Consider the following 115,737-nt stretch of genomic DNA (forward strand, 5'->3'; position numbering starts at 1 on the left):
AATCATGTTTAATTTAAAATCTCGCATCAACATTTTTAGAGAATCTCGTGCAAGTTATTTTTTATTTCATTGTTTTTCATCTATAAATATTAGTTCAAAATTTTATGCTCATTCTTAAAGATGAAATAGTTTCCACCAATAATATATTATTAGTTTCACATTCTATACCCATTCTTAATAATGAAAGAAAATCTGTCATTTGTTAATGTTGTTATAAACCGAAATAAAAAATGTGTTTTTCTAAATCTAATTTCAATGACCCATATACTTATTCCTTTATTATTTATATCTTTTTGATAAGGAGACACATCTTCATTTTCCATTTCTGTTTTGCATGTATAGATGCAAAGTTCCTGAAAATATATTTTTTTACATTATTATTGAACTATTCATTTATCTCATAATTAATACATACCTCTAATTTCACTTCGTACGGCGAATTATGTACTCTCATCTGTGGTATTACTTTCCCACAGACGATTCGTTCTCCACTAGCTTCATCATGAATTTCGACGACCTCTTGAACATGGTGGCTTTGCAATAGTTTATACCCTATAAATGTTTAATTAATTGATCATCGTATTGTTAGTAATACGATAATCCTAAAAATAAATACGTAGTAAAAATTACAATGAATTTGAAAGAATATCTCATGTTTCGTGCATTTACTTACCTTTCGACACAGATTATCCGCGAAAGAATTCTGCATGGATATTCTGAAATCCACATTAGATGATAGTGTGGCTCATAATATCACTTTTAATTTCGTATTGCACTAAATAAAACAATAATTTAAAACATGCCGTGATCTATACATATGTGAATCATGTATTTACTGGTATGAAAACAACGTCCTCGAGTTGCCGCCGTTAACCGACAGATAGCGTTGCCGTCGTTTCACCATGATATCCAAGAGCACGGTCTTACATACAGGTCTGGTAACTCCGGCACTTTTGAGTGGTAGGGGTGTTACGTGCCAGCCGGTATCCACGGCGGCGCCCTCTCTGCGCCCTACCTGACCAGCGTGCAGTTACCATAAGAGAGCCTTACGTGCTCCTACCGATAGTCGTAGATTAATACCAACACACATAGTTACCATCATGACGTCCAAATTCTTATATCGATAGTTCTCATACGCTAGATTAACCGTTATTTCATCAGTCAAATTCATAACATACATGGTATATATATTTTTTCCCATGCAACCGTAATAACCCAAAATAATAAAACCCTGCAACAATTAAGATAACCAAAAAGACTAAAACACCGGAAACGTGGGAAGAGAAATCACGGATAGCTCACAGAGAAAGAAACCCTTATTCTCAGAATTCAGGATAGCGCCCTCATTTTAATGATAATAAGACCAATCAGCGCTTCGTCACTTGCTTCTCTAAGCCAACCACCTCGCGCTAATCCACCACCGAGATCTCACGCACGAACCAGAAACCTTACCCCCAATTATTCCATCATCCTTAACCAATCATCCGAGACCCGCGAGAAACCGCGACTCCTTTTGAACTCCTCCTACTTTCCCTCTAATCCAACCTTTCCAGAAAACAGAATAGAAGAGAAGAACTTCAGACATCGTAGAGAACAGATCAGAACTCTACCGAAATCCTAGAATCAAATCACATCATAATTCATTCAGAACCTCCGAAACTTATTAACAGTTTGTCACTGCGATAGTGATTAACACCGATCTGTACCACAATTGTAAACCTACCATAGAGAACTAGAAGGAGATTGTTAATAAATGTGTAATTAACCCAAGTGTTGTCATAAATAATTATTTCAATCACGCATGGTGATGGTTGGCACGAGCCTTACCTAACAAACTCTCAGAATTGTAGGCGAGTTGAACGAGAAGATCTGAGGAGCTGATCAGCGGATTCCCGAGATTTACATATACCAACTACGTAAGTCAGGAGAACAATTTAAATCACGCGGTGAATCAGAATCGACTCGAAACGTTCTTCTCGGTACGTAACAGCTCTACAAAAAATAAAATGGTGGCAGCGTGTGCGAGAGCCAACTGGAAATAATTAAATAATCATTAAACAATCAACGCTACTGAAATCTTCGAAAACTCGGAAAATTTTTTTCAACATTGGGAATACACATCGACGATATAACTGATAAATGATTGTGACCAAATCATCATCGAATTAAACTTCTTCAAACTGTTGTCAACATACATTGTTGATTAAACATCCACAACAACTGTCATCAACAACATATTTCCAGACGATATCGGAGAATTGTGCATCGCAGAACGTAGCACCGGAGAATTTCGCAACATTGAACGTGGCACCGTAGATCTTTTCATCGCAGACCTTGGCATCGCAGACCTTCGCATCACAGACCTTCGCATCGTAGAAGCTTGCATCGCAGAACATCAATTTCAACGGAAACTTCGCCCTCCCGCCCAACCCCTGAAAATCGTCAATTCATTGCTTATAGTCTCCGTAACGTAAGTCAAAATACAATTTTCAAAATGCCTGATAACGATAATACTCAAGTTCCCATGGAAACTAGCACTCAACAGAATACGAGTACCACAAATCCCAATACATCGCTTAGAGTAGACGGATCATCATATATCCATAAATTCGATTACAAAGATGTTTCCAAAATAATACCAGAATTCGATGGTACCTCTGCTGGTTGTTCGATTCAAACATTCATAGATGAATTTGAAAGTGTTAAACAATTCATACCACAATGCGGAGAAGAATTTCTAGTTAAAATGTTACGTTCAAAATGTAAGGGAGAACCACTTAAACGTGTAACTAACGCAAAAATACGAACAATCGATGAACTTGCGAAATTTTTAAGAACTCACGTCAAATTAGACAAAGACCTACATACTTGGATAAAAGAGAAGGGTAAGAATTCTTTGAATGAATGTAGATTTCAAAGAATGATTTGTTCCACAAAAAAACTTGGTTTCAAAGATATTTGAATTTTAATTCCCACCACCCGATGTCCTACAAGATAGGTACCATCTTTAATCTCGTTGACCGAGCCATCAAATTATCAAGTACCGAATTCCATGAAAAAAACCTGTCACTTATATATAATATCTTAAGAGGGAATGATTATCCACACGGCCTTTTATACAAACATATAAAAAAAGAGACGCTTCCATATCAATCACCTACTTGACAATAATATTGACTCTGGTTCCGCAGATGACAACAATAGACAAGCCATTACATTTATCCCCATCCCATATGTATCGGGTCTCTTTGAGTCATTGAATAGGTTATTTACCAAACACAATGTCAAGTTTGTAGGAAAAAACTCAAAAGATTTGCAATTTGTCTTTGATTCGGGAAAAGATGGGATCCCCATGGGCAAACGATCCAACGTTGTTTATAAAATACCCTGCAACGATTGCAACCAAGTTTATATTGGACAAACTGGCCGCCATCTAGATACTAGATTCAAAGAATATCAACGTAATGTACAAGATAATGAGGATCGACATACTGCACTAACTAAACATGTGATCAACAAAGAACATTCTTTCAAGCTTCCCCTCGAATAGACGCGACGACGGGAAACTCCGAGACCCAGCGTCAGGTAGCAGAGTAATAAAGTCCAATACAGAAAATAAAAATGCACCAGAAATCCGTAGTGCTGAATTTAATATCGGTTCACCATCCCCAAATCATAGATCACCATCAATAATTATAGAATCAAAAGATCTCAAACACAAAAATGGAAAATTTTTAGTAGATACAGGATCTCAATTAAATTTGATAAGAATAAGTGAATTGAAAAATCCAGAATCGATCGATGCCTCGATTACTTACGAACTTAATGGAGTCTCAAAAGTTGACAAACCAATGACATTAGGAAAAATTAAAATCAGGATTAATAATATTCTCGGAGAATTCCATGTAGTTTCACAAGATTTTCCATTAAATTATACAGGTATTATAGGATCAGAATTTATGCATGACAATGACGGAAAGATCGATTATCGAACAAAGTCCGTGACCCTAAACAAGATCAACATACCGTTCTCAGAAACAGAAAGCGTACTGCTGCTGGCCAGACAGAAAACCGCGATGTTTGTTCGAGTCAAGAACACGGAAATTTTAGAGGGTTACGTACCGCGCTTAGATACGCAGGAAGGTATATACATAGGCGAAACCGTTGTTTCAAATATTGATGGAATAGCTTATTTGTACGCGATTAACACACTGGATGAAGATGTTGAAATGGAAATTCCCGTAATTCCCTTGTACCCTTTCGATAAAAGCGTAGACGAGGATAGTAATAGCATAAAATGTGAAACTTTAGAGCACGCGATAACTCGGACGCGAGGAAACCGCGCTAATGAAGTATTCAATTTATTGCGATTAGACCATTTGAACTCAGAAGAGCGTAAAGCAGTTGCTCTCTTAATCGATGAGTATGCTGACCTTTTTCACATCCCCGGAGAACCCCTGCGAGTTACTAACACATGCATGCACCGTATACTAACCACAGACGAGATACCCGTCAACACCAGACAGTACAGGCATCCCCCTTTTCAAAAGCCAGAAATTGCGAAACAGATTACAGATTTATTAAAAATGAATATCATAGAACCATCAAATTCACCGTACAATTCACCACTATGGATTGTACCAAAGAAAGAAGATTCAAAAGGAAATAAACGATGGCGATTAGTTATCGATTATAGAAAATTAAATGAAAAAACGATTGGAGACGCTTATCCATTACCTTTAATATCAGACATACTCGACCAACTAGGTGGAGCAAAATATTTTTCGATATTTGACTTAGCCTCAGGATTCCATCAAATTGCTATGCATCCAGACGATAAACATAAGACAGCATTTACCACACCCCACGGACATTACGAGTTTAACCGAATGCCTTTTGGGCTGAAAAACGCACCAGCAACCTTTCAACGACTTATGGACTTACGCAAACTTGAAGTTACAATCGGACAAGTGCGAATTTCTTAGAACAGAAGTCAAATATCTAGGGCATATTATATCAGCTGACGGAGTTAAACCAGACCCAAAAAAAATCGAAGCTGTAAAGAAATTTCCTGTTCCGAAAACCACGAAGAATGTTAAAGAATTTTTAGGACTATCCGGATATTATCGTAGATTTATTAAGAACTTTGCTAAAATCGCTAAGCCTTTGTCAGAATTAACTAGCAAAAATAAAAAATTTGAATGGAATTCTAATACGCAATTAGCTTTCGAAATCTTGCGCGATAAACTTTGTGAAGCACCTATACTACAATACCCTAATTTTTCGTCACAATTTATAGTTACAACAGACGCATCTGGTTTCGCAGTAGGAGCCATTTTATCGCAAGGAAAGCCAGGCGAAGACGCGCCCGTCGCGTATGCTTCTAGAGTTTTGAACGAGCATGAAAGAAATTATTCGACAACTGAGAAGGAAATGGTGGCAATCGTTTATGCAATTAAAACTTTTAGACCATATCTCTATGGTAGACAATTTACATTGTTAACCGATCACAGACCGTTAGTATGGGTAAATTCTACGAATGACTTGCACCTAAACTGAACATCGAAGTTATAGAAAAAATTATACCTAACAGTGATGTAAACCGTATGCCAGAACCCCGACGTACGACGAGACAGCATAGACCGACATCTAAATACGCATGTTACAAAGGTTTAGGAGGCCACCAAGGCACCCATGCAAGTAAACCTTCAAAACCCAAAGCTGCGAGAAACAAAACTAGCAGTCCAAAAATCAGAAAACAGGCAGTGGAAATTTCGCAGACTCCCAAGACTCCAATTTCACTTGAGAACGTTAACAAAGAATGAAGACGATTTATCTTGACCTTGGAGATTTGTTGATTAATGTTATTCTTGGATATGAAGGTCACAACTCAAAACACTTTTTATCGTGTTAACGTTTCGGCCCTGGTGGGGGCCCTCCTCAGAACAATTTTATTTAAATATCTGTCACGAACAAAAATAAAATAAAATAATGTGCAAATAGGTTTTGCCAAAATAAGACATATTGGTGTAAATAATATGCAAAGGTGTTGAAGCAAGTATAAAAGAGGAATTATGTACCTCATATGAGATGACACTTCCAATTACATAAATGCGTGTTGGTAAATGATGAATAAATAGAACAAAAAAGGCAATAAAGACAAAAACCGAAACACACTGCGTTCGCGACACGTAACTCCCACGAATTCATAATTATTGTTGGTTTGTTAAAATGAAATAAAATACACAGCCGTTATGGTTGAGTCAGAGCACAAAAGCACAAGTGGAACGTCTAGTGTGTAGTGGGAGGAGGTCGATCTCGATAGTTAACAGAGCAACGCAGAGTCAACGGGTTAAACGGAAAACAAATTTTTTTGTTAAGGAGGTAAAATAGAGAGCAAGCTCAGTCGGTAATGGACAATTACAATGGTCGTATCACAGAGGTGTAAATATTACTTAGATGTTCTATGTCTTGTTTACGGTTGACAGAATTAGGATGTGCTACGATATTGCACATTTCTAACAGTAGCCTATTGTAATACAAAGGTTCAACGTCAATAATGCTAGCTTGAGAATAAATAAAAGAGTGGTCGAAATCGATGGCATGTCTCGTCAATGCAGTATAATTACCCTCGTGTTCATGGATATTACGTTTATGTTCGGTTATCCTGGTGTGTAGTTGTCTACTAGTTTGGCCTATGTAAGCCATGTTGCAATGATTGCAAGGTATTTTGTAAACTACACCCGAGCGATTGCCCAGGGGTAAGGGGTCTTTACCCGAATCAAACATCGAGGATATATCATGTGCACATTAGCCCACAAATTGAATTTTGTACTTGGAGAATGTTCTGTTGAGTGACTCAAACAACCCCGCAACATATGGGATGGAAATATAGCTTTTTTGATTGGTTTGTGTAGTATTTGTATCGAAATTGTTGTTAGGGCTGGTAGATGACAAGATGGAATCATATTTAAACTTTATATGTTTGTTGAGCAGGCGAGGTGGATAGTCATTTTTACATAGTACCTGCTGAATCAAGGACAAATTTTTATTGTGAAATTCCATACTTGAGGGTCGGATCGCTCTGTCAACTAAGCAATTAATCGTTCCAATTTTGTATGATCTGGGATGGTGAGAATGGTAATTTAAATACCTTTGTGACCAAGTAGCCTTATGAAACCAATCAGTTTTAATGAGCTGATTATCATTGATAATCAGGACATCTAAAAAGCTAATTTGGTGATTAGACTCTAATTCAGATGTAAATTGTAGTCTCGGATGGAAACTGTTGAAAACTGAAAGCATTTCTGCGACTTTATGCGACGGGACAGCTGTTATTATGTCGTCTACGTATCTGAAAAAGAATGAAGGCTTGAAGTCTAGTTTATTAAGACAGTGTTGTTCAAGGTCATCTAAAACCAAATCAGACAAAATTGGAGAGAGCGGTGAGCCCATCGGTAAACCATACGTTTGAGCATATATGTTATGGTTAAATTTAAATATGGCAGCCTTAAAACATATTTGCAATGCTTTTAAGAGTTCGTTAAGTGGGACCGGAATTTTGTCCACCAGCTGATGCCAGCGCTGTTTGACAGCGTTAATTGCAAGATCTTGTGGTACATTAGTGAATAAGGATACAACATCCAGTGAAACTAAAATATAATCAGCTGGAAGACGAAGGTCCCTAATAGCATTCACCAACGCAAAACTATCTCTTATCCGTGACGAGGGAGGTATGATGTTGTTACCTATACATTTACTGAGGAAACGAGCCAGATTAATCGTCGGACTATCAGTAAAGGACACAATAATTCGTATCGGTGTATCTGGTTTGTGAATTTTCGGTAGTCCGTAAGCTCTAGGTGGTAGGCAATCCGTTTTTGCAATTTGACGTCTCAGTTGATTAGAGATGAATTTGCTTTTAAACCAATCAGTTGTTAGTTTTTTTACATCTTGTTGCAAAGTAGAGGTGAGATCGTATCTAACAACTTTATAAGAATTATTGTTAGAGAGTTGTTGCAACATTTTAGCATCGTACATTAGTTTGTTCATCACAACAGTCTTGATTCCCTTATCCGCCTTCAAGAAAAGCAAGTCCTGATTGTTATTTTGGAAGGTCTTGGTTTCTTTGATTTTATGAAGGACATTCTTATCGGCGTTAAGGGGAGCAGGAGTGTTAATGAACTTTTTTATTGTGTTGGTGAAATCTTGCCGGGCCGTATTACGAGAATTAGAAGGAATGCAGGAAATCTTTGATTCGAAATCCGATATGAGTTTGTTGGTTGGGATGCGGTTATTCTTAAAAGGAATGCCATATTTAGGTCCCATTTTTAGTACGTCGATAACATTGACAGGAATATCAGTGCTGCTGAGGTTTACTAACCAATTTTCAGAGGTCGGGTCAATTGGATTAAAATTGAGTCGTTTTTTGTTATTGATCAGATTAGCTAACTTGTTGATGTTAGCCGTCTTGTAAGCGTTGAAGGCCGGTTCTAATTTCAAGTATTGCGTGTCGAAGAATTTTTTTGACACTTCAACCTGTAATTCAATTAAGATGTCATTCTCCAGCGACAACAAAATATTTTGGTATTTAACAATGGTCGCGTGAGCGTCACTGATCTCAAGATTGAGTAACGACCTTTGAAATTTGTATACATTGTGTGAGTAAACGGAACGCGACTTAGACATTTTAAAATTAATAACGTTCGAGATAAGCTTAGGGAATTTTAAATGGGTTGGTAAAATCTATCGTTTCTTGCAGTTTAGAAGAAAGATGCGGTGGTTTTTTAGCTTCAACAAGGACTCGGATATGGTGGCCCAACGTCGCAGCTTCCCCGCCAAAGTCTTTCCATATGCAAGAGAGATATCATGAAAAAACCCCATGGTTCCCACGTTTTATTCCGTTAATATGATGAAAAATCCAAGAATAACTTTAATCAACAAATCTCCAAGGTCATGATAAATCGTCTTCATCAGATTAATGTTATTCTTGGATATGAAGGTCACAACTCAAAACACTTTTTTATCGTGTTAACGTTTCGGCCCTGGTGGGGGCCCTCCTCAGAACATTTTATTTAAATATCTGTCACGAACAAAAATAAAATAATGTACAACTAGGTTTTAACAAAATTAGACATAGTGGTATAAATAATATGCAAGGATGTTTGAGCAAGTATAAAAGAGGAATTACCTAGTATGAGATGACACTTCCAATTACATAGAATGCGTGTTGGTAATTGATGAATAAATAGAAACAATAAAAACAATAAAAACAAAAACCGAAACACACTGCGTTCGCGACACGTAATTCCCACGAATTCATATTTGTTGTTAGTTTGGTAAAATGAAATAAAACACATCGCCGTTATAGGTTGAGTCCAGAGCAACATAAGCACAGGTGGAACGTCCAGTGTGTAGTGGGGGGAGGTCGATCTCGATAGTTATCAGAGCAAACGCAGAGTCACCGGGAAAGGAAACCAAAATTTTTGTTAAGGAGGTAAAATAGAGAGCAAGCTCAGTCGGTAATGGACAATTACAATGGTCGTATCACAGAGGTGTAAATATTATTTAGATGTTCTATGTCTTGTTTACGGTTGACAGAATTAGGATGTGCAACAATATTGCACATTTCTAACAGTAGCCTATTGTAATACAACGGTTCGACGTCAATAATGCTAGCTTGAGAATAAATAAAAGAGTGGTCGAAATCGATGGCATGTCTCGTCAATGCAGTATAATTATCCTCGTGTTCATGGATATTGCGTTTATGCTCGGTTATCCTGGTGTGTAGTTGCCTACTAGTTTGGCCTATGTAAGACATGTTGCAATGGTTGCAAGGTATTTTGTAAACTACACCAGAGCGCATACCCAGGGGTAAGGGGTCCTTACCCGAATCAAACATCGAGGATAGATCATCTGCACATTTACCCACAAATTGAATTTTGTACTTAGAGAATGTTCTGTTGAGTGACTCAAACAACCCCGCAACGTATGGGATGGAAATATAGCTTTTTTGATTGGTTTGTGTAGTAGTTACATCGATATTATTGTTAGGGCTGGTCGATGACAAGATGGAATCGTATTTAAACTGTATATGTTTGTTGAGCAGGCGAGGTGGATAGTCGTTTTTACTTAGTACCTGCTGAATCAAGGACAAATTTTTTTTGTGATATTCCATACTTGAGAGTCGGATCGCTCTGTCAACTAAGCAATTAATCTTTCCAATTTTGTATGATCTGGGATGGTGAGAATGGTAATTTAAATACCTTTGTGACCAAGTAGCCTTATGAAACCAATCAGTTTTAATGAGCTGGTTATCATTGATGATCAGGACATCTAAAAAGCTAATTCGGTGATTAGACTCTAATTCAGAGATAAATTGTAGTCTCGGATGGAAACTGTTCGAAGACGGAAAGCATTTCTGCAACTTCATCCGAAGGGACAGCTGTAATTATGTCGTCTACATATCTGAAAAAGAATGAAGGCTTGAAGTCCAGTTTGTTGAGACAATATTGTTCAAGATCATCCAAAACCAAATCCGACAAAATTGGAGAGAGCGGTGAGCCCATCGGTAAACAATAAGTTTTAGCATATATGTTATGATTAAATTTAAATATGGCAGCCTTAAAACATATGTGCAATGCTTTTAAGAGTTCGTTAAGTGGGACCGGAATTTTGTCCACCAACTGATGCCAGCGCTGTTTAACATCGTTGATTGCAAGATCTTGTGGAACATTTGTGAACAATGACACAACATCCAGCGAAACTAAAATATGATCAGGTGGGAGACGAAGGTCCCTAATAGCATTCACCAGAGCAAAACTATCTCTTACACGTGACAAGGGAGGTACGAAGTTGTTACCTATACATTGACTGAGGAAACGAGCCAGATTGATAGTCGGACTATCAGTGAAAGAAACTATAATTCGTACCGGTGTATCCGGTTTGTGAATTTTCGGTAGTCCGTAGGCTCTAGGTGGTATGCAATCAGTTTTTGCAATATGACGTCTAAGTTGATCAGAGATGAGTTTGCTTTTAGACCAATCCGTTGTTAGGTTTTTGACTTCTTGTTGCAAGGTACAGGTGAGATCGTATCTAACAACTTTGTAAGAGTTGTTGTTAGAGAGTTGTTGCAACATTTTATCCTCGTACATTTGATTGTTCATCACAACAGTCGTGTTTCTCTTGTCCGCCTTCAAGAAAAGTAAGTCCTGGTTGTTATTTTGAAAGATCTTAGTTTCTTTAATTTTGTGAAGGATATTCTTGTCAGCGTGAAGGGGAGAAGGGGTGTTGATGAACTTTTTTATAGTGTTGGTAAAATCTTGGCGGGCCGTATTAATTGCGTAATTATTTTTGTTCGTGACAGATATTTAAATAAAATGTTCTGAGGAGAGCCCCCACCAGGGCCGAAACGTTGACACGATAAAAAAGTGTTTTGAGTTGTGACCTTCATATCCAAGAATAACATTAGTTAACAAAGAATCTTCGAAAACATATATAACTCCAGATCCTCAGAGCCAACGAAATCCGATATCGATAAATATTTCAAACGCTTTACCAGATCTAGATGCAATAGTAGAACCTAATGATCCACAGAATTTAGAAGATAAATCGATTGAAATAAGTAACCTAGACAACGTATCAGATATCACAGTATCTGATGATTCGCAAGCCTCAGTAGAATTACCAAGACAAGAATCTACTAATTTGATAGAAACTCGAGACAATTTATAAATGAGAAAAGATAATTATCTATGCTTCATTTCCACTAACGGAATAGCACTAGGCGAGATAGGTAAATTTTTAGATGAAAAAGGATACTTGAAAAACATTAAACCAGTTACAGAATATCAGATAGGACACGTAATTATATTGGGAACACCAAAGAAACGAATAATCGCATTAGTTACTCAAGAACATGAACAAGACACACCTTTGGAAAATAACTATTACGATGCATTTGTACATTTGAAACAGAATATGGAAGATTTGAATATTAAAACAGCAAGCATATCGCAAGGTAAAAGTGGAATCAACGATCTTGGATGGATTAAAATTAAAAATATCATTAGACAGGTATTCGCCGGAACACAAATTATCACAACGATCTGTAAAGACAAAATTATCATTCCACCTCCAGATATTAGACTCAGAATAATACAAGAAAATCACGAATCTCCGATCGCAGGACATAAAGGTATTACGAAAACGTATAACAGAATTCGACAGAAATATTTTTGGGATAATATGAAAAAGCAAATAGAATATTTTATAAAGAAATGTGTCAGCTGTCAAAAGAAAAAACTAACGCGCATTAAAACTAAACAACCTATGGTTATAACAGACACATCTGCAGACGTATTTGACAAAGTAGCGCTAGATGTAGTCGGACCCTTCGAAACATCCCCAAACGGTTACAAGTATGTATTGACCATGCAAGACAATCTTTCGAAATTCAGTTTAGCAATACCGTTAGTACATGCAACTGCTGAAGATATTGTAGATGCATTTGTGAAAAACTTTATCTGTAAATACGGATGTCCAAAAACAATATTAACAGATCAAGGAGCAGCATTCATTGGTCAAGTAATGAGACGAGTTGCAAAAGCATTCAAAATCACACAATTCAAAACTACAGCATTCCATCCTCAGTCAAATGGTTCTTTAGAAAGAAGCCATCAAGTACCTGTAGATTATCTAAAACATTATTTAACGAAAAGAGACTGGGACGAATGGTTGTCTCACGCGACATTTTCTTACAATACAAGCAGACACGAAGGGACAAACCACACCCCATTCGAGGTAGTTTACGGACGGAACGCCCGTATGCCTTCAGAATTCCCACCCCTCGACGAAGTTTTGACCTATGACGATTATGTAAAGAACCTAATGCTTAAAACTATAGAAATTCGAAATACAGCACGCGAAAATTTAGAAAAAGCTAAAGTCAGATCGAAACAATATTACGACAGAAAAATAAATCCAGTTGATTTCAAAATAGGACAAAGCATTTATCTAGTGAAAAATCAATAGACAGGAAAGTTAGATGACAATTACAAGGGACCTCACAGAATCACGGAAGTATTTCCAGAAAAGAATGATATAGAAATAGAATTAGAGAAAAAACAAAAGTAAAATAATTCATTGTGACAGAGCAACGATAGCTTATTAATCAAATTCAAATTTCAATTACTCGGATTGCTGATGAAGCATAACAATTTTTCAGATAATCATGGACGCGAGCTTACGCAGATTGCTATTCATCGGAACACTCTTGATACTTGCCATGCGGCCAGGTAATAGCTTTGTAGCTTACGACTGTGGAGCACCATCTATGAACATTACAACATTATCATTAATCAACATCAAAGAATGTAATATTCCGATTTCGAACCCAGTTGCAATAGATACAAATATACAATTACTTCAGGTAGCCGAATTTTCAAGCGTCAAAGTAATCCAATGCAAGGTAGAAATTCATAGATCAGTATTCCATTGCGATATGCACTCACATATACCAGCTGTCTCATATGGCGACATCGAATACATAGACGAAATATCCCGTGACGCATGCACAGACCTACACTACGCACGCTCATACCGAACTCATAGACAACCATTCACACAAATACGACTGAACTCAACGACTTCGAGACCTATAGTCCTAGCCGGAGATGTAGATAACTCAGGGAATTGCAAAGGAGAACACTTTTCCGATCACTATGGAAGCTGGAACGATGTCGTAGCTTACGGACAAATTTTTATCACATTACAAGATTATGAAGCTACGGTAAATATACAGAGAAACGAAATAATTCTTAGATCCGGGCGATCCGGCGTACGATGTGAATATTCATCAGGGAACTGTATTGACGTAGATGGCGGTAATACGTATTGGGATATAATCCAAGCAGACAGATGTAGTTTCGAAAAATATTCAGTTCTATATCAAGGTGCAGCTCAGAAAATTAAAGATAATACGATTGGGAAATATGGTCAAGAAATTTGTTCAGTAACAACAAACGATATAACTTTTGCCTTATCAGTTCGCGGAACCTATCCTTTATGCGGATATAGATCAATTAAAACAGAACACCCTAAACTTTTCATATTAGATAAAATGACCGGAGACCTTTTTACGAAAATTAACGGCATAACAGTAAGGAATATGGATATCTTTACATACGTAAATTCTAAACTAATTTATCTTGAAAGACACGTCAGAAATCAAATCATTGCTCTATATAACGACGCCATATTGCAACAGTGCGAATTAGAAAATAAAGTACTACACACCGCACTCTCAACAGCCCCACTAGCACCTGCAGAATTTGCATTCCATCTCATGAAACAACCAGGATATATCGCTTACATCGCAGGAGAAGTAGTGCGTGTACCGAAATGCGTACCAGTGGACGTTAGAACGAGGAAAACTAACGAATGCTATCAAGAACTTCCAATTTGTAGAGGCAACGAAAGTTTATTTATGTTAGCAAGAACTCACATCTTAGTAAAATCAGGAAATCAAATCGAATGTAACGTATTTTTACCACCGATGTTCAACATCAACAATGCTTGTTACAGTACCTCACCTAATTTAATACCTGCAACAGCTCCCGATGAAATGTCTACAAATACAAAGAAATCTTGGAAATACGTTACGCCAGAAAACCTCGCAACAGGCGGAATTTACTCAAACGAAGACCTAGAAAAATTACGTGAAAATATAATGCTTCCAGTAGAAAAACCAGCCGTGTTAAATACAATATCCCGAGAAGCAACAGGTCAAATCTCAGCTGATCACGGATTATCTGTTAATTCACTTATAGATAAAGAAGCAATAAAAAGATCTTTGGAAGAAGCTCGGGGAAAAGTTTACAATTTTTTCAATACAGTCGGAACATTCAGTGCAACCTTACTAGGGGCATGGATAACATTTAGAGGAATTAAGTTTTTAATCGACACTCTAGTTCACGGCTACGCGTTACATTTAGTTTACGGATGGAGCATGTGGCTCATCGGTGCAATTTGGGATTCTGTCACAAATCTATTACTACACTTGAGCAAAAGATCGGCAGAAGTTAGACGAACACGAGAACGAAATTCAGAATTAGAAATGCAAACAATCGAGATTACGAATAAAACAAATATCTTAGAAAATCAAAGTAATATTGATGCACTCTCAAAACAGTCATCAAAATCAGAGCTGAACAAAACTTCGAAATAAACTCTACCGACACCAAGTGGCTCAGACGGACGTCACTATATTTAAAACAAATAATAAAACCGTTACCTTGAACTTACCACAAGACCATGAAGACAGGAGTCAATCAGGAATATTAGAACCAAATTCAATATACCAGGACAGAACTGACGAACAACCTTACACATAATAATTCGTTTTCTCTTAAAACTAAGACCTGAAAATAACCTACGAACTAACTTATAGACTATCAGGAAGGAAAATAAGTTCCAACACAAAACACGAATCAGGTATGATAAAGTTAGAAGACTCTTTATTTATTTTTTTTTGAAAAATTTTTTTTGGAGATTTTATTTTTTTAATCTTCGGCGTAGACGGACCACAGCCCCCTGGGTGAACGCCACGTCGGGTGGAACCAATCGTCGTGTGGATTATCTTGGCTCCACCGACCCTCCATCATCCACCTAATTCCAAAGTAATCTATGTAATAATCGCCGTCCCACGGCGATTCCGCCAATCTCTCTATGTATGCCAACTCGGCCCGCAACGCGGCCCTCCGCAGCCGGCGCCTCTTCATTTCCTCGATTTTGATGTATCCAGAAACCTAAAGTTAAAACAATCAAGATAAAACAAATTTAAAACCACACAGTACATCAAAACATTATTCGTAGACTAAACCTACAACACAAACACAAATTCATGTCCAAATCACGAAATCTAAGATTGGTCTAAAACAAGCAAATAATCTAGATCGAAAAACTCGATAATAACAACACTAAAACACCAAAAACTCGCCTTTAGATCACCCACGACGACCGACACCTTCGACATTTCAATTGTTTTTTTTTGCAAATTCTCTCGCCGAAACTCAAATCCAAATTTACGAGAAATTCCTCAAGACAGACCCTTATATAAGCTCATAGACTAGATCCGACCAACCTGTCCCGTCTCCTCGCGACGATGGTACGATACCTGATGAGGTTGTAAGTCTCACCACCCTTTTGGTGGAGAAAAAAGGACGTCACGCAAATACGGGAACCCGCGCGCCAACTTAATCTTGCGCGGTGCTTTATTTTAAGAAACTTAACACTTTATTCACGTATACGTTTGTTACAACGAAGATTTAGAAGAATTAAGAAGTTAGTAAGTGGACGTGAAGCTGACAGTCAAATAGTGGATGTGACGTTAATAGTTCGATGGTTGTTGCTAGACTGACTTCCGTGATTGACAATTTCGAGGTCCTTAGAAAAGAAGGCGTTGACGTTTACTTCGTTACTCGAATATTAAGAGACAGATGATTGGTCAAGCAGACCGGAAAACCCAAGAAGGAGGTCCAGAGGTCGCCAATCACGCAAGAGTGGTGGTTTAAATTGCTAGATGGAAAATCTGGCGAACATACTAAGAACATAAAAAATGTGCGTAGGCTTAAAACGAGGATGCACTCTATAATAAAATTATATTACTGACAGCTGGCACGCAGACTCGACAAATTTCTTGATTTAGAAACTTCCCGAGTTTAAGTAATAAAATCCGAACGTGACGGTTAGCGTGGACACAAAGATTAAAAATATTCAAAAAGTGTCCATTTGGCAGTGTCTCGCATTAGAGACGCAAAACATAAGGTTGCCGTATGGACGCAGAATAAAAAAGCAAAAGTTGAGGGATAGAGTTTGCCAGCTTGTCAGATGAAGGGTTTATAGCCTTCGTTTATGGCGGTCAGGTACGAAATCATTTTTCGCATCTGACCGTCCATCGGGTGAAAATTTAGATAAGAAAAAATCATTGAAAGACATTACAACTGATATTACGCTACCTATAGTCTATTAGTCTAGATGCTGCTTGATACGCAACACAACCCCCCAGACGGAAACTGACTAATAATAAAAGTTTAACCTTTTCCTACTCTTCAAACAGTGACTCCACCCACGACAAAACCGAAAACACAGAAATTTATACTAGAATCGGAAATATACAAATCTTCAGAAAATTTACTTATATACAAAATAAATCAATCAATCTTATAGAAACGAACAACCTCAGATTACAAAACATCCGAACTTATAGAATAATTCATATAATAGCTTATAAAATAAAATTTTTTTTTAATGAATAATCTTAAGTATATTCACTACATATTTCAAACATTATATAATTCATGCCTTAATCATAGAATAATAATTGGCATTTATATCAATATTACTTACCTTAATCGTATATACTCTTAGAATAATCATAATATCAGATATCAAGCACTACTATATCCACTCTAAGTACATTCACTTGTATTTAGTTAATCAATATTCTGTTCACTATACTTCACTATTATTCAAGTAATCATAATTCATTATTAATTTCATGTAAATTTAAGTGATTCACATTTTTTATGTAATATGTTATATGATTTATCACGTTAACCCTTAGAAGTAATCGAATTATGGAAACTTCACGTCGGTATAACAGCACTCGCTTACTTCGAGCGAGCACGCTCAAATCTTAACGGGGGAGGTGTTACGTGCCAGCCGGTACCCACGGCGGCGCCCTCTCTGCGCCCTACCTGACCAGCGTGCAGTTACCATAAGAGAGCCTTACGTGCTCTTACCGATAGTCGTAGATTAATACCAACACACATAGTTACCATCATGACGTCCAAATTCTTATATCGATAGTTCTCATACGCTAGATTAACCGTTATTTCATCAGTCAAATTCATAACATACATGGTATATATATTTTTTCCCATTCAACCGTAATAACCCAAAATAATAAAAACCTGAAACAGTTAAGATAACCAAAAAGACTAAAACACCGGAAACGTGGGAAGAGAAATCACGGATAGCTCACAGAGAAAGAAACCCTTATTCTCAGAATTCAGGATAGCGCCCTCATTTTAATGATAATAAGACCAATCAGCGCTTCGCCGCTTGCTTCTCTAAACCAACCACCTCGCGCTAATCCACCACCGAGACCTCACGCACGAACCAGAAACCTTACCCCCAATTATTCCATCATCCTTAACCAATCATCCGAGACCCGCGAGAAATCGCGACTCCTTTTGAACTCCTCCTACTTTCCCTCTAATCCAACCTTTCCAGAAAACAGAATAGAAGAGAAGAACTTCAGACATCGTAGAGAACAGATCAGAACTCTACCGAAATCCTAGAATCAAATCACATCATAATTCATTCAGAACCTCCGAAACTTATTGACAGTTTGTCACTGCGATAGTGATTAACACCGATCTGTACCACAATTGTAAACCTACCATAGAGAACTAGAAGGAGATTGTTAATAAATGTGTAATTAACCCAAGTGTTGTCATAAATAATTATTTCAATCACGCATAGTGATGGTTGGCACGAGCCTTACCTAACAAACTCTCAGAATTGTAGGTGAGTTGAACGAGAAGATCTGAGGAGCTGATCAGCGGATTCCCGAAATTTACATATACCAACTACGTAAGTCAGGAGAACAATTTAAATCACGCGGCGAATCATAATCGACTCGAAACGTTCCTCTCGTAACATAACAGGGGGTGTCACCGTTAGTGAGGCACATGGTCTTGTTTCCTATCTATCCGCTAGGGGCGCCATTGGCCCGGGGTATGATAGATATAGATATATACCGATAAGATAACCTGCTCATCGAAGTTTTTGACAGTTCATAACTCAGTGTAAAGTGTGTGAACGATGGATCATCTACACAAGATCTGAAACTGTCTCAAAAGTTGTGAGCCCTCGCTTGATGTTTATGGATTTTATTGACTTAAACATTTGAGAATTCCGTTAAAATAAAACAATTCTCATACCTGCCATGGAATGCTAGTAAACATCTCAATCATTTTTTATTCGCATCTTTCTTCATTTTTGAGTGTTATTCAGGATTGTTGATGCCGAAAAATCAGATGTTCGGATCTGATTTATGATTGGCTCACCCCGAGGGGGCAGCGCTGCAGACGGCGAAGACGAGAACTACGGTTTTGCCTCATTATTTGAGTCATTCCCCACCCTACTAGTTTCCAGACCTGTATGTAAGACCGTGTCCAAGAGGGACAAGTTTTATTACAGCAGAGATGAGTAGGGAGATCCCCAACCCTTGGTTTTTTGTGTTACCGGCTAGGTTGGAGCGTCGACGTGACACCTAGGAGGCCACGCACCGAAGGTGGCCCACAATCGTCTGCCAGGCATGAAGCTAGGCACGTTCGCAAAGTATATGTAGATATACTCGGTCGATCGAGCAAGTGGTTGCCAATCGCATCCTTGTCCCCGCTCGCACAGATGTTTCCAGGAATGTAAGAATTGGGATTTTTTTTGTTTCAATTATGAATGTCAACGAATAAAAGTATCTCCAGATTTGATAAATTTTGGATTCAATTAGCGGAAGCTGAACCAAAATAATTAACCATTCCCAGCCCGAATACTTTTTTTTTTATTTTTAATAAATATTATTTTTTTATTGATATGAAAATATGTAACGCCTGGTGTTCTCGAATATTTGTACACGCAGTCTATGGAAAAATATACGAAGCCAGCTCGATAAGATTTGTGCAAAATGTGCAATGGGCAAGTGGTTGGGGGAAATTTTTTTCTCTCGAACTGAATCTTCCAGAGAACCATCAGTGAATTCGAAGCAAGCTTGGAATATATATATACTCGCTATATATATTATATATACATAAGAGCACGCGAGGATTGATCAGTCGACACATGATTGCGAGAGAGATACCAAATAATGAAACAAAAAAAAAGAAAAAAGGAAAAAAAATCTACACACTCGTAGAATTGATTTTTTTCATTCCTTTTTTCCCTTCTCCGTTATCAAAAATACAAAAAAGAAAGCGGGATTAAGTAAAAATATGAAATCAAAAAAACGTAAGGAAAAAAAAAATCGGTCCACTCTCACTTTCATTTATTTTCTTTCTTCTGAGTTACCCGAAATAAAAAAGGGGCGGGGATTAAGTAAAAAAAAGAGGCGCCAAAAACGGGGAACGAATCGATTTACTCTCGGAATTTTATTGTTTCAATTATTTGTTCTCTTCTGGGTTACCCCCGCTACAAAAAAGGTGGGTTCAGTAAAAAAAAAGAAAACGGAAAGAAGGAAAAAATCGACCGGCTTTCGAAATTTTCTTTCTTTCATTTGTTTTTTCTCTCCGAAAATACAAAAAAAAAAACGGAATTGAATTTAAAAGAAAAAAAAAAGATTGAACTGCGAACGAACCCGTGTCCCGCATCACTCCACCCTCATGTGGTATTCACTCAGCCACACTACAGCTACGTCCATGATTGCGCGTTTGCTCGGTATGTTTATGGAGCTTGCTTGGAATTCGCTGATGGTTCTCTGGAAGATTCAGTTCGAGAGAAAAAAATTTCCCCCAACCACTTGCCCATTGCACATTTTGCACAAATCTTATCGAGCTGGCTTCGTATATTTTTCCATAGACTGCGTGTACAAATATTCGAGAACACCAGGCGTTACATATTTTCATATCAATAAAAAAATAATATTTATTAAAAATAAAAAAAAAGTATTCGGGCTGGGAATGGTTAATTATTTTGGTTCAGCTTCTGCTAATTGAATCCAAAATTTATCAAATCTGGAGATACTTTTATTCGTTGACATTCATAATTGAAACAAAAAAAATCCCAATTCTTGCATTCCTGGAAACATCTATGCGAGCGGGGACAAGGATGCGATTGGCAACCACTTGCTCGATCGACCGAGTATATCTACATACACTCTGCGACGCGCCTAACTTCATGCCTGGCACACGATTGTGGGTCACCTTCGGTGCATGGCCGCCTAGGTGTCACGTCGACGCTCCAACCTAGCTGGTATCACGAAAAGTCGAGGGCTGGAGATCTCCCTACTACCTACTCATCTCTGTATGCATGATAGGGGAATTTGCAAGCTGGTGCAAAATCAACATGGATCGTTTTGATACACTTGCAATTTCGTTTCAGCTCGATGATTATTATTGACGCTCGGCAACAACCCAGCAGCATTTCGCGATAACTAAAATGATAGCAAGAGTTACCGGGATACAATTCCTCTACCAACTAATTCTCAAAAATTAGAATTTAGGCCGCGAAATTCACCCTTATGTGCGATGTAACATACATGTGGATGCGTTAGTGTACAACGCAAAACAAATGACTATATCGTTTACTCTTAACCTAGCCAATGCGAATGACGACGGACCGCAATTGTGAATCGACCGTGACGGAGGCAAACAAGCAATAAGTAAATGCGTTACGCGGATAATAGTTGCGTGGTAAGAAGAGGGAATAGTTCGGATTGAGGGATCAGGGTAAATACCGCGTCGTAGACAGTTCGGTTTTGCGCTGACTACTTAATTGATAGACCTGGACGACGACTCACTGCACGACTTGAGGAAGTTTTCAATTGTTGATCGCGCGCTCACAGCTGATTTGCTTCGCTGAACGTCACATCAACATGTCAACATACCAAGAGAATCAGTGCCATTATGTTCATCGTATTAAGCGAGCTGAAGTTTTCGCCTGAGCCTGTTGTCACAGCGTTAAAGTGCAGCATGTAACGATTGTCGTCATCTCGGAACGTTGACAACGAATTACTGGGTGACCTGTGTATTCTCTGGGATCGAAGCGAACGTCCCCGTCCATCTGCTACAGGATCCAGGTGTATATTATCATCATGGCGACAATGGAACGGCAAAAATCTCGGCAGGTAGGTTAGCCGTTGCACGTTTAATATTGCCATTTTCACTTGTGACGCGATGATTAATCGCATTCTCTATCTACTGTTTCTCGATCTGAATGTACCATAGAAATGTTGATAGCAACAATCGTCTTTGATAACTTCGGTGTCAGATGTCACTTACACCCTTCGTTGTTCAAACATTGTTTGTACTGTGTTCAACCACACTATTATGGCCCTACTAAAGTTACTGTTTAACGAGATTAGAAAAAAAATTTGCATTAGGCAACTCGAAGCCGCCAGAAAGGCAACAAACCATGAGTTGTGGTTTAGTAAAGCTAAGTATAATCACTTTGAAATAGCTACTCCTGCAGGCTAATTCCAAAGTTTTGGATGATCGATTCTCTTTTGCAATTATGTGTTATGTTATCGTACTTCGATCTTACATTTAAGAGTCCACTTTGTATGGACCGCTTGGTCATTGTCTCCAGTTAGGAACATCTGTTACTCTTAATATGTCAGTCAACAAAACCTTGACACTGATGGAAGCAATTCAATATTATATCTAAGATAGTTGAAAAAAGTTTAAATATTAATCCAATTATCCAAATCGATCTGATTTTCTTTACAATCACGTGTATGCCACTTAATTTTTCTATTTCAAGACAATTTTCTATTCTTGGTACTGAAAGCAAATGTTATTCCTTGTAATATTTGGCAATATTTTTTATTTGGTTTGTTGTAACATTGCAATATCACTGGTAATGGAATACAGCTGTTAGCACAGTTTTTAACATAATTATTAATTATTCCTGTGCAGTTCACGGTAAATGATTTTCAGAAGCGGAAGAAAGAGCGAAATCGTATTCCCAATTTGCAAACTGTCGTCCCGGATGCCCCGACCCTGGAAGAATTTGAATGTCTACTTGGGGAATCCCCAACAAATTATCCTCGTGTCGAAGGAGTCGAAGATATGGAAAGTGAACTGCACGCAGCTGCTATCGATACTGAGATTTATGAGGGTGTAAATTCGTGTTCAAGAACTATTGAGTTGGATACTGTAACGGAGCAGTACACGTCAGCTGCTCAGGTAAGAGACTTCAATGCTATCACTGATCGCTAATGCTCTTCGTAGCAAAACATTGTAAAATTTGATAAACTTATTGAGAACCTGGACTTTTACTGATAGGATATAAGATATTACTTATAAACAAAATAGAAATGCTTCAAACCAGTACAGATTAACATGGCGTGTTTTGGCCTCTCCCATCTCAGCTTATTGATATGCTTTTTTACTTATTCTAGGAATCCATAGTTATCGATCCAGTGGATACAGTTGATGGAGATATACCAATTCCATCTGTAGTTGCCAATTCGGTGCATGCACTTGATCGAGATGTAACGATTGCATCGGCACCATTGGAAAATGATGAAGAGCAACAAGTTGAAGAATTAAATTCTGTTGTCTCTGAAATGCAGCTCCTGGATGTATCGCCAACTGCTCCAATTATGGACTCGGTGATACAAGTACTTCCGGCTGAATCCAATGCTTCAACATCTGGCGTAATAGAGATTGGATCAGAGAAGAAAGATGTCAAAAACATTGAAAAAGCCTCTACAGAAACACATGAAGAAGGAACAACTGCCTTGAAAGAGATTAAACCATTCACAGACTTACAGTTGGCGGCACTTTACAACAATAAAGAGTTGGCCTTGGCTGAAACATTTGTTGCAGAATTTGTCGATACTCAGTTACGAAGCTCTGCTATTAGACAGCAGCATCGCCTCCACGAACTGCTTGTCAGTTATTTACGTGTCAGAAATCACCTGATAGTCAATTGTCAGGAACTCAATACCTTGAAAACGGATTGTAAAGAAACGCAAAAACAGTTATGGTGCTTGGACAAAGCTTCCATTACGGAATCTGGTGAATGTCAAGATGGAAATCCAGTTAGCGCAACTCACGAGTATCTTGTTGCTCATTTTAATCAGCAAACATTAGCTGCTTTGTCTCGAAATTTGTCAAGCATCAAAGACTTACTGCACAATACTCAAGCCCTGCATTGCTACGAGGCTGAACTACTCAGGCTGCAATTAGAGAACTATATTCAAAGAGTGTGCACCTTGTGTAAGGATTTTGGAAATCTTCCCCATAATGCGTCAGTGAGCCTCAAGCAAGGCCAAATACCATCACGCATAATACCTCAAATGTGCGAGCTCAGGACATGCATTGGAATATTATTTAACTTTCAACGCAGAGTTTTAAAAGACACGAAATTTATATCTGATACGCGAGACTGGCTGTCCCGCTTAGTAGCTGTTCTTTTGAGGGTTGCTACTTGGCAGGACCACTTATTTTTATTGAACCATATATTGAGATGCCCTGGCGGCATTTCTAATTGGGCAATTGGATTTGTTCAAACACCTGTCCAATACTATCCTGCGGGGCAGAGTACTTCACCCCTGAACGATCCACATATCGAGCACATTGTTACTGTGATTGCTACTATTATGTTGCCAGTTAAGGAACGGGACAAATTTTTGGAGAAGGTAATGGCTTTAACAATTATTATATTGATGATTATGTATATTCACTGAATTATAAAAATTGACGCAATATTATCATCCGAGCATTTCTGAGAGAAAACTTCCAAGAATATCAATTTTCCAAGTAATTTCGGTTTTTCATTCCATTTAGTATTGTTATTACCATTTGTTGTGCAAAGTCATCAAAGGATGATAAATTTTGTCAGTTTACGTATTATTTCAATGGAACAAAAGCCGATGCTAATTAAGGAGATACGTACAAGTAGAAGGATAAAAAGTAGGTCATTTTTAAGAATTTAAATACCCACAACTAATTACTCAACTCGATTGGGGTTTGTTTCATTCAAAAGTATGTAGATCGATGTTCTATTAAATTTTTTTTTCCAACACAATCAATTATCAGAAAGCATTGTTATTGACAATAATGTCGACCATTTCATTTGGTGATAGTTTTACGATACCCGGGATAAATTAATAACTGCTCAAATTTCCAGCTTTAAATTTATTCATGCTGGAAAAAAAGTAAATAAAGCTCAGTCTATATACTTTGAAATAAAACTAACTTCAATCAAATTGAATAATTGGCTGTTGAGAAATGAAAACCCAACATTCGGTCAGTTTTTAGCCGTCTACTCGTATATACCCCCTCAATGATGATTTTTTGATTATGATTACCGATTTTTATATTGCACTATGTCATATTTTCCAGGTTCAAATATCTCTCCAGGATGCAGGAAGTACTGCAGCTGATACTGTGTGGGTAATGTTGGATGAAGAAGGGGAAGAAGATGAAGATATTAGAAATGTCGGAGCAAACCTTGGGGAAAGTGACTTGATTGCTATGCTTCATCAGATTCCTTTTGACAAGCTTTTCAAACTGATTCTATTCATCAATCAGGAGGGCAATAATTACAGTCAAGAAAAAAGTCTTGTCACTGAGCACCATATGCTGCGGATTTTTGCCTTTTCCTCGATACTGGTCAGACTGCTCAGGCAAGGCTTGAAAACCTACGATTCTCCAAGATACAGACAACTTGCTAAGAGATTGAGCGCTCTCATTCGAGATATGGTGCAATATGCTAGTGATCAATGGGAGGCATTTGATAGAACTCAGGTAAGGCGGAAGGCTTGAAATCTATGAAATACAATTTAGATAACAACGTTGCAATGTCCACAGTAATGTATGAAAACAAAAATCAAGGATGAATGGGACCTGCAATCTAAATCAAAAGTTGGGAAAATAGAAAAATCCATAGAAAGAATCTCCAGTTATTTGCACTAATTATAGTGATTAGGATTGAAACAACATCCCCACTATATAACAGAAATAAATCTGAGCGAGTTTGAGTAAGAAAAGTTGACGTTATAATCTCTTCAAAAACAGTTCTACAAGAAAATGCTTTGAATGATTAAAATTTGGTGTTTTTGATTCGATTGTAATGTTTTTGGGCTTATTATGTTCACTATAAAGATCGTTAGCGATTGCTCGTCAAAAATTTTATACACATTTTTGTCTAGAGTGGATAAAAATAAATTTGTGAGTACGGTAGAACAGATGTTCATGAAGAATTATATTTTCTTATTAAAACTATATCAACATGTAAAATTTCTTGAATGTTTTCCAAGCTATTTGTGGAGACTTGGTTAGTAAGTAAAATGAGTTCGAAAACCTTGGAATAAGGTTAAAAACACTAGAGTTCAATCATTCGGAACGTTCTAATTATCAAACTTTTTCTTTCATTGTAATCCATATCTCCAGCTGGTTTCATTGAAAGGACCCCGCAGAATCTTTATGGAAATTGGTTCCAGGTCGAATTAGCTGGATTTTTTAATATTTCATAATGCATATTCCCCAATCAAAAGTTCTCATGGACACAAGTCCCAAAAATCAGTAGTTACCGTGATATAGGCTTGGGAACAAAGGTGTCCATTTTTTGATATCTATGGATCTCGTCATTTTCATGAATTATAAAGCTTCAAGGGACCTCAAATCAAACAAATCACTCAAAAAACTGCATGATTAATTCTCAAATATAGGCAGGATGCTATGATTGATTCCATCCACAAACTTGCTGGTGTACCGGAAGGAGGTGCAACGTCAGATTTCGCGTGAAGAACGAGACCCTCCGACTCTTGCAATAATTGACTTGTCCTATTTTTAATGCGTCTGCGGAGTTTCTGCGAATCGACTGTGCAGTTTTTGAGTGATATATTTGATTTCGAGTCCCCTTTGAAGCTTTGTAATTCTTAAAAATCTCTTAATCCAGATATATTAAAAAATCCATACACCCTTCCTCCTAAGCCTATATCTTGGAAAATACTGATTTTTGGGCTTTGTGTCCATGAGAACTTTTGATCAGCAGAATATATACTATAACATACTGAAAATCCAGCCAATTTGACCGAGACCCAATGTCCATAAGGATTTTGCGGGCTCCATTGCTCAGATTCATTTTCATTACATAGGGGTCTCTTTTGATTAGTGGTCAATATCATTGGTGCTAATGACATTGCTGGAGATTTCATTGACAGGTTTTTTTTTCTCTTTTCTTAAGTTTTATGGGTAGTGCTTTGTTTACGTTTAGTCGACACACATCATGTTGGGTCTTGGTCTAATTTTAACCCTCTGTGGCACTGTATCTCATATATGAGACACATTTTTTTAATCGGTTATTCACGATTTACAATCAATTTTTGAGACATGCTGTGATTTTTTTGGCTTAATTGAACTTCTAAGATGTCAATGTTGATGTATTAAAAGGGATTATGATGATTCCGTGAATATAGTGATCGCTATAAATAAACAAAGTGTTGAGAATGCTTATTCTTACAGAATAATTGTAATTGTGGGAAGGTTATCGGGTCTAGAAAAGTGGTACTCGGTAATCTTAGATTTTCGGGGTTGCTAAAAACCAACGTAAAAACTTCAAAATTGAAAACGGCGGATCCAATATGGCAAACTTAAAATAAAAAATTCATCCGCTTTGCTTTGAATTTGTTACTACAAAGGTTTTCGGGGTTGCTGAAAACGAATCCCATGTCAAAATAAACAATTCAAAACTGCTGATCCAATATGGTGAACTGAAAATATAAAAAATGACCGTACTCGCTCATATTAGATCCGCAATTTTGAATTTTGAAAATTTCTCCGATCTGCCTCCATTTTTTAAATCAGCTACCTTGAGAACCCTTATATACTCAGTTTCAAAAAATTTGACTGCAAGGAAAAATGTATGCTTCAAAAAGTTAAACTTTGTCTGAAACAAAAACCTTGAATCTCAAATTAGACTACAAGAACTTTTCTATGTTACTGTGGATAAAATAACTTACAAACACGTTTCAAGAAATACTTTATAACTGTAGGTGGCTGACCAGTCAATGCTCAGTAGACTGCAAACAGAGTATGACAGTTTCTTTCTAAAAGCAAGTCAATGCATATTTTCATCACGGAGACTGGGTGCATGGCAATACCTGGCTGCAATTCCTTACCACATTGTATCCTCTGCGACATTATGGTATATTTTTTACATGTTACACATCACTGACTCGGCTGCTGCTATTTCACCATCTACAAAAATGAGTGAAAACGGTAAATACAAGTAGCGAATCAAGTGTACATTCGAGTAAAGTCGATTCTCCCTCCCTCCTCTTGGTTTAGCGGATCAGAATCGACTTTACTCAGGTGTGCAGCGAATGAAAATTCGTGTAGAAAAAAACTAATGTTTTAATAATAATACGACGTTTGTTTTCACTCTAGAGTGTAAATCCAATTCAAAAATATCTATGACAGTGGAAAAAGTTTGGAAACCGAAATTTATTATTCATATTCAATTATTTTATTATACCGATTAAAGATATAGATATTCTAAGTTTTTGTTTTCGTTTGCAGCGACATACATACATATCATATTATCATCAAATATTTGATTTTTTATCGTAGAGTATAACAAAGAAGATTTTTTAAAATAGAGATTATATGAGATTATATGATTATATTATATGAATTCTCATCCCTGAGGAATTTGTTGCGGTGCTATCCTTACCGATTCATCTAACGGGAATCTCACTGTGCACTGAACAGTTATTTAAATACGAAAATGTATTTTTACAATTTTTCATAGAATGGGAAGCCGAATTAAATTCACCAAAACTTAGAAAACAATTCGAGGAGAAGCTCTGCGAAATGCCAGGGGACGAATCCTATTTTTTGCTTACAACTTTTGCCAATATGGCTATGGCGAGACATGATGACGATTATCAGTTTGTTCAAGTTGCTACTATCGATTTATTTCAAGTAAGCAGCCAACGATTAGAATTTTCTCTACTCTTTAGAAACCTAATGTATGCAAGCAAAATTGTATAACTTATCGTATATTTTACTGTATTGTAGATTGGATTCCTCAGTGAAAAAACTCAAGAATCGTGTTCAAAAGATGCTCGGTCGTTGCTGTCAAATTTGACAAGCAAGTATCCTTCGCTTCTTTCCGATCTTCTGAAAAAATTGAAAGACAATTTCGTTTTGATCGGAAAGGTGAGTTTTATTGTATTCATTTTTATTAATTATCATAGCAAGTATATCTGTAACATTGTTGGTGTGATTATTGAATCGTAATGAAGAATTCATGAGGTTTATCTCCAGCTCAGTTTATATCTCTTCATGGAACTACGAATTGGAAGATGGATTCCCGAAGAAGAGGATTTTACTATTCTGTCCTGCTGGTTGCATCAGCATCCCTTAAATTCTACTGAAAATCATCTTGCTCGTTTGATACTTTCTCACCTCAACTGGGGACTTGATAGGTATACATCTTAAATATTTCGAAATGTATTTATAGTTAATATAGTTAGTGCAGATAATGCGGTTGCATTGTAAAAATTCTTATTTTTAGCTTTTATAAGAATGTGGCGATACTTTGAATACGTCACTCATGTTAGTTCAATATGAATACTGGTAGTTGCACTTCGTTTAGTGTCTTAGAATATTGTTCCATGTTAGTTAAAGAATACCAAGCAAGCGTGATGTAAAAGCTTAAACATTGGTTCTGCAAATTGTGTTAATAATTATGTAATGTAAGGATTTCATTGTTTCGCGAATATGGGTTAAATTTTCAACATTTTTATTGATGCTTATATCTTCGTGTCCTTAATTTTCTTTCTTTACTGGTTTTCAAAGCTGGTATTTTCGAAACCCTAATGATCTTTTTGAAATGCAACGTCTGTATTTACCAACTACACTTATTACATTCTAAAAACAACTGCAGCCAGCAGTTTAGGGTTACGTAGTAAGTGCTAATAAGTATATACTGTTACAGCAAAGGCCAATTATGCCTTGGAATTCATTTACACCGTCGTGTAGCACTTCTTGTAGTTGAACTTACAATGAAGTACGTTCCAGATACTCCTGCACAAACAGCTTCCCTTCTGGCCGAAGGTGTCAAGCAAGTGTGTATCTGTTTGAATTTCAGTACTCGTCCAAAGTAAAGGGATGATTATTACAGACATATGATGCAAATATCTTTTTCAGGTATCATCTATGGTCAGACCGCAGAGTAGTGAACATGCCTTTTCCTTATGGGCATGGGAAATGATTACAAAATTGAGATTACATCAGCTCGATAGGTCGGAGAGTACAGCCCGGCATACAATATCAAATCCAAGTACTTACCTAGCTCAAGTTCCGGATATTGACGCTGATCCGTCACTGGAGATTCTCGCGATTGGTGTCAGAGAAAAACAACCAATTGCTTGTTATGTGGCTGTGCTAATGACAACCTGGGGTCATTCTATTCCATTGATTTTATTGAAAGGATTTAACCAGCTACAAATACTACAGTGTTACTACAAATATGAACAAGTTCTCATTTCGCTTCATCATATAGTTCCATTATTTCTTGAATGTATCGACTCATTGATCAAAACTGAAAAGTTTTCAAATCTGGTCACATCTTTAATTACTGCGGACAGAACGTACATGAAGATGGCCAAGAACTTGATTGTCTCGGATTTTCCTGGTCCGGTACTGAAGCTATTTGCTAACATGATACAAACCCAATTGGAAGATTATCGCAGGTACTCATCGATTTCACCTCGCACTTTTGTTACTTAATTGAAACTGATATAAAAGTTATCCAAGGGTGCAAATCTGAGAAATTCAAATATCAAAATATACCTAAAAACTCAATATAACGTTTTTGGTGCATTAACAAAACCATAGAAATCGCGCAAAAATGATAATAGGAAAGCTTGTAGAAAATAACACAGTTTACTGTACATGATGCATGATGATGATAATATTTCTTTATACGCAGGTATTGTTTGGAAAGTCCTCAAGTACTTGTTTACCTCTGGCTGAGAGTGCTAGCATTGATACCAGATTGGAACCGAGATCAGAGTGTCATGTATTTGATGGATATAGTTATTAGAGCTGCATATTTTCATTTGAATGCCAGAGCAGAGACTGAGACCATCTTCCACAATTTTTTCGCAGTAAGTTTATCACTGAAATTGTTGTTTAAATCGCAATATTCTTACAAGTATGCAAATTACCTAACATCAAACATGCCTTTTTATCTCAATCGGCCTCTTTTGTCACTAGCTAGCCATTGAGGGAGGCGCAGAGGTAAGTGCTTAGTACTCGAGAATTTTTTTTTGCAACGCTTCATTCTTGCTTACTTACGATTTACTTTTGCAAAATGGGCTACGAAATCTGGTTTAACGATCAGCTAGCGATAAACTGAAATAATTTTTGTTCTGCTTGTTGTAGCACTAATGAAATTTCTATAAATATAGCTGTGGATCTTCATTGTTTCTACGAACGCATTTAATCATTCGATAATCTTGATCAATGATGTGTTTGTATTATTCATGTGCAGTTTCATTTGAAGTTGATCGGTTGAAATCAGTATTGAATTATCATTAAATGTGTGTAACATTTTGCTTGAAAAATGATAACTCTTTCACCAATGATAGTGTTTCAAATAGCAATGGGCACTAAGCTAAAAATAATCAATGCATTGATTAATCGAATTTGAAAAATAATCGATCATACCCGATTAATCCGGAGTGAATAATCGATTATTCTCGGTCATTCCTAAATTCAAAGGTTTCTTTTGTTTAGTTTTAAATTATTACACAGATTAATTTGAAATCTTAATAAGCCGGCGTCTTTATCATTCGATCAATGAACAACTGGAACAATAACTTTTGAAGTCATGTTATTATTATTATCACCATTATCATTATTTGTTACCCCCAGTCTTTACCTACTTTTTGCTTCCAATAATTATTTTCACTTGGAAAAATGAAGATGCAATAGAAAATTTCACATATCATGCATTTTCCACCGCTATGATTAGTATATCGGGTATGCTTATAGATTTTGTTGGAAGTACTCACTCTAACTGTATGGAATCTGTGCCTATCTATAGTGTAATACGTTTTGTTGGAATTTCATTTATGCTATCAGAATGCAGTGCTTAAATTTTTCGTAATGCAGTTGTTTGACATTAGAATATAATTTTTTTCTTTATGGTAATTATAATTTCACGTGAGGTATGATTGATGCAATACTTGTAGCATGTCATGTTTTGTATTTCACGTGAATGGGCTATTGTATTGACTCTTGATTGAGTATAATATTTTCCTCGTCTTGACAGAACTTGGCATCAGGAAAGAATTCAGGCTCATTCGGATCATTCCTGAGTTGGGCTACAGGTTCCTCCACATTACCCAGTCTTCTCGGAGGACCTGTACAATCTGTGTGGTTGGCTCACCGAATTCTTACAACGGAACAAGAAGACAGAGAGAGAAAAACTGGCCTCTGGCACGAAGTACTACGGGAATTAGCCATGCAGGGGAAAACATCTGTAGACACTGCTCTTAAGGTATTATACACTTAACGTTATACACGTCGTCATAGAAATTAATTTTTCAAATTGAAAATGCCTTTTTAACCGTTCAATTTGCGCTTGTACGCTCAACGTCCCGCCCTTTTTTTTAATGCAGATTTTTATTTATTAATTTACTTTTTTGGTTCCACATGGTCCAACATTTCTACGTCTAAAACAAAAATATAAAAGTTATTTATATATTTATTGAATAAATAGCACATGTCAACAAATGGTTAAAATTCGTACTTTTTCACGAAAAAAACATTTTCTGCTAATCCACCATGAAAGTCCCAGTGCCACTTTGTACACAAACTTAATACATACCAGAAAATTTTACAGAATTTTTTCTACAGTTTTTCTTGTTTTTGTTTATTTGCCATATTAGATCTGCCATTTCGAATTTTCAAATCTCGAGTTCTGATTCGTAATCAGTGATCGCAAAAGCCCATTTATGAAAAATTTAGAGTAAATCGCCTGTAAGGAAAAATGTATGAGTGAAAGGGTTAACGATAACACTGGTCTGCAACAAAATCCTCCTTCAAAAAACTAGGTCATAAATATGAAGATTTTGATGCTCTGAATCTGTTCCCAATGGCTGATGTTTTCTATCACGTCTCAATTTTTCGATATGAATTTTTTTTCCAAACTATCATAAATTTAGATTTTTTTTTTAATTCGTTTTATGCGTTAGCATTATAAACAACGTATATACATACGAAATAGGTTTGAGCTAGTCGTAAGAGAAAGGGGGAAAATAGTCAGCAGCAAAGCTTGCTGATTTTTGTTGGTCGATTCGCCGAGAAACTTCGATGGAAACGATGAAAAGAAAAAAAAACTACAAAATAACTTTATTTATATTACCATAATAAGATGAATATACTGATATTTTTATAACTTGTGACTGTAAAATTAGCATTTTTCGCTGTAAAACTTAGACCGCAGTCTTCTTTCACTTATTTTTAATTGTTGTTACTTTGATAATATCACTTTATAATGAAATGAACATTGTATTTGAAATCTATGTGCTGTATTCATTTGCATGTTAAATTCCGTGTTTAGAGCACCAAATATGATGTTATCATGCATGAAAACAATGGGGAAAAAAAAAATTTTTTTTTTGCAGACCAGTGTAATTAATCGAAATTTTTATGTTTTATGAATAAGATATGGATAGTTATAACAATTTCTTCTCTGATACCTTTTCAGAAAGCCTGTGCCACTGTGAAAATACAACCATTTGGAGCAAGCGGTTTGGCTATATATCGATGGTCCCATCAAGCGCTAGATACTCCTATGGACCACCCACTCTTGGCGCTTCTGTGGCAAAACTTCTTCACCTTGTTTTTAGCCAGAGTTCCTACAGTTACTGGGTTAGCCTACATTCATTGTTCATCATTTTTCATTTTATGTTGAAAAATTATCACAATCCAAGTAGCAGCAAAATATCGTTTTTCCAAAGCTTGCAAGCAGATAGTTTTTAGATTCTATTCCGCTTTTACCCTCCATCCGAACTGGAGTCACGATTCATAAAGGTTTATTCATTCTGTACACATATAATCCATGTTCACAAATATACTTTACTCCAAAAATGATACAATCAATATTGTATAGAAACCTCGAATCTACGGAATTTGTTTATTATTTGCTAGCACTTTGGACAAAGGCGGTGTTGGTGAGAAATTTTTTGAAGGCATGATCAACTTAAGTTACTTCAAAAAGCTGAAGAAACGCCTTCATGATACAACCGAATACTTTCAAGTGAAAGGGGAAAGTGATTTGGACAACGGGTCGCCAATAACTGAGGAAAGAAGAGTGTTTTATTTCAATGCTGCCAAGTAAATATAAAAATTTGATCTTTGAACGGAAGTTCTTAATAACTGTTTCTTGAATAATTATTTCTTATATTATCATTACTGAAAACTTATTCAATTATTTCAGGTTTTATAAAACACTAAGCTTATGGCTTGAAGAACCACGATTACAAGAATCTGGATTGTATCTTCCTGCATTACCGCTGCAGTATATGTCACAAAAGTTGGCATTGTTATTGCAAGGAAATCAGGTGAGTTTGCTACCTCAAACACAGTTTTATCAGACTGAAAAATATATTTTCTCTTGTTTATACCATCAGTTCCAAAAAAGATCTGTATCTAAAATTTTAGAGAAACTAATTTTAGCAGCGATATGCGGCAACATTCATCGGATTCTATCGTTTGTTTTTTTATCAGAATATTTATTGAATAATAATAGTAGCTTTATAATGAAAAACCGTAAACTGTTTTCCATGTTGAGATAATGAAATATTTTTCACTGGTTTGAATACCAACAGGAACCGTGGTTGGAATATGTCGACTATCAATCTGTCAGAAAAAGTCAATTGAAGGCAGTTGCGGAATGGCAAGCCTGTAGTCTAAGAAACCCAGAAAGTCAGTCGCTAAAGACAAATCAGACACCAACGACACCTTTGGAGCCGTTGGATCCTCTGCAGAGGATATTTCGGAGAATAACCACTTATGAGCAACCAATTCCGCCACCTTCGCTAAGCAAAAACAACGCATTTCTGCCTTACGTATCAAAGGAAAGTCTGTATAAGCCTGACGGCATTTTGAACTTGTTGAAACCGCATCTCAAAGCAATAATAGAATATGCCCAGACATATAATCTCATGCTTGATGAACATACAGCGATAGACTGCAATTTCTTGGAACTAGTTCCAACACTCTACAGAGACGTTGAGAGCCGAGTTACGCTTCACGCTCTGTGTGATCCTTCGCCTTCTGGACAAAGACGTTCTAGATCCGGCACACCGCCTATCGTTCATTGTGCTGGAGCTGCAGTTATTAGAATAAAGGTAACCTGCAGATATTTTTCCTGTGTGTCAACAGATTGTTTAACATGATTACTGAATATAAAATAATTAAAAAATAATTCCCTTATGTTTTCAAATTTTTATCTTAACTCTAACCTGTGCCGGCAAGAGGGTGGAATTGCCTATTTAATCTCTTCAGGAGCACATTAAATCGGTCGAACGGATTTCGATAAAATCTTGGGTAAAATTTGGTATACGGGGGTTTCTGGGGTCACTGACTACGCATCTGGACTTAAAATTTAAAAATTTAAGACGTTGGATCTAATATGATGGACCATAATCCAAAAAGTCACTCGCTTTTGGGTAAAATTCAGTTCTCAAGGACTTTTGAGGTCGCTGATTACGAATCTGAACTTGGAATTACAAAATTGAAAATAGCAGATCCAATATGGTGGACCAAAATCCCAAAAGTCACTTGATGTTGCCACATCGGAGCCACCATTTTGAATGATTTAATTTCAAGTTTAGATTCGTAATCAGCGCCCCAAGAAGCCTCCCTATACTAAATTTTATCGAAATCCGTTTGGTGGATTGATTGTGCTCCTGAAAGGGTTAAATGAGGAAAACCACCTTATGAGCACGGTCGAGTTGAGATAAAAATCTGAAAACATTCGAAAATTATTTACAAATTAATCTGAACCGATTTGGGAGGTGAGCCGGTCGAAATTCAAATACGACCTTTTGAAGGACCACCTTAATGAATACAGACGAACATTTCTTTTTTTTGCTGAAACAGGTTACATTTCCAATTGAGCTTTCCTTCGTATTACTCACTTTTCTGCGAAGTTTTTTTCCGTGTTTCTGTGATGTATCCTGCTCAATTCAAAAAATTATTATGTCTAGATTTCAGAAGCTCGAGTCAGCGACGGTGTCGACCATATGATTAGTCAAAATAGAGCTGAGTATGAACAATTATTGGTTCGAGCCAGTCAACCTCCGCCTGCAAAGGTTTCTCAAGCCTGTGTCTTCGTTGATTACCTGATTATGTAAGATTCATACGTTCATCCTGCTTTGACCTGATTTTATAACATTTGGACCATATCACAGACCACAGTAGTATTGATTTTAGTTTTACAACACTGAGTATTTGCATGCGAATAACTCTGTGATCTGCCAGATTAATACATGCTTACCTCGTTTCTCGGCCAGAATTCCAATTCGATTTAAAATATGACATAAATTACGAACAGGCTTCTGGAACATGAATTAACTATCAGCCGGACCAGCGAGAACTCGACTGTTTTAAGCAATGTACAAGAGACTGGGGTCAAATTATTTTACCATCTGGTTGATTTTTACACGGAAGAGGCTGCTCTTTGCCCACCGACTAAGCAGTTTATCACAACATATCTAGAAAAATTGGGCCAGGTAATATGCAGATGATAATTTGAAAAAATAATGATGAAAAGGAAGCTGAAGTTATTTTATTTTATAAATGTGATTTTCATGATATTACAGTCTAGAACAAATAAAGATGTAATTCTTTGCATCCAAGTAGATATTGTACTTGAATCTCAGTTTTTAGAGTTTTGAAACTTCACAACGTTGTCTGGAAAATCTAAAAACTATCTCAAGTCTCAATCAAATATCATTATTGGTGTTATGTAGGGAATATTTTCATATTGATATCTGTTTTCCAAGTTATTCATCAGCGGAGAGGAAGGTCAGGGACAACCATTATTGAAAACGATAATGCAACGACCAGGATTAGGAGGCTTACTGGGGCCCCATTTTACACCAGTAGCTGGAGGCGCGTCAACTTTCTTGCCTATGTATCAAACTGTTGTTGACTTAGCTACTGGGCCAAACGCCGACCTGTGTTTCGTTTTACTCTCCAAGGTAAGGTGGAATAAATAATTGGCTTGATTATCAAATCTTCGATATTTTGTTAACAACACCACAAGTTGTTGGTATTTTGAACACATCTTGCAGTTTGACGTCGGAAGCTGGCTAAATTATAGACGACCCAGACTCAGCGAGAGATCCACGTTCATTGATCTGGTGTCCAAAGCCCTGTGCAATGCTGGATTAACCCCCGAAGACGAAAAACTTATATTACACGAGGTGATTTTTCAAAATTTTCCTGCTAATAAATTTAATCATCATCGTAATGGTTGTTGCATGTTAGAATGTTCAACATCATTTTGTCACTTATATTTCGAGCATGTGGATAGACCAAAACATAGATATATCAAGATGAAAAATTTCTGTTTTCTCTCCTCGTAATTCAATCAGCTTTTCCGTAATCATCTTCGACTCGTACTCCTCCACGAGTTTCCTGAGCATTATGGCGAGGTTTTAAGTGCAATATTAAGAGGCAGCGAGTCACAGAGCCTATCATTGGATGTTTGGCGAGACTTACTAACTGCCCTTAGTGGAAGATCGAAATCCCAGGCTCCTGTACAACCGATAAAAGTCAGAGATGAAATTCGACGTTATGCTACGGAACAGAGATTGCTCTCGCGACAAGAGGTGATTATTCTTTGTCAGTTGGGCTTTATCGACTGTGAATTTTCTGCACCGTACGCATTGCGTCCTCTCAAAAATATTCTAGATGCAGGATACCGCTGTTCTTCTGAGCAAACATTTTATGAAAGAACGATTGCAGTACGGATTATATGGATTGTATCCCAAATATCGAGTATACAATGAACCAATCGCCACGTTTCTTGGTATGGTTGGACATGCTCTCGTCGTGCTGACTCTTCATTCTGACAAAGGAACATTAGCCGATCAATGTGAGTCATTCTAACAGATCGATTGTAACATGGTATTAATAGATATTGTCGTGTTTCCAGCTTTGTTAAGGGGTTATACATGAGTATTCAGCTGAAACAAGTGGGTGAATCTTAGGAATTCATAGTTCGACAATCGAGGTTTGTTTTTTTTTTTTTTGAAAATATGGAGGTCGAGCTTCATTTACGCAGTTTGCTCTATTAGAACCAGTTAATACAAAGCATTGTCATTGACAATCACGTCGTCCATTTTGCTCGGCGAAATATTTTGCATTAGCTATGATTTACGATTTACTGCAAACTTCAAGATAGTATCAACATTTTGTTTACGGCAGAAAAAAAAATTTAATCGTGGCAAAGAAAATAAACTGCCAAAGAATATTGTCTCCAAAGGGCCTAGCCGGGGTTGCATATGAAATATGTCCCTGAACCGATGTGGATTTACTATACGCCACATTTTAGAGCTACCTCAAAAACCTGGATCGCCCAAGTTTAAAACCTCTATCTATATTATTACGCTGGAAACTCAGAATAACGTGAATTTCCGTTTTTTCGCGATTACTATGCCATTTTTACTTTAAAAAATATGAAAAAAATTGGAGATCTGGCGGATATCGATGTACATACTCGAGAATTTTTTCGAACCAAATTCGAGCTGTGAAAAATTTTTTGAGGTTTAAATTGTCGATCTCTTATTAAGTTTGAAGAGTGATTAGCTTCTTTTTTTTACAGTATGTTCATTGCGTTATTTTTGATTTTCTGTAATTTTTTCAGATTTTTCGAAAAGGTGCGCCATTGTTAAACAAATCAAAAACTAATTTTTCAATGGTGTTTTGGGGGAAAAGTAACTCAATGTCAACTCAATCATCGGGAGGACACATTTCCGTGATCTAATGATAAACTAACTTATAATGGAACCAACAAAATGAATGGGAGTGTCAATTCCAAATGAAATATTCTGTTTCTGATGGAAACATTCATGTTTTGCTCAGAAAATATAACAAAAAACAATTTCGTTGCCGTTTGCGCTAATTAGTATACATTGCGATTGCAACATTTTTATTCTTTAAATCAATCATGTTCCTCCAGAATCTTGTATAAATCGTTGGAACGCAGATTTTCTGAAAGGAATTCCAAAATCATTAGATTTCGGAAATGTCTCCCCCCGATGATTGAGTTGACATTGAGTTACTTTTCCCCCAAAAAACCATTGAAAAATTAGTTTTTGATTTTTTTAACAATGGCGCACCTTTCTGAAAAATCTGAAAAAATTACAGAAAATCAAAAATAACGCAATGAACATACTGTAAAAAAAAGAAGCTAGTCACTTTTCAAACTTAATAAGAGATCGACAATTTAAACCTCAAAAGATTTTTCACAGCTCGAATTTGGTTCGAAAAAATTCTCGAGTATGTACATCGATATCCGCCAGATCTCCAATTTTTTTCATATCTTTTAAAGTAAAAATGGCGTAGTAATCGCGACAAAACGGAAATCCACGTTATTCTGAATTTCCAGCGTAATAATATAGATAGAGGTTTTAATCTTGGGCGAACCAGGTTTTTGAGGTAGTTTTAAAATGTGGCGTATAGTAAAACCACATCGGTTCAGGGACATATTTCATATGTAACCCCGGCGAGGTCCTTTGAAGTAACTCGTTCCAATCGTTTTTGAGATATCGCGAGCGCTACAAAACATGTCACCAAGCCAAATAGGTGACATTATTTTCAATAACAGTGCTTCCTATCAATTCATTCGAGGAAAAAAAGTATGTTGGTAAAGCTTTAAAATGAGACTAACCGCAGTCGAATTAAATAATCGGTTGTCAAGCTATAAATTTACCCAGTTTTTCAACTGTCTACTCATACATTACTTTTATTCTTATTTACTATTCCAGTATGCGAGCGGATATGGCCAGTTTTGGGGGACATGTTTGCACCATGGATTATACCATATTGGACGAGGCATCTGCGCGAGCCAACAGCAGCTTGGATTCAGCAATTGACAGACGACAGATCAGTTTTACTGCCATGGATAATAGCTGATGGACCATATGCAAACAGAACTGTTGCGATGTTTGTCGAGTGTATAAGATTCATCATCGATACTATGCCTGCATCAAGCAAAATTCTCTGTTTTCTATGGCAATTTTATGTGACAAATTTTGCTCATACCTCGGTCAAAGATCATATCTTGAACGTTATTCACGGCAATTTTCTATCACTGCCTTGGGACAGATTCAGTCCTGGTATAGGGGATATCGAATTGATGGTTAAAGTCGTTGATCAGTATTTGCCAGATAGTCACTTGTTCCTGGGAAGCGTGTTCACTAGTGTTAATTGGCAAGTCTGGGCGAATGAAATACTATCTGTTCAACCGCTGCCGGTCGCTTCCAGAATGCATATATGCTTGCTAAACCTGCTCGTTAAACTTTCAAATGAACCAAATGTTAGACAGGTAAGCATAGTTCATAATTACTTTCATAAAAATGCTTGGCACAAAGTGTACGGTTCTTACCAAGCTAATCTTTATCTGTTACTAACGTATATGCATATCTTCTAGAATGAAAAAGCTGTACAAATAGTTCTGACTGCAGAAAAGTTTGCCTGGCATTTGGTAGATGCTGCTGCGTATGATCAGGTGATTAATTGGTATGTTATGAGCTGTGATCCCAGAGTAATACTTTGCCTCGATTCCAATCAAATTTATTCGATCGATGGAGCTATCAACAAGTAAGTAAGAGTCGATCTTCTAAACTTAATTCAAAGAAATGAAACTTAAAATACATCCTCTGTCCAATCAGTTTTTGTTTTGTTTTTCGTATTGTTGTTTCCCTAAATACCGATATCCCAATATATTCAATTATAGATGCTTATCTTATGCTAATATTATGATTTTTCAGTTTGTTGAAAATTGCCGCTGCATACGATCCCAATGTGACTCATTTTCATCCTACGACATTGAAAAAGAGACAAATGTACGTTCGGTCTTCAGTTAAATTATTGGTAAATTGCACAACTCGTCACAAGACACTTCTGACGAGTGATCCCAAAGCATTTACCGATGCATTGTCCAAGATGTTGGATGACATGGAGTCTGTTATTACGAATAGTAAATATTTTTGTACCTTCAACGTAAGAAAGTATGGTGTCACTATTGAGAATATGTTGGATTTCAATATCTTTTCTAACTTCACAGCCGTATCGCAACCTCAACAAGCTGCAGAAGCTGGTTTGTTAGTCACCGAATTGCTCCATTCTATAAATCAAAGTGGTCCGCTAGTCGAGCAACTGCGCACCAGCTGGGCCTCGTGGCTTTCCAATAGAACATCCAGTAGCCCAACGCTCATGGGTATTCTGCGAGTAATAGGGATAGCAGTCGCGTCGCCATCCGCTCTTGGAGAACTAATGGAAGCTGCTCTTGATGCTTACTTCAAGCATAATGGTTAACTATTTTATTAACAAATAACGTTGAATATTGCATTTCTTGTAGTTTAATCACGCTTAGTGCAGATTTCACTGAATATTTATGAAAATCAAAATCAGTACGTGAAAGTAGCTATACTCGACAGTTTTACAAGTTACATCCACGAAAAGGGATTATGCAATAGGACCGGCAAATTACAACGTGAATATTTTATTACACTCTTCGGACGAAAAAACGTCCTGTATTTCTCGGAATTTTTTCATAACTTTCTGGTAATTTATTTTCAATTATCTCATATTTTCTAAATATTTACACCCAATATAAACAGCTAGATGTTTAGAGAAATATTACTGTATAAGATTGCGATCGACATTAGGCAGGGTTATCTAGACAGAAGTAATTTTTTATTTTTACTTCGAGCAATGTTACTCCGAAATAAAAATTGCGCAATCTGTAGGTGGAGTATTATAGCCTACACTAAAATATTTTTATTCATACAGTTTTGGTCCCTCGAAGTTGACCAATATTTGATGATTTTCTGAAATGGCTGGAAAAAACTAGCATTTGCTTTTTTCGGGATGGATTTTTCTTGCGAGAAACTCTAAATACTACTTTTGAGTCCAAATACGCAATTTCAAGAATTACCGAGTCAATGTGATTTAATATACAGTATAACTATAGCTTATATAAGAAAAAATACTCGGTAATTCTTGAAATTGCGTATTTGGACTCAAAAATAATATTATTTAATATTAAAAAAAAAAAAAACTTCATCCCAAAGAAAGAAGATGATAGTTTGTCCAATGACACCATTTCGGTCAATGATTGAAAATTCGTCAACTTGAGGGGCTCAAAACTGTATGTATGCGCGAAAAACATAACTTTTTATGATCATAATCGAATTCCTTGACCTCAAAAATACCTAAAACCCATGCTTTCAAAAGTAAATATTCACTTGAGACACCGAAAACATTGAATTATTGTATTCGGGATTTTTGGTACTTAAGTGGTTAATATGACTATTATTATCATGTTTAGATGAATTCTGTTTTTTGTGAAATGATACCAGAATTTGATTTACATCCATGTCAGAGTGTATCTGCGTACTAGGCTAAATTAGAATCAAGTTTTAATGTATTTCGGTAACCTCTTAATGACATTGGTTAGATGAATGATTGAACATTTTTTAGATTTAGTTGCCGACGAGGCGTTACCAACTTGGGGTTGGGTACTGACGGTTTTGCAGCCTGTAATACCGCGTCAACCGCCAGTCGAGGGAGTTTTGGTGGCCGAAGGTCGTATCTTGACACTATATGCGCTTTTACTTAAAAGACTGCCCTCTTGCAGAAATATCAAAGAGGAAGGGCTGTTACTGGTCAATTTGATCGATTGGATTTCTACCATCAAGCCGACGTAAGTGTATTTTCTTAAACCCTGCCATATGGATGATTGCAATATAAACTCCCGTTCTATAGTATATCGTGTATCAAATCATTTATATCGAGGGCGAGATTACAAACCTATCTTTTCTAACTTTAATCAAAATCAATAAAGTTTTTCATTTCTCAAATAATTATAGGATTGTACTCCCTACGGTAACTTGTTACCATAATTTTTAACCCAATTTTACTTGCAACATTACTACGTTTTTATTATGCAATAAGTATAACTACTTAATACAGCTGAATAATTAGTCCATATGACTTGTTAATTGCTTGGGGATGGGACGCTAGAAAAACGTGAAAATATCAGTTTCCACTCATTTCTTGCCTGGTGTGAAGAATAATCAATAAGAACAGTTTCTCTAATCGATTTCTACTGCAACCACTTTGAAAGTTTTTAATTTGGTTAAGAAAAAAATTGAACTGTCGAGCTCAAACTTTACGGAAGTATTTGGCAAATCGTTGAGAAACAAGTAGAACACTGCTCCAAGCTATGATTTGTTCTTCTTCTTTGTAATATAACTTTCAACTCAGTATTGGTTCAGATAACTAAATGTCTTTGTTTCGCTGAGAGAATAGCGAAAAATCCATTGTTACTTAATTTGTAGATCAATGAAGCTACTAAATTCATTACAGAGAGTTCATAGAGGAAAAGTTACCGTTATTGTGGGGTAAGGCGCTGGAACTAGCGTATAGACAATGTCAGTATAGTGAAAACACAGTGATTGCTGCCAGAGCATTGAAAGGTTTGGCTCGCGCTTTACTCCTTACTGCAGACGATGTGGGACAAGGTTGGGGAATTCTAGGAGCTATCGGCTTGAGAAAAGGATCTCAGTTATCTATAAGGTAATAAAACTTTACTGCATCTAATTTGTATAGTCAGACGCAAGATTTTCTCTCTGCAATCTTAACTCATAATAAGTTTTTGGATAATATATGTGCGTATTTTAGGTACATGCTCTTAAATTTCGCTAGAGATTTAATATAAAGTTTGAAAACAATGGATTCTTTGCGAGAATTTATAACATTATACCTGTAGTGAAGATAAAGTCAAAATTTTTTTTGGAGAACTCTGAAAACTTTATTTTGTGACTTCACAATTTGAAAAACTTCTGAGAATTAATTATCTGAAAACTGTTTGAAACGTAATGATAAAGATGATAATTCAAGTATTTTTCATATTGTTTAAATTCATTTTTAGTAACGACTGTCGGATTCTCCAGCTGTGAAATTATTGCACAAAAATTATTCGCTCGTTTTATCCACAGATGTAAATTTCTAAGCAGAACACTCGGTGTGTACTGTTTGGCGCAACTGCCTGAATCGAAATCGGAGCACCAAATAGTACGCTTTACACCTCACTCTCCGGGAGTTGCACCGTCAAGATCCAGTGACTCTGATTTCCAAGATGTAAAGCCAAATACTGAGGCCATTAAAGCCATGCAAACGTTAGAGGCTTTAGTTACAAACAAACATTATGCCGAACTCAAAGGTGATGTTGAACAAGTCATCCGACTTATTAGAGACTCGGGAAATTCACTTCACAATGCCGTTGCTGTTGTTGGCACGCTCACTGCAGAGCTTTATAATCAACGATATTTGCACGTTTTAATTGAGTAGATATGACGGTGTTCACGTGAAAATAGTCAAACTTTGAGCAGCTAAGCAATTCTGTATCTATTGTCAACATGGAGATTCAGAGCACAGCTTGAGAATAAGCTACGAATCAACAAATTACAGTATTCATGTAACTTGGAATTATGTTTGGAAAACGGAATTTTATTTGCATCAGGTGATTGATTGTGGAGAACTAACTTATAACGGAACCAACAAAATGAATGGGAGTGTCAATTCCAAATGAAATATTCTGTTTCTGATGGAAATATTCATGGTTTGCTCAGAAAATATAACAAAAAACAACTTCGTTGCCATTCGCGCTAATTAGCATACATTGCGATTGTAACATTTTTATTCTTTAAATCAATCATGTTCCTTCAGAATCTTGTATAAATCGTTGGAACGCAGGTTTTTTGAAAGGAATTCCAAAATGAAAGAAACAAATATTTTGAAACACATTTCTCAGCTGTATAAACCCTCTGAAAATCCATGTTTCATGGTTTATATAAGACCTTAAGAGTACTTGAGCACTAAAATACAACTTTTTTTGCTCAAAATTAAGTAAGTAAAGTTCTCTAGTCATCGAATGCCTAAAAAATTAGAGCTCAATTTACAGTACATGCCATGCAAGCGATTACGGATAGTAAAAAGAGTTAGAGTCAAATTGGCACTGTATTTCGTAGGTTTCAAATTTTAGCATCTTCATATTCGACAAATATTGCTCTTACGGAAAATTACTACTGGAGTATTGAAGTACTAGAGTATGCACTAATAATGAAAAATACTTGTGGATACTTCATTTTTCGATTGAATCATTCAATTCTGGTTCGACTATTATCAACAAAGCGCGTTATTAAACTTCACACATAACTCCAAAAATTGATTAATACTGTCGTAAGAAACGATATTACTGAGAATACTTCATATTACTAGATCGGTAGTAATTTTACTTCGACGAAATTTCTATAATAATTTTGTCATTTATGTCTCAAATCTAGTCGTTACAAAATTATAATACTATTCTGATGCAGAGATGGCGTTAGTATGTTAAAATGACTGCGTGTTTGTTATCTCATCAACTGTTGCCCAAAAATGATCCCCGGAAGTTTGAAATATGAGCAAAAAAAAAGTTTCACGTTTACCTGTTGTCATGAAAAAACATAGTTTTGTATTGGGTAAATTAGACATTATTACTGTAAATAGATAAATTTACTAAATAGATCTATACATTCAAGCATATAGGTGAAATTTCTGCAGCTTGTATTGTGTTACATGAGTCGTCTATAGTGAGCCACATGCAGTGATAACTGAAAATTTTAAATTTCGACAAGTGTATAAATTTTATATAATTATATCAAATAGTATAAGTTTTAAATCGTTTCATATATGTTTATATAGGTATTCTATTGTTAAATTTGAAATATCTTAAATATTTGTATTATACTTGTTATCAAATTTAACGATGATTACATTCAAATATGAAGATATGAAATCTGTTTGCATAGTGAATTCATTTGACATCGATACCTCTGTATTGGTGATTTCTTCGAACTTATATTAGTTTATATACAAACCCAAGTAACATTCCTACTTATACATTAATGCCGACATGAGTATTCAAAATTCAAACTTCCTGAAAACCAAGAATATCTCGTGTCAAACTGTATCAAATTTCCAAACATTAGTTTCTGCGATATGAAAAGCCTCCCGAAATGTAGGGTTTTTTAGATTAAGTCTTAGAGTTGCCTCACAGCATGTGACGGTTTCCACTTCAAACACCGTGTGAGGAATCCAATTTATTCAAGTTTCTGCTACGAATTTTTAAAACAATTGCAAGTACACCATCGTATGGATTATAGATGTAATCGTACAGATGATTAAATCGTGTCTAAAAATTTTCAAGCTTTTTTTACGTTGGAGCAATTAGAATCTAGGCATTAGCAGCATCAGGACTTTCTGTACCTTTTCTTCAAAATGGCAGACTGAAACCAACCTTATGTGGTCTGCACAAGCAAATATGTTATTATTTAAATCAAAATGAAGCCAGTCCAACTCTCGAACTATACAAAATTACTCTGAAAAACTCCGGAAACAAACTGGGATGATTATCCTTTTTTGTACGTTATTGAAACCTTTGCGGTACAGCGTCTATTATTTGAGACACTCTTTTTAAATCGATTATTTAAGACTTATATTCAATTTTTGAGATATCAGAGTCATTTTTTGTACATAATTGGGCTTGTACAATGTCAATCTTCATGTTTTAAAAGGGATTATGATGCTTCCGGGAATATCGTGAGCGCCAAAAATAAACAGTGTTGAAAATGCCTGCTTTTACAGAATAAATGTAATTGTGGGAAGATTATGGGGACTAGAAAAGTGGAACTCTGTAATCTTGGGTTCGCTAAAAACGACTCCAACGTTAAAATTTCAAGATTTTAAATAGCGGATCCAGTATGGCGTACTGAAAATATAAAAATTGATCCTGTTCGCTCATATAATATCCACCATTTTGAATATTAAAAATGTCTCGGATCTCATCCCTTTTTTCTGACATTGCATCTGATCCCGGAAAAGAGTCACAGGCTTTGACGTACTTCCTACACATGAACCGAAAACTTTATCCTTCTAGAAAGATTTTTAGTTTTACAAAAGCTAACGTCTATACGTGGTTGAAAAAAAAAAACATATTTTTAAGATAAGCTAAACCTACCTGAGTAATGTCTTGCATTTCAAGAAATTATTTTCATACTTTTCTGGATTCAATATTGAAAACAGTTCAAGACCACTTTATCAAGGTCTTTTAATCCAGCAGTTTGATCACGAAGAAAGATCAGACGGATAGTCACCCAATTTATATAATTTTTTTTTTAGCTATTTTCGCAAGGAGCAAACTCTTATCGCTAATAACTTTAACCCTTTGAATCATAGTGGTAAGTATGCTTACCACCTATTTTATATCCATTTTTGATATATTTAGAGAACTTTTCAACATATTTCTTTTTTTTTCTGCTACTTCGGATAGTATACTAATAGGTTTCGGTATAATGGAAATTATTGTTGTTAGAAACAAATTCATTGAAATCGTGATAATTCAAGGAGTAATTCATCTTTGAGAAAGTTACTCCTCTACACAAATAAATTTTTTACATAAATTGTAAGTTTTTGGGGTCACTGATTGCGAGTCTGAAATCGGATTTAAGAAATTCAAGATAGGCGGACGAAAATTTCAGATTCGATCGAATCCGGAGGAAAAACTCTGTCCAAGGGTTTTTGAGGCCGCTGATTATGAATTTGAAATCAGATTTTGAAAACTCAGTACGACGAATCCAATCAGCGACCCCGAAAACATCTGGATAGAGTTTTGTGACCGAATTTGAATAAATTTGAAATTTGCGTCCGCCATATTGGAGTCGCTATCTTGATTTTTCTCCTCAAGAAAATTTCTAGGAATAGGTATCGATTCAACTTGAATCGAAATTCTGGATACCTTCTTTTTCTAATAGGTTATCAGAAACTAGCAATCATGTTATAACCAACCTATTCCACTTCAACCCAGGACTGAACAACGATATTATATCATTCTCTATGCGTGTGATTCTTTGGGTAATGTGCGGAATTTTCAATTAAAAACAATTTGACAGGTATGAACGAAAAAATAAGTTAATTTTTATACAAAAATACAGATTTTTGTACGAGAGTCTGAGAAATGGTAGATATTTCTAAGTTACTTATAAAGATAATTTGTCCGAAAACCTCTACAATTATGCTTGTTGAAGAAACAGTCTTTCAGAATCCTTATTCAAACATTTTCAGTCAAATGATTTGAATGTTTTCCAACGAAATTATTTCATTAAGATACAATCTACTTCTAATAAATATATACGCTAATAGTGAAAATGCATGAGTAAGTACAGGTCACACAATACACATGTTTACAGGTATATATCAATACAATATATTTACAAATACTTACAAAAATTTAAATACCACCACGAGAACATTAACGGCAGTTTGTTTGCCGATAAACAATAATAGTCGTTTGCTTAATTTTAAACATCGACGTGTTATTTGGTCGCTCGCACTCGTGTAGAAATCACATTTCTCCAGTTTTAGACCTTGCACTCTGCAGACTAGGCTGTCGCTCTCTTTAACCAATTGAGAATTGTTTCGTGATTTCTATCAAGCCATTTGATGTTCGCTTCTGTTTGCTCTACAGTCTGTTGCACCGCTCTTCTTGCTATCGCCAGTTCTGCGCTGTGTTCTGTTTCAAACTCGTACAGCTGTAATTATGACACACATTAGAGAATCAAAAAAAAAAAAAATTCTGACAATTCTGCTTAAAAGTACAATTATCTTATATCTTTATATTTCTTCGTGAGATCGGTAAATAAAAATCGAATAGATCTTGATAATTTTATTACGAAATAGACGCACATGAAGTGTTTATCAAATTAATATACTCGTGAGGCAAAATGTCTTCCCTGAGAATACGAAAATAAAAAATACCGGAATTATAAACGGAAGTTTCGATGTCAATGTTCAATTTTAAATCGCTTCATAAAATGATGAAACATTAACATTTTACAAGATTCGTTCGATTTGCGACGGGTCATTTTATTCAACGGATTATTTTCTCCAATCCCTCTGAAACAGTTTTTATCGTTAAATGTTTAGTTTTACAGTATTGTACCGATAATGATTATGATTAAAAATTGGAATTAAAAGGGCCCTCAAAAAATACAAAATCTATTACAGTAACTTTCTAGGACATCGCCTTCTCAATAAAGTGAATCATTATAAATTCAACTCGAATTAGTTGCCTTGACCTTGAATCATTTTGAAACGAAGTATCGACATCGGAGCCTTTGTTGGTAATTTAAGCATTTTCGAATTTTCAAGGGAATAAGGTTTCAATAAGTGATTTTCAAATATAAAGAAATTTCTAAGTCAGAGCTCACGAATATATGAACTTGATGAATACTTAAATCTTGTCATAAAATAATAATAGTATCTGTTTTTGACTCATCTACTTAAAGATAGACTCCACTTAAATTTGTTTAAAAAATTACCATAACATAGATTTTCTTACTAAAAAGAGACCAAATTTCACATCTCCAAATCGCAAGAGGGCGGCTTAGATTCATCACTTTTAGTTATGTTGATAATTTTAGTGATAAAATCTATTTTTTTTGGCAATTTTACCGAGTTTCAGTGGAATTTCTATACTAATCAAATGGTAAAAACATCGACAGAAAATAATAATAAAAAAAATTAGAATTTAAGGAGAATTCGAGGGATGAATAACCACGAAAACGTCAAGCATCTTATTGATAATCCGTAATATCGCTAGTGACATAGTTTGTAGGGTCCGCGGTTTTACCCTCGTGAGGTTAACATAGAGAATAATATGCTACTTTTATCCCGCTTTTCATATCGATGAAGTGGCCATTACAGTTAAGTTGGGAATAAACATCTGTGTTATATTATTTTTTTTTTTTTGTTATTTCCCATTCAATTGAGGGCAAAAATGCAAACTAATAACCACTGTTCAAGTTAATAAAGGGGTCAAGGTTAGATCGGGGATAAAAATTATATATGTGACAACGGGAATAAAGCCGATTATTCTCTTGGGTGATTACCGCCCTCTCTTCGACTATATTCCCTTCTTGCATAATGTACTATTTTTGCAACACATCAGTTTCTATATCACTGATTCAACGAAAATACAATATGCGTTTTGCATGGATTTGTAAAACAGCTAGGAAAATATACTCACTGCTTTCAGTTCATATGCTGTGTTCATGTTCTTCGTCGTTGACTTGATGATATTGTTGATCGTCAGAAGTGAAGTTCCGAAACTATGAATTGATAAGAATACCATTTTAAAGTTGTACAGTCCTTTATACGCGACATTACCTAGTGTAATTATGCGAAATTCCACTTACTATGTCTTTATGCGCTTCCATTGGTTTCTTAAGTAGTTGAAGGCCAACGGTTGACCAATAACGTTGTTGGCAACGGAGCCAAACACTCTACCGGCATCCTGTTTTCTGATACCAGAATTCTCCGTCACAGCCCAATTCAAATACCTGCTCAGGATCCAGGTTTCCCTGGTACATCCAAGGGCGTGAAGCAGCAGATCTTTTTCGGATCCAACGTTTGTTTTCTGATAGCGTTCCCAAGCGAAATCCCATTCGGCTTGGCCGCCAACTCGAATGGCAGTGCAGTAAACGACGCTTTTCAAATTAGGCGATATGCTGCACAATTTTATACAGATTTTTCAGATGTTAGCATCATTATTCAATAAAACGCCTAAAAGTAATGATCGTCGATATACGAAAGTTAGCTAATACTCACGGGTTATTATTGTCTGGATTTGGCGTAATCTGCCAATTGTGGAACTGCGTTACCGCGTTTTGTACACAGTCCTTGTGTCCCAAGCTGCAAGCCCAACTCAGGACGTCAATTCGAGTGAAAACGGTCAGTTGTGGATCTCCATGAATATCTTTGAAGCCGGTCTGCTTGTAGATATTATCTAGCAGCTTGAGTGCGAAGATCTGAAAATATTGACTGTATCAATGACAGCAGCCTGCCCGCGATTGCAAAGCAGACATAGAGGTCCATTGTGCAAACAGTCCTATAAACTTTACCCTAAATCTGTCATATCCTTCAGTCTTGACAAGCATTCTATCCAGATAACCCATAGCGGTGAAAGCAGCTTTCCATGGAAGGTATTCAGTTTCGTGCGCGAGGTAGGACGTTACGTCCAAAGCTGTCGCATAGTCGAGTCTACCAGCTCGTGCCAGGTTCAGAGCATCGTCTAGTAATTGTGCTCGGTTGATGGTAGATATACTTTTGAAAGAGGCTTTGTTCAACTCTTGGATGATCAGGCGCCAATTTTGCTCATCGTAATTAACTCGGTAATATCCTGAAAAGTTTAAACAACAAATTGTTATATTCCGCCCGTCGATTTGTCAGCTATTTCAGTATAATTCTCATCCGGTAATGCGGGTGCACCCTTTGTTTCTACCGAATACATTAAGTGTCAACATCGAAAACCTATTACAGGGGGGCTCATGACTGTATTTGTTTCTGACTTGGTAATTTTTTCGTACTCCACGTAACTAATACGTCTGAAGTACGCGTAATGACAGTACACTTATAAGACGGATCAAGCTAAGAAATGCCCTATACTTTAGACGTAACTAGGCTGAACAGCTCAAGTCCCAAGTGGTAACGTTAGATGGAACAGCAACGTGATATGCAACCTGTTAACTTTACGAATTAATTACCAGTTTCTTGGACATTAAAAATCACCCATTCGTTGGCTGCTGTGTTCAAGTTTGACAGAGTAATTGTTGGTTCAGCCTGCATCCAGCGCGATGGTGTTGTTTCATTAAAGTTGAGCACGTTCTGTGAGGTGTAAGTAATAGGTATCCACCATAAAGGTTTGTCATCTGATACTTCTGTTGTACTAGTTTGAAGTAGAAATCGTTCCTGAAAATGGCAATTGGAAACACTGATCACTCTTCAAGTTTATATTCTGTTATTATTATAACGTGCATAGTTCATGGTACAATCTTGTTATTCGTGGTTAAAAAAGGCAGCATAAAAAAATTGTTTATTCCAACATCGGAATTCTGTCTTACTCCCTGAATACAACCCGTAAAAAATCGTATTGAATGAAATGGTGGATGCATTTAGGTAAATCGATTTACAAGTGGCGGTTTTTACACATTACTTCAGTCATCGTTACAGCGATGGGTAATATAATTAGGACTTATGTTGTCGAGTATAGTTTGAAAGGCCCACTTAAAGAGATCCTCGTGGTATGCAGGCGTTAAATGGAACTCTAACAACTCCTTTATCTCGCCATTACCTGCGTTAATGTTGCACTTCCCCTATTGTAATCTCGATTAACTGTGACTACTGGGAAGCCAGTTTGAAGTGTCCACGTGTCCATAATTTCATTGATTGTTATACTTTTATCCAATACTCCATCTTTGTGCGCTTGTTTCGTAAGTGCGTCCCAGAGATCGTTTTGTTCGGCGCTTTGGTAAGCTCTTGAAAAAACCGTGCAACGAACTTATATTAATAATGCATGTATGAAGAAGGTTGAACAAAGAGTAGTAGCAGGTATATTACATATACAAACATAATCTCTATACTAATATTGTAAATATCACCGGATGGCTTTCGTCTCTCGCAATTGAATTGCACTCTTTTGAGTATGTACCTCGCGATAGGAACCGAGTGCTATTTGACAACATCCAAATACAAAATGATAATCTGGTGCTTAATGTATTACTTCATATTACGTGTATTATATGTCATCAACTATGTTTTTCGATATATGATTCTTGTATGTTGCTTCTCCGTATCTCACACAGTAAAGCGCGCGCAGCGGCAAGATCGAGCCCTTATACTAAAGATAATTCTCGATGTTCATCGTATACGTACAATATTGACTCACCTTTCTCTCAAATAATTACTCAGTCCTCTTTTGAAAACATTAGTAGTGATGAAATGATCCATCATGCGAATTATCGAAGCACCTGAAAGACAAAAAAATTATCAATGTTTGTACATGAAAAAAGTATACGTCTGTCGCTGTATGGAGTCACTGTAACCAACTTACCTTTTCCGTATGAAATTCTGTCAAATATTTCGCTGATCTCATCCGGGTGGCCAACCTCGACAGATATTGGATGCGATGATGCTAGGGCGTCCAATGCGAACACGTTCTGCAGCTCGTGAACCACGAACTGTTCCAGGACTTTCCAGGATGGCTCAACCTTAACGTTGAATATTTGCATACTCGAATTGTGATAATAATTGTTTAAACGAGCACGGGTACCACACGAGCTCAAATCGCGTTGTTAATGCCAAAAGGGCTTATACTTAATTTACACCCTTTTGGCTTTAAAGAGCTATCTAAAGCCAAAAAGGTGCATATTCTTTTTTTCATTGCCAATCGTCCTATAGACTTATTTTTAAGCTGAATATTGAAAATAAAATTTTAAAGCCAAAATGGCGTATATATATTTTTTTTTAAATATTAGCTTGAAAATAAGTCTACGCAACGATTGGTGATGAAAAAAAAAATTATACGTCCATTTGGCATCAACGCCGCGAAATAATATCCGAGAAATTTACTTTGAGAGATAAAGCAGTAAAATTATGTAAAGTAAGCATAAGTATATGTAGATTTATACTTACGGCATTCATGCCGATGTATTCGACGTAGCTTGCGAAACCTTCGTTTAACCAAAGATCCGTCCACCAACTCGGCGTTACCAAATTGCCGAACCATTGGTGGGCAAGTTCGTGCGCCACGACTGTTGCCACGCGTTGCTTATTACTGTTTGTGGATACGCCTTCTTGGTACAGCATTGCGGTCTCTCTTTAAATTTATTGACAGTTGATATTTATAAATATATAATATACCAATTAAGAGTGTGCGGGTACTGAAATTCTCTGGGTCGGGGGGGAATGGATTACTTTCGGGTCAGGTTCCCGAAAATTTCGATTACTCAAAGATTTCGGTATTGCAAAAAAACCCAACCCAATGCAAACCCGACCCGAACCCGAGTTCGAGGACCCGTGCTTTCGGGTACCCGCACACCCCTAATACCTATATATGTATTAGGGTGTAGCAGAAAAAAGATATCTGCGATTTTCCACTGTGGCATCCCCTCAAAAGTTTGTTTACGTAGAATGAAACATAGTGTGAAAAGATGAGCGTTTTACGTTACGCAGAAGATCGCACTCGTTTGATTTTTCACCTTTTTTTTAACGAATTTTTTTTATTGCTTAAATCTATCACAATACCAATTTACGTCACCAAGAACACCCACACTTGTAATATTCAGTTTCCAGTTGATATTTTAGGAGCGTATCTGACGACTTTTTCATTATTTATTCAATTTCATGAAATAAATATAATTTATTATGTAGTTTTAATTCAGGAAAATAAGATTCCTGTTCGATATATTGTCATATTATGGATCATGATCTTTGGGTTGAATATAAATTACAGGGAAGAAATAATAATTGAAGTGCTACAGGTTTCTTCATATATTCCAAAATATTTTAAAAGGTGAAAAATCAAAAAACCGCGTTCTTCCACGTAACGTAGAACGCTCATATTTAGACAGAATCTTTCTTTTAACCCAAGCAAACTTTTTATGGAGTGCTACGGTGGAAGATCCCAAATTTTTTTTTTCCTGAATCACTCTCATTGCATAGATAGATGTGTTTACATGAATGTGGTTGAAGTTAGTAGCGTTAACGTAACGAAACATCCGGAAGAAAAATTATTATTTTGATTATGATTTACTGAATTTCAGACATTCCTGCAATTGTTAAATGACGATTTTTCGAAACGTTAATCATTACAATAACGTTACTATTTTCAACCTCATTTACGTGAAAACCTGAGGTGATGAAACTTCGTGATTAAGATTTTCATTATACTCTCCATGATGTTTTGTTAAACCGAAAAATGATGGCACTCTAAGTTTGAGACTTCGGATAAACTTTTTTCTTGACTTAGAAATGTTGACTATGTAGAAGCAAATCGAACGAAAGAGTTTATTCATTACAGTTTACTCACAAGGAATGAAGCTGAAGCTAACAGCCAGAGTTAGCAGCTAAACGTGTTAAATTTTTTTGGAATTAGAACAATGCAGTCAGTTTTATCCTCATACTTTTATAAAAGTATTGGAGATTCAAGATACTTCACAAAATTTTCATTTTCTGACTTCACTATGTGATTCGAATGAACATTTGAACATTTGGCTGCTAATTCTGCCTGCTAGCTTCAATCTCGTTCTCGAGGAAAGTATCCGAGCTGTACCCGACCGATTTTATTTAGTCTGTGATATGTTGTAGTCCATCAAAGAACATTAGACATTTATTTTTACGCGCTGATTCAGCCGTCTCAGTGGTAAAAACCCTCTTCGATAAACTCAATCAAAGTGAATATCATTCGCTATCAACAGATAACATAATAATAATAATTACTGCCGGCACCCGCCATACCCGATAGGGTATGAACCCAGAAGCCTTTTTGGCTTATCCAGGGCAAGAGAGGAGATGGATCAGTAAGCATCATTATGCGACCGCGTTTTTTACCTTACGGGTTGCATTTCTCACATCTAGGGGACAAACCTTAGAAATAGTTGTACTCTCTCACACGGCCAAATTAGTGTGTAAAAAAAAACACGAAGTTTAAACTTTTCTTTGTTACTGGGGTTACGATTGCAAACTGAACATGAGATTCCAAATGATGAAATAAATTATGGATGTCAAGTTATTTTTGAACATTTCTTAATACCAGAGCGGCTTATCGGAATAGTAATAGTAATTTTTGTCCAAAGATAATACAAAATTGCATGCAAGATTTCGGGTAGTAGAAAACTGGAACAATGAAAAATCTTTTCCAGTCTGTTTGAAGTTTTCAGCCGAGCAGTAGTATCTATACAATTTTTGCTTACCTGTATGTAATAAGTCCCCAGTTTTCCATCGCACCGGCCGAGAAATCGGGTAAAGCCACCATGTCCATTTTCGGCAGTGGGAAATCAATTGCGAAGTAATTTTCGAAGTATTTTAATATCTGCGGCGCGATTTTCAGACTGTAATTGGCCTGATCAAGGGCCTCGCTACGAACCCAAACGCCGACCTTGCCGTCATCCGATCTTTGGGTCGCGAAATCTGACACAACAAATGCCACTAGATACGTGGACATGGGCACAGATCGTTGATACCGATCCCATTCATACGAGGGTAAGCCGACTCTGTAGAATAATTGAAAAAAAGGCTTGTCTTATGTTGGATTCGGCTATGATTATCAGCATTTGTGATAGAATCAGTTGACGGGCCGTAGGTTTCTTTATTCAAAGTTGTCATTCAATTTTCACCGAGAACGTCACATAATCTGGGATTTACGAAAGTACGGTGACTAGTAGAAACTTAATATCTGGCGGAGAATTGCCAGTTGCCAGTTATGAATATGAAAATATCTTCATACGATTTTTGAAAATTCTTATTGGAAAACGCTAATAATCATGAATACGAAAACAAGTTTAAGTTTACAGATATGACTCGGTCTAATTTATAAAAAAATTTTATATAACGCGAGCATGTTAGCAAGCCTGCGAACGCGCATGCGCGGAGTACTGAAAAGACGACTTTCAAGTTCTAGGGGTTAAAAGTGGTCTTTCATGTACTGCGCGCATGCGCAGTCGCGAACAAATCTGATAATACGCAACCCTAACCTCAACTTCGTGGTTTGTGAAAAAACGCGTAACATATTCTTTTTACGCAAAGAACCGTGTGCAAGAAGGAGGCAACGGTCTTTTCGCCTCACGTATTTGCAATATTCATCTTTGGCTCACCTATGACTCCTATGAGTTTGCCTCCATGTCACACAATATACTGTAATAGTTCAGAACTGTTTCTCCTGGCCATTTCATGCTGTGTAGTTTGATATTTACATACTCCAATATTCGTATGTCGATTACTCACATTGGCGTAGTGTCAACGGTACCATTCATATTGGAGATAGAAGTCATGTTCTTCGGACGAGCAATGTGAATTTCAAACTCTGCCTTTAGCGCGGGCTCATCGAAGCAAGGGAATGCACGTCGAGCATCCGTAGGCTGGAACTGTGTAGTGGCGATCCACCTAAAGTTTTCCAATAATTAAATTTTATTCACCATTTGTCTAGCTACTGCAGTATTAAAAAAAATCGTAGCATTCAGGAATCGGGGTTCGCACAATAAAGACACTAAAAAAAAAAATTTCCTGTATCGACAAAATATGTCAGTCAAATATGGCGACAGAAATGTTTTGTCGATTCAAATAAATGTGTATTCACTCAAGAACTGAAATTATTGCTCTGATCGCTTTTTTTTTGTTGAATCCAATAATATGCCATTGGATTTTTTCGCCACATTAGATTGCCGTATTTAGTAAATTGAACAAATCCTTCTCGAGAAGGTAACAGCTTTTCACCTCATTTCGATTCGCGTAAAACCACTTTGCAGAAAAATATATTGCACGTAACTTTATTCGAGACTGGCGTATTCTACACGACGTTCTTCCATACTGTAAGACGTTCGAGATATGAGAAGTACTACATGACCTTAACCACAATATTTTGGGAAAAGTATAAAATCTATTTCAACAGAGGTATGTATTTGTCGAACGGCTAAATGCATTCATACTTCAATTTCAAATAGAGAAAAGAAAATGCGTGGTCAAATGTACTTGAGATAAGAAATTCATGTGAAAATGAAACGTTTTCAAATATTATCCAGGCACGCTCACCTGGTTTGATTTCCAACGGTGTAGGAACTCCGATAGAATCCTTGGAGATAGTCGTTGAGGTACCCGACATACTTGATATACACTGTGTATTGTTTGCCAGCTTTCAGCATGCCTGCTGTGTGTATGACGTGGAATTGCCTGAGCGTGTCGTTAGTTTGCTTGTCAATTCCAACGTCCTCCATTCTATTTCGTATCGTTCCATTATTGTCGGGTGGGTGCATCTGCACCGTCGTTGCTGCCTCGTCGATCTTCATGTCAACGGCGTGAAGTGTGATATTCTTCGTGTCCTCGGTCACGTTGACAACGATTTTCACCTACGGTTCGTTAAAGCGCTAAATGAATTATCCATGGCCGTGAACTTGGGACGAGTTACTAACTGACGCAGTGGATAAAAATTACCAATTTTCGGGGGACGGGGTTGAAATACCGAATTTGAAAAGTTTCGAAAGTCCAGATTCCGAATTTTTTTGTGGCGAAATTTATAGTAAAGAAACCAAACGCTGACGCAACATCGAAGTTCGGAATGGTCCGAAACCCGTCGTTTAAAGTTCCCAAAGTGCAAATTTCCAAAAGGCAAAATGGCGAAACGGCAACTTTGACAAGTCAAAGTTCCGAAAGGGTGGAAGTAAGATAATTAAAAAATTTGAAACACCAAAATTCTGAGCGATCGAAGATTTTCAGTTCTGTGAATTTCTAGCTCTGTGAAATTTCAACGCTTCAATCTTTCTTTTTTTTTTTGGATTTTCGATATTTTTACGTTCGGAATCCTGGTCATTTTGATTATCGATTTTGATACCCACTCATTGATTAAACTCGAAGCTGCATGAGTATATTTTATTTTTCCGAATTTTGCTTCATCGGAACTTTGCTCTATCGTGACTTGTATTTTCGGAATCTTTGAGCCGTCGGGGGTTTCCGATCATTCGAAACTTTATTATTTCGTATTTTATTTACTCCAAGTTTCACCGCCAAATAATTCGAAATCTGGAACCTTCGGAACTTTTTAAATTCGGAATTTCAACCAACTCATATTCGGAATTTCGAAAGATCGTTGTGTCCGAAGAGTCAAAACTCGAATTAATCTAATTTTCGAATTTTTCTAGGGCAAATCGGCTCGAAAGGACCAGTACGATTACTTGCAAAAATCCAATATAGTCAAAAATCGATTTATTTCTCAATCGAGTTTTATTTCCCCACCGATGGCTCAATTCATCCTTCTAATACCTCATATCCTTCGATGATCCATATCTCATCGTCAACAACACTCATGCGAGTAGTTATGATCAGTTGCCTTGATTTTCGAAAAAAAAAACAATGCAGGAATTTGAAATTAACTCGATGGGAAATTTTTCCAATTCCTCACATTCATTCGACGAGCAATGGTTTATCGAAGTACACTCGTACGAGAGTGTCATTTTACGCACTAATAACAGTGCGTAAAACCGAATTTTATGCACAGTGTTGCTAAAAACACTAGTGAAAAAATACTTTACCATTTCCCAACGCACGCGTCATTCATTGAAAAATGGCGTGTTTTGTTCATTTTCAGCAAACGGCCAAAATCGCCTATTCTACGTTTTAGTTGTGAAAACGATTGCTTTCTCACCTCTCCATTGAAGGTGAAATTTCCCTCCCAAATGAAGGGAGTTAGTTCCAATCGGTAGAAAACTGGGACGACCGATCTCGGCAGCCTGACGTCGAGTTTCGTCGACACAGAATTTGCTCCCAGGAATCCTCTGCCAGCGAAGAGTCCAGAGTCGCTTGCGTCGTGTTGCCGCCCTAAAGCGCCATCCGCACACGGTGCAAAATGGTAAACCAAGAGGGCCGTGATTACGAGGGCCAGGAGGAATAACGTCCCAAGCAAGAAGGCGCCGCAACGGGAAATCGTGCAGCCGCGTTTACGTCCGAATGTCGTCGTGTGGGCATCCATCATTGCCAGTACCTCGCGAGACTGTGTCATGTCATGCGCCTACCTGTCATTTGACAAGGAAGAAGTTTGATTCGTATATTATACAACAATACAAATTAAGGTTATGCAGTACTCGTACGTTTACCGACCTAGCAAACTCAACCTTTTTCATCCTATATTAAATGAACAAGCCAAGAAACGTTTGGCTATGCGCCCAGCTGATCGTGAGAGCATTTTTCATTTACGAAATTATCGTGATTTCTACTTCTCGTCTAGCGAGCTTAATATCGAATGAAAACAGTCTCACGATGGCTCATATTGGTTCTAATTTTTTCCGGAATTGCGCAGTGTCTCAGCTATGCACTTTGTGACTTCTGAAATGCGGTAAATATGGTAATAGTAACTTGTGTGGAAAAACCACACATTTGTTGGACGATCCTCGAGATATGAGTAACTTTCCTGGATTCTACTAGAAATTTGAATCCTTTTCGCTCGTTTGTTTACTTAATATAGGAAGAAAAAGGGTGAGTGCTCGGTCGGTAAGGCTAGGTTGATTTTTTTTCGCTATTTGGGAATTTGATTAAAATACAATACGGTTAATTTCACATTCTAGAATGTTCAATCCAATGACTTGAATTTTTAAGAGACATTGTGTTTCCTTGTGGCTAGCGTGTTACAGCCAGAACGTGTGACCATAAAGGGTTACTGCTCGTTTTTATGGCAAGAAATTTTTGAAATTGGTTTTCAATAAAATTAATAACGTGCTATTAGAAATTTTCTCAATTTTAAGGTATTATACTGTAGTTCTAAACATGCTGCGTATTTTTGGTGTATGTTTTTGAAGTGTGCATTTCAACACGAACAATTTCAGTTTCCAAATTAATAGGATTCAATCTGGCGTTCAGAAGTTATATATAATTGGAAATATTCTTTGCAGTAAAAATTGATGAAATTCAAAACTTTATACCTCAGAAACTGTACGAGATAGAAATTTAAAACAATATGTAGTTTAATGTTTGTCTGTTGATGGAATAAAAAATTAGTCGAAATCAAAAAGTGACGTTTGTCTAGTTGATATGGACTTCCGCACATATAATATGTATACTGCTGTTTTTATTTGTTTATTTGAGATCGATTTATCGTCCTGATAAAACTTCTTAATGCAATATATGTGTTACTCGTTGTTGATCAACCTCAATAACCTACGTAATTACAATTTTTCAACTTTGACAATGAGACAAAGTGAGATTCATAATATCCTTATTGCGTTCCATTTCATATCACATGAGGTGTGGAGTCATGTGATGTTAAAATATATACTAATTAATCTTTACGTTCTAATCACTTTTTTACGATCCACCATTTCAAATCTATTTGTCCGATTGACTTGAAAAAAAATTTCGGATATTCTCAAACATTCTAAAATCAATACCTGTAGTTTAAATACCTTGTGAGAAATATTAAAAGATCGACAGAAATTCCCGAAAAAATATAGATACAAAAAAAAAGGAAATTGTGTCAAAAAAAAAAAATTGTGTTTTCTTAATTCTTTATATTTTTGGCTAGAAATTTAGCTAGGTATTCTGAAATAGTAAAACTTGAGGACAGGATCTGTCAGAGACCCTACTGTAGGTACTCTGAAGGTTAAGATCGACAAAACATCAGCTGCGCAGAAATATATCCGCTGCTTCAATGATAAAGTGTAATTGTTAGCAACTAGTTAGTCAGGACAAATTTTCTTTTCTTGTGATTCAAACGAATATTACTGCCAACGTTTCCGATAGACCCAATACATAGTTAGCTACAGAGAAGGTTCTAATTATTCGGAAGCAAAATTTCATCCATGCGAATAAATGAAATGAAATCCAAAACGAAGATACCCGCGAATTGATATTTATTGCTGCATTCAGTTATTATCAAAGTGGACCGAGTGTATTGACCGAGAGGTTGCATTCGCAATCAGTATTATTATTAAAGGATATTTACATTGATATATTTTTCATACCAGCCGCTTGTTCTCAACTTGGAATTTTTTCCAAATCTAATATTTGCAATTTTATGCGAATCGAGGGCTACATACACCGACATTTTAATATTTCACCGAAAAATAATGAAACGATTGTTATCTGACTGAGATCAATATTTGTTGAAGCAAGGTATACCATGACCGAAGTATCTTTGCACAGGTGAGATCGAGTGGAAGAAAGTAAAGACCTGGAAGAAATTCTGAGCCCCTCCACAAACACGCAGGCATATGGAAAATTGGCAAGTTATTGTCACTTTCATTACAAGGATTCGAAAGTGACACGGAAATTCATCACGCGTCTCAACACTCGCTCTAGGATTTGTTATAGCAATTATTGGTATTTACACAATTTATGATCTGTAACTTCTGGCGCCTGCCTAATTCGTACCGTATAATTTATAAAATCGATTCTAACCTGAGCCGCTTATTAACGATGCGCAAAAATCATTATACAAGGCGTGGCCTTTTGGAAAGTTCGCAAGGAAAAGTACTACTACAATATACGTATATTAACAGGTAAGCCGTAGGCGCCTCGGCGTTCTAGAGAGATTTAAACCGTTTATTATTCACAGAGTAAACCGTCTGCTTAATCAGCATTCAACTCTTCGCCTAGATATTAGTAAAATTCTGAACAACATTAAGCACCTTTCACCCGTTGCGCGTGCCCTGCAGCGTCCGAAGAATAACTATTAGCGATACTCGGAATCACTAAAACACAGCCAACGCGGTTTCACTGCAGTACTTTGACTGGGAGTTTCTTGACCTTGTGCTCGCGATGCGAGTAAACAAACGTGTCCTGTTCTCTGGCTTTGGCATAAGGTACACGTGCCATCTGTGCAGGAGATTAAAGGTGACCCTCAATTATTATAGTCACGTGAGAGAAACAGAATACTATTCAATATAGGATTGACGCTTAAGTCGCTGTGATCCATTCGCAATTCTCTTCTCATCCCAGGCGTATATTGTGTCGATACAATGAGGGTTTATCGGGCACGGAATGGATGGACATCAACGACTGAATCGAACAGGTCTTACCGACTAGTTTGCCAACGCCATAGAAAAGAGAAATCTAAACATCGACGCACTGCGCTTCGAAATTCTTAATTTCTCTCTTGCCTTCTGTTTTCAATCTGGGTAACTGTTAAATGTTCGATGCGAAATTTTGCACATAACACTGGCAACAAAAAATCACTTTCTGCATGTAACATAAAAAGTTTTAACTGATTATGTTGGAAACAAGGTTTATAATATTAGAATTGATATTAGAATATTTAGATGCGAATGATTTTATTGTAATATGATTCTTTTAATCTTTTCAAATTACACTTTTTATAAACATATACGAGGTTATATGAATATAGTGTTGAATGTTTTATCGACCTTATTTTGGAAAAATTCTTAGTTCCTCCGAGGAGGGCCCCTCTAGGACCGCAATGTCAATTTCTGAATTTCTTTCATTTCGACCGTATAATAGTGTCACAGTATTAATATAAATATGACCGTTTGCGAGGGAGAGGTTTTCCTCTCTTTTCTCGTGTTCGTGCTAAACCCGGATGATCCGATAAATGTACTACCATAGTGTTAAATAAATACCTCTTGAACTAAAACGACAAGTATGAGTGCTCATTCATAATCATCTCCTACATTTACTAAATAACAAAACTCCCGAAATAAAAAAAGGTAAATAAAAACTACACACATTCAATTTTACTGGTAGTAGCTGTAGCGCAAAAACTAGATCTGATCGAATAAAAATAAATATCGTTTTATAACGAGGTTAAGGTAAGTGTACCAATTATCGACACGCTTAGACAGAATTATTGACCCTGTCATTTTCCAAAATTATAAATTCACGGTCCAAATTATGAATTTCTCGATGACTAAAACAAATTGCTAGAGGGTCAGACGCTACAAATTTATTTTTTGGTAATTCTAGAACTAAGGATCAAACAGATACAACCTAAAAACGTGAATAATTTGGACAGGGTCAATAACTGGTACTCTTACTTTACACAGGTATGTATTTATAAATTGGTTAGCACCTTCCTTATTACGAAATATTGTTTACCAGTGATAATAGCGTGGCTGCGTTGCACTTTGGGTACTTATACAAGTTGACTGAAGTTCTGCGGTTGTTCGTTCAGGCTGTGCGCAATAGCTGCGCCTATGGAAGGCTGGTCGGTTGCAATTTCAACGCGCCACCGAACGAGACACTGACATTAAAAAGTACGCAGTAGCCACCTTACTGTACGGCTACGCGACATCAGCACCAGAACAGGAAGGTCTACTCTCGACCGGCGTCACGACACTACTGCAACCAGCGAAGTGACGAGCCTTGGGTTTCATAGTTATCGGACCCGTATATGCCATACGATCATCGTTCGGCGATCGTGTTGCGCACCAATAGTGATGTAGAAAGGATATACGGGGAAGGTTGCCACTGTTCCTCGAGCTTCCGGTGCCAGGAAACAAGTACGAAACTTATGGGGAAAACTCGTCCGAAACCCGGCTGCGGTTGCACAGCTCCTGGAAACATCGAAGCCGGTCGGGCTTCTTGGCGAAGGACAAAATTGATCGCACGAGTCGTTAATTCCTTGCTTTGGAAAAGCGTTTTGCACTCCCTGTACATTTATAGGGTGGTTTCCCTTTCTAACTTTTCCGAATTTTAACTCGGCCACCTCGCAGATTGGTTTCAAATGAACGAATAAAAATTTCCTTCAAAGCACAGATCTCTATCTCGACTCTAAACCCTTGCGGAAGGGTTGTGAAGTTTGCCAGTGAAAAAATACACACTTTCTTACTGTATGAGGTTGAGGTTAGTAACGTTATTGTAACGATCCTTGTTTACGGAAAATTGTTACTTCACACTTTCAGGATTGTCTGAAATTTACTCAACTATTATAAACAAAACATATTCGTATTTTGAAAAGCCAACTCATTGAAGGTCGCTCTAAAATTGAACAACAATGAAGTTTTCCTTGATGTTTCGTTACAGTAACGTTACTAACTTCAGCATCGTTTTACTGTATGTTTCAGTGTATATTTCGCCCCAGGATCAATTGTTTGCGAAAAATCTGTTACCGTGAGAAGTCAGTGAGCCTTAATTTTAACATTCTATATAAACATCAGCATCGTCTATACAGCATTCTATGTCATCTGTACCCAATTATCATCATCATCATGATATCAGTAGATAATGTACATAAAATCCTCCATTGCCGATGCTGCTATTTTTAAGAAGCAGTAGTGTCGATGCTGATTTACTTCTTACACTTATAGATCTTTTGCAAATAGTTAGTCCTACGATAAAATATATACATACTGGAAGTAAAATAAGAATGTGAATATTATAAATCGCAAACTTTTGCTACCTGGGCTTTTGAGGAAATCTCTATTTACTCGCTTGGGACGAAATCGGGGGCGTCTCGGTCAAAGTACATATCTTCCCGATCAAAAGTTCTCACGGACACAAGTCCCAAAAATCAGTAATTTCCGAGATACAGGCTTCGGAAAAAAGGTGTCCAGATTTTTGGATATTTATGGATTTCGTGATTTTCATGAATTATAAGCCTTCAAGGGGACATGAAATCAAAGAAATCACTCAAAAACCTCCATGGTTGATTCTCAAAGGTAGGCAAGAAGCTGTGATTGATTCCATCCATGAACTCATTGGTTTACGGGAAGGAGATACAGCGTCAGATTTTGCGCGAAGAACGAGAATCGACTTGTCCTATTTTTCACGCATCTGCGGAGTTTCTGCGAATCCGCTGTGCAGTTTTTAAGTGACATATTTGATTTCAAGTCCCCCCCTGAAGCTTTGTAATTCGTAAAAATTGCGTAATCCGTATTTATCAAAAAATCCATACACCCCCCTTCCTAAGCCTATATCTTGGAAACTACTGATTTTTGGGACTTGTGTGAACTTGTGAGAACTTTTGATCACGAGGATCTTTACTGTAATATATTGGAAATCCAGTCAATTTTCAAAAAAGATTCTGCGGGGTCCTTTCAAAAAAATTCCATCATAAGATCCACCTTACCGTAGTACACATCACTTCTAACTATGCGCGAAAAGTCGTCAGCTGACCAGTCAAAATAGCACAAAAAGACTCGGTTGAACAACAGCTGTCCAATGGTTCAGTGGACCGTTCCGCGTCTTTACGGAGGGCGTTGGCCTTGGCATACGTAACCAGTTCAGGCCATGAGTAAAGGTCTTTCGAAGTTACCGTTGGTCCTTGCACACTCGCGCTCCTCAGACGAAACCAATGAAAGCTTGTCGAATCGGGTCGCCAACAGGCGGACCGTAGGGATTTACAGGTGCCTGCGGACGATGTTACGCAATCGGAATTTGCTGTTATTTTTAACCCTTTTCGTACTTCGCCTGTCAGAATATTCATGCCATGAATAACGTGGAAATACTGTGACGCATTGACCTTGACGATTGGTGTTTGTTAATAAAATTATGACCAATTCACATACCGAAGAAGAAAAGTGCGTCAATTATCGTTCGACGAGTCATATTTCATGAATAACAGAACAGATTATAGTCATATGACGCGTCGCAGCTGCTCAAATCTATACACGGTGATGCATCAACTCTTCCTTGAGGACCGATGGAACTCAGAGGTCTTCCGCTTGCTCGATGCCTTTAGGGAGGTTGGTTAGCCAAAAATTGATGTTTCTTATATCGATTTTATTGGTCGAAAATTGAGTACTTATCAAATGTTTATATTCGTAAGCTACAAAGATCTGTCTAAAAATACGAAAATAGAAGTTTAGATATCAGTATTTACTTTTGAATCGCTCCATAGTTTCTCCTTGGTTTTGATTTCACTCTACAATTGCTTGTGTTATTTAGAAGAATATTCTTACAGTCACTCAAATAGGTTTCCTTTTTTCCTGGTATTTAATTCAATATAATTACTATTTGTCGATCTTAATAATTATCGGTGAAATATTGAAAAAGTAATATTCAACGATGTCTGAAATAAAGTGAAACAAGTGAGCTAAGTTTTAGAAATCATCTTCTGTATAAAATGAACCGTCGTCGAGTAAGATCGAACCCACCAAGGGGAGGGCGGGGCATGACGGGGACATTAAGCTTTGAGCATAAATAAAACACATTATTTTTACAATTTAAGTATTACAGCAATTAGATATGTGATCTTTGGCAATTAGTCCTACAATTGGGATTCACGGTTATATCAATTTTCAATAGTAACATTATAAAAATTAAGAAATAGAAAACAGAGCATATGCACCGTCTTGCCTCACTGGTGGGACAAAATGGGGGAATCCATTAACTTTCGTTATTAGTCTGGTTTGCACATTTCGCATACCTACGTGCGTTGTATCCGAAGACGAGAGGCGTTAAATTATAGTACAAATCTACAGTATCCCTGTATTTTTGGTCTACGAATATGGGATTGGGCAATATGGGATACCGTTTAAAACTAGAACTATATTATATCGATACAAACATTTTTTGTTATTGTGATTTTTTGAAGACTAGTCATATCGACCGGTTTTCGTAGAAATAGCATCGATTTAATTTCGGTAGTTCTAGTGTTGAACAGTATTACCCCGTCATGCCCCAGTAGTCAATTGAAAATAAATAAAAAAAAATTGTGACGAAAATGCAAGCGGTAATTGAGGAATCATGCTCTCACTTCTTGGTGCACTGATTTCTGCTGACATTAACACCTGTATTTAAATTATTGTGTTAAAATATTATATCGACGTGACATAAACTATTTCGTTTGACATTTCGGTATTTTCTGTCTTTGCGTGTTTCTGAAAGAAATCTTCGAAGCTTGCAAGTATAATAATTCGATAAATACCCAATGCGTGACTGTCTCGTAATGCCGTTATTAAAAAGCATCGATTCTTGGCCAATCAACCTCTTTAACCGATGAAGTATAAAACAACCGAGATTTCTGTGTATTATAGGTACGTGGGTAATACGTTTTTCTAGCCGAAGCTACTTCAATACTTCATTACCGCTGAGTCTGAAGCCTTAAAGAAACACGAACAGCGAAACTTTAAATATTTTAGATTTTCACGAAATTAGAATGATTTGTATAATTTCTTAAATCAAGTATTTTTCGGTCTGTTTGCATTGATTGCACTCCGTATACTTTTACATGATGGTTTAAATACCGTGGAAAATTGGTGTTGGTCAATAAGCTTCTTGCGTCAGACGAAGATTTAACATAAGTCTTTATTTATCTCGGTAACATGGTGAACAAAATTTGTGTTAACTTACTTTGTCCAACTTTTAATTTTATGATTACCAATCGTATATTATGCTATCTATTTGTGACAAGTAGTTGAAATAAAAAACCAATAATAATAATAAATACTCAAAAATTATTGACGTGAAAACTATCTCTGAAATCATATTTTTGCAGATCACATGATGTTTCTCTTTGAAAATTTTGTGCGAACATTATCAATCATAGATAGACGCAACTTCGTGGTTAATTTTGCAAATGTCGGTCTCTACATTTCCAAATAATTGTGGAATTATATCTCTTATAACGTTTTACGAGGCAAAAGTGTGACGCCAGAACCTTTTGGAAGAATACCATTTTTTGGAAGTTGTTTAAACTTATACATTTACGAAGATGCTGAATACAATCAGTTCAAACAGACAGGATAGTACTTATGCTATATAACTGTTGTTGTTTCCAATTTTATATTGATCGAAAAAGAATTACCAAAAATAATCGATTATTTTTAAAACTTGATTAATCGATCGATTCGATTATTTTTCCTCACAATCGATTTTTGTTTTCTACTCCTATGAGCGACGCAATACAATATTAATTTATATGATTAAAGTATCAATTATTATCATCGTCTTACTTACCGAGTACCTCTACGATATAATAAGTGAAAGATAAATGAAACTATAAATTATAAAAAAAACTTTTCCGCCATTAGGACTAAATACTGAAAATCACGAAATTTTGGTTTCATATGCACCGTTTCAAAAAACTTGGAAACAATCGACTCCTGTTTGATTATTTTTTTGGACTCGATTAATCGGTGCATCGATTGTTTTTAGCTTAGTGGCCATCGCTAAGTTGAACGCTCATAGTTAGTTGTAAGCGTGCAGAATGCAGGTACAGTAGAACCTCGTTTATCCGAGGTAATATGGAGAGAGCATACCTCGGATGAGTGAAATCTCGGATAACACAGAAAACATATACAATCCAAGCCATTGCGATGTTCTACCCTTGATTCCAGAATCGGAACTGTCGCGTTTATAGCTTGCAATGTTAAAAATTGCAAGAAACTTTTACAAGTTTATGCGTGCTCAAACAAAGATGCGACGAAACACATTTCATATACGTAAGGCATAGCGGATTATTCCGTTTTATTCAAGGATGAGACGGGTGTCTCGGATAATACGGAACCTCGGTTAATCGAAGGTCGGATATAAGCGAGGTTTTACTGCAGTAACTTGTGACTTTCCACGCGCTGCTACGTCACATTCTCGCGTTGTAGCAATACCGGTAAAGCTGCGCTTGTACTGCTTTCGCGGAAACTGGAGTACGATACGTGTCTGTAAAATAAGCGATCACCTTCTCGACGACGAGTTTCTACGATGCTGTTTCACTCGACCGAGTTCTGGCAGGAGTATCAACCCTTTAATTCACGTTAGAACTACTTTTTTCTCAACAACTGCCGAGTTTTTTGGTTCCACATGGTCCGTGAAATATTAATAAGTCTGAGAAAAATATGAAATTCATTTATTTATTTAGTGTAAGAATAGCAAATACGTAATGTCGAATAGCAAATCGAATGGTCGAAAATAGTACTTTTCTTAGATAAAATGCATTTTCTGCTAATCTACCATGAAAATCCATAAGCCAATTTCTGCACAAACTTAATACACGTGAAAAATTTTTCTCGTTTTTGCTGTCCCCCATATTGGATCCGCCATTTTGAATTTTTTAATTTCAAGTTCAGATTCTTAATCGGTGACCCCAAAAACCGTGCAGCAAAAAGTTTATCAAAACTTGATAACTTTTTGAATTTACGGCCGCCATATTGGATCTACCGTTTTGTATTTTCAAATTTTGAGTTCAGACACGTGATCAGCGACCCCCAGAGCCTATTTAAGCTAAATTTCGAGCGAATCGCACATAAGGAAAAATGTATGCATGGAATGTTTAATCATTAATCAGTATAATGAATTCAATGCAAATCGTGATTCTTGACCTGAGGTTGATGACAGAAGGGTAATTCTTGGATATGCAGGTCAAAAATGAAACAAAGTGAAATTTGTTTACGTTTCGGCCCGAGCTCGGGCCCCCGTCAGAACGAGATATTTATTATCATAATGAATTCAAGTGATACATTAAATCTTGATTGAGTCCATAAACCGAATATGAGGTCAAACAAGAAAAGTAGAAAAAAGTCAGGTATATTCGTGATATTTGCTCAATTTCCAGGATACGGATCAGAATTCCAAATGTTCGAAATTCGCATTATATATTATGTTGAATCTTGTCAGTCAGAAGGGATAAAATTTCACACATTTTATTTTCACGACATATAAGAGAAAATGATCTATACCAAAAGTTAGGCTTTCACGGATAAAAGGCCTGATTGGAAATACCATATAAATGTAGCAACGAGATTCTAGTCATGTCAACCTGAAAATATAGTTAGTCTTACTTAAACAGTTTAGTTATTTTAACCGGTGCGTTCGGTTAAGGCGTATAGCACGAATTACCAGACAACTGGTTGTAACCACCTCCTTTCCACACTGCGCACTCTATCCTAACTGCATATCCCGGAAACCTCTTTTTCTTTTCCGCTTCGCTGTATCTCCGGTCATCACACATTTCCAGCCTTTGCAAAGTCCTAAAATTGCTGGCATTTTCCGCAATATTTCTTACAGTAATACGAAAAGCTAATATTTCAATGCTACATTTCACTAGTTGACCAGAACAACAAGTACTAAACTGGTGACAATGATTGCAATCCGCGAGTAGTAAAAATAAGAGTAGTAGAAAGAGGTATTCATATTATTAAGTGATCCTAAAGAAACAGGAATAAGGAATTAGCGACTTGAAACTTTGTCCCTCAAAATACTGGAAAAGTTCCAATGCCAGACAGGAATTTAGAGTGGACGTGATACATCTTGGACTGACTGCATCAAAACATAATAAAAGTTGAGAACTTGTATTAGAAATATTGCCAGTGAGCGTCGCTGAGCTTCGAAAATGCAACGCTTGCAACTCGAAGGGTGCTTTTTGAATTTACGTCCACCATATTGCATCTGCCATTTCGTATTTTCGAATTTCGAGTTCAGATTCGTAGTCCCCGATCCCAAAAGCCTACGCATGCAAAATTTCAAGTGAATCGCATGTAAGGAAAAATGTATGCATGAACAGGTGAAATAAGAATAAACATCATGCAAAGAATTTATCGATCAGATAATAACAGAGATCAACAGAGTAGATAAAAAAGGTTAACATAACGTCAGCGGTGATATCTGGGGACCAGGTAGTCTTAAGTCCTAGTGTGTAAAATGTATCATTTCACTTCTGCGCATACGCCAGCGTATCGTTTTGTCGCACTGTTCGGAAAAATGGAACTTTACGCACACTCCAGTGGCTTTGAAATCGAACTTCGGTAGCAGGTGTTGAAAATATTGTATGTCTCTTTACAGAACACTGCAACTCAACGGTAGAAAATTTTATACAATTTTAAGGTGTGTGAAATAACACGCATTATGGTGATTGTTTACGATACGATAATTTATGCATAAGAATATTTTGTTTGAGTTTGAAGTCAATTTTTATTCAGCCTCGCAAGATATGATATATATATATAGTAATTCCAAAATAAATGCGACATTGGTAAAGAAATTTTAAAAAACCAATAGTACTAATAAAAAATAATGGTATATGTGCATCGCAAATGTGAAACATAATAATGTTTAAAATCAAGTACAACACTAATCCAGCTGTAATTCTATTTGTGTTAGTAAGATAATTTTGCAAAAAAAATAAAAATTATTTAAAACATGCGATGCGTCCGCGAAATGAGAATATTTTATTCCTTTTTGACCTATAATTTTTCGAATAGTAATTGTACCAATATTTACAGTTCATTTTAATCGTGAAAGTTGCCACAAATCAGTCATATTATGGATTCTCGAGGCAAACTGTTTTCATGAGTGGGATTCGATTTCCGCAGTCGTCTTTTAATTTTTGTCGTCTAAAAATTCTTTCACGCTTATTCTTATTCAACATGTATATTTCCTGACTGGCTACTATGAATATCTGAAACGACTCACCAAGCTGTTAATAAAAAAGACTCCGTCATGAAAACAGAGATCTAAAATCTGGAAGCTGATGAGTCACGTTAAAAATGAATCAATCAATAAAAAATCTATGAAGTTGGATCACCCGTCATCTTTTATTACGTCAGTCTTTCCGAATTATTCGTTACTTAATGAAACCGACACAAGTACTAAATATCATTAAAAGTACTAAAAAAAAATCCGTTAAAAATATTAAATACTTCGAAACGTAAAAGACGATATACTTATGATGTGCGTAAGACTTTGCATAACAATTACGAGTGAAGTTGTGAAGAATCACAATTTCCGAACATATGCTTTATAACAAACGAATTAAATTGAATTGCTGTATCGAGCAGAGAAAAATGTTGATACAACGATAGAAAGAAAAAATTATTACAGCGGTAAGAATTTTCTTAGTACAGTAGAACGAGTGGCTGAATTCCCCAAGGCCGTTAGTTGTACCAGCAGAATTCTTTCTGATGAAACAAATTTGTCTCGCTACGACTGCAAACTTTTTTGCATTCTGTACGTGACATTTCTCTTGCTGGTCCAGCAAATCTTTTTCTTTCCAACCAGGATTGATTGCGAGACATCTAACGATTACTGTAATTTGTTCTAATACTTTCCTCTCGAAGTCAAAACGCAGCATTTGTTATCCCTTTACTGTAGTAACTTTGTACCGGAGAAAATCTTTTTGGTGTTTCGTGTATTTTTATGGAACTGAATTGTTCTAACGGGCATTTCTAGGGAATTTGACGAGGTTTTGAATTTTTGTAAGGGCTTGCTCTAATTGTTCCAAGAGATTTCTATGGAAGATCGGTCATATTTTTCATGACATAAAGGGATTATAAAACTTGTAAATTATACAAAAATCTCCAACGTGTCAGAACGAGGTGATAAGTTTTTACAGAATTCTTGCACGTTTTATAACATTTTGTATAAAAGATATGGTAATTGTTTTTATTGAATGTTTGTTTTATAGAAATAAGGTAGAAAGTTTAGTGATGAAATTTTATTCACCCTTTAATCAGCAGTGGATTTAGAGTAAGAACGACATTTTATCATTTTTTGTGCACCTATTTAATTGAGCTCTTTGTAATGCATTACATACAGTAACAAACATATTTGTTCAACTGACCGGAACGTTGAACAATACAAAGTCGATATGGAGACTTATTGCAAAACCACGGACACACTGATATACGAAATAATGATGAAATTGTGATTTCACTGTGAAACTACTGTGTAACGAAGGGTCAATACTCGGACCTCGATTCTGAAACTCGTTCGGGACGGAGGTTTCCAAAATCGAGGTCGGAAGACGCCTCCTTTTATCCTGCGATCCACGCACTGCATTCCGTTTGCTGCATTGAACGCGAAATCGACGAGAGAGAAAGAAATAGAAAAGTAGAGAGTAAGAGGAGAAGAGATGCAAAAGCAAACTGCACCTACGCGTGTCTTTCACAAAGTCGATACAGTCGAGCGACGGGTTATTTGCTTGCACGAGCGTATCTACCGGGTGTTTCCAAGTGAACACCGCGGTGCGTCAGGCTGCCCACCACTGACAATGAGGGAAACAAATATCGGTAAGACAGACCTACCGAGTCGTAATCACCGTATTCAAGTCGAGTCATATGATTACTTTAACGTGACTCCGGAACGCAATCATTAAACGCTTCAACATACTCAACAACCAAACCTCAACAACTACTTGGCCAAATAGGCACAACTTGGCAATGCGGAAAATTCCAGCTCACTCGCAAGGACTTTGAGAAATTATCCTAGCGTAACGGGTCGAAAAATAGCTGATTATGATAATTTTTTTTCGCACGGTTAACAAACGCTAATCAGTCTGATTTTTTTAATGTCAAATGAACGCACTTGTGAAGAATGGAAAATAAATATCTACACGTTTGTCTTTTTAATATTTTGTTCAACGGTTTTTTTGAAACGTGGTTTTTCAAAATGGTAAAAACTATAAAGTAAGAGTTCTTAAACTTTCAGTATCAAATTAGGACACGACATTCTTCACGCCATTCTTTATATTGTTACAAAATCTTATTTTTTGGAAATCTTCGTACCTCTTTTTAACGATCGACTGTCGAAAAAATGAGCTAAGAAAATATCCTAAATTCGATACTTTTTTCAAGCCACCGCCATTTTGTCAATGTTGATAAAAAAAAAAAAAACTTCCATAGCAAGATCGCGGCTTTCATACGGATTAATAATCTTTTTACAAATTCTGTTTCAGATAACATCAACGGCCACCACCGTGTCCACCGTGCGACTCCGTTTTTTTCGAAGTCATTTTCAAAATTATAAAATAAATGTAAAAAAAAATTAAACCAAACGATTAAAAATTCATTTCCCGTTATTCACGAGTGCTTTGATTTGACATAAAGTAATCCTATTGATTAGCGTATTTTAACCGTCGGAAAAAAAAAAAAATCGCCAAAATCAGCTATTTTTCAACCCGTTACATTAGAATGATCCCTTAACCGCGTTACCCGTTGATAACTCGGTAGGTCTATATTACCGATAGTTTTTTCCCTTAGTGGTAAGCAATCCAACAAACTGCGGCGTTCACTTGCAAACACCCGGTATACCGTTGCGCGATATTTGGCACGCTGACCCAAAATTTGTAGCGGACGACCTCGTCCTTTTGAATAAGTAAATTGTTTCAGTGTACCCGTTGCCGGCACGCTTAGAATTCAGGTGTTGATCAATGTTACGGTGGATTATGCAAACTCGGCTCATGCGTTTATGCCCAACGCGGCGTGGCTTGTATCGAATTAAATGCGCCTTGACTACCAATTCGACCACCTTTGCAGCCTTCGTGGAATCGTTACGTCTTCGATTGTCGTTATCGATGCAAGTGGTCGGCTGCAGAACCCCATATAGCGAATTTTTCGGTATCTCCTTCCTCGAAATGTATCGGTATGGGAACCTTCTGTCGATACCGATACCGACGTATCGAAATTTCGGTAAATATTGAAGTGCCGAAATTTCCGATAATCTAAATACTATTTAGATTATTGGTATTTATTACAGTTCAATACAGATTTTTCTTAGTCTTTTTCCGACGATATTTGTAGATTAAAATCTATGATATTTCGGCTAACCGAAACTACCGAATACGAAACCCGTACCGAAAATCGGTATCTAATTTCCAATACCGCGCACTCCTAGTTCACCATCATGAAGAGGAATATTTATGAGAGGACGTTGTCGTGATGAAAATCATTTCTACGATATTCCACATAAAAAACGGAAAATAGAAAATCGGAGAAAGTTGGTGGTTTTTGTTTTTTTTTGTGAGAAAGCAATGCGTTTTTGTAAATGTTTCTTCAGAAACGATGTACTGTTACGATGAATTCCAATCATTTGTAATACCATGAAATAAAAAAAAAATCACATACTCGGAAAATTCTGATATAACGTTGCGAATATTCGAAAAAATCTATGAACTGCAATGAAGAATTACGACGAATCGATAGTTTTTTATGACATAAATTGAGAAAAATAAAATAAAACATTGACGGGAATAAAATAAAAACGAAATTCGGTAAAGAATTGTATGCAATCTTACGAAAATGTACATAGTTTATTGAATTGAAAACGGTTATAGCATATAATTGTAAAGAATTGCGATTTCTGACAAGTTTTGAGGTAATCAAAAGCTGCGTTCATTTGACATTAAAAAATTCTATAAAAAGTTTCGAAAAATTCTATTAGTAACCTCATGTTTTAGCTTAAAAATTAAATATCTCTTTGTTTCATTCGGTGCCCTGATGTTTTTGTATTCAACATTTAGAATTGTCATGAATTATACAATGTGATCATTGTTTTTAGCGATATCGACAGTTATTCTGTTCAAAATTTAGAAACCTTATGAAATACACAATATGAGCTTTGTTTTTAGCGATAGCCACGTTTCAGAAATATTTATGTTCATTATTCAATGTAAGTCTGTCGTGACTAGTTTTTCCACTACAGCATCGGTCAAAATCAAAATTTCAATAACCTTCCTGTCTGTTGTTGAGTCGGCGACTCATTTTTACTCTTGTTTCGCATATGGAAAGATACTGTCGATACTTTCAATATATTCGAATGCTCCATTGTCATTGATTTCGTGATAATACTGCCTCAAGTTATGGTCAATAACATGGCTTCATTGTGGCATAGTATTCAAGTAATATAAGTAAATTCAAATATAAAAAAATTCAAGTAAATGTACATCTTGTTCAAATGCATGTACGTATTATACTGGTTTCAGTTCATTCCGTTATGCATATTATACAGTTATCCGCATACCACCTGGAGTTTCAGGATAACCGAAAAATGCCAAGCAGATTTCTGCCACGTGAACCGATGACTAATCCACGAATTAATATTTCTTTGTTGTATAAGTTTCTTGAAAATAAGTGCATTTGTATGAAGAAAATCTGTGATTGGAATGACTAAAAATTTTATTGAACGCACCGTAAAGTGATTGAACATTAGCGTTATTGAACCGCACAAAACGTATTCTTCGAATCATGTCATTTATAATTCTATCGAATCAAAATTTTGTCGGAATTACTCGATGTTGAATAGGTAAAATCCGAAAACTGATTGTCATTCACTGATAAAAGAGTTTATCCACTGTCAACAATTTTATACTTGGATATGGCTAAATATATGTTTCATTATTATTATCAAACCTAAGTTGAGCCAAGTAATGATCGATAAACATTTGTTGACAGTTAACAGATGATATTTGCCTCAATTAAAATTTCATATTTAAATATACGTTTGTTAACAGTTTTTGTTTATTTGTAGTCAATACTAATTTCGATTACACGGAACTTGGTATTATTATGCTTTCTTCGTTTGCAGTATGTCTGATGACAAATTTATCTTTCGTCTCCGTATCTGAACTCCTAGCCGACTACTCGATCTTGTAACTCGGTAGCGAGAACCTTTACCGCCTGGTGGCCGTTTAGAATACTAGTATACCGATGTTTACCACGAATACATTCTCTACTTGTTTCAAAACATGGGGTGTTTCTTTTACCTCGTGAACAATCTATTGCAATTGATTCAACCAGTTACGCCAAACAAGTTAGATCAACAAAGTATGCCGTTCAATCGATGCAAAGTTTTTGTTGGCTCGATTCATGTACTTATTTTATTTGAAGTACCTAATCGTTTCTGTCAACGAACACGCGACTTAGAAGAACAATACATAAACTTCAAATGAACTGATATTCAGTTGACTCAATTTCGGAAACACGTTAAAAGATTCACTCGAATCAATAATTCCCTCAATCGTGACAAGAAAGACTTTTGTAGAATCAAGGAATTCGCTTGACTAAATCATCTTGATAAACTAATTAAATCAAAATTGTTGAAGTGAAATCATCGTATTTGTAACAAATAAGGGACACTAGATTGAAGCAAATAGACTCCAATGCAATCTGTTTTGTTGGTTCAAGAATTTCTTTCCCTCCGTGTAATGTCAGAAATACAACCAATAAAACTGTACGAAGATAAACTTTGCATACCTCTGCTGGCCTCATCAGCATTATGTTATTCCTCGCCTAAGAATATTATTGCTAGTATTTCTCTTCGTATGAAAAGAAAACAATATGTGGAAGGAACATCGAAGAGGTATGCCAAAAGGATTATTATCCTTGTACGAGATTTTCAGGTCACATATGCATTTTGCTCGGTTACTGCAACTCTCTAACCAGTTATACCAGTCTTGAAGTGTCGAGAAGTTTTTCCACCTCCGTCTAAGAGCGAATGTCGTTTACTTTTAGTAAATTTAGTAAGCAGCACCACTGTAATTGTCGTGATAACATTCTCGCAGAACTTGCGAAGAGCAGCCATCTCATGTGGTTGTATATGGAGACGAGTCCGTTAAATATTTATAACCGTTAACCTTAACGGTTTGTTACTCTGCAGACCAGGTTTAGATGCTTCCAAATTTATCTTCACACTACGCGCTAAGAGTTGGGGGAGAGTATATATTATGGTTAGTTGACGCGTTGATTCAATTTTGGCAAGTCAGTCTTGAACTTCAAGAATAATCCAATATTTATTAGGCTTGACACGAGTGGGTTGAGTTGCTTTCACGTCTTTCAGAATTTCCTATCTCATCTTAAGTCCGGGTTGGACAATAGTAGAATACTTTTTTGCACACAAGTATTACTAAATTCAAGCCTTGTGCATGATACCCTTTATGGCTCTGATCAGGATTAAAATTTTTACGGACTTACATTTCATTTGTGCGAAATATTGAAAATCAGTCCTAAAGAATTAAATCGTCGTGAAAAGACCGTCGCATTATTGTACGTAACATTAAATGAGGAATCTGATATGCTGGCAGGAAACCGCAATGAAAACTTTATAATTATAGCTTGCAGAAACCATAGAGAGTCCGCCAGTGAAGTCATCGTTGCGTCATACTTCCTATCGGTATGGTTACTGTTGCCTATATTTTCTATCTTCAATAACTTATATACGAGTATAAGCTCCAATGTACTTCGATTGTGAATGATCCGTTTTTCTGTTTCAAACTTTTCAGGGACATTATTATGTTTAGTCAACTATAATAACAAGACAGTATTCTGTGGTTTTTGGGCTCGCTGATGATGAATCTGAAATCGTATTTCAAAAATTCAAGATGGCATATTCAATCTGGTAGACATAAATTTCAAATTTGATCGAATACCGTCAAAAACTCTATGCGTGGGTTTTTAGGGTCGGTTATTGGATTCGCCATACTGAATTTTCAAAATCTGATTTCAGGATCGTAATCAGCGACCCCAAAAACTTTTAATTTATGTAAAACATGTATATGTGTTGGAGGGTAACTTTCTCTGAAATGAATTATTCCGTCAATTTTCCCGATTTTTTTCGATCAATTTGTTTCTAACAATGATACTTTACATTATATCGCAATAATTACTCTCGTGTATTGAAAACCTCTTAGTATAAACAAATCACAAATAACAAAAACCGCGAAGAAATATGTTGAAAAATTCTCTAAATTCACAAAAAATCGATATTAGGGTTAAAGAAATGTTCAACTCAGGAGCGATGAAGAAGGTTAGCCGTCAGTTGGCAAACCAACTGAATATCTGTCGAACATTGTGAAATGAACCAGTGAGCGATACTGCAACATTGTAACAAGGTATCGATTTCCAAGGGTTGGGGTTCTTTTTCTAGGCACCGTTACGATTGACGAAGGCATTAGTTTTAACGAGTTTGTTAACCGAGAAAATGAAAGAAGTAATTAATGCTGAAGGGTCGAATAAAATCACAACCCTTCTGTGAATTCTGAAGAAATCATAACGATAACTAGAGTTCAGAATTATTTGAAAACTTTTAAAACGTGGTTTTACCATTTTATCCTGTAGTCAAGGGTTTTTTTATGAGCACCTCAAGGATTCGGAATTGGGTATAATTTCTTCGAAATCGGACTTTTCCATCGAATTGTATGAAATCTTTCCACATTTGATGGATTACTCAAGTGACCACTAAAAATGAATCATATGGGTAACCAATGAGTTTGTCAGTACAGTATTTATAAGGCTTGAGATTACCAATGTACTATGTTGGAGAGCTTACCAAATTTCAATCACCTCTCAAGTACTTGTAATTTATACAAGTGGAATATAGCATCGGTAAGAAAAGTAATCTATGAATTTAGGACCACGGAAGAACCACCTGACAAAAGAGCCACTACTGAAAGTGGTCAATTCGTCGTAACTATCTAATAAAATATCATGAGCCACATTTTCGAGTTTACGTCTGACCAAAGTAGTACACATAGGCTGAGGAAGTGGGTAAATTTTGGGTATGTAACAAATTCAGATAATGAATTTTTCAATCCGATTGGGGTTTGTTATATTTAGAAGTACGAGGATTGATCTACATTTACAGGTTTTTTTTCAAGCATTATTAATAGGAAGTATGGTTATTGAAAATAACGTCGGCCATTTTTCTCGGTGATGTGTTTTGCGGTGCCCAGATATCTCGAAAACGTCTCAAACTATTTATTTCGATTTCGAAAATAGTATTCTCGGATACTTCATGGTCCTTGCCATAATACTAAATGTTTTCAACAAAATTACGACCATTTGAAATTAAAAGGCAACTATTTGTTCGGATTTTAGAACTTTTTAAAATTTATTTCACAAATAAACATGACAAATAAATAAAAGCGCCGTGGAAAAAAGAGTTAATTATACAAGAATACTTCGGCACCCCGAAATACATCACCGTGCGAATGGTTGATGCTATAGTAACAAACAATTTTTCCTATCAATTGATTCTGAGAGAAAAAATTTGTGAATAAGGCACAAACATACTCGTACTTTCATACGAAATGAACTGTAATCGAATTAAATAATTAGTTGTGGAATCCTCAAATTTCACTCGCTTTTTCAGCCGCATACTAGCGTGTATCCCCATACGGAAGTTTTATAGTTGACCAAAAACCGATATTCTCTGATAAATTTATTAAGAAATAGAATATACTGAAATTGTAAATAAAGGTTTAGATACCGACGCTTCATTTCGCATCCCTTCAAAATGGTTACTAAATCTGACCGTTTTTACTCACAGATGGCTCATTCTATTCACAAAACTATTTTCTATAAATTCACCGAAATACTTCGTTTTAACATGTTGGCGTCGTTAAATATTTAATTTTAACGCATTATACCGATACTAATTGCAATCAACAAATGGGCAATATTCAATTGGTCGCTGATGAAAAAAAATCCGTTTCTGTGATTATTAAAAAAAAAAAAACAGTTTTTTCAATAAAATGAGTTATCGTAGAGTGAAATCGAACAAATCTAACATAGACCTTGAACCAACTATGAAACTATTTGAAATGAAGTACCGATATCGACAGTTTTGTATAAAATTCCAGTATTTTTTATTTTTATATGTTGAATGAGATCATGGTAGCTTTCTACAAATATAATAATTCGAAACGTCGTTGACATTGTAAATAATTATCGATCAGTATTGATTTCTTGGATATGAAAGTCAATTTGCGTAAACAAATTATATTTGTTAACGTTTCGGCCTGAGTGAGAGCCTTCCACAGAACGAAAATTTATTGGAATCTGTTAATAATTGATACAATTCATGTTATAAACTAAGAAAACGAACCTGGGGTTTACAAAGTCTGTGTAGGTCACAACCTGAATTTACCTTGATTACACCGCATGGCGTGTGTACGAAATTTTTACATTTTTATTTGCATAATAATTATCATTGACCAACACTGCGACGAACTTTTCTTCATGTCTACCTACCTGGTGATAAGTCCTTAACTAAGCTACCATTTAATGATACCACGATACTCGAGCTCCTGGGTTTACCATCAATCTTAATAACAGAACCACTTAAGATGATCCTTGTTGATTAGATTAATGAGATACGTTTGTTAAAAGTCGGTGGTTTTTGGTAATTTTATTTGTCCGAGGTAATTATTAATTAACGTTTGTGACTTGAATTTTTTTCAATTTCGTACACCAAACCTCAATGAGAAGAAAATCCTGCTTACTGGTACATATTTTTATAAAATCACAAGCGTAATTATAAGTTTAACTCAACTATACGAAAGGACAAATCTTGTTAACAAACAGATATGTTGATAGTCCATGAAAAACTAATGTCTGGTTGAGCGTTTGTTATTTCTCTTGTAGCCTGAAGATGGCTAGCAAGGCCCGGCCGAAAGGTTGTTTACATATTAAATGATGGCAGCACAAAAATGGATCAGATCAGTTTTTCGCGTGGACTGCAAAGCAACGTGCTGGAACTTCTATTTCCATTTGGAGGTAACGAGCGCAGGGCGCCGGCAAATAAGCAGTAAACGTGAACTAACGAGAACGAGTAAACGAACTTGGCTACATCCTTAGGTAATTAAGCCCCCCGTAGCAGCTCATCCGGTATATCTAAGCGCGCCTTGAGAAGGTATTACACGATTAAATGTTAATCCAGGCGACGATGCGACGCCGCCGTCGCCGTCGAGAAAATGAAACCCGTGTGCATTAAAGTGGTTTTTAAAAAGGTCATTTTTTAATTTCATCCGGTTCACGCCCCAAATGAGCTTAAAATAATTGAAATATGTCACCGGCGCGATGCAGTTGACGCGAGTAAATGGAACGCATTGTCATATAATAATTCGTATATAATCGAACCCGTATTTTCTGTCGGATCGAAACAAGTTAGTCGGAAGGTTAATAGGCATTTATGCACTTTGCCGAACAACGCGATTTCTCAGATGGGAGTGAGGGAAAAGTGTCGCTTCAGAATTGTACACACTGATGCTCGTGCTGAACATCGAATTTTGTTTACGTACAAATTTGGACCTCCTATATGGAGGCGTGATCTTGTTCGCTTTCTCATTGTCAGTCTGCCGGACGAGGAGTTCAACAGAAGGAGACGGTAACAGGATACAAGCAGGATGCGGAGCTACGTGGATAACCCTCTTACTCTGCACGACAGGACATTGGAACAACGACACTTTACGCTGGTGGCAGCGAGGCGTTTTTAGTCTTGGGTTACAGCATTGTGGGATTTTGTTACCGGAACCGGATATCATCTTCCTTCATTGTACTGTATATACTATGCTACCACTGGTTGAGTGCCAATGTGGAAGGAGGCTTTAAATAGACGTTGTTGCAGCCTTTCGAGGCTTCTTATTCAGTATTATCTACCAAAGGTAAGACTGGAAGAACACTGAGAAGAAGGTGAGCAGTATAATTGTTATAAATTTGTAGCACCTTACTTGATTCCGGTAATTTTTCTCGCTGTCTTTCGGTGATCTTCCCATAAAATTTCACACAACTGTTAGGTTAGGTTCGGCTGCTTTTCCACTTCAAATACGTTGATGTGCAGCCGGCTATTTTCAACCTGATCTTTTACGCGACAGGTTGCGAATTCAGTCATGCCAGCTGCAGAAATGAAAAAAATATTCGAACAATAGGATCTGTGACAATATTTTTGTTTATCCAGGTGTGACGTCTGACATCTGCGACCGACTTTTGTCGCGGTTTCTTGGACATCGATAATAATTAAAGCGTCAGCCAATATTTTGAACTCATTTCAATTATTATACTGCTTTTCCTGCTAAGATTTTAATTTTCAGCAGATTAATGATTATATTCAACTGGACTTGACTGTCAGTAATGTTTTAACCCTTTGCGGCACAGCCTCTCATATATGAAACACCTTTTTTTAATTGATTATTCAAGATTTATATTCAATTAATAAGATATCGCTGACGCATTTTTTATTTTATTTTTTTGCATAGTCAGACTTCCCAAGATGTCAATGTTGATGTTTTAAGAGGGATTACGATGATTTCGCGAATATAGTGAGTGCTATAAATAAGCAGTGTCGAAAATGCCTATTTTTACAGAATAAATGTATTTGTGAGAAGGTTATGGGAACTAGAAAAGTGGAACTCGGTAATCTCGGGTTTTTGGGGCTGCTAAATACGAATCTGACGTCATAAATTCAAAATTCAAGATGACGGACCCAATATGGCCGACTGAAAATATAAAAATCGATCTTATTCGCTTGTATTAGATCCGCCATTTTGAATATTGAAAATTTCTCAGATCTGACCCCATTTTCGAAATCAGCGACCTCGGGAACCCCTATATACGCAGTTTTAAGAAATTTAGGTGCAAGCAAAAATGTACGCTTCGAAGTGTTACTGAAGGATTCTATTTTGAAAACGATGCAGAGATATGTTAATATTATCAACGGAACGTACTGCAGATAAAATCTTGTAGTTATGTATGTACGCTGCTCGCGCAATCAGCCGGTTCATTGTCAGTATCATATAATGCATAATTGAGTTACACTCGATGCACTGTCCGTTGAACAGCTTTAATAGCGCCAGAATAAAATGATGGCCCGCGCTCAGCACGGGCGCATGTACCTTATACATTTATTGAGATTTACTGCGCACCCGTTCTCATTCACAAGCAGACGACTCCATGTTTCTACAAATTAAACTCATTCGTAGAATCGACCGCTTTGCTGAACGAAGGGGGCAGGATTTTGATTTTCAAAATATCAGTTATTAAGATCGAAATTAAGACAACTTTGTGAAAGTGATTTTGAGGAAGAACCTAAGAAAGAAACAAAACTTCAAAGAACAAACACTTCTTCCCTCGTGAATGGAATTTGACTTCAGAATGTTGGAATTGCAAATTGTAGATCTAATATGATGCCTATAGAACTGCGCGGTTAATCCTAATTCATCAATTTATTAATTGATCGTTTTTTTCACGAACTGATCGACTAATTCGCTCTTTCAATTAATTGTCTTTCCACTAATCGAATAATCGCATAGCTTTTATATGGTGGTATGGATTAGAATTTCAAAAATTAATGCGAAAACCAAAGACATTGTTAGGTCTTGTGAGTTTCTATTTTTAATTACAATCGGAAAATTTCGAAATTCGTATTGGTGAATCGGATTATAATGTGGTTAATGCCACATTTAAAAATTACGTGATTGTCGTGAAATTTAATTTTCTCAAGCTTTTGAGGTCAGAAAATCTATACAAAAGGTATCCTTAGCGCGAAACTTCCGGTTTCACTTTTCCTACAATTCATCAGTTGATTAGTTGCTCGGGCAGCTACCATTTTCATATTGCTTAACCCAGAATCATATTTGGGGATTCTGAACATTTTTGAGAGCTTAATTTCGCGGCTATTTACATTGTTATTGTTTTTAGAACTATCAGTTCACCTCATGACGTATATTGCAGCCGGATTTTTTTAATTTCGATGTTCTGCAGTCAAACTTTTCAATAACAAGAGGATCTCGTCGAAATGATGCTTTATTCACTTAAGGACTTAGCCCGAAATTATCGCGATCACATTTTTTCAAGTGGCTAAAATATCGATAGATAAATCAGTTAATCCGAAACTCTGATTCAGAAAATATAATGAATGAATTGGCATGTTTTTTGCAAGCCAACTGTATTATCTCTTATATATCTTACGGTTTTGTATTATATCTATCGCTGATAACAAATAGGGAAATAAAATGTTCAAAATATGTCTGTGCTAAAAACAAACAGTGAATTATATTCCTGCTTAAAAAAAGCTTTTTTTTTTTTATGGAAAAGAACTGATGAATTACGTTGCTATTATTCAAGCAGTAGCGTTGAAAAACAGGAATCACTCTACGATTTCGCAAAATATAAATTTACACTAAAACAATAAATGTTGTAGTAGAGCAAATTCAGAAATTCGAATATATTTATCACTTTACCAATAAGTGTATAATCAGCAGCCCAAGTATACGAAGCAAATTGAATATTCAAAGTTAGATCACTAATTAGTTAAAACTAGCGTCTATTTAGTCAGCAATTATGGTGATAATTTGAATAGAAATCTTGGGAAGACAAAACATTATGACACCCTAATATAGAATGGCATTATGAAAGTAAATTCGAAACTTTGCACAGCAGATTTTAGTGCATTCTAATCATTTTGAAAAACTGACAATATAAAATTTTGTAAATCACTTCTAAGTAAGATTGTGATTGACACCGCTATTTTGAATTTTTAAGTTCTTCAAACATGGAAACCCTGATTTTAATCGGCAATCCTTAGTTATCTATCGAAGTCAAAAAATCGATCTGTCTGAAATTTTTACTATTTGTAGTGTGAACTCAGATTGAAAAGTTCACCAAGTTTGAACTTTCTAGGACTTACCGTTCGCGAGAAATGACACATCAAAATTTATCGTTTTGATTTAATTGAGGATTAAACGCGAATTTTTTTCGTATCGTTATCGGCACAAAAAAATTATAAAAAATGAGATATCTTATGTGAAAAATTTTCACCTTTCCGAACGTGTCATTCATTTTTGTATAACTTTTCGAGATCAATCTCGAAAACACGTTTTTCGGCAGAGGACCGCTATTTTTCACGCGCCACCAAAATTTATCTTACTTTTGAGGGTTTCGTGTGAAAGCTGAGATTTTTTCAGTAGGGAACTCAAATTTTTAGAGTGGGACGGCCATAGGCTCTCACGTGAGCTACGTGGAATTCATAAAGATCTATTGATGATATTCTCTATTTAGAATTCAACGAAATATTTTTATTTCTTTCAATAGCGCACTATTAGAGTAAGTTTTAAAAATTAGAAACAAAAATATTACGTCGAAATCCAAAAAGAGAGTACGTATTATTGACAGAACTTTATCAATTAAATATATTTCACGTGCGATCCTATGGCCATCACACTCTGAAAATTTGAGTCCTTCGTTGAAAAAAAATCAGCTTTCATATTAAAAATTCAAAAGTAAGATAAATTTTGGTGGCACATGAAAAATGAGGTTTTCTGCCGAGAAACGTGTTTTTGAGATTGATTTCAAAAAGTTATCCAGAAATGAATGACACATTCGGAAAGGTGAAAATCTTGATAACTTTTCAATCTTAGTACATACTACAAAATGTGAAAGTTTCAAACAAATCGATTTTTTTACGTCCCGTTCGCTTGTTAATAATTGGTGGAGCGGCCCAAATATATTAAAAACTATTCGATCATCACGGAGAGGAATTGCATCAGTTATTGCTAATATTTTCATTCTGTAATTTTTGCTGGACGCTTTACTTTCCACGTGACTGGCGATCTGTGGAGTATATTTAGTAGGAACGAAATGAGCCGTGGTTATTCAAAATTGGACAGAAAATACGATTCTGACATTTAAACGACGAATAATATTAAAGTTATTCATAGCTAAACTTCCTTAGTTTGAATGCAAGATTTGAAATTTTACTACTTGTCAAGACTAGATTCTTTTAGTGAAATTTAAAAAAATTACTTTGAGTTTCACTTTTTATGCTATGATTTCATTATTTTTTTTTTATTTCGTTTCATTAACTTTTATATCGATATGCACATCGCACAAAGGTATTTGACTATATGCGCACATCCTTAGTCGCGTATTAAGATAATATTTTCTTGTGATTTGCAATTAGCAATTGTGTAATTTCGTAGATAATAGTCAAGGCAAGGGTAAATGCGGCCTACGAGTGCAATAATGTGCAATAATAAGTTAGAACAAGAAGAAAAACTGTTAGAAATACCGGATGTACTTCTGAAAGCCGCAAACTGAATTGCGCCATGAAATTTGGCGCACAAATTCTATTTGACTATCTAACTGTAAGAGTCCCCTTAAAACGATTTTTTCCAACTCGCAATATTTTAATATCTTTGTATTTTGAATCGTACGAAAAGCGCGGAAGGTGACTGTCGTAACCTAATTTATATTTTGTATATAAATAGAGCGTGAGAGTGCAACAAGAGATATGTAGGTATATCATCATACTCGAAAAATTCAATATCTCGATAAATGTCGGGAGTCGCCAAAAATCCTTTCAAGGGGATTCTTAGATAGTTAAATGGAATGTGTGTGCCAAATTTTATGGCGAAATTCGTTTTACGGCGGTCAGAAGTTCATTCGAAAAATCTCTAAAAGTATGCGTCAACGATATTGAGCATGAATTAAGGTCATGTAGTACTCCTACTTTTACTAGTCGAGTGAAAAACGAGCTTTTTTACCCTTTTTTTGAACCCTTTCCGTTCTTTCATTTGTTTAATATAGGAAGAAAAAGGGTGAATTTGGTCAGTCGGTAAAAGTAAGAGTACTAAATGACCTTAAACAACATCCTTGTTATATATTATTCAAATCAATCTAAATATATTGGCAAATTTAATTTGTACAAGCTAAGATATCAACAACAAACAATAAGTATTTCATAATTACAACATTCAAAATTATTGAAATCCAGTGTTTTCAATCCTCTTTTAATATTCTGGACTCACTTTGCACGTGGACTAGATCACCATGAATAGTCTGAAAATCAGTCATGAAATATTTTACGAATTTATTTATGCTCGTATAGTGAAGAGTGGCAACGGTATGGCAGATTCAACCATGCAATTCGATATTTTTCCGAGCAAAGATTATTGCAAGTACTTCTCGGGTAGCTATATGTATGGTTGAAACACTAATACCTAACTCTTACAATATTAGACCATACTAACTTGACCATATTTGTATGGCTGTATTGTATTATGTGGCAAATAATATTATTCTCACAGGGATAAATTTTTTTTACATTGACAACATTTCTTCAACTATAACCGTATTCCTCTCAATCCGATATGTTCAGTCTCCGTGTCAAATTGGATCAAAAACACCAGAATTCAGTTAGTTTCAAGACTGTAATTATAAAACCCCTTCTCCAATTGTTGGTATTCTAACTTGTGTGAATTTCAATTTGCTCAAATTCATTACTGTGACATACCTATTAGGATAGTTGTTCTACTCACGTTTACCAACGTTCGCGAAAATAATATTACATGACAGTTTTGGACAGTTTTTCCTTTTTCCCTAGATTTCCATACAGACGGTTGGACTCATTAACATATTCTTAATCAGCTGATATTATCACTTCGTTGTATAATTTCACGTGTGGATTTTCGTAACCCGAGAAGATACATGAGTGGGGAATTCGTCGTTAATTGACCTTCCCCGACGAATTCCTTAGTCATGTATAATTTTATCATTATTAAAAAAACTACCAAGCGTAACAGTTTTATTGTCTTGTGATGTAATAATCTTTAAATCTCTGTATCCTCGACCATTTTTCAGGTATCTACTACCATTGAGGAAAAGAACAGTATAATAAATGTGTGAGGAGGCAAATTCGGTTCTGTCGGTCGAGCGTAAGTTTGCAACATGAGTCGTAGGTCAGCCGAAGACGAATATTGCAAATACGCGAGGTGAAAAGATCGTTACCTCTATGCTGCACACGATTCTTTATATAACAAGAGTATGTTACGCGTTTTTTTACGAAGCACGAAATTGAGGTTAGGGTCGCATAATGTCAAATTTATAAGCGACAGCGCATGCGCGCAGTACAAAAAAAAACCACTTCCAATTTCTAGGACTTAAAAGCGGTCTTTTGAGTACTCCGCGCATGCGTATTTGCATACTCACTCTAGCGTCGCAGAAACGGATACTTTGCGCACGAAAAACACGCATGGAAAAACGCGTGAAACATGATCGCGTTGTACAATAGTACATTTTGTAACAAGTATGAATGAGGCTTTTTGACGAGATGCGAGGTTTAAGGTACGAACCGAAGACGAGTGCCGTACCACGCGAGTCAAAAAACCCTACCCATACGAGTTTCGATCTGTATTTTTTATCTAGAACTAAGAAATCACGATAAAGTAGTAATTTCGAGGTTAGAGTGCTAAAAAAGAGTTGACAATCGAATACCACGATATTAAACCAGTAAAACGTGAAATTAAATTTTCATCACTTCGATATCGAATTGTCTGGGCTTTGCAGGTGACTCGTCTTACCCCCACCGTCAGATGTAATACTGCCCTCAGCGCGGACCTTAGACTGGCAGGAAGTCTTGAGCTTGAACTGAAATGATCACACAATCAGCGCGTAACGAGATCGTAAGTAGTTCAAACCAATACTGTTCGCCAGGAATATCTTATCCGACAACCGCAGTCCAAGTCAAAGGGTTTGTAACGTCTAACCGGTTACCGGGTAACGGGTTCTCCCCGGCGTTTGTACTACGTTACTAACCTCATTACGATTCAGTTTCAGACTGGGCTTACGACACGAAAGTGGGCGAGGAGAAGTAACGAGTGACAAGTGGATAATAGGGATTTTGATTTCCGAGCTAGATCAGCCAGCTTCAGTTTTACTCACGCATGCTTCCAGCTGGTGATCAGACACTGACCTTATGCTATGGCGTCGCGAAATCTCTTTTTAGGCTTCATACGGTTTGTTAGGGCAGCTCGTCATTCGGATATAGGGTACGAAGGTGGGCGAATCGGGTCAATCGCATGGAAGTGTGCTCGATAGAGTGTTCCACGAAAAAATAATTTGCAAATTTCTAACGTGGCATCCTCTAAAAAGTTTTTTTGGGTTGAAAGAAAGATTTACTCCGAAGTTGAGCGTTCTATGTTACGTCACTTTTTCTAAGAAAAGTCAAAAATCGAATGAGCGCTATCTTACACCTAACGTACAACGCTCATTTTCCGAGAGCACCCTTCTTTCATTCCGAATATACTTTCCAGAGGGTGCCACGATGGAAATGGACAGTCTCGTCGGTCCTAATTTGTTAATATTAATACAGCTTGACACGTTAAACTTTTCCCAATCCAGGAAGATGTGACAATATTTACAATTCGATATTTACCGAGATTAGATTAATCTGGATAATGATGGCAAATTTGTACTTGGTACAATTGTTACGAAAGTTAATAAGCTGAAGCTACGCATATGTGAACCAGACCCGTGATTTCTTACCTTGTTCATTTGTCATTAAAAAAAAAAATTTCTCCATTCTCAGACGCGAATGAGCCGTGCTTTCGCGTTGGAGGTAACAGCACGTGGCAAGGATCCGAATACGTACGTTTTTAGACATTCATCCCGAATAAAACCAATTCCTATGTATTAATATAAGTAATAAGAAGAAGCATATTCTTTTTTTACATTTTTGAAAATAACTCAACCTTCGTAAGAGGTAAGCAGTGCTTTTCTTCGTTGGTCGAGAATCGGGCCGGTACCGGTAGCAAATGCATCGATTAGCTTTTGATTTTCGTTGATCATCAAATACAATTTTAATCTGAAAACAATACTAGCATCGTGATGGCTTGCAATATTGGCAGAGTGATGGATAAAAATATTAGTCAATTGAGGGTTGGCAGCACTGGCCTAGCTGGTTACCGATAGGTCATATTGGCCCAGTGCTGATCAACGATACTGATCCAGATCTAGACGTCAAGCGTTGGATCTACAGTATCATTCCAGATGATCACCAGCACTGATCCAGCACTGGGACTGAGAACTGAGCCACTGTTCGTAACATTGGCAGCGGTAGCAGCGTTGTCAGCCTGTCAGACAGACATTTCTTCAAATGACGCCAAAATAATTCTTCTCACTGATGTTTGACGGTATTAAAAATCAATAAATACAGGAATACATAATATATTTCATCTTTTCGCTTTATAACATGCATGATTTTCCTAGAAATATACAATGATAATTACCAAACGAGGTAACATACACAGATCCATATTCTACAATCTGAATTGTAAGCATAAAGATATTAGGAACTTTTACGCACATAATATTTTTTTTTTTAATATTTAGGACCACCAGCTTGTCAAATAAGTGCGTTTGGTTTTAATTTATTGTTCCGATTTTACGGACTATATTTAGAAATTTCGCTATCTGTTTTGAGATTTCGTCAGAGACCTTCAAACTTTCTTCACATTCCGGTTTAAACGACAGTATTTCTTATTAAATAAACAATTTTTCTTTTTATTCTGAATGGACTGTAATTATTCTAGATCTAAAGAAATTTCTTGAGGGTTGGCAACGCTGAGCAGTAGTGGTGATGTATACCGAGCCCGTGGTAAAACTTTTCGTAAGCGGTAGCACAGAGATTAGACATAAGGAGAACGATCGTAATGTTTCAGAAACGGTCGACAATTTGAGAAAAGTTCATAGTTCTCACAATGTGCACTAGAATAGCGTTGCTAAGGTCTGGTTTTTCAAATTTACGAAGGGGAATGTCGTGATCACGTGATACAAGCAATAACAAGCGCACGTCTCGAACCTATGATCTTTTCCCTCTGTTCTGGCCGCAAGTCAAGTCAAACAGCCTACCTCGATTGTTGTCCTTATATATTAGGCTCCTTGGTTGGTAGCGACACTGGACAGGGGCATAACTAGGCATTTAAGGGTTCCAGGGCAAGGGCGCAAATTGAGCCCTTTGGGTAAATAATGAAACATATTCCAGTGGAGCCTCCCCTCTCACGCTTCAGAAATTTATTCCCAATAAAACAGTAAGATGCTCAATTTATGTATTCTATTCACTGTAAACTAGAATTACGATTTTTCCAAAGAAGATATTTTACATTTTTGACTATATAGTCGAGATAACTATTAATACAGTTACAATATTAAGTTGAAACAAGCATTCGAAATGGAAAATATCAGAAGCACAATCTTATACCTATCATTAGGGTGGTCCTCATTGAGGGTGTTGACGTTTTTTTTCAGGTCGCCCCCCAAATAAACGTTAAATAATTTAAAACAATTCCCTAATTTTTTCACATTTTTATCTCAATTCTAACCCGTTCCTCTGTATGACTATAGGTTTTCTCTGTTACGTCCCAGCCGATAATTATGGCGTGACCTTAACTTCTCTGTACCTTAACTTACCGTCGTGCAATTACCATAAGAGAGCTTCACATGCTCATACCACAGACTTAAGATCCATATCGATTTAGATACAGTTACTATATTTGCATACAACATACCATTCGTTATTTTGCAACCAAGCTTACATTCGTGTAACGCTATGCAGTATATATCTCTCTATCTAATAAAAAAGTTTCAAACAAATGAACGTAGAAAAAGATTATAATAACAATAGTAAAAAAAAGATTATAATAACAATAGTATACGCATGAAGTTGGCGGTGGGGTGAGATGCCGAAAACAAAACAAAAAGCATCTAGCAAACCCTTTGACAGCTGTCATCGGCTGTTTATGACAGTCTTTGACAAATATCTTTATAGGTATCTGTTTCTGACGCGCAAAAAATGAACACGCAAACGAAAATTATGAAGATGATTCCCGACGGGGCTCCATATAGAAACAATGTACACATGTAATACTTATGATTATCCGAATGAAATATTACGACTTCATTTTTTACCCCCTGTCTTGGGGGCCCCAGGGCAGTGCCTAGTTGCCCCCCTGACGGTGCGCTAAATCTGCATTGCCAACTATGAAACTTTTTCGAAATTTGAAAATTATGCGTAATCAATATCGAGTATATTTTATAAGGTACGAATAGCAGAGTACAATTTAATTTATTTATGAATATATTAAAACACGAGCCGTCATCTGGTTTAAAATTCATTCGTTCGTCCATTCCACAATTCATTCGCTCCATGTGTATGTTGTTAAAATTATAAATATCTGTAAATAATTGTCTTTCGTCAAGGCACTATATTCTTGGATTTCACAGTGTTTTTTTGGTGTTTTTTCGTTTTAATCATCTCTCTTTAAATTTGACTTGACGTTCGAAATTTATAATAATTAATTTTGAATGTTGTTCTTCGTGGCTTAAATTTACTTTTTTATTATAAGTTCGTCGATTTTCGGTTTGTTAATGCTTAATTTCGGAGATGGGAACCTCCTTCCTCCTTCCTCCTAGAGAGACGTTGACCAAGCAACTCGTTCTTCTTCAATTTGAAATTTGTGACCAGGTGTCCCACTCCCTGGGTCTAATCTCATCCGCTCGTGTCGTGCTCGTGGCGCGGTTATATTTGAATCATTACACAAAGTAACCGACTTGTCCGAAAAATTAGGTATCTCAGAATCTGTGTCCACATGTATGTATACCCGGACTTTTCAGTGAATCTGGCTGCTCAGCCCTCGAAGATAGGTAATGCAAGTTTCATTTGAGGTCTGTTATACTGTCATTTCTGAAAATATTTGAGTCGAAAGGTGATGCGAACTCCATCGGTAAAAGAGGAATACTTTTCAGAAAGGGCAATAGGGCCCTAAAATGTTCATTCAATTGCTCACCTTCAAGCGCTGACGATGAGTGGCGTGATTCGCTGAGAACTCTAGGTATGCAAATTCTGGGCGGTAAATTATACCCCCAACCGGTGTAATTATTATATGCTTAGGTGATTTTGAACAACGTGATCGGAAGATTTCTAGAACTGACAGATCGCATAATGTCAGATAATTCGTGCTCACGCCTTTATTTGCCTCCGTGCTTACAGCCGCGAAAAATAAGTTGCCTGTCATTAGGCGATCGTTTAGTGATCAGGAATCCTGAAGCAAATACTACCTAAACGTAGCGTTTGATATGGAACGCTTGTGATTTTTATGTATTAGAAGAATATGTAACATCACAGCATCGTGGCTGTTACAATATGATAATAAGATGTTCAGTTTACATCATGGAGGCGTAACTTACACAGGAGCAATTTTTTTTTAATCTTTGATATTATTTATGAGGTTTTAGATTGATCGACAGTGAAAATAATGCAACGAGTCGGTTTTTGGTAGAAGGCGTGGTTTTATTCGTACAAAAACATAGACCCCCTTTTTAATGGACGCGTGACTTGAAAACTTGAAGTAGATGGAGCACGCAGACATAATTTGGCGACTCTATATCCCTGGCCCTCTATAGGTAATAGTGAGAAGCGTTATGGCTAACTATTTTAACAATTATAGGTATAATAAGAACATATTCAAATGTCACTTTGTACGATACCAGCAAGTTTTTCAAGCTGATTACTGTGAAAATAAGAGCAAAACCAGGAACTCCTTTCAAGGCTGTCAATCTTCGGCACTCTACTATAAGAACCGTATTTAGCATTGTTGCAACAAGTTGTTTGTCGGAGAAAGGCGGTGTAAAATACTTTCTCCGTGGATGTTTTTTAGGTAGGAAGTTCGTGCAGTTGTAATGGCAGGGAATTCAAGACAACCGGTTTCTATACCTTTCTTATGCTTACCGTTATTCTTACCGTGCAAACTTAAGAGTTTTTCCCTATCTAACTTTGTTCGGAACCAACGTATATTTACCTACATCGAATACAACAAAAGGCTGTTAATTAATCAGAGACTATATCGTAATTGATGTTGAAATTTGTGATTCATTGTTTAAATTTTTATAGTAGCTTAGTTCACACACTACAGTGAATCAGTAGGAGATGGTAACGTTTTTGGCAATATCACGATTCTTACGAACGTCGGCAGAAGAAAGTAAACTGTAGAAACTGATAGAGGTACGAAAAGAAGTTTAAAAAATACCTCGGCATCTTGAATATGAACTTAAGAGCTCAAACCTGTCTGCTAGAATACCTAAAATCAGGCCGTCATCAAAGTAGATTAGATGTGAAAGAGTTTATTTACGGCATGTCTGCAATGCATAATTTGCACGATTTCTGAGCAAAAATTATCTTAGTTGGAAAAAAAGACCAGTAAAACAACCTAGTCCTACTCTAAATACAGAAATCAAAAAATAAAGTATATCTTATGAATAGATGGCGTAGCTTTATCGTAGTGTTGAAAAATTGAAATATTTCATGGCATTTCTCAGGCTATGGAGAAATCAGGAAAGTGTTACGAGATTCAGGGATGGTTTTCAGAATTTTTCTGATTTCTTTCATTAAGGGGATATTATAGTTTGGAACTTTGAAAAAATCGATTTTTTCTTGATCATCGTATAGTATAAGGTGTGACAAGTAGGTGGATGGAAGAATTTTATCGAAATTTGAAATAACTAGCCCGTTGTCAGCCAAAAATCTCATCTCTTTTTTCGGGAGTGCTGTTTCTACACCGGAATCGACTATTTTCATACTTCGCGTGCCTACAATGACCTTGTGTTGTAAGTCGCTGAATTTGTCTTACAGTCAGTAATAATATCGTGAAAAAAAAATACATGGTTCCATTTAAAAAAGTGGAGTTGACCTTGACGTAGCTTCAGCGCCTCCACCGAAAAAATAATAGGATGGTTCAGTATGTCGGCCTTTTCAAACAATATAACTTTCATATGAAACTTTTTTTCATTATCATCAACAGTTTGAGTGCTATTGCTCTGTTACACTTTAAATGTCCCACCCTGTATAATGTTTTTATTTTTAATATTTAGGACCACCAAATTGTCAAATAAGTGCGTTTTGAAACTGCAGAAGCCATATAATTGGTGCATATTTTCTCCGGAACTTCACAATTGGTTGATTTTTAGCCTGTTGTTTCGATGTCAAGGCGATTTTTAGAAATTTCGCTATAAGTCATGAGATTTCGTCAGATTCTCAGATTTGCTTTAGATTTCGGTCTAATTAACGCTAGGATGGTAATGCAAAACACTTAATATTTAGAGTATAAAATTTCCAATTTATCTACCGGATAAAATTTTCGATTTTGACCTGGAAGTCTTCTGGTCTAGTTAACAGAGGTTTTTGACCTACAGAAGGTGGGAATGTAAATTGAATGAAAAATCCAAGTTTTTGACCTTAGGGCGGGGGGGGGGGGGGGGGCGTCCCATCTGCCATCTTGGGTTAAAAGTACAAAATAATTCCTGAACGGTTGATCCTACGACAAAAAATGTCGAACACAAATTTGAAGAAGACTAAATTCCCTTCATTTTTTGTATAAGCACTTTTTTGTAAGTCTGATGTATAACGAGTTACAGTGACGGAAATGTGAATATACTTACAAAAAATCGTGCAACACCTCGCCTTTCTCCATTCAAGAAATCATTCACTACATAATTAGGATGATTTTGCAAATTTAAAGTCAACTCATTTCCACACCACCACGAGGAAGAGTAAAGACCGTGTTTTTCATTCCGTGTTATCCTCAGTAGGCTTAATCCAATAGATGTTCTTTTTTTTTGTTCGTATTTCGTAATTTAACCGATGTTGAAGTTTGTAACGTTATCGTAACGAAACATTGGGAAAAAATGTACTATTTTCTTAATTTTACAATGATTTTTAAAGAACGAAGATTTCAAAACACGAGTGTATTTTGTTTTATCACGGTGTACTGAATTCCAGACAATTCCAAAAACGCGAAATAACGATCTATACCTGCTCTAGAAAAAGGCTGTTACAAAAACTGTAGACGAATCTTGAAAAATTCATACACTAATATTAATAATACTTTGAATTGTTTCATGCCACAGTGGCAGTCAAACAATTTCTACCTAACAAGAAAAATCACTCTAATTTGAAGAAGATTTCGTTATATAACGTTATTGTGATGATAATATTATATACACATTAAAAATTTTACATATAAATGATAATGTTATTAATATTATCATTTTTAGAAAATTTACCGTGAAGAGATCAAGTTGCACGATTTTTTGTAAGAACATTCACGTTTCCGCCGCTGTAATTTGTTACACATCAGACTTACATAAAAAGTATAACTTATACAAAAAACGAAAGGAATTTAGTTTTCTGCCATTTTCATGAGATATTTTTGTCGTAAGATCAACCGCTCAAGAATTATTTGAAAAAATAGTTTTTTGTGCGTTTAATCCCCCCACGAAGGTCGAAAATTTGGGTTTTTCATCGCGGCCCAGAACCAAATAATATATATAGAAATTACTACTACAACACGTTTTTATAGGGCAAAGGCTTTTTTACTCCCTGTTGGTTGGACTATCCGTAATATCAGTATTTGCAAAAGCGTGTGATACTGAAGTTCTTTTAAAGAAAGTACAACTTTGTTCATGACTTGGAGCGTTTCTAAGGCACCGAATATGTCGAAAATGCATTTTTTACGTTGTTTTAACGTCTGTAAAGAAGTATTAGGATATTTTTTCACATTCGACGAGTTTTTTTCATTTTAGTCACACCTGGGGCGGCTCTATCTTCGAATGTATCCGCCGCACACGGATTTGTCATGAACTATATTGATCGTAGGAACAACCGTTTTAGACTTACGGCGTAAAAATTGGAAGTTTGCATGATTTCTTCCTTCTGAGGGGTGGAGCGGCGCCAAATTTTCAGTAATTCGAAGAAATTTTTGTTATACATTCCCAAACGAACAATCCTCACCAGCATTCGCTTTGGTATCAATTTATTGTAGGGTAGACTTTCTGTACAGCCTCCAGTGACTGTCATAGAAATTAGCTCACCGTCAGATGCTGAACGGACTGGTGAAAAGTGATATCTAAAGATATAGTGGAAAAATACGTGTTTCTTAACCGTCACAGTGCTATGTTATCAGTCCGGGTACAGACAACACGATTTGATGACTCCGTGATTGTGAAATGAGACAAATATTTTCAGTTACAGACTACAGATAAGAAGGAAGCTAGTAGTTAGTTTGTATTGCTATAAAATCTAACTTACTGCCCAAGAAAGAAACAGACTACTCCAGTGTTCGGCTCAACGCAGGGAATATTATAAAAAAACAAGGTTAGCGACTCTATTCGAAAATAGAGAGTGGGCTCCTCGGGTGCTGTTAGTGATTTTTCGTTTTATCAAACTTAATTATGAAACATAAGTCACTAAGTATCAGGAGGAAACGGCTAGTAGATCTAGCCAGTGAGGAAAAAGGAAGCAATCCCCCTTCTAGGGAAATATTAGAGATAGAACAAAGTTTTCGGAAACCTCCTTCAAGAATCTTAACCCTAATTGATCGCATTTCGGTAGAGTCGCATAACGATCGCACAGGGTGAAATTCACGCCGGTTAAAAAAAAACTAATAGCTTGCTTCAACAATGAGTTTTAAATATTGAAAATAATATCTAGCTGTATTGTTTAAGGATAGCAGAAAAACCTCTCTCAGTTTTCTCAACCAAAATTAATTGTTTAGATATCGTAATACATCAGCGAAATTAAGGTACTAAGGGACTCTGCGAGTAGTTTGAAAAATGTTTGGGGTGGTGTTCACCTCGACTGACGAATTAAGGTTAAGCTATAGATGTAATAAATTTTTTGCAACACAGATTAATTCAAATGGGGCGGGGGGGCTAATTCATATTTCATCGTGATTCATTATTGTAAATGAATAGATAACATATTTTTTATACTGCTTATTAAATAGCAATAATTAATGTTTTTAGTACTATTATTGCACTTTTATCTCATATCACTTGAATAATTGGCATTTAGGTTGTCTGAGAATGCAATTGAACTTATATCTCAAAATAGTACCATTTCACCATTTTCACCAGTACTTATTGCTTTCATCAAGACGATAAATCATAAAGATTCTGTTCTGTACGGAAAATTGTAAGAAGATTATTTTCATCGCAAAGAAATTAACGCTAATAAGGTTGACGTACAATAAGGTTAATGAGGTACAATGGAATTGTCGAAGCTTATATAACAAATGCGGTGAATTTGAGAATTTTCTTAATTAATGAGAGTTGATTTATTGGATATGAAGGTCAATGGCACGCCAATAATTAGTGGATATTATATTTGGCAAAAATCCCATTCAATTAAAGACTCAAAAAGACTCGCTACGTAAGAAATAGAGAAATTTTTTTTTTGGAGGAGTGTCATGCTCGTTCGATAAGCTATTATTATTAGTGTCAATGGATGGTAAAATCGAGTTATACTTCAGCTGTATCTGTTTAATCAGCAATCAGTGTTCAAGCGTAATACATTATAAATCAGAGGTAAGTTCTTATCGTGAAATTCTCGAGTGGACAGTCTAACGGCTGTATCAACTAAGTCAACAATAGTATATATCTTGTACGATTGACGATGTTTTGAAAGCAGATTTAGATAACGTTGAGACAAAGTTTTTTTTTTTATGATACCAATCTGTTTTTACGTTAAAGTTGTCATTATTAACCAGGACATCAAGAAAACTGATTTTTCAATCAGGTTCAGTTTTACTGGTAAATTGCAAAATAAACTACGCAAAATGTCATGCAAAAATGAGGATGAGATACGTTGTGCAGTAATGTCGTTGGTTTTCATTCGCAATTCATCCGCACAACATTCCTGATTTACATCTGAACACGTGGATATGGAATTAATTAGTGGATAGGATAATATTGCCGCAGTCACAGCTAAAATATTACCGAAATAATGTTTTTTTAAATCTACAGCGATTGTCCATGCTGTATGGGAAGCCTGCAGAAGAGGTACGCGAAGCCTTACTAGATACTACACTGCATGATACTCGTCCACAACCGTAGGTCTCGTTTACGACTGGTGTATAGCGTGTGAATAACAATGTATTTGCTAACAGTGAAGTATTTATTTTCTTCGTTCACAGACGAGTAATGTGGGGATAGCAGCAAACATCAACTGTGCAAATAACGGAACATCCGTCATCAAAAATTGCGACATTTACCGACAACCGAAAGTATATCACAGTAATACGGTGCAATATTTATTTACATTCAAATTTTTACTCGATCAGTATTTGTTTGTCGGGATATTCGAATTATTGCGATAAACGTATCACTAGCCACAAAAATTTATTGCAATTCGTATTGTATTTTCAACACTAAGAATGGTCTTGTGCTTATCTATATAATATAGTAAATCACTGAATTGTCAATTCAGTTACACAACCCGAGTCGAAATTTAGCGCCTATTTTAAACCCTACGTTGGAGCTCTTGCGTAGGGTTCAAAGATACTGAAGTAGGTTCTATTTCAATGCAATATCGGACCCCACTTTGACGCTAAAAATGGCAAAAATTTCCCGATTTACCAACTTAAAGGCAAATGGAGGGTCTGTTTAGAAGCTCTTTAATCCTCCAGAGGTAGGGTTAAACCTGCTGATTTGAAACCCTCCTTTGATGCTCAAAATCCTACCCGCTAATAAAGATCCATCGATTCGGATCGATTATGATTAAAATACAAAAAATACGATTAAATCGTATGAAATAAAATTAAAATCCCAATAAGAAGGAATTTCTTTACAAATGCGTTTAATTGTATTTTCGGTATATTTGATCAGTAAAAAAGGGTTTTTGTATTCGCAAGAACGTTGATTGAATACAGTTGAAATACAATACTCAATTTTCAAATGTTATTGAAACTTATCAAAATATTGTCGAAATAGCCCTCGTACTATTCATTGTTAACACCTGAATGTCGCTGTAATGGTATATCTATAGAGAAGGAGTTACAAGTCCAATGAAGGAGCTGTAGATTGAATAGCATCGAAATAGGTTTGATCGTCTACTAAGAGCGTCGAAGTAGGGTTTCGTGCTTTAATTTTTAGGAGTTGGAGGTTCAATGTAGGGATGGTTCTCAAATTTTTTGTCGTTAGAGGGTCTTTATAGGATTTCTAGGTTCAGTTTCCTTTAAAGTAGGTTTATATGAATCTTGGTAGGGTCAAATGTAGGCGATAATTTCGACTTGGAAAACTTTCAGTCTCAAGCTTATTTTAACTGATTACTCACCCTGCATTTCCGAAAAGAAATCCGAACTGCGCGCCGTGCGGTGTACAAGACAATGAAGAAGTGAATTTCCTTTCAATGACAGTGCTTTTGAAATATTGCAACGATGTTACATCTAAAATAAGCTGCTGCGAGAATTCAATGCAATATGAAAATGAGATGTTGCAATATTGTACTGCAGTATTGATGCAGTATGACGTACGTTATATAAATAGGCGATTTATATTTACGCGAACAGGTATTTATCATTTGCATTATTCCGTCGACTGTCGATGAAAGTGAATAAAGTGAAAGGAACTTAACACCGCGAAGAAACATACGTTGAGTTTCAAAGGAGCCGTTGTAACAAAATTCGCTATTAAGCAGTTTTACAGGTCATTTGTACATTATGATTAATAGTTGTCGAAGTATGGCAGCTAATTCCTATCAGAGTCGTCTCGTATTACAACTTTGGTTATATTAACCAGCAGCCGGTCTCAACTGCCGAACCATAATTTATTACATAGCAGGTTCCGCCCACAATGGAAATGTGCGTAGGAAAGAAATAGACCCGATTATTAGTTCGTTGCCATTCAGGTACCTAATCTACAAATGAACTAAAAAGTCATTATTGTAAAGCCGCAATTGAATTGGGACATGTGATTTTCAAAATTGAAAGTTCTGCCAGAACCTGATTTCGATTTTACATGGATTGTTACTTAGCGGAAATTCAACTGGAGAATGTTAAAATAAGCTTTCAATTTGTTACAAGCATCTTTCGACATTCATGGGATTTCAAATGTTTTGAACTTGACTGACAAAGAAGGCATTCTCTTCGATTTGATTTCTTTTGTACTTTGTTATAGTAGACTAAAAACTAAGCGACACGTATTTTTTTTTATCTTCCATTAAACACTTTAACGAGATAAAGCCATTCTCCAAGGTAAGGTATGTCAAAGGGCGATTTGGCAGTTGTTCTAATTTTTTTTTTTTTTTATTAAGGAAATGATACTATTCATTTCTCGTTGGGAGAAAACTTTTCCAGCTGGATTGGTTAAAAAAATATTATGTTCTTGTGAGTGAAATTGCTAAATCACTCATTAACATGTTTTATTTTGGAGGGTGGTTTCACCCCCTTAGAGATCACAGATCAAACGACAGATCAAAAAGACACGCGTCGCTAAGTTTTTAGTCTACCATAAAATATTACCAAAGAAATTAAATCGGAGAGATCGACTTTGTCAAAAATACCTTCCCTGTAAGACGAGAGTTTCCTGAGTGTGCATTTTATCAATCCCTGTCCGATCTCTACTCTGCGCGTGTCGTGTCGAAATATTCTCATTCAAAATTACAAGAGGGTCGCTTCGTCAGGATAACAAAATATTTTATGACCTCTGCAGGAAACAGTGCACAGTTAATGGTGCTACAGCTGTGGTAATTTCTACTGTAACGAATCCACTATTCTGGACAAGTGAAATTTTCAACGATCACTTTAGTATTGGAGGCAAATTGTACATTACCAGCAGAATTGCGCGCGATGAACCTTACCCGAAAACAACAAATCATATTGCATTGTCTTGAAGTTGCGGAGTGATAGGCGAAGGCAGGTTATGGACACTTAATACTCCCCTCCACACGTTATTCATAAGGTTTGGTCCAGAGCGACACCACAACAGTGAGACAAGTTATGGAACATAAGATTGTTTTTGGTTGAATTCTTGATTTCAAGTGGCGTCTTCTGGTGCCTTCTTTCAAGACAAAATTATTCACAGATCGAGTAACACGGATCATAAAATTCGGACGTGTAACCCATAGCATCATTGCTATATTATATCAGCATTTGAGAATGACAATATAAAAGTAATTCATAAATTGTTAAGAAGGGCTTAACAGGTAAAACTGTTATTAATCGGCAGAGGTTGCCACAAATATTGAATTACCGAATACTTTATTGACAACATAAATCATTCTATAATATCTTTAGTGGAAATCTCATTATTATGTTGGCTACAGGTTGGTCCAAGCCGATGAATAGTTCTTCCACGAATTGGTAAAATGCCCACCCCCTGGACGAAGGCATTATAATCGGTTTCTCTGCACTCCTCTTTCCCTGAACCGATGACTTTGGGTCGTCTTTATCTCAACGTTTCAGGCGCTGAATTCTGGTACGTACGTTACAATCAACGGATCGGGAATACCTGAGGATGGAAGCAGATTTCAGCACATGAAACGTCAAAATGAAGACAAGAGGGAAGGTTAGAGCGGGCCTTCTTGCTTCCCTGCCATTGCCCGGCTTCCAAAAAGTACTAATCGAGACACACCATTGGTACGAAAAGACGCGCAGAATCCTTATGGACATTTGCTCCCAGTCAAATTGCCTGGGTTTTCAGTATGATATATTACATATCCTGCCGAACAAAAGTTCTCATGGACACAAGTCCCAAAAATCAGTAGTTTCCAAGGTATAGGCTTCGGCACCTTTTAGACAGGAACGAGAATATTTTACAATGTTTGAAATGCATAAATGATAAACTCAATCCTACTGCTACTCATCTCAGTTGTATCCTGTAATCTTATCTGTAGAATTATAATTTTTATTAACAGTAGTAGACGTCATATTACGGTATTGAGGAAACACTGTTTCATTGCAAAATGATTGTGGTAAAATGGATCAGTATTCTCCGACGCTGAAATTCTGCTAACCGTAAGATTACAGGAGTAATATTGTGAGGTAATATTTCTACAGAATATCTTGACATTCCACTCCCGAGTAAATTGAAACGGTATTGTGATACGACATTTTTTATACACAACTCTACAATGGTGTTAATCTTTTTTTCCTATTACTTTATGTACCTACTTCATTGCAACTCGCTAATAATGTGTTTGTACAGTTCTTCTTCGCGAAGGTCTAACCAGCGTCTAACCAGGTAGCAAGGTCGTATGAACCCTAGGAATTCTCCAGATGTTCAGTATAGGTGTATACCTCATGTTTAATCGTGTGAAAATTTGAACGAGTACATGTATTCACATTCGTCTCTAAAGCTGTACTTCCAATATGTATTATAAGTTTCCGTAAGCATAAATATATTGAGTTAGGTTTAACAGGCTGCTACGTGTTTTGAAAACATTGCGCTCAATACCGCAAGGTAAGCTGAAACAAATTGTAAGGCGTTTTTCGTTGTTCGCATAGCATTTGTTCTATATTTATGATTGCAACTAACAGTTTTTGTGGTTGTTATCCAATTTAAACATAAAATGGAAAAAAAACACCGATAAATCAGAGTTACGCAAGTGCACTAATAATTAAACAGGCCGAATAATTCAAATTTGAAGTAATGCGGTTTCTCATTTAACCCTGTTTTGAAACAACGTCACACAACTTGAACTCTTCAGAGTTAAGGAAATTTTTTCTCAGTCAAACATTTTTCGATAACGTCATTTTTCTCGATCAGCAAGCCAAATATTAATTATTTCTCACAGTTAAGTACGAATTTGGTGTTCTTTTACAAATAGGAAATCACAGACAGTTAAAAGTTAGTCCTATAAGGTGTCACTCAATCGGCCGTAAATTCCGTGCAATCCATTGGTTATATGACGAAAAAAACTTTTTTGCAACTTGATTTATTCTTCAATTATCACTGAAGTGATGTATAGACTTTTAGATTTATCAATTAATAAACATGTTTCCGATATTATGATCGCTCGTGTTATTCATACTCGCACGCAATGGGTGGGGGTTGAGAAATCCCAAAGTGGAATCCTGAACTCGCATTTCTTGAGAGAAATCACTTTTTAACCCGGTATATCTCTGAAAGCTTTGATTCTTACGATTTTGTCAGTGCGTACATAAAAAACAACTAAAATGTAAACATCTCATTTGGAGTTATGATCGCGAATCGGGATCTTCCGTCAATCTTGCCAATCCGTGAAGAGTGTGAATAATTTTTAAATACATGCATCCACACATAATATTACTGGTGTGAATTTTTGCGTAAGGAATTGATCGAATGCGGCAACGTAACAGAGATACAAACAGTGGTGTATCAAATTTTACGTATAATACAAAATTGATTTGTAGCTGCGAATAATTTTCAGAAAATCGAAACTTATGATTCTCTATCACTATTAAAAATTTATCTGTCGAAGGAAGCGAAATAATTTTTATGAAGTTTAAATTGTATACATACAGTTTCATGTCGTTAATCTTGTTAGTGCGTATTTTTATAAATCCAAAATGATTTGAAGAAAGTCTGATTTCGGCCTTGACATTATTATTGTTATAATTTTCTCTTCCGTGAGTTGAAAAACGTTTCTATACTGTATGGTAAACAGGAATCGGACCTCTACTATTACACCATATAGGTACTATAAGTAGGAAGAGTTTGGTTTTGATGATAATCTCTAATGTGTCAAGATTTACGGTTCTATCGTACATATTAAGACGGAAAATCGGACGTGACCTAAACGTTGAATACCGGGCTAAGCACATTGGCTTAACTGCAACATCCGCAAGGCATAAACAGACAAACTGTCGAACAAACCGAAAACGCATGACAACATGCATAGAGTTTCCATAATTGATACAGAAAAAGAAACATTGGTTCGGGGGAATCTAGCATTAATCTACGAAAAAACAGTTTATACATTATATTTATCAGTACAGATAACGCGTCACACAGGTTTGAAATCCGGCAACGGTTTAAAATAAATTTCCGGCGGGCTACGCGCAATTAGCGACCGACGCATTCCAGCCCACATCATTCGTGATAAGAATACCGGGACCACATGATCGTTCCGATTCTGGATTTCTATAATACAGACCGTCGACTACAGCCAATGGATCGACATCCCGACGCAACGTCTCCATCTAAACAAACGAAGACACTGACTTATTTTTGTCAATATTTACAAATTCCTCTGTTTCTTAACAGAGGGTGCAAAACTTTGGAACTATCAAACTGCGAATTCGAGTGGTTTAATTGTTTGCCAGTAGTGAGTTGCCACCAGTTGTCAACTTGCGCAACACTTGAACGCATTGAAACGTGTTTGCGGTTTTCACAACCCAAGCGCCGCAGTTAAGCCGTTGGGTATTTTAATCACCACAGAGACGAGCGTCGTATTTCAAACGGTGTGCACCGCGGGACGAATATAAACATTGCGCGATTTCCGTATCAGGGTGTCCGATTCCAGTAAAATATTCCTTATCGTTGACCGACGCACGTCTCGTAATCGCACTGGATTCGCGGACAACAGTTTCTCTAAGGATAGGCGTGACGGCCGGTGAGAATCGTGTGGGCAAAACGCGGAAAAAGTAACAGAACGATAATACATCGCTGCATGGGTAATAGCACAAGACGTTCTCCTTCGGCGTGGCGATCGCTTGTCGCTCGAGGTTAGTAACCCAGTTCCGCGCCGTTCTCCGGCTGAGCAGCAGCAGCGAATTGCGCGCGTGTGATACAGAGTGTCAGTGTGATTCGATTATACCGGCGGGAAGGCGATTGACATCAGGGAAGACCGACATCTGCACGAAGGGTGGACTCGAAATGGGGCACGACAATGACATTGAGGAGCTGATGTTGCACATGGGAGACTTCGGCCGATACCAAGCATGGCAGTTCTTCCTCCACGTGATCTCCGGACTGACCGCCGGCATACACATGATGAGCCTCGTGATGGTGGCCGCGGTGCCCGATCATCGCTGCGCGATACCCGGCATCGACACCGAGAACTTTACCGCCCCCTGGAACAGCACTGAGGTACTCGAGGCCATCCCGAAGAAGTCCGATGGTGTCCTCCACAACTGCCTGATCTTCGTACCTGGCAGAAACCTCACCGTAGAGTGCGACTCCTGGGTCTACGACAGGACCTACTACCAGTCCTCGCGAGCCATTGAGTGGGACCTTGTCTGCTCCCAGCGATGGATGGGAGCGCTGTCCCAGTGCGCGTACATGCTCGGCGTCTTCGCCGGGGCTGTATGCCTCGGCACAATGGCCGACAAGTACGGCAGAAAGATTATTTTTTACGTATCGGCGGTCGCGCAACTCGTTTTCGGCGTGACGGTCGCCCTCATTCCGGAGTACTACACCTTCCTCGTTGTCAGGTTTCTCTACGGTATATTCGGCTCGGCCGGTGCCTACATAACCGGGTTCGTACTGACTATGGAGATCGTCGGTCCCTCGAAACGGACGATATGTGGCGTGGCTTTTCAGGCGATCTTTGCCCTAGGCGTCATGCTCGTCGCGGCCTGGGGATCCTTGATCAAGGACAGGATGTGGCTGCAAATCGTCTACGGTCTCCACAGCGTACTTCTGATCGGGCACTGGTGGCTCATCGACGAGTCTCCGCGGTGGTTGTGGGCTCAAGGACGGGTGAAGGAGGCCGTCGCGATAATAGAGCGGGGGCTTCGGATGAACGGAAACAACGTGGACATCGACGTGGCGCGCTACGTCTCCCGAGCGAAAGCATCTCAGAGGACGAAGGAGGAGCGGGAATGCGGAGTCCTGGACTTGTTCAGAACCCCGAACCTCCGCAAGAAGTCGCTCAACATATGTCTGAACTGGTTCGCCAACTCGATAGCTTACTACGGACTGTCCCTGACCACCGGGAACCTTCTGGGGAACCCGTTCCTCATGCTGTTTCTCTCGGGTCTCGTCGAGATCCCGAGTTACGCGATGATCGTCAACCTGATGGACCGGACCGGACGGCGAAGTCTGGTCAGCACCTTGATGATCCTTGGTGGTGTTTGCTCGATAGTGGCACCGTACATCCCGCGGGACGTCAACGGCGGTGCGTTTGTCGTGGTCGTCGGGATGCTCGGGAAGTTCCTGATCGCCGGCTCCTTTGCCATCACCTACAACTATTCCGCGGAACTGTTTCCCACGGTCCTAAGGAACACGGCGCTCGGTGTCGGCTCAATGAGCGCTCGTGTGAGTGGCGCCATGACGCCGATGATCATACTTCTCGACAGCCTCGACCCTAGAGTACCGTCGGTCATCTTTGGCTGCCTCGTTCTCGTCTCCGGATTCCTGGCGCTCTATCTCCCGGAGACGCTGGACCAGCCGATGCCTCAGACTTTGGAGGATGGCGAGACCTTTGGGGTCGGCGACACATGCTTCACCACGTGTTTCGGCTCTCGTTCCCGGGACAAGACGACCTATGACGTTGCGCTTCAAGATTCGGACTACAAGGAGAGCAGCAAGGACAACGCTGCGTAATATGGCGAACCGGATTACGGCGCATAATGTTCGCTGCAACACGCGGAAAATCAACGATGCCCGCGAAAATTTGATCGCATTATTATTGTCAATCTGCAATCTGGGCGCGAAAATCATGGTAATCGGTGTTTATGCTGCTCTGTGTGTCGCCGGGAACGTTACCAGTGAATCTCGTATGCACGGATTACCGACAAAGTAATCTAAAAGAAACCTGCGACAAAGTGACCTGGTCAAAAATAACCGTTACATATATAACCTACAAATAGGAAGAAAATGGTAAATCAGATACGGTAATAATATTTATAGACACCTTCCACGTTTTTCGTACGGGATGGTGTGTTGTGATTTCGGTTATGCCCCTGTCATACGGCCGCCGAGCTTATTCTAAACTGGGATATTTAACTTAGGATATATTATTGCATGTTACTATTTGCACGTTATATCGTCGCATACGCGTATAAATGCATATCTTCATACAATAAATAACCAGTCCATGCACATGTGCTGTTTGCGTCCGGAAACGCATTGTGTATATTTCATTATTTTTCAGTAAGTCAGCGAACCAGCGACGAGGTCGGTGTTCTGCAAGCTATTTACATATATGTATATACAATCCGATGGACTATAATAAGCAAGTGAAAGAAAGAGCTTCAACAACGACTTTACATCGCGTGATGATTCTAACGATAAAACGCGTTCGATTTCGTACTTTTTCTGAGGTTATCATGTTTGAATAATAATCGTTGCTTTTATAACGAGCGCCTCTTGCGCGTTATGATCGATATAGAAATATATTTATATACATACATATTTACACGTGTATCCATTTGCCAATATGATGTATATATATATGTATATCTACAACGGTAAAGGCAATGGACTATGCTAAAGGTGGTTTTATTTTAAGTATAATGGTGCACCACAAACTCATATGAGTGAATACCTTTATTCTGCTAGTTTATTTTTCGTTAGAGTGATCAGTGTCGTGCGAAAGTTGATTACTTGATTCGGGTCTTTCATTTATACAGGTCTATTATAATTAACAATTCCACCCACGTTCTCATCTGTATACATACCTATATAATGGATTAGTATAGTCAGAATTGCGCAACTGCCATAATTTTACATAAGTAGGGTTACGGCATGTAAAAAGGAAATAAATTAAAGATTCACAAGCAATGTGAATTATCTTATTAATCTTTCGTCATACTCCATCTATGTGCATGCCGTTTGTACTCATATTGAACACTGAGATTCTCAGTCATACTTTTTGTCGCGTTATCTTGGGTCTTACTTTTACGATTTACATATATCACATGTTTCTGTATCTACGATTGTTAAAAAAAAAAAAAAATAATTCATGTTATCTATTGCTGCAGTGATATTGGACATTCAAGAATTATGTAAACAAATAAAGCGTTCGAAATTTCGTTTTCTTCTTTTCATGAAGCTTTTTTACCTTGAATATCTTCCAACGCAGCTCACGGAAAAAATAGTTCAGATATCTCATGCTCGCGTTATAAAGTGTTGAGTCAATATCTTGGATAAAACTATTATTTTATGTAATTTTGTAATAGGAAATTGTGTAGATAAATAGCGGTTAGTCGTAAAGGAACATTAAGAATGTCAATTCCCTATCTGTAATGTTTATTTTTACAAAATATCAAATTTCTAACAAATCATAATTGTGTTCTCTATTTTCAAGTCAGACAAATTTCAAGCATTTGCGAAGCTAAACAGGTCAAGGATGATTTTCAGTTAAAAATACACAAAAATAACTGCAAACGAAAAGGTTTCGGAGCGTGTCGTCATCGTATCGATATACTTCGATTATATTACCCTACGTTGTATCTATAATTGATCACTGACTGAGACTTATAGGATTCGAAACCTAAAAATGATATTGAACCTATGTAAAATATTTTGAATGACAGCGAGGCGACCTGTCAAGTTCTTCCCCCCCCCCCCCCCCCCCGCCCTGCCCCTACCTCTACTCCTGTACGTAGGTATAAATTTATGAAATAAATACACGTCACCCTAGAATGAGAAGGGGAAATGATAATACATAGACCGTAACCCGGTTAAAATTGGCTAATCCTATGTGTACAGTGATTCTACGCGCATGACGCGGCACTATAATGTTACCATGCAGAGTAATTTATGTATATTTACCAACGAAATATCACAGACGTCAGTCCGCTGGAAAAATTATTTCAACTATCATGTGATATTTAAGGTAATGTAGTACTCCTACCCTTACGGACCGAGCAAATGTGGGAATAGGAACTCGTGTTAAAAAGCCACGCATTAAGGCTGACGCCGACTAGACCGCGGCGGACGGCGGCGGACGGCGGCGAAATTTTCGCTCATACAGTTATCCATATAGGTGTTCACACTAGACGGCGGCGGACCGCGGCGGACCGCGGCAATTTTTCCCGTGTTCCAGGTTGGGAATATTTCGGCGGTGCGCCGCGCATCGCCGCGCATCGCCGTCGTTTAGTGTGAACACCCGACCGATGCCGAAATTCATCCCAAGTATAAAAATAGGGCAACCTGCGTTACTTTGATGTAAATGGTTATGGTTCACAAGGATTCTTTTCATTCTCTCCGCTGTTCTTGCGAATAATAAATGTATTCATTTTTACATCTTAAATAAATCCTACGGATATTAAATAAATGTTACGTAAGTAATTACTTCATTTTTAAGGAAATTTAAGTAAATGTGAGTTTTAGAACAACAAGTTATGATCAACGGATTATTTTATGTGAAAATTTTTTTTTCTTTTTATTGTTGGGGTATGATGCTGATTTCGTGAAGACTGTTTTTTATTTTGCGTATTAATTTTTATGCATAAGAAATGAGAGCGTATATTTTGAGCTAAAATTTATTTCATTTTTACTATACATATATTATATGTATAATAGGGTGTTTCAAAATAAAAAAAAATTTCGATTTTCCAACGGGCCACACCCGAAATAGTTAGTTTAGGTAGAAACAAAAATTCTGGCGAAAGATGAGCATTGTCGGTTGAGTGGAAGATCGGGCACATTTGATTTTCAATCCTTTTTTCCTTTTTATCGAATTTATGATGGACAATTGTCAGTAATTTTTTTTTCGTGTTAAACACTTTTTCATCTGAACTATCCATAATGAGTAATCAAGAAGTAATGGCAAATATGCATGATTATTTATTGTGTGCCCATGACGATTGAGACAAATGGAGGCCATCAGATAATCGATAAATATCTCTTTTTCGTAGAAACAGTATCGGCGGGTGGTCACGCGACTATAGTGGGCGCATCTCACAGTAACTGCGCCGCGGTCCGCCGCGGTGTAGTGGGCGTCAGCCTTTATTGGTCATTTTTAAGATGAGTAACTTTCCTGAATTCCCTTACGATAGACCGATGCAACTTTGAAATTTAAACCCTTTCCGATCGTTTGTTCATTTAGCATAAGAGAAAAAGGGTGTGTTTGCTCGGTCGTAAATTATTACGGTTGTATAATTGGCGCGTTGATAAATTATAGACTCCGGGCAACTCTATAGTTTTAGTTTTTGATCATTTTGGGTCTCATTATCTTTCCAGTATCTTTTTTTTTATAACATATAGAATGTAGGTCCATACTTTGTTGATACTACGTTTTTCACAACGTTTACTTTATTACCTTCAAATGTGGTATCAAGAAGTGAATTTCCTTTTGCCGATTTGCTGCTTTCTATGCGTATATGCGGGGCACTGTTTAACAAAAAGTCGTATAAAAACCAGTGTTATTTGTGACCAACTACAGCTAAAAAGAATTCATAATCACTTTCACTTATACTCGGGACTTTCAATTTTCTCCAAGACCTCGTGTATAAAATATATGTATAGTGTGCGGTTATAGATTACACATAGATAAAAACAAAAAACTTTAACAACCCGTATTATTCAAAATTCTAATACCCCTATAAGTCAATGCAATACACTATTTTGGAATAGACGTCAGAATTAAACAAATGCATGAGTTTTCAGTGGTTTTACATATGATGCGATAGGATATGTAGGTTTCTGTAAACAATTACAGTTGAAATTTGGCGTTGAAGTGCGTTGACTTGTTTTTTCGTAAGCATGGTAGTTTGGTATACGAAAAGTGTGAACAACCCAGACATAACTTGGAAAAACAGTTTCAGTGAAAAATAATCGGACAGCTGCATGCGGTGATAAATATGTAGAGGTGATACATGTACATTATACATCATCTGTGTTTGTTTAGGCAAGTAAAACTTTGAACTGTAAACAAAAAAATATTTACGGTAGTTAAAAAGATATTGCGTTTAATGAAATTGGCTTTTATTCGTATCCGGAAGGAATTCAAGTCTAGTTGGTCGTAATGAAACAACTGTTATTAGAAAATTATTCCAAGATAATCTTGCTCTTCGGAGTTTATGAAATTTTGAATAGATTGAAAAAAATTACTCTATTTGCGAAGAATGAATTCGTAAGCTAGCTTTTATTGTCTGACTAATTGCAATAATATATAGGGCATTCCGTGTCAATTTGACCAATGATTTTCTCTCACATTTTTGATTTGCTTTAGGATTTTTTACACGATTCTTCAATAGCAAAAAAGCATTACTGATATTCTTCACATTCTTTCTTACCGTTAAATTTTTATGATTTTCAAATCCATATAAATATAGGCATTGTTTTTAAATCTTAAAAATCTTAGTTTTTATTACGATCATTCTGACATCGACCCGTGATGGGGTGATTTTTTGTTGATTTTTTTTTAGCACTTTAAAAATCTTGAAGAAACAAAACACCATATTTCTACGTTCCTGGTATTCTAAAAAAATACCAAAAATTCTGTTTTCAACTCTGAATCGCTTGACGCAAGGACGCAGAATTTTCGGTAATTTTTAGAGAATTTTCTGAACATTGAAGCATGGTGTTTCGTTTGTTTAATATATTTAAAGTGTTAGGAAATATCCAAAGAAATCATTCCTTCACGGGCAGATGTCAGAATGATCGAGATGAAACTCAAGATTTTTGGGAATTGTTTGAGATTTTTTACAAATTCTAATTTTCAGGTAGGTTTAAATCGTCATAAAAAATTAACAGTTGCAGGAAAGAATCTGAAAAAATTCACGAGTGTTTTTTGTGATCAGAGAATCGTAAGAAGAATCCTGAACCGAATGAAAAATGGTGAAGGAAAATCATTGGTCAAGTTTACATGGAGTGCCTCATACGTAATGCTATCTCAGTCGTATGATCCTTCAGATTGTCTAAAGAACACGAATTTTGAAACTGATGAATAAAGTCAATGATACGAGTGATAATTCTGCCTTTACGAAACTCACTTCAATTCATTAACCATCCTGTAATTAATGATACTTATGAAGATGAGACAAATGACTTTCATGGTATTAATTTGAATCTGAACATGACGATGAATAAATGAAAGTACGTCAAATTCTTTCACAAAAATTGGCACCATTGGAACTATTGGAAAATCTCCTCATAACGTCGAGACTTGGTTGTCAGTACCATTTTATCAACACATAACCCAAGTTGTTAATTTTAATGGAAACAAATCGTAATTTTTGAGGTTTAGAATTACTCAAGTCGTATAAATTAATAAAATCTTATCGATAATATACCTGTTCTACCATCTACATATAAGCGAAACGATCAACGCTCGACTGTCAGCCTGATTGCATTAGTTTGATTTTTTTCCACCTGATGACGCATTGCAAAGTGACAATTCCAATATTACAACGATAATTTCGAAGACACGTAAATTCTCACATCGAAGCAAGGTCAGGCGGCAGCATATGTATATTGGTATAAATAATACCAACATGCAGAAACATAAATTGGTGACACTGGAGTTAACAGGTAGGCATGACTTACAAGAGATTATCAGAATATCGTCAAGTGGTATTTAGTGAGGTATTTCACGGAATGTAATTGACTATTTATTATTTATCACTACTTTTTCATTAGCGTGTCGCTTTTTTCAGCATTTTCTATAATTAGATCGAATGTAGCGAATTTTAGACATCATGGTTGTCTAAAATATCAGTGATTATTAACCCTTTCACGCATACATTTTCCTTTACATACGATTCAGTTATACATACAGTATGCTGTGTATAGATTTTGGCCGAATCGATTAGGGAACTTTTGTATTACAAACGATTCAATCGAAAAACTACATTTTAAAAGCGAAGGAATTATTCCTGAAATTATTGTTGAAAAATCTATCGAAAACGGTAAAACTTTTGTATTACAATTTTTTCCGTGAGTCAGATTTGAAGCTACGTGGATATAAAAAATCGTTGAATTGCTTGATTTTTGGACGGTTGTCACGAGGAAACGCTTAATCCACAAAAATCTAAAAGAAATCAAGGTTGATCTTTTCAATACGTACGTAAAGAATCCGGCGTAATAAAAAATCGCAAAAACTCGTGAGGGGCTAGGGAATAAACTTCAGAAATATGTCTTATGTTGTAAAGTGGAAGGATCTATGTCAGATTGTAAGAGTGCTTTTTTAGTGTTGTTTCCTGATCGCCCGGGATCGTATAATTTGTATTATTTTTAAAGTTTTGGATGTATCCAGCAATCTACTATTGTTGTTACTCGGTCAAAATAGTAACGACTTTGAAAATGCAAAGCGGGAGGTGCCATTAAAGCAATCGATAGTCATAAATTTGATCTTCATACAACATTTCTTGTATATGAAAAATTGTGTAACAGCAGTTTTCATGTATGATAATGTCCAGTTATTAACAATTTTAGAGAGAGATTATGCGGTATTTCACCGTCTTTTTGATGTCCAACGTGTATCCTTTGTTTAATTTTTACTAACTAGCTCATTATGTCTGGACAGGAGTTCTCTATAAATTATCTGAGACCATTTTTTCTTTAGTCGTTTGCAATTAATAATACAGCTATGGCACTCTTCGTAGTGGGCAAATCATTATTATTATTCAGAATACGTTTCAGGCGCTTTATGAAAATCTCATGTAAGAATAGAATGAGAATTTTATTCGCAGAACTTGGCTAAAACGATACACTTAACTCTATGTTTACAAAATGGTGAATAATGTGATTTCTTTGAAGCGGTTATAATAATTGCGAGCTGTAACAATTGAATTTTGGAAGTTTTCAATTTTCATCTATTCAAGAGACTTTATTTAATTAAACGTAGCATGACCTTACCTGCAACTTTCGAATCATAATCATTAACTCCTTGATTATCAGTGTCACACCAAGGTGGTCTTTATTATGGGTGATGTCGATTTATTTCAGGCCACGCCCAAAATCAACTTTATATTATTCAAAAACAATTCCCTAATGTTTGCAGATTTTTATCTCAGTTGTAACCCGTGCCTGTAAGAGGGTGAATTTTTTCATTCAAAATACACGTGCTTCGAACACATTCTTAGCATATATTTTATTGTAACAGTAACAATATTCTGAAAAATGAGGAAATTCTCTCTCTCACACGCACGGGTTAGAGTTGAGATAAAAATGTGAATAAATTTTGAAATTTTTTTTTA

At 36.6% G+C, this 115,737-nt stretch overlaps 4 protein-coding genes and 1 long non-coding RNA gene across 13 annotated transcripts; 3 read left to right on the top strand and 2 right to left on the bottom strand.

Moving 5' to 3' along the window:
• Nucleotides 1-6,977: 6,977 nt before the first annotated feature.
• LOC124175598 lies at nt 6,978-8,688 on the bottom strand. The gene is made up of 2 exons (XM_046555999.1): nt 7,154-8,688; nt 6,978-7,026 (listed from the first exon to the last, which is right to left on the bottom strand). Exons 1-2 carry the CDS (start codon nt 8,686-8,688, stop codon nt 6,978-6,980), a joined length of 1,584 nt encoding a protein of 527 aa, XP_046411955.1.
• Nucleotides 8,689-21,161: 12,473 nt separating this feature from the next.
• Nucleotides 21,162-47,249, top strand: LOC124175479 (ectopic P granules protein 5 homolog). Of its 5 annotated transcripts, none has more exons than XM_046555784.1 (30): nt 21,172-21,904; nt 22,695-22,964; nt 23,180-24,424; nt 25,131-25,535; nt 27,785-28,010; nt 28,543-28,715; nt 28,812-28,952; nt 29,061-29,221; nt 29,734-29,863; nt 29,946-30,490; nt 30,730-30,907; nt 31,017-31,040; nt 32,077-32,304; nt 33,517-33,680; nt 33,960-34,145; nt 34,249-34,372; nt 34,640-35,161; nt 36,023-36,165; nt 36,370-36,547; nt 36,821-37,018; nt 37,112-37,243; nt 37,415-37,651; nt 37,734-37,917; nt 39,812-40,371; nt 40,477-40,646; nt 40,817-41,025; nt 41,113-41,358; nt 42,531-42,753; nt 43,419-43,628; nt 44,051-47,249. In XM_046555784.1, exons 1-30 carry the CDS (start codon nt 21,872-21,874, stop codon nt 44,400-44,402), a joined length of 7,797 nt encoding a protein of 2,598 aa, XP_046411740.1. In that variant the 5' UTR covers nt 21,172-21,871; the 3' UTR covers nt 44,403-47,249. The 5 variants fall into 5 exon arrangements, with proteins under 5 accessions (XP_046411744.1, XP_046411743.1, XP_046411740.1 ...); XM_046555785.1 differs by having other exon boundaries at nt 22,716-22,964; XM_046555787.1 differs by lacking the exon at nt 44,051-47,249 and having other exon boundaries at nt 21,166-21,904; nt 43,391-43,602.
• A 797-nt stretch (nt 47,250-48,046) lies between these two features.
• LOC124175480 (aminopeptidase N) lies at nt 48,047-89,539 on the bottom strand. Of its 5 annotated transcripts, none has more exons than XM_046555792.1 (15): nt 89,419-89,539; nt 59,341-59,707; nt 57,735-58,048; nt 56,931-57,089; nt 55,901-56,200; nt 53,622-53,805; nt 53,041-53,197; nt 52,876-52,957; nt 52,282-52,465; nt 51,695-51,899; nt 51,053-51,330; nt 50,760-50,959; nt 50,348-50,659; nt 50,179-50,260; nt 48,047-48,682 (listed from the first exon to the last, which is right to left on the bottom strand). In XM_046555792.1, the coding sequence occupies exons 2-15, from the start codon at nt 59,692-59,694 to the stop codon at nt 48,533-48,535; spliced, it is 2,961 nt and encodes a 986-aa protein (XP_046411748.1). In that variant the 5' UTR covers nt 59,695-59,707; nt 89,419-89,539; the 3' UTR covers nt 48,047-48,532. The 5 variants fall into 5 exon arrangements, with proteins under 5 accessions (XP_046411748.1, XP_046411749.1, XP_046411750.1 ...); XM_046555793.1 differs by lacking the exon at nt 89,419-89,539 and adding an exon at nt 82,795-82,901; XM_046555794.1 differs by lacking the exon at nt 89,419-89,539 and adding an exon at nt 82,790-82,807.
• Nucleotides 82,226-92,385, top strand: LOC124175507. Its single transcript, XR_006869186.1, has 3 exons — nt 82,226-82,756; nt 89,405-89,520; nt 89,669-92,385. It is a non-coding gene; the product is annotated as an uncharacterized LOC124175507 (long non-coding RNA).
• Nucleotides 92,386-105,267: 12,882 nt separating this feature from the next.
• On the top strand, nt 105,268-109,609 carry LOC124175489 (organic cation transporter protein). Its single transcript, XM_046555816.1, has one exon. It carries the CDS (start codon nt 106,523-106,525, stop codon nt 108,191-108,193), a length of 1,671 nt encoding a protein of 556 aa, XP_046411772.1. The 5' UTR covers nt 105,268-106,522; the 3' UTR covers nt 108,194-109,609.
• Nucleotides 109,610-115,737: the final 6,128 nt, after the last annotated feature.

Source organism: Neodiprion fabricii, chromosome 2 (genome assembly GCF_021155785.1).
Source record: "Neodiprion fabricii isolate iyNeoFabr1 chromosome 2, iyNeoFabr1.1, whole genome shotgun sequence".
Lineage (NCBI taxonomy): Eukaryota > Metazoa > Arthropoda > Insecta > Hymenoptera > Diprionidae > Neodiprion > Neodiprion fabricii.

Bases quoted from the DNA above. Each gene is read 5' to 3' on its own strand.
- LOC124175480 (XM_046555792.1), bottom strand. From the start codon at position 59,694: ATGACACAGTCTCGCGAGGTACTGGCAATGATGGATGCCCACACGACG. The intron at 52,958-53,040 runs GTAAGTTGGTTA...TTTGTCTTTCAG, and splicing joins CAGAATTTCATACGGAAAAG to GTGCTTCGATAATTCGCATG. The intron at 51,900-52,281 runs GTAATGGCGAGA...TGCCATTTTCAG, and splicing joins GAAGTGCAACATTAACGCAG to GAACGATTTCTACTTCAAAC.
- LOC124175479 (XM_046555784.1), top strand. From the start codon at position 21,872: ATGGCGACAATGGAACGGCAAAAATCTCGGCAG. The intron at 32,305-33,516 runs GTATTATACACT...ATACCTTTTCAG, and splicing joins CTGTAGACACTGCTCTTAAG to AAAGCCTGTGCCACTGTGAA. The intron at 35,162-36,022 runs GTAACCTGCAGA...TATTATGTCTAG, and splicing joins CTGCAGTTATTAGAATAAAG to ATTTCAGAAGCTCGAGTCAG.
- LOC124175489 (XM_046555816.1), top strand. From the start codon at position 106,523: ATGGGGCACGACAATGACATTGAGGAGCTGATGTTGCACATGGGAGAC.
- LOC124175598 (XM_046555999.1), bottom strand. From the start codon at position 8,688: ATGTCTAAGTCGCGTTCCGTTTACTCACACAATGTATACAAATTTCAA. The intron at 7,027-7,153 runs GTATTTAAATTA...TTGATTCAGCAG, and splicing joins AAGGCTACTTGGTCACAAAG to GTACTATGTAAAAATGACTA.